The 124,804-nt window shown below is 38.9% G+C and overlaps 1 protein-coding gene and 1 non-coding gene across 4 annotated transcripts; both read right to left on the reverse strand.

Moving 5' to 3' along the window:
* Positions 1-8,336: 8,336 nt before the first annotated feature.
* PDS5B (PDS5 cohesin associated factor B) lies at positions 8,337-114,961 on the reverse strand. Of its 3 annotated transcripts, none has more exons than XM_054164554.1 (35): positions 114,819-114,961; positions 91,322-91,447; positions 88,854-89,057; positions 86,546-86,632; positions 86,348-86,445; positions 85,135-85,261; positions 77,410-77,490; positions 75,979-76,119; positions 69,966-70,081; positions 65,464-65,558; positions 63,194-63,339; positions 61,212-61,363; positions 59,512-59,625; positions 57,907-57,988; positions 52,917-52,965; positions 51,329-51,468; positions 51,136-51,251; positions 49,352-49,457; positions 47,871-48,031; positions 47,122-47,245; positions 46,132-46,290; positions 45,255-45,323; positions 40,743-40,879; positions 35,141-35,264; positions 30,689-30,893; positions 25,261-25,375; positions 24,779-24,911; positions 23,876-23,995; positions 23,492-23,554; positions 21,020-21,165; positions 18,923-19,028; positions 13,577-14,019; positions 13,384-13,485; positions 10,368-10,509; positions 8,337-8,489 (listed from the first exon to the last, which is right to left on the reverse strand). In XM_054164554.1, the coding sequence occupies exons 2-35, from the start codon at positions 91,427-91,429 to the stop codon at positions 8,454-8,456; spliced, it is 4,347 nt and encodes a 1,448-aa protein (XP_054020529.1). In that variant the 5' UTR covers positions 91,430-91,447; positions 114,819-114,961; the 3' UTR covers positions 8,337-8,453. The 3 variants fall into 3 exon arrangements, with proteins under 3 accessions (XP_054020529.1, XP_054020530.1, XP_054020531.1); XM_054164555.1 differs by having other exon boundaries at positions 18,929-19,028; positions 114,819-114,960; XM_054164556.1 differs by lacking the exon at positions 13,384-13,485.
* LOC128897501 (U1 spliceosomal RNA) lies at positions 28,790-28,950 on the reverse strand. Its single transcript, XR_008462421.1, has one exon. It is a non-coding gene; the product is annotated as a U1 spliceosomal RNA (small nuclear RNA).
* Positions 114,962-124,804: the final 9,843 nt, after the last annotated feature.

The raw sequence follows: 124,804 nt of genomic DNA on the forward strand, positions 1-124,804 counted from the left end.
TCAAGCACAGGAGAAGGTTCTCCAAAAAACCCTCCAACATGCTGCATCCTTGTTTGGGAATGCCAAAGCCACATTCGCTCCAGAAGACAGGTCTTTGCAAGCTACTGTACTTCTGTAGCCCCTCTTGAGATGAGAGATCTCAGGACCCACTGGCATAACAAAGAAATTTGTTGAGCTATGGTGAGGTATCTTCAGAATGGTCCCTGTCCTTAGTACTAACAATGGAAAAAGCTATTCTGAGAACTGCAGTGTGCCCAGGCCTGCCTACATATGCAAAAGGACCTCAAAAAAGTGGTTCTTTTCTAGAATAATTCTTGGAATGTGTCCCTATCTCTCTTAGAGTTAAAAGACTGAACTTCATAAAAAACTATTTCCCACTCAAACAAGAGCCCCTATAGGGGCAGGGCAATAGAATGACAACCTTCCTCAGTGAAGCTCATTAGGTCAATCTTAAGATTGAACCAGCTGCTAACATGCCAACAGACCACAAAGTAGAAAAATGGCACAAAAAGCACTATTTCATCAGGAAATGTAAAGAAATAGGGTATTAGGCACACTGTCCATACAAACTTACACAGCATGTGAGGGTGAATGGAACAGTACAGCTTCCTGAACACTGCAAAAACTTTCTCCAACCTTAAGCAGGAAGTTCTTTCAGTAAATGTGCATATAGGTAGTCAAAGACAAAAGGGTTGCAATTCTATGTATACAACATAGAAAATATTTCAAAGCTCCACCTTCATTTTTACTGCTTTATGCCAAGTACTTGTATATATAAACCACATGAATATGTGTAATGTGGTGGGCTGAAGTTTCCACCCCCACACAGTATGTATGTGGATCAAAATGAAGGAAGGCCCTGACTGTTGACAGCTGTTTCACAACTCCACAGGCTACAAGAGAACACCTAGCTTACACCAAAAACAAGTATTTGAGGCAAAACAACAAACAAGATTTTTCTGTGGTGAAGGCTCTGGTATGCAGCAGCAATGGACTACAGATTCTATACTGTTAATACTTTCCTTTATTTTAGGGTAATTATAATTGGCTCTTTTAGCTTAACTTGCATAAATGGCGGTGGGGGGGGGAAGGGCAAGCAAGCTATGTTCCAAATTCAGCACCAAATAGTAGCATAGAAACTAAGGTGGCAGAATCACAAATTTTGAGCAAATGAATGAATTAAGTATGGATTTTAAGTGTACTCCTGATACATCAAGCAAACTAAATATGAGAGCACCAAGTGACAATAGCTCTGTGCTATGGCAATCTCTCACTTCCTTATTTTGGATAAATAAAAAATGGAAAGCAGGCAATGGATGTTGACCTGATATTAAATATAAGAGTTAAAAAATAAAAATAAACAAACAAATGAAAAAAACACAAAATAAAACAAACAATAAAAGTAGATGCTTAGGTAAAAAGAAAACACAAGTAGTTTTTAGCTCTTTGCAGAGCTTAAAATACTATACCATACAGAAATATTCTAAATATCCTCTAACCCACTGTAACACATTTGTTGGACAGTGCTCAAGTGCATAATCATTAAAAGTGGGAGGGATACATACATTTTTGAGTTATTTTTCCTTCTATGAATACAAGAAAATGGTTTGGCAAAACTTGATCTTCCTTACTGCAATGATCTTACTTTACTTTCACATTCCTACCAAAGACTTGCCTCTTCCCTAATAGAAAGAGGAAAAAGTGAAAACTCAATTTCTGCCTAAATCCCTCCAAATTATTCCTCCTTTTTGGTCTACATTTTGTTTTGTATTTTGGAGCACAGAATTGGCTACTTATGCTTCAGGGGAGTCCTTCCTTGTCATTTCATTGGATAATGCAGGCCAGGTACTGGAAGACAGCTTCACAATTTTGGTGAAGTACCCTAACTTTGGAAGCAGTTTGGTTTACTAGAGAGCTGAGACATCAAGATGTAGTTCAAGCTCTAGTTCTCCAGTTGAACTACAGAATTGTACACACCTTTTCCAATAGGCACTGCAGTTGGGTAGTAGCCTTATGACTGCTTTTGTTTTGCAACTTGGTATCTGTGCAACAAGCAGTACAATGGCTGCACTGAAAATCACAGTATCTTCAGTTGGAAGGAACTGAGTAGGGATTAAGTCCAACTCCCTGCTCCTTGCAGGATTACCTAAAAAGTAAACTGCACATCTAAAGGCATCGCCCAGATGTTTCTTAAATTCTGACAGGCTTGGTACTGTGACCACTTCCCTGAGGAAACTGTTGCAGTGATTGACCACCCTCTCAATGAAAAGCTAATATCATAGGGAGATACAGAAACCTGGCTCAGTGGGGCCCAGTGAAGGAAATGAAAAGCAGCAAAGACACACGTTGTCCCATAGGAGACAACCCATGTGAGGGAAGGGGAGAACCATCCTAGGCTACTAAGAAGGTATATTGAATTAGTAGGAAACACTGGACCACCAGGGTTTCACAAAAAGCTCTTATCAAGAGAGGTCATGTTAAAAAAATTTAGTGAGGTACTGTAGAAAGCCTCATTACTGAAGGTTACTGAAGACTATTGCTATTAGGCAGCTTTGAGAATCTTGTTTTGAGATGGTTTTTATGTTTGCCACCTCTGCCTCATTTTTGTGGTTGCATTTCGATGGATGCTTCCTTAAATAGATCCTCCAATCTATGGAAGTTTGAATACTATTTTGCCTACTTACTCCTAACTTGTCATCAGTGACACTTGACCTCAGCAGCAATCACCTTTTTTCCATAAACACATTCTGGAAACTAGCTTCAATTCTATGTGTGTTCTTACATGAATTTCAACACTCTGACCTCTTCCTCCAAATCAAAGAAAGCAACATATCCTCAGTTCTCACCTCTTAAAATAAATTTCAATAATGATATCATCACTGACTTAGCTTCTCTCACCTAGGCTTCTATCTCGGAGTGAAGAGTCCTATCACTGCTCATCTGCTTTCCTGTATTACCTGTTAATTCTCTGCCCTTTGACAACACTCTAGCACCTCTCAAATTAATAACTTATTTCTAACATGCTACTTTTCAGCCAACATGCTACAGCTTTTCCATCACCAAACCATACAGAATACAGCAGAAGACATAGAAAAGGAAAAAAACCAAACCAAACAAGCAAACCCCACCATACTTTTTTCCTTCTATCGTCCTCCAGCTCTTACCATTTGAAATGGCTATGGACAACAGTAAATGGGGAAAACACAAATGCAGTTTCTACTGCCCTTCAGTATGCTGCAGGCCAAAGGCTCCAGAGAAATGCTGGTGTGTATCAGGCTCATGTAACATGTTCCTGCATCTATAGACACGGCTAAAAACCACCTACACTGCTTAAAATTAATACCTTATTGTTTTTGTTAAATATAGATTAAAAATTCCTCTGCTCCTTAAAATACCTTTTTTTAACATGATTTTTATTTTGCTAAATAGAAACATAACAAGAAGGAACACAAAAACCTTTAAGCTTCAAATCTACCTACCAAAAAAGCCAACTGTTCCAAACCATACTATTTCAAGAGGCTGTGACTTTAGAAGAAAGCTGCTTTACATTATCAGCACATCATCTTCTCTGAGAAAAAACAAACCCAAACCAAATGAAAAACCCAGACAAACCAACCAACCAAACCAACCCCATAAAAACAAAACAAAAAAATATCCCAACCTTTTAGGGCAAGAATGTTTTATTCAAGCACATTTTTTAAATATTATAATTAATTACTATTATTTAGACTTTTATTGAATTTGCATGTTCTCTTATACTGCATGTGCCAATTTGAACAATTTTATCTATAGAAAATTAATAAAATGCAACCATTTTGACAGTCTTGTATAGAGTATCTAAATCTTTAGCTCTCCAGATCAGTTCAGAACCACTCAGCAAATTTTTGAACTGCAATTTTTTTTTTTCCATAATAAAATTACTCCCAAATAAGCAGGCAGCATATTAAGTAACACTGCTTTGACTTTCAAAATACAGCATTCCTTTGTCTTGACGTGAGGTAGGATACAAGCTTCAGAAACGCAGCTAGCCAAATGAAACACCCTGTAAGATGTTATACATCCTCCAAAGAGACTATGTTACATCCAATTCCAGCTTATCACATGATTACTGAAATACTGATTTGGAGGGGTAGAACTTCATATTTGAGAGACTTCCTTCTTACCTAGGTATGATATGATGCTGCTATCTCAAAAGAATATACAATATATAAATATCTCCATTATCAAAATGAAAGTGCTACTAAAAACCACATCATGCCTGCAGTAAGACATTGAAAAAAGATGTGTGAAACCTTACTGTTACTGCGTATACACACTGTGTAATACTGTGTCTGTCCTGCCTATCCAAACATAATGGCACTTGGTGAACTCTGCAGAATTCACATTCTTTGGACAGAAGAATGTGAAGAACTTTACAGTAAACTGGATGGCTTCTCTGTACTTTTATCCCAAGCTGTCCAGCTTACTTTTCCACAAGCAACAAACCACTATAGGCTGTACTGTACATAATGAAGTAGGTGTCCTAAGTATGTTGGACAGACCTACTGACACAGCACCAAGTCTGCTTACATCTGTGTCACGGCCCCTAAGCTGGTAAACACCTTTTGTAAAGGCAACATCGAACAACAACGCAAAGACCCAATGGCAATCTGTCAGCATAACAAGAATCGAGAATGCATTCAGGTACATCTGACTGGACGAAGAGTTTGGTCAGGTGACCATTTTGTCATCATAAAGACATCAGAAAAGCAGGATGACCATCCAGAATGCATCTTAATCATGTGTTTGTAGTCCTGCAACCTTGGGCAAACATGGTGATATACCTGAATCTGTTTCTTAAAAAAAATGATTTGTAAAATACGTGGTGCACCTACCTTGGTGAGGTAGAGATGTATTAATCACCACAATACATACAAGGAAAACAGACAACTGGATAAAAGCCCCAAACATTTCCAGCCACGCACTCAGAGTTTTCTGTGTCTGGGGTACACACAGTTTTAAAATACACGTATGCTCTATTCATGACTTATTAGCATATTCAAACATATCAATGTACTTGAGTTTGTACTTCTATTTGTGCAGGATAAATGCATTTAACAGAACCACAGGGATTTAACTTGCAGGATCCAAAACCTATTGTGTCTGTTTACAAAAGCAGACTTTGATAAACTGTCAAAACCTACACATTTAAAAAAAAACACAAGAAAACTGCAGATACCTCAATGTGAACTTCAGTGGTAGTTTTTTTAGAGCATCAGATGCCAAATGCTATGCCAAGAATCAAGTATTTAATCTTCAAGGCTAAGTTTTTTTACAAGTTACTTACAAAGTGATCATATTCATTTTCAGCGGAAATGCCTTTAATATGAATACTTCTGTTGTAAATTCTCATGGTTTTGTTCACACAAGATTGAAATACCGAAACAAAAGATGTCAAAATAACTGAAAATGGCTTCAATTTTGCTAAGAAACAGAGCCAACTGGCAGAGTCAAGTATCATTAATACAGGATTCTAGATTATCCTAGGCAGAACAGGTGCAGTCGCACTAGAAGTTTCAAGCAATTTCATGTTTCCTTCCTATTAGTAGATTAGCTAGCCCTAAATATTATCTCAGTTGGTGACAAGTAAACAAACCCATGCTTCTGAAATCAGAATGAGTAATTCTTAAACACCAGTGTGAAGATTACAATCACTGTTTGCATTGTGCATATGAACTAGAGATCACTGAGAGTTTCCTGTTGCACTGCAGCAAGGAAATGTAATGTAACACAAATAAGCCTAATTTGCTGCCAAGTACAGCAAGACACTTCGGTAATCTCACAAAAATTTCATACTGGAACTTGTTACAGTGAGTTCAGTTTGATCTTTTAATGTAATACAGTACATTTTTATAAACTTGACATTATCATTGCAGAAGAGCATGCTAACTGAATGTTAGCAATTTACCTTTTATACATAATTATACTCTACTGTAGCTACTGTACGCAGATCTCAAAATGTTAGTACATAAAATATTCATTTTCTTTATATGAGATGAGAATGAACTTGGAACAGTTTGAAGAATGAAGTATTTGCTGTGCCTATTTCTCAAGAAATAATGAAGTACACATTATAACCCAAGAAATCAACAGTTAAATTGCAAATATTGAACATTATGATCAGTAATGTGCATCTGCAGCCGATGAAATTTAACCTAACCATGTTTACGCGCGTAAAGCCTCAAGAGTCTGCAGCAGTTTCAGCATCAATTTTTCATATTTTTTTTTATAAAATGGACTTAAAGATACATCTTCCATAAACGTTTTCAGTGCAATTCTGTCAAAGAGGAAAATATAAAGCTAGCTTTCAATCATTTCATACCATAAAAAAAAAATTAAAAAAAAATAAAGATCCCAAAAACTTGCATTTGCACTGCTGAAGCATAAGTAAGCCAGTTCTGTCGTGCCAACTATTCCAAAGTCAAGTAATTTCAAATCAACAATAAACTGTCTTTCCAGGCAGCACTTTCACTGTATCTATAGGTATAAATGTTGAAAAGCTGAACACTGGAGAGGGTGAAGTTGAGGCAGAAGAATCTAGTTGTTTACAATACCTTTTTCAATTGGTAAGGAACAAAAAAAAATGTATGACGAAAATAATTACCTAAAGGTTTCTTTGCCAATGATGTTGCAGATTGGAAATCAGCAAATTCATGGGTTAGTATTACCCTTTTCCCTTATCTTTACAGGCCACCTTGCAACTGTAACTTATTTATTAATGGTTATATGAAAATGCTCCATTATTCAATGACATAAAATTTCTTAAATGAGAAATTGATTTATTCACATGTTGTCAACTGTAGGGAACCAGAGGGAGAACAGCACCTGAAATTATAATGTATGTGCTTAGCTGAACAGTGTAGTAACCTATACATTTTGGTTCAAAGACAGTTTGTAAACTGTAGAACTGCATACAGGATACTGCTTTAAGTTTTGTTGGTTTTTTTTGTTTTGTTTTGTTTTTTTCATATTATACCCACCCACCTCCCCCCAAAAAACCCAAACCAAAACAACCCCACAAAAACCCCAAACCCAAAAGAAACAACCTCTTTTAAGGTAGCACAAAATAAAAATGGAGCTTCATTAAAATCTTGAATACCTTGACTGCAATAATCAACAGCTGGTTATTCAACAAAAACTTAGCTCTTCATACCAAAAAATTTTGGCTCAAAAATAATAAAAAAGACCAACAAAAAGTACAATAAACTCTCCATAAAAGATTCTCTCATGAGGCAACCTACCATTATACTACTGCTAGATACGAGTTTCAAAAAAAAAACATTACATCCCATTTTCAGCACATTTTTCATAAACATGCAACTTCACTATAAAATACAAAACACTTGGCTCTCAAGAACAGCTTTATAAAGACACACTGCATCAATAAAATTTTTCTTTGTGATTAACTTTACATTGTAATAAGAACTGTATTTTTGCTAATGTTTATATATCAGATTTCATATTATAATGTAGTAATAATTTGCTCTTTGTGAACATCATGTTCAGAAGGAAATATCTATACACATTAACATACTACACTATTAAAAACTCAGTTACAGAATTTTATTGATACAGTAGATTAATAAAAACTGATAGGGGAAGATAAAGTGGGTAGGGGTTTTCAGTACTTTATTTAATAACACACTGTTAAAATTAAAATATTTTAAATCCTTTTTGATTTTTTCAATGCCACTAGAAGTCCAGAAAAGTCTGGCATCAATACTGAGGTGTAAAACAAGTCAAACAACTTCTTTCACAATTTGCATCTCTTGTATGATTCTGTCCAACATTGTTCGACTGCAAAAGAAAGTAATGGAGCACCTCTGATGATAGGTAGGTGCCTAAAAGTAAACATTAGGTTAAATTCATGAAGAAACAAAGACCTTTTTTTTTCCTTCTCAACAAATAGTGGCAAAAGAAAATGGCACTATTTGTTCAACTGTTGGGTTTTTTCACAGTTAAATGTCAACAAGAGTACAAATATGAACACTGACAGATATTGCTTGAGATCAATTTTCAACAAACTGTTCTTTTTTAAATCGACAGATCCAATAAAGAGTGGGGTACTGTCAGTTTAAAGCCGCAGATAAAAGCTATACAAGCACTTTAGAAGTCAGAAACATTTAAAAAAAGAACTATTTACAGTTTTCTTCTTTAGTTCGTATGTCTACAAAGCCAGCGCACATTACACTTCACAAAAATCCACAGTTAATGATATCAACATGTGTGTGGCTAAAGCTTGGGACCTAGAGACTGCAAATGCAGGGGCAGTAAAATAAGTTTTGTCTTTTTTTGTGTTGGTTTTTTTTTTCAGCAACCCCATTTGCGCACTAACAGCTTCATTCAGTCTCAAGCTTTATATTAAAAGCATTCTTCAAAGCTTTCACCTGGAAGGCTGTTAACTACGTATTCACTCATCGCCTTTCCCTTTTGGAAGTTCTGCGACGGACCTGTTTGGAGAAAAAATAAATAAATAAAAAAGTTTTAAAGATGTTTTTCCAGAAATCTTTTGGAAAATTGAAGACTAAATAGATTTTATAATGGAAAAAATGCTTAGTCTTGCAAGAATCTTTGAGGAACTGTACACAGTATCATTCATTACTCATTTTATCACAGGCACAAGTCTCAATGTCTAGGATGTAACTTTGACGTTACTGAGCCTTGTCCTAAAGGGACAAAAAGCCTCAAAAATGCCCTGAATCAGACAATGGGGCAGGAGCCAGCAGGTCTGGTTTTTCAGGAAATTGCCCACATTGCCCAGGCTTGTCTGAACATGCCCTGGGGTCCACATGGGCCAGGTGTGTGCACCTTCGGCCCATTTGGAGAAAACTCATTCTATAGGTTACAGTGTCAGGTTTTTATCTCTTAGTCTTTGTTGTCACTGGCCATCGTTGTCTCGGGAAAGCCCAAAGAGCCAGTGCCTTGCCTTGCAATTGTCCAAACTCTGGGAGAAGTCACAAGCCTTGCTTGGCATCCAAGCTGTGCTTCAGTTTACCCAGACAGACTGCAAGACCCCTTGCTGCAAGTGTTGTAAAGCCCAGCAGCAGAGTGTCTTGCTGGGCCAAGAGACTAACCCCAGGCAGAGTCAAGAGTCCCCGAGACAGTTTTGTTTTACTGGAAGAAGCAACAAGCACCACTGTGAAGATTGCAGTTGAAGAACCTCTCCAAAACAGGCAAAGCTACAAAGCCAACAAGCCCTGCAAGCCTCGGCAACAACCGCTTTTCTACAAAGCTTTCAGCTACAAAGTCTTCAGAGATAAACCCTGTATGTGCTACAGTAACAAGCTGCAGAAGCCAACAGAAAGTGAAACTGTGTTCCTGCAGCTTTCATGTGGTGGACACCATTTTGGGTTTGTCTAAATCCCCACGTGTGCCACGATCAGTGACTAATTACAAAATCTGATTTTTATAAGCATCTGTTGAAAGTCTCTTGGCCTAGAGAATTCTGGAGTTTCCCCCCACCTTGTGGGTAATCTCTGGCATGTTGCCAATGTTCCCTTTTTTCTTTACCAGTTTAAATCGCTGTTTGTCGTTTCTGGATTTTTGCTCATAGTGTTTGAATCGTTACATGTTCCTGCTAGTGAGATATCTGTTCCACAACCAATTATTTCTAACCAGTAAATAGGTTTTATGAATATTTTCCACAGGATTTTTTTTATTAATGAAGTTATTAATATTTTTATCAATCGTTCTGCCTATTGAATATTCATCGCCTCCATACGATCCTAACAGCCTGTACCTTTCAAGTACTCAAAAATAATCCAGTTTCCTTTCTCAGAATTTTCATACTCTCAGATGCTTCAATCACCAGATGTGTCCAAAAGTGTGAAGTCATTCACAGTTACATACTTGTATTAATACTAACACAGTTGTATGAAATAGAATTATTTTAACACATTTGAATATGCTGGTGGTTAGACCAAAAAAAAAACCCAAAACATCAGTTTAGGATTCTGCTCCAAGATTCCATTTTCCAGTACTGTGAATTTTGTGTTCCTTTTTTTGTATTTACTACTATAATCCAGCTGATAAGAACAGGCCTTAGTTACCTGGAAAATAATTCCCCTAAGGGACTATACAACTCAGGCAGACAGGTAACAAAAACTATTCAGAAGAGAAAATCTAAGATGCATGATAAAACCTGACATTTTCTAAGAAATTCAGCTTTTCTGGGAAACAAAAGTGCAGTGCCAGTACACAAGAATGACAGTTGACAACCATTCATTCTAAAGGAAGAAGGTTAAGTTCTAAGAACAGAAGTCATTCTCTGAACATCAATATTCAGAGGATACCGCAAAGACTCAGAAAATCTCAGACATTTCTCTTACATTGATTGTGGAAACTTCCTCTTCTTCCATTACTTCTTCCTGGGGAATGTCATCACTGACAGGTGAACTACTCTGAAATACATCCATCTCTTCACTAGATTCATTCTCTTTACTGGCTGCTTGTTTGGACCGTCCTGCACGGCTACAATCAGAAGAAAAATAAGTATCAGCTTCACAGTATCTGTACGTATAAACCCTACAAGAGCAAATATATTACTTTACAAGAACAGCAGCCTCAAAATCCCACGTTATACGATACTTCTGTCTTATATACCTACCCAGTTCATCCACACACAAAACAGAATTGGAAGCAGGAGGCTGGGTAACAGCATTTTCAAACCAAATGCTTCCAGGAGTACAAGTTGAACAATTTTTGCTTCTAGAGACCAAGACAGATTTTTTTCTTTTCTTCACCATCAGAAAGAAGCAAAAGAAGGTTGACACAACAGTAACCAGCCAACAAGAAAAGCCAAATAGCGAGGGACTGACAACTTGTTTGCCTTTTTTTTTTTTCCTCTCCACTTCAGCAGATGTACTACTATAGGAGTTTATACACAACAAAACTTGAGTAACTGCACCTGTGTTTTACAGCTCTTGAAGAATCCATGGTATTTATGACATTAACACTTCAATGAACCTAAACGCGAATCTTCCCGGCTAGCTCATGCTAAGACCTAGGGATAATCAGGATAACAATACTTTAAGCAGGACTATCAAGAACACTCAACAATATCTTAAATTGTCTGCTAGTCATGAAAGCTGAACCACAAGTGAAAAGCACTCATTTGCTCATGAGAAGTACTCTGCTCCACACCTTTAAAAAAAAAAAAAAAAGGGCCAACTAGATATGTATCCAGGCTACACAGCTGCACCCACATCACCATCCTGGTTTGGCTCATTAGCACAGCTCAGAATCGAGTCACTGAATCATCCTGTTTACTGTGGATGCAGCCTTAGTGCACCTAAAACTAACTGACTTTTTGGATGAAATTGAACTAGAAACTTTGTTCCAGGCATACAAAACAACCACGCTTCAAATCTCCAGTGGGAGCATACAGATCCATAACAACTGTCTTCTGAGAGCATCAAACCACACATGGTGGGAATTTTCAGTCCTGAGAACCACACTAAAATCTGTACAAAATCTCTGACTCGCATATGGTAGTTATAGCACAGTGCGGGTTTCAGCATCCACCAACACGACATCCTTTGAAAAATGACACAAATTAGCCTATACTCAGACCTTCCAGGACTGGAAGAAGAAAGGGATGCAGAAGAATTATTTACAAGCTAGGTTCACCTTTCTATATATTATAAAAATAAGCCAGTTTACATGCACTAATTGGTAACCCAATTAGGTCTCAGAAATACGTTATACACTACAGCCTCATAGGTAAAATCCCAAATTCTTAGGCCAAACCTATCCCTATGGGCTCCAGAAAGCTTTACTCATTTGGATGACATATGTTCTATCTTGGGGTACAGAGTGCTACTCAGTCTATCAGATCACTTCAATTAATGCTGCCACATCATAAAGGGACAAGGGACTAACTACAATGCACTTTGAAGACTGGAGAATTACTACAGCCTCTTTTTTTCTTGCAGATATGGAAAAAAGTCAAATTTTGCGTGGTTTGATCACAAAAAATAAAAAACACAAGATTTTTTTGAGTAAAATCTAGAACAGATCAAAAAACTGTGAAGCCTCAACTTACTTGAGCTCCTCACGCCAGAACAATGCATATATGTATACATGAGCAAAAGCTATGCCTGTTACTGATCATGTGTCCTGATACTTTACTTTCTGTTTAAAATAAGGTAAAGAAACATACTGAGTTCATTGATTTCACCAAAAAGTGGATCAGAAGCTACTTAATTATTTGCTGAAGACATGTACAAAACATGTGACCTAGCACATGACCCCAAAAAACCACTGCAACCTGTTGGGACGTTTTATCTGGATGGCAGGAGCAGTTTCCAACTCTTATTCCACTGCACGTGTAGCCTGACCTGAGGTAGAGAAACAGAAGACTGGAAAGGTCAGGTGCAAAATGCCAGAATATGTAATCTGGTGTGAAACTAGAATTTGAATGGAGGGTGCAAGGTTGTTCAGGCAAAGATCTCTGGTATGGAAGGTCTCCAGGGACAGGCAAACTGGTACATTAAACTCCACAGGAATATCAACATGATGCTAGCTACACCCACAAGCTAGAAAAACAGAGTAACAAAAATAGCTAGAATGCAGATGACTAAGTAGTGCCTGAAGGAATTTATCACCAGGTTCTGAAGACGCATCTTGCAAAACTAGACTATGAGCTGCAGGTTTATACCAGCGGGCACGTAAGTCCTGTCCACTTGTGCACCTCTGCTTTGCACACTTTGCGTAAGCACGGACAGAAAAGGTAGATACCTGTAGATTCCTAACAGCAGGTACATGAATATGAAGCTAGCCACAGAGTTTACCTTTATTTTGGAGCTTAATGCACCTCAGAATTTTCAAGAGCTTCTATGAAGGATAGTATGTAGTGCATTTTATTAATCTAGAAATTGTTCAAGTGGATATTAAGAAGGCCACAAAACAGAAAGTGAACGTTAAGGAAAATCACAATAAACAAAAAAATTCTTCACAACACTGTTTCACTGCAGCAACAATTTGATTCCTCCTCCCCATCCAAAGCAAATGGGAGCATGTTTCACTCCTTGAAGTCCTAACAAAGCCCAATCTTCAAGGCCCTCATGTGTTTTATTGACTTTTCTCCTAGAAGAGCAAAGCCATGTATTATGCTATCTGAGCACATTAAAATGACTTGTAGCATCTTGCTCTGGTTTGAGATGCTCGAGAAGTAGCAGCTATGGAAAACATTTTAGAAATAAAAATGGCTTCTTTTTTTTTTTTTTCTCTCTTAACTGTCAATTAATGTATTCTGAAGTATTTCCAGCAAATGATTGTTTGGGGGCACAGAGGCACATTTTTAATTTTTGCTAAACACAGATTTAAAAAATATTCACCACTTACACTTTTTTTTGCTGTGATGGTGGTGTTTTTGATCGCCTTCCTCGTCTTTTCTGTGGCGTAGATTGTGCTGATTCAACTGTACTAGTTTCAGATGGTTCTGCTCTGTTTTGAGGAAGACCCAAATTGCAAAGTATCAAATTATAACTAATGTCCAAGAAAAAAAGTGATGCAGCTTACAAGAAGAGAGACTTACCTCTGTTGTGTTCTTTTCTGTGTCCTATTTTGCCTGCCTTTTGGTTTCTGTTCAATGTTTTCAGTTTGTCTTTCTTCCTCCTCTTCCTCCTCTTCTGCAGCAGCTGCTGGTGGTTGTTTTTTTTTGTTTCTTTTGGATGATTTTGCTACTGGTTCTTCCTTTGGTGTTGCCCCATTATTTCCTTTGGGAGGGCGTCCTCTTCTCCCTTTCTTTGGTGGACTGTTCTGTTCATCCTCACTTTCTATTACATCTTCTTTTAGTCTTTTTTCCTCTTGCCATTGTGTTTCATCAGATTCTGAAACAACTGCAGGTCTCTTCCTTCCCCGTTGACTACCTCTAAGTTTCTGCTCTTGACCCAGTTTATTCAGGTCATCTATACTTAGTTTCTCTTCTGATTCTGTGATAGCTGTTTTCTTCCTTCCTCTAGGCTTCTCTATCTCTGACTGAAAAGTAAGATTGCATCTTTAATGTTAAAAATTATACTGCCATATTAAACTCACATATGCAAAACTACAGAAACCCAGCAAGGCAAAGAGCCTTCAAGTTATGCAAGTTGTCTGCTAAGATTGTCTACCATCTGCATTTCAAAAACCTTTGCAAAAGTATGAACACATACACACACATAAAATGCCAGGCAAGAGAGAAAGATTATTTCAAAGATGAGCAGTTAAAACACTGAAGAGGGTAATGTCTTCTGCATTTGTATCCTCAGCTTCATCAATTGGCTAGAACATCCATAACTGCATTTTTTTAAGTACAAAATTATAAAGATCTAGAGGATGGGAACTCTCAACTTTTGTCTTCAGCACTGTTATGAGCTGAAAGGTTCTTATGCTGGCAGTGGCAGGGCACTAACACAGAAGATGGTGGGCAACCTGAATTTTCAGTTGTAGAAAGAAGCCCATTAATTAGTGGTAGCTGCCAAAACACTGCTGTGAGAGCTGTACTAAAACTCAGCATTTGCTATGCACAGCAAAATCCCCCACCAGATCCTTAAAATCATAGAACAGTTTGTGTCAGAAAATATCTCTGAAGATCATTGTATTCCAAATATCTTGCTACAGACAGGAACATCTTCCACTAGGATCAGGTTGCTCAAAGCCCCATCCAACTTGACCTTCAATAATTCCAATGACAGGGCATCCACAACTTCTCTAGGCAACCTGTTCAAGTATCTTACCACTCTTGCTGAAATTTTTTTTTTTGCCTTGTGTCCAATCTAAACCCAGCCTCTTTCAGTTTTAAAACTGAAAACTCCTGCCCTGTCACTACATACCCTGGTAAAACAATTTTTTTTTCCTCATAAGCCTCATATGTAGACAAGGTCACAGTAAGGTGTCCCTTGAGCCTTCTCATCTCCAGGCTGAACAACCCCAAATTACTTTGTCTTCATGGGAGAGGTGTTCCAACTTTTTTAAGAGTACTTTTTGTGGCTCTTCTCTGGACCTGATCAAACAGCACCAGGCTGGTCTTGTAATGGGGACCCCAGAGCTTGACACAGTACTCTGCATGGGGTTTCACCAGACTGGAGTAGAACTGCAGAATTACCTCCCTTGACCTGCTGGCCACACTTCTTTTGAGGTGGCTCAGAACATAGTTGGCTTACTAGGCTGAAAGCAATTACACTAGATGACAGTAAGAAAAATATTTGAGCAATGATGGCATCTCCTGCCAGTTCATGACTTCGCTGACAAAATTGTTACTCTACACAGAGACATCTTCATTATTACCTGTTCTATTTGTTTTTGCAGTGATTGTGCACATCTGTCCTTACAGCTACATTGACCAGGTAAGCAGCTGCAGGCAAAGTTTCAAAGTAAAGTTTCTCCCTCAGGTGAAATAGTTACCCACAACTTTAATGTGTTACTCTATGATGCAATCTGGACAAACATCCTGAATAGTTATATCTTTAAAACATGGTCTTTCTGCTTCCCAATTAAAAGTTAATGCTTCCTATAATCTGCTCTGCAGCTCCCCACCACAAAAAAAACAAAACACAACCACAGAAAAAACAAACACAAACAAAAAAAAAAAAAAAAAAAAAAAAACCAACAAACAAAAATGAGTTCTGAATCAAGGACCTTAAGCAGCTTGCTTACATAGTCAGAGTGAAATACAAACACCTCAGAAATACTCAAAATGCTGAACTTTGTTTTATCACTTAGCATTATCAGTTACTAATTCAACCAATTCATAAATTATGTCAGCAGCTGTCTGGACTATCACACTTTTCAAGGTTTACAGCTGAAGTGATGCCAGGATGCATCAGAAGTAATTTTTCACAAGACATTCCTGGTTTTTCTGGGTTTATTATAAGCCTGTTTGCTATTCCCCCAAGATATCACAGTGTAAGTGGTTATTTACACTTCAAGACAAGCAAATTTCAGATCATTTTTCTAGTCAGCTTATGTCCCAAGCAATCTAGAAAAATGCAACAGATCCACATAGCAGGAGAACGGAGAAATGTCAGAGACTCAAATAAATAAAGCAGCACTGACATCAGATATAGGACATCCTTAAGGCATTCTAAAAAATCCAATTGTAACAAATCTTATCTTGTTTTTATATTACTTTTTCATGCAAATACTCATTCTCAAATACTACAACATGTACAGACTGCCAGCTGTTAAGGCACAACAAACTGAAATTTACCAGTGATACACAAAATTATTATTATTTGAACTGTTCTTAGAACTAGAATTATGACTTTCTTTGGTGGTTTATTTTTCCGTATTCAGATATTGCTTGAGGCTCTATTTAGCTGGTTTTATTAATGTATTAGTACTACATCTCAGTAGAAATAAAGTCCAAATAATGTTTTTTATATCCTCATTAGGAACCTTTAGCATTACTGATCTTACAGATACACAGAAGTTCATCAGTAAGAATTAGCAAGGAAAAAGCTACCACATTCAAAGGCCTCAACAGCTTTGGTTAGTGGTCAAACAAAACACATGTAATTTTTCCCAAATGATCCTGACACTGTAAAAGAACAGCAATGACACCATTCTGCTAGCCTCTGGGCTTCACTGTTCTCACAGAACAGTGTGTTTTCTAACAGCATAGCAATGTGCTTGTTAATCATTAAGACTATTTCACAATGTATTGGATTGTATTGGTCTAGAATTATCAGTTGACTCCGCCCTAAGAGCCTGTTGAAGACTGTATTACACACAATCAAACAGCTTTAAAATCGTGCTGCAACTTCTGCATGTGATACCTGGCATTCAGAACCAAGCATTTTCCTGCCTTGACCTCAGTACAAGTTGCATGCAAGAAAACAGAATCCATATGGACATTCAGATAACTCTTCCTTCAACTTCAAAAATCCAATGTCAAGTCATGATGCCCTCCTGGTATTCTAGATAATCAGAGAACAGTTGCTGTCCCTTACAGATTGTGAAAGCAAAACACATATGGCTGGAAAAGGAGAAAATTACTTAGCACCAGTGATGGGAAAAGACAAAAAAAGAATTGTAATGCATCAACATTGTAATGAGGTATTAATGCTTTGAGGGCTACGAGCAAGAAACCATGTACGATAAAAACCTTCCATAACCTCAAAAAACAATCTGAAATTCCAGACAGGCTAAACTGCTCTCCTGAAACTCCAGTAGAGTTGATCATCCTCAAACTAATCCAATAAATTCTTCCAAAGCTGGGTTTCAAGTAAACATCAAGAACACAAACATTTAAAAAAAAAAAGTCTACTGTACACTGGGGTATGGAAGTCCAAAGAAGCTAGCAGCTTGAACAACGTCCTACACGCTGCTTCAACAAATCCTGACAATGAGAAATACCATGGAGTAATTTTCATCAACCTAGCTCCAGTTGAAGCTACTTCTGTCAATATTACCAATATTCTGAAAATCATAACTGGTAATCTTGAAGATGTACAGGAGTTGTAAGATGCAAAAGCAATGCAATGTACACATGAAAACCAAACAAACCAAACCTTTCTTCATTGCATTCTCATACTCAACTCTTAAGCACGTTTTACAATGTCCCTCAGTCTCACAGAATCATAAAATTGTGACAGTTGGAAAAGACCTTTACAATAATTGAGTCCAACTATTATCCAACTCTGCCAAGACTGGTACTAAACCATGTCCTTTATCACATCTACCCATCTTTTAAACACCTCCAGGGATGGTGACTCAACCACCTTCCTGGAAAGCTTATTCCAGTGTTTGATAACCCCCTCAGTGAAGAAGTTTATTCTAGTATCCAATCTAAACCTCCCCTGGACGCAACTTGAGGCCATTATAAAGGCTGGAAAGACCTTTAAGATCATTGAGTCAAACCCAACTACCATAGCCACTAAACTATATCTACATGCTTCTTGAACACCTCCAGAAACAGTGACGCCATGATCTCCCTGGGCAGCCTGTTTCAATGTCTGACCACTCTCTCAGTAATGAAGTTTTTCCTCATGTCCAATCTAAGCTTCCCCTGGCACAACTTAAACCCGTTTCCTCTTGTCCTACTGCTAGTTACTTGGGAGAAGAGACTAACACCAGCCTCACTACAACCTCCTTTCATTCAGGTAGCTGTAGAGAGCCCCCTGTTCTCCAGAATAAACAATCCCAAAATGTCTTTCCTACACTGTGGTACTCAGAACTAAACACAGTACTCAAGCAGGTACCTCACCGCGACCAAGTACGGGGGCACAATCACTTTCCTACTCCTGCTGGACACACCGTTTTTCATACAGGCCAAAAGGCCATCAGCCTTCTTGGCCACCTGGGCACACTGCTGGCTGACATTCAGCTAGCTGTCCACCATCATCCCCAGAAGGTTTCCCCTCAGCCTCCATTTCTCCAGACTAAAGAACTCTAGTTGCCTCAGCTGCTCCTCATAAACCCTGTTCTCTAGACCCTTCACCAGCTTCATTGCCCTTCTCTGGATGTACTGCAGCACCACAATGTCTTTCTATTAGTGAGGACTCCAAAACTGAACACAGTACTCAAGATGAGACTCATGTTCAGCCAGCTGTTGATCAACAGCCCCAGCTTTCCAGTCACTCTTCACCAAGACTGTAGAATTGCATATGGCTGTTGTGACTGAAGTGCAGGACTGAGCACTTGGTCTTGTCGAGTCTCAGGCAATTTTCCTCAGCCCACCAATCCAGCCTGTCTAGATCCCTCTGTGGAGTCTCCCTACCCTCAGATCTTACACTTGGTAGATCAACACTCCCTTCCCAACTCAGTGTCATCGGCAAACTTACTGAGGGTTTCATGTTTCAGTCTATTTTCACAAGTGATACCAAGTACCAGCACATTCATTTTTATTTTAAAGTCTTTGTGACTTAAAATGGAACATTTGCAACGCAACCAAACAGCTCACCCTTACAAGATCAGAGTCGTCCCTTTTGTCAGTTTTCTTCCCAGGTAAGGGTGAAGACAGCGTGAATTCTTCATTTTCACTGTGATCCATTTCAGTACTGTCAAGTCTAGAAGGAATGAACATTTATTCTCCATTTAATACAGTGGGCAATCATTTAAAAAACATTCAGATCTTAAGAAGAAATTTATTCCTAAACCATCAACAATTTTGCAGAAATAACCTTTCTCTCTGGCCACTACAGCCACATATTACAAGCCAGAACACCTAAGTCTCAAGACAAAGGTGTCAATCACAAGCCAAGCTGAATCTTCTTGTTTTCACTGGGAAAGATCAGCAGCTTTTTGAAACAGAAAAGCCTTACTGAGTTTCAAGAGATCTGTAACTTTTGTATACCTTTGCATACACTTTCATGTACCACTCAAAGATTCCCCCCAGACAGACCTGCCAAAGCACACTTTTCTGTGGTGAAGGTTTAGGCAAGAAAACAGTAGATTCAAATTTCAGATTAGTTCATCCCTCGGCTTTCTGTTGTTATTTAGGGCAGCAATTTCATTTTCATTTCAGTCTCTATACATGTAAATATGGATAGTAATACCACCTGCATAGGTAAAACACTGCAGCCTGCAGATAAAAGGCAATATACAGAAGCCAATACACAAGTCATTTTGTTTCATCTGCCCTGGGGTAGGTAGAAGCAGCATTTTAAAGTAGCAGTGCACATTTTAAAATTAAAATGAACATGCTATTCAAATATGAAAACTCTTAAATCTCTGCCCTGGGAATTGCATAAGCTGAGAAGAAAAGTCTCACTTCTGCAAGTACAAAATCTGTAGTAACTGTGATGTAATTAGAAGCTCCATTTTTATACAGTGTCTTAACAGATGCAACCTTGGTTGTATATATTAAGACTGAACTGGAAACTACCATGCATACTGCATCATTACCATCACTTCTAGAAAACTTTTCATCATTGGTCTCTCCACTCAAAGCAGTAATCAGTTTAACTTAGGTGAACTGGGGAGATCGTGAATATAACAGATAATGTTAGGCTGTGAGTGCAGCATTTTTTTAATGAACTGCATGTAGAACAATATTTGGCACAGATTCATTTCACTGGATATAGAGAAGAATCTAGATTCCAACCTGTCCTTAATCAGAAATATACTTTGGCATATGAACCTGCATGGCTTAGAAGAAATAAGCCTGCACAGAGTTGAGAAGTGTTTCTTGTAAAACACTGAACCACAATATTATATATTAGTCACAGAGGTACCAAATGAGGAGTCTCATTTCTAAACGTAGGGTTTCCTTGTACTCTTGAAGTAACATGAGAAACTATGAACAGAAGGGGACTACAAAATGTCTAAATATCTGTTAAAAAAAATTAGCGATAAAGTGACTTTCTGTGAAAAAATGAATGTGAGAACATACAGTAACTGATAACTTCTAAACCTGATGCAAAGTAAGCTATAATATTTGAAGATGGATAACTAGATTGGTGTAGCACTACAGTACATTCCCCTCTTTATCACAGAAGGAATCTAAAAATCCCAAAATGTTTATCTGCAAAGAACAAAGTGCAGGACAGATTTCTAGAGAAGGAAGTCATGCAAGAGCACCACAACAGCCTACCAGTCCTCATTATCTACGAGGCACTGATAAGACAACGTCAGGTCACGAGAGAGATAAACACATACATCCTATCTATATACACACACATCCACATGGAGAGGATATACATATATATTAAAAAAAAAGGTTAAGACTGTCCTTCCCTCCTATAGCTAACTCTGGCTATCATCTAATTCTGGTTATTTTTGGGGGGCGGAGGGGGGTTTGGGGAATTTCTCCTCCTCCCCCCCCCCCCTTGCTGTTTTTTGTTTTGTTTCCTTTCTTTTATTTCTTTTTTTTTTTTAAGAGTATTTATTTCTGATGTTAGAAAGCCAAATTCATGGTTTCAGTTGTACCAATATGAAACTATAATTTTAATTCAAAATAATATAACAGAATTCTGTTTCTCACTTCAAAAACTAAGAAATTTTTGACGTCTCCATTACAAGTACTTCAAATATCAAAGCTCCTTTGTTGTCTACCAACCTCCCTTTGATCCTTCCTGGAGAGCTTGGATTTGAACTGCTGCTGGCATTGCTTACAGTTTCCATTCGTGAAGATTTGGATTGAGACTGCTTGCCTGCTGACGAAAGAGGCTTATTAACTGCTCCAAGAACATTGGCTGCTTTGGGCTGAAACCAAAAATATATTTCCTTTATTTTAAGCTACACATTTGGATACTGTTTACATGTACTATGCTTATAATATTCACAAATTTCACTTTCTGCAATAAATACCTTAATTTTAACAGTGATAAACATTTTCATATGAAAGTTACAACAGATACCAGGAAGAAGCTGACAAAGCTGTAATCAAATAGCCAGCTGCCACCAAAAGCAGTATTATTCTCTCTACTATTGTATCTTGTTCCCTTCTCATTGGTTCTACTGGGTGCTCACCTGACCTTGCAGAAAACCACCTCAGCCTTTTGTGTAGTTTGCGTTTTGCTGATCTAGCTGCCTGAACCACCTCACCATTTGGATCAGATAAGCATCTGTACTGGCAAAACAAAAGCTTCTGATACTTTGTGCACAGATTTTACAATGTTAGGCTTTTAATAGGTGCCGAAATCACACTTACACCAAAGATTTACTTTGCACTGAATACAAGAAAAACTGCATATCCTTTCTAAAATTAAGTCTTAGAGAACGAAATCCAGTTAAAAAAATAACATTAGTTTAGAATTTACCATTCATCAATAAGCAAAACCAGAAAGCGCTCAAAAGCAAAGAAATATTCAGATTCAGACTGGACTGGACTTCCAACCAAGGCAGGAGTAACACTTAAGAGCCTGCACTAATAGCTCCTCCCTTACCACAGAATCTATACTTGAACCCTTGCTACCCTTGGATACTGTTCCCTGCTTATATACACCCCACTAACATTTACTCAAGCTCATCTTCCATTCCCAGTAATAAAAGACTTCCTAAATCAACTCTAATTTCACACTGCTCTCAAGATGAGGAAGCAACTGAAAATGTTTGATGGTTAAATACACTTCTGCAGTTTGTTACAAAATTTCAGGACAACAAAAAAGTATCTAGAGAATCTGGCACCAGAAATTTAACAGAACATAAAGTCTACCTTAACATTTCAAAATAATTACTACTAGGATACATGAAGCTACTGGTGACAGCCCAGAGAGGGGCCACTAAGATAAAGAAGGGACTGGAGCATTTCTCATGTAAGTGAAGTCTGAGAGAGCAGGGGCTCTGGACTAAACGTCCTCCAGAGGTCCCTTCCACCTTCAAGCATTCTGTGATTTTCATGAGCCATGTTTCTTTTTTAATACTGTCATGGCACACTTTATTAAGTTCAGGGCAAATTAACAAGAATGTTGTCAAAAACCGGATGAGAAAACTTAATACTGACTGCTGAAGCTGGAAGACACAAAACTTCCTTTCAAAAATGTATGCGTCTTCAGTAGGAAGTGAATCTTTACTCCAAATGCACAATATAGTGACAGTAATACTCCAATGAATAAATGTTGGGTTTTAGTTTCTAATCAAAAACATGCTCCTGTTTTTGCTAACTTGCAGTCCCCCTCTATTAGTCACTGACTACCTTGCAGCTGATGCTTCACCAGCAAAGTTAAGGGTAATGAAGACGCTGCTCTTTCATTTCTTTTGCAAAGTACCCAATGAATGTTCTGTAATCTGTAACAGGATCCATTAATCCAGATGCAAATCAAAGTTTGGCTTTTCCTTTACTAGATTTTAGTTTTATTCTAAAGAGTACCTGGGTTCAGTTTTAATGAAGAAAGAACAATGCCATTCCATACAATGGGTATTTAGAAAGAACAACTGAATGTAACCAGAGAACAGTCAGTTATCTTGTAAGATACTGCAAAAGTGTTCAGCCTCGCCAAAGATTTATGAGATTTTTAAAATAACTGTTATTGGATTTTTCCATAGCTGTCACTTCATATTAAATATTGCAGTCTTCTGCAGAACAAAACAGGTTAACCATCTTGCAAAATTGTCAAATATTATGGAATTTTATTTTTCACTCTTTCTTTTTAAAGACAACAGGCTTTGCCTAATATGACTACAACCCAGAATATAATAGCAGTTTTCTCTTTACCTACAAATTTCTACCTGTTTACTAACTTTTTTAGTGTATAAATCCTTTGGGCATACATTTTCTTGAAGTGTTTTATTAACTACATTTTGTTTTCTTAAAAAAAGCCACAAACAAAGCAACAGCAATCAAAATACCACAGCTAATACAAATAAAACCCAACAACATTTACAATAATAATAACAAAAAAAGGTAATAAAAAACAACAAACAAAGAAATGTAAAAAATAACAAATGAAAGACACCCCAAACCCAACCAAACAGAAAACTAACCAACCCAAAAACACCAAAGCAAAAAAGAAAAACCCAAAACCCCCTGAAAAATCCAAACTCACAACCACAAATAACACCAAATCCAAAACTTCCATACCATACACACCTTTCCAGGAGTGAAAAAAGACTTCATTTCCGGAGGAAGATAATTTTTGGTGTTACTGAAATTCTGTAAAGAAGCAGGGAAGGGGAATGAAAAATCACTGCACAAGGTATAAATACATTTTGGAGGTAGTATTGCAAGATTTTCTTTACATCATTTATGCTTTTGAAAATTTAAATCTGAACAATAGCTTAGGGGAGGAGGGAAATCAGTTTATGTGCACTTACATAAGTATTTATGGAAACATGTACACTCATACATAAATTTTCAACTACATTGTAATAGAAGTCTGAAGTTAGAAGAACTCTTTGAAAAAAATGCACTGAATTACAACTAAAAAAGATGTAAACCAACTTATCTCAAGAAAAATCAGATGCCAAGATATACCTTGTCAGGTTGAGTGAAGTATCTGGCGGGAAGCACAGGGTCTTTAGGGGATTCCAAACTGTAGGTGGTACTCTTTGACATAATGATATTCATTGCTACATCACAGACTGTGTATAGTTTCTGTAAATAGTAATATTTTAAAAACCAAACAAAGAACATTTTAGAAGTTCATCACAACTCTTGAAAAAGGATTATCGTTTGAGCACAGAACTACAAGAACTCAGTTTAAAAGCAATATTCTTAAACATGTACATTAGCCTGCCCCTTAAACAGTGTATCACAGGGTATTAAAATAAAGGAGCAAAAGACAAAAATCACTGTTAGGCCCAGCAGTTGAAAACAATTGGATTTCATGTTCTTTCCACACTTAGGAATAGCATGTCATGACCTGAAATAATAATAAAGTTTTCTGTTTGGGAAGAGCACTCAAGTGACAAATATGTACATGATGCAAAAAGCTCAAAACCAAGATCAGAATTTCATACACTCACTACATAATACACATTGGAGACATCTAATGTATGCATTTTTCTTCCAATACTAAGCTTACTCTTGCACTTTTTAAAAGAAAATGTTATAAAGCACTTCAGTGGATGATTTAGACAGCAAAAACTAAAAACTGTGCATGTATTTAAAGTAGGCATATAATAATCTTACTGAGACAGAAACAGAATGACTGCAAAATATTACAACTGCCCTGCAAATGTTCAAGATCTACTGAAGCACAGGAAAGTAACTGTCATCTTAATCACAATCAATGTAATAATTACAGTATATAAAGTATAATTTCCCACACATAATCCTATTGAAAGACATTTTAGAGCTGACGTGTAAACAAAAGGCAGTTCACTTCCAGAAGCAGGCCAGAATGAAATGCACTTCTAACCAAAAGGTATCACTTACTTCATTCATTTTTGGATCATCTGGTCCTTGAGCATCCTTAGTCTGTTTGATATTTTCTACCATTTTTCTAATAAATGCATGACTATTGTTTTCATTTTTAGCCATCAATATTTCCAGTATGAACCACAGGCACCTTAAAGAGAAATGCAGTACCCCTCATGAATAAAAAAGCAAAAGAAATTATTTTTAAAAGCATATTAGAGGAAGTGGTTCAGTCTAGATTTTACCAGCATTATGGGAAACCAATCCTCTAGGAAAAAAGAAATCAAGATAAGGTGAGCAGAAAAAAGTAAATGTTTCCCTGTAAGGTATCACAGGGCACTGAAAAAAGCATATATACTATTTCTCACAACCTTTCATGGAAATAACTGCCATCTTTATGTGCACTGGCCAGCATATTAGGTGTACCACAATGAATTAAAATTTCACATACAGTTAAAATAATCTAACCCTGGAAATAACACTATTAAAAGCAGTCTTACTCTTTAATGTCCTTGAGTTGTTCAATGTCCTGGACTTTGACATAATCTGGATCATGAGCTAGAAGATGGATAGTATATGGAACAACATACTCTGGTAGAAGTGACAATAGTTTCTCTGAAAAGCAGAAAAGAGATGCATCAGAAGAAAACACACCAAGAAATATGCTTTTCTACTACAGAGGAAAGAGCAGAATTTATGTTCAGTATACATTCAGATAAAGTACAGGCACGCGTTGGCCTATTACTTCTTTATGATGTTGCATCTCATGGTTGATGTGCAAATGTTTCATGCATGCAAAAATTAATTATCAGCAGTATTCTGGTCTGCTTGGTTTCTAGCTACCTCAAGGATATAGCCACAGTAACCCCCTACTCCAAATCCTTTTCTCAGTTCAAAGCTGATATTCCAAAAGACCTTGCAAACCAGAAGTGGAAACAGATCACAAAATCCACATTAACTGCAAGATGTGAGAACAGCACAACTTCAGGATAAGCTGCCATTCATTCTTTGGACATTCAGCGTGCAGCCTTGCTGTCAAAAGAGCTGAAAGATTGCCACAACCCACAGCCTACCTTATATGGGATAGGAGGTAACAAACTCTCTAACAACATAATAGTGGGCCGAGTTTGAAAAACTCAATCCCACTTGAACAGAGCATCCCAACTAACTAGGACATTCACAATCACCTAATCTAACACCCCTGCTAACATACGTATGCCTAGATCAGGTTGCACAGGAACAAATCCAGGCAGGTTTTGACAGTCTCCAGGGAAAGGCACTCCACAACCTGTGTGGCAGCCTGTTCCAGTGCTCTGTCACCCTTACAGTCAAGTTTCTCTTTATGTTCAAGTGAAACCTCCTGTGTTCTAGTTTGTACCCACTTCCCCTTGTCATATCACTAGATTCCATTGAAAAGAGCCCAGCTCCATTCTTAGGATCTCCACTATATTTATACACATTGATAAGATTCCCTCTTCAGTCTTCTGTTTTCCAGGCTAATAAGACCCCAAGGTCTTGGCCTCTTCTCCTAAGAGAGCTGCTCCAGTCCACAAATAACCTTTGTAGCCCTCTGTGGGACTCTCTCCACTAATTCTTCATCCCTCTTGAACTGGGGGCCCAGAACTCTAGGTGTGGCCTCACCAGGGCAGAGTAAAGGGGTAGGAGAACCTCCTTCTACCTGTGGCCACACATTCAAAGCATTTAAATCTTTTTCTAGCATCCTTTGAGACTTGCAAGTAGTCCTAAGCACAGACTGCAGGAGCAAGTCTTTCCTACATCATGACAGTTAGATGGCCTAGCATCTTTGAGGATTTAGGAAGCAAGGATTGTTGCAAAAGGCCCTCTCAGGAGTCATGATCACAAAATGCACATTCCATAATGTAATGAGCTATGTTATACTATGCATATCAGAATACAATAGGTCATACCCCACACGGCAAGGACAAACGGACAGGTAGTACATCTACAATCAAAAATGACTGGTTCTGTTAACTTAATGACTAAGAAGAATTGGAGGATGTACAGTACACCAAACTCGTTAAACCTGTACTCTGTAAACATGGAAGGTATGCCAGTGTTCAGTGTATATTACTATGGTACAGGAATCTGACCTCAAGTGCTTGCGTCAAATTCAAAGTCACAGTATTAAGATGCCTATGGATAAATACTTGAACGTCCATGTGAAGGAAGCAGGTAAATTCCTGACTGCTTTTGGGGGGGAAAATAAATAATCATGGTTTTGAGCTAGTGAGTGATCATGAAAGACATGACCAAGTCTGGAAACATCTTTCGGTCAGCATTTAACTATCCCATAATAGGTTATACAAAAGAAGTCCAAACATCTGTAAATCTCTACATATAAGAATACATGTAACTTAAATAAAAATTCAAATTATTATGAGATGTGCTTGAGAAATACTGTGCACATCTAATAACTACAGTACACCATTACTACAGATATCACAAGGCTAACTAAGTAATTGACATGCTTAAGTCAAGTCTTAAGATATCTCATTCTAAAAGGTCTGCATAAATAGGAATAATGTACAGCTTCATAAAATATCTGGATTCATTCCTAATAGCAAGGAAGGTGTTCAACATTCATAAAGGTGCACAGAAGTTAGTGCTGTCAAGTTCCAAGGATACAAATTTAGAAAGCATTTGCAGTTGATGAAGGTAATTACCAAGAGTAATCTCTCTACTACATAGACTGCAAGCCATCATGAGATTTGAAAGTAATAAAATCACCCAATTTCTTTCCTTTTCAACCTGTATTTATGTAATTGAAATCCAGTGTAGTTTGCAAAGCAGTTTAACGTGTTTCAGCTGGGGAGGGCTCTGGAGCACAGCCCTATGAGAAGAGGCTGAAGGAGCTGGGGTTGTTTATCCTGGAGAAGCAGCAGCTCAGGGGAGACCTTATTGCTCTCTACAACTACCTGAAGGGAGGTTGTAGCCAGGTGGGGGCTGGTCTCTTCTCCCAGGCAACCAGCACCAGAACAAGAGGACACAGTTTGAAGCTGTGCCAGGGGAAGTTTAGGCTGGAAGTTAGGAAGAAATTCTTCCCAGAAAGAGAGACTGGCCATTGGAATGGGCTGCCCAGGGAGGTGGTAAAATCACCATCACTGGAGGTGTTTAAAAAGAGACTGGATGATGCATTTAGTGCCATGGTTTAGTTGATTAGATAGTGTTAGGTGATAGGTTGGACTTGATGATCTCAAAGGTCTTTTCCAACCTGGTTAACTCTGTATTCGGTTGATATTCCATTATTAACTTTTAAAACATCCTTCACTACTTCAAGCACTGTCCTGCATTTGAGCCAGCAGCTGTTTGTGTAATTAAGTAAAATAAAGATGTGGCAGGGAAAAAAAAAAATATAATTACGATTTCAGAACGCTAACAAAAGTGGCTTGCCTTAGACACATCCCAAGCAAACCAGCTCACTATTATTAGTATTTAATTAGCAGCTTCAATAGAATGCTCATCAAGAACCCATGAACTCAGTGTTTCATTAAATTCCTGTCTAGTACAATTTCTAATATAACTATAGTAAATATTCCAGCTGGGTCCAGAAAACAAAGTAAAGGAGATCCAAACAAAATAGGAAGAGGACAATTATTGACACAGATTACATTTAGCTCCTGTCATGACAAAAAAGACCAGCAAAAAAAAATAATAGTATTTGCACATTTTTTTTCCTCACCACTAAGGAAGAAAACACACAACCTGAAAGGTAGGGTAGCTTTACCAGCAGGAACTACCAACACTTGTGTCACAAACCATCATGACAAGCCTTGATGAACATTTAGGAAAACAACTTGTTTAAAAAAAAATTATCAGAATCATAGAATCAATAAGGTTGGAAGAGACCTCAAAGATCATCACGTCCAAGCTGTCACCCAAGACCTCATGACTACTAAACCACGGCACCAAGTGCCACGTCCAGTCCCCTCTTGAACACCTCCATGGACCGTGACTCCCCCACTTCCCTGGGCAACCCATACCAACGGCTAACAACTCTCTCTGTGATAAAACAACCCAAACAAACCAAACCCCACTACCACAAATGATGCAGTCGAGTTTCCTGCATTTGGGGAAATCGCAGGGGTCAGCACACCTGGAGTGCAAAGGATAAGCCTCTCCCTGGGAAAACCACCTGCCTGAGCATGGCGTCTCCCCTGCCAGGTAAGTATCATCTTTGCTCCTGTATTTTTCCCCTTTACTGACTTGCAAGTAAAAGCCCAGTGTTAGAAAACAAAGATCCTATGCAAGACATGAGTCTCTACCCAGATCAAACCAGTAACAGATACACAAGCAAAACAGGTCTCTTCATGAGTGGCTTCCACTCTGAATAGCCTTTAGAGAATTTATGAGGCCTGAGAGCAATTTCTGATGGCCTGTAAAATGTGGAGGTCAATGTGGAGGAAAGAGGCATCTTATTGTTTGGTACCAGTCTTTAGGAAGTTTTTCCTAGGCAAGTTTTACAGAAGTTTACCATTTTTTCAACAAATGGAGAATGACAGAATAAGGCACTATTTAAATAGTAAGATCTTACCACAGCTGAGCTTTGCTTAAGGTGCAAACAGTTCAAGACATTTTATCTGTTAAAAGCTCAGACAGGTAAATCTAAATGTCTCAAAGTTAACATTGTAATGCTCAAAAAATCCTGCCAACCAGACTCCTCACAGATTACAGTACATACCAACTCAATGGCATTGCTCAAAGGAAGTCTTTTGGCAAGGACCAAAGGGAAAAAAAAATAATAAAAATCATCAGATGCACATTGAGGCGCTGATGGATAAAAAGAAATCACACACACAGGCTTCTCATGTCTTCTACAGATTTTTGACAGTGACTTTGCTCCATCTACCTTCATATAGTTCAGAAATCAGCAATTACTTTTAATCAAGTAAGAATTCTTATACTTTCCTCCTACACAACTGGAGTTTTCAACTTTAAAGAGGAACAGTCTTATGATGACTTAAAGGCATTTGCCCAAAGCATTTTTGGTTTTTTGCATGTTATCAAGGAGAGAGAATAGCACTGCTTCTTTTCTTTTAAAGACTAATTAAGAATACACAAAAGGATTTCTCTGCGCACTTAGTATCCTGAAAACTTTCATCAGAGAATAAGAGACACACAGATTGTCACGGCTAATACAAAGTCTGTGATCCATAAATGCAGAAGGAAATCAGTTACCTGGCAGCATCTGTGAGATTAGATTCACAAAACAGAACTGATCTATCCTAAAAGCAAAATCATCAGTAATCTTTCACGCAACTAAATTTTTCCAAAACTCTTATTCAAATAGCCCACAGCTCTTTATAAAGGTCTACTTTTTTCCTATGACCACGTAACAGTGTTCTCATGCTGTATGTGGGCTGCTTTGGGTAAGTCAAAGGTAAAAGGACTGATTTAATAGAAGAAAAAACAGCTAACATTAGTCTATCATTAGCTAACAAAGCACTCCCTCAGTAAGACAGCTAGCACTTGGAAGACAGCTAGGTAAAGTCATTCTGAAGTGCCTATGCTATAGCCCTTTACCAGTGTAAGACAAGAAGCTACTCAATACAGCAGTGCAAAGAGCCAATTTTGTACAGCATTTATGTGATTATGGTTGCATATTACTAATTACTGAAACAAAACTCATCACTGTCACTTTGCTTACAACATAATTAACCACTGAGTTCAAACGGTACACATTACTGCCTTGAAAAACCACTTCCTAAATAAAGTAAGTTTTACAGCTTTTAACAAAACTGAAAGATCTCAGAAATGTCTGTTACTTTCAGTTGTCATTTGATACTGCTAAGTGAAATTTATAGCTGTTCTATGTATAAAAAACAGAAAACCATCCACATATTCACAGACTACTCACATTTACATTTGAACTATAGTACTTGTACCAAAAAATTATTCCTCTTCTCTTACCACTAACTGCTGCATGTTGCTTCAGATATTCCCTTCTGACATTTATGTTCTTCACAAGGCACTGCCTAGCATGAGCTCTCCTTTCTTTCACAGGATCTTTCGCACACAGTGCACAGATAGCCATATATTCTAGTGGCAGCCGTAGTCTAGAAAGGCCTTTGTGAAGTTTCTGAGCAAATATTTGTCTCACTTGGTAACATTCATCCTACAAAAAACAAAAAAGGAAACAAAAATGTAAAAGTAATAGTAAACTTTTCTAAAAGTAATACAGACTGTGAAATAAAACATGGGAGCCTGGGTAAACACGATAAAACAAATTTCAGACCTCACAAGCCACAGAAACGTAAGAATTATGAGAATGCTTTTTAATGTCAGTTCAGAGCAACTACATTGAATTAATCAATTGAAGCTTCCCTTAAGCCCAGGAGAAGAGTTACAATTTAGAAGCTGTGCACGAAGATATCACACTCAGGACCCAAGGCCTAATTTAGCACAGCATTGAGGCACAGAGTTCATGAAATTATTTACAAAAGCATCACTTGCTTTGTGGAACCAAGGTCAAAGATCTGTACCAAAATAGTGTTTAGCCATCAGTAATCATCATGTTGATTATACTAGTGCAATTTCACAAATATTCATCAAGATGTTAATATTAGGAACTGAACAAAACTCAACAGATTTACCACATGAAGTCAAACACTGAAGAGGGTAGGAGCAAGCATTTCCATTACACTGTGGAAGCCTGTTAACTATGACTGACCGTGGAAGGGAATAACCCATGTCTAGTAGCTGACAAATAACAAAGTAAAATAATACAAAGGTGGTAAATGTATTTCTACAGTGGTTTAAAGCAATTAATTTCTAGAGAAGTTATGAACTTTCAAATTGTCTATATGAAAATAACCTACAGTCACCATTCGCTATAACACAAAGCATTTAGTAATACAAACCAAGGAAGGCTAAGAGCAGCAGGTGCAGAAACTAGCTAAACCAAAATGTACAGAAAAGCTTATGGTAAACCAAAGCCACAAAAACAGTTTGGCATATTTGATCTGCCAAAACCAACCAACCAACCGAACGTCAAGAGGATATAAGAAGGCTGGGGAGGGACTTCTCAGGATGTCAGGTAGTGATAGGACTAGGGGGAATGGAATGAAGCTGGAGGTGGGGAAATTCAGGCTGGAGGTGAGGAGGAAGTTCTTCACCATGAGAGTGGTGAAGCCCTGGAATGGGTTGTCCGGGGGGGTGGTTGGGGCACTGTCCCTGGAGGTGTTTAAGACCAGGTTGGATGAGGCTCTGACCAGCCTGATCTAGTGTGGGGTGTCCCTGCCCATGGCAGGGGGGTTGGAACTAGATGATCCTTGTGGTCCCTTCCAACCCTGACTGATACTATGACACTATGATAAATATTTCTCTCTAAATAAAAAACAAAATAAAGCATTAACAAGAGTAAACAGCTTTTAAAGTCAAATGTCAGTTTTGAAACCAGAGAAAAATTGAAGAATTTCCAGCTACCACCCAACCTGACATGCACAGATACACCCCAGCCACTGGTACTAATATTCACTTTAACTTCACAAGTGGCATCAAGAGCTAAGTTATTAGATAAAAGAAGCTTCCCTCTTCCTCCAGCCAAAAATTAAATCCCGAAGAAATTTATCAAGCCCCACGTTCCCTTCTGTGCTTCAAGCAATAATCTTCCTCTGTGAACTGAAACACTAGTATGTCTGCTGTAGCCAGACTTGAAGCAAACTGAGACCACAAACCCAAACTCTAGGACCTAGTGAAGATACAGACCTCTTTTCCAGCACAGTAACATCACCTAAGCCTTTGGAAAGCTTATTAGGTATCTGTGCCTAGCTGTTTCACTGACAAGGAAACATGCCCTTGACTCAGAGGACAAAGGAGTGTTTATTGATGGTGTTGTGTGGAACAAACTAAAAAAAATACAGAAATCATCATCATTCCAATGTTGAGAATAAACTTAGATTAAGCTCAGTTACACCAGTTCACTGAGAAGGTGAACCAAACTCAACCAAGCTCAACATTTTTCATAGCATACAATAAAGCCCAAATTTTCTGTACCCATTGAATTTAATGCCAATTCAATGGAAGTTCAACATTCAGAATTATTAAAATAAAACTGTAAAACAGTATTTGCAAAGCAGCATGTACCCCTATGACACAACTGTGATTATTGAAAATGGACAAAGACTTGCTTAAATAATTAAAACACTCTCAGTTGATAAAGGACACTGAAAAAGCTTTGAGAATTTTAGTAAAAAATGAAACTACTGCAATCTAAAAGATTTATTATGAACAATTAAAGTGGCATTCTCAACAGCAAAGCATATTAGATCTTAAATCTTGCCTTAAAGCCTGTTAAACACTGAACTACTTAACACTATGATCAATTATTTTCTGCTCTGGGGGACTTTATTGCAGCCTTTCAATATATGAAAAGTGACTTAGAAGAAAGCTAGAGAAAGCCTTTTTACCAGGACCTACCTGCAGTAACAGCACAAGGGGCAATGAAAGAGGGTAGGTTTAGACTGAATCTAAGAAATCTTTTACAATGAGAGTGTACAATACTGGAATGGGTTGCCCAGAGAATTTGTTGGAAGTGTTTGAGGGCAGGTTGGATGGGGCTTTGAGCAACCTGATCTAATGGAAGATGTCCTGGCCCACAGCAGGGTGTTTGAAATAAGATGACCTTTAAAAGCCTCTTCCAACCCAAACTATTCTACAGTTCTACAGTAATATGTGACTGGAGGTTGTTTATAAATGTTGATGACTAGTATGTTCTTTAAATCTCATCTCCCAAAATTTCTTTCCAAAAATTGAGAGGTAAGCACTAGACCCAAAGGTAGGAAAAAAGTTACAACACATCTATTACCAGTACTCACAAACAGTTAACACTAATACAGCTAGAAAATACAGAAGAAAGTTAGAGATGGTGATGAAATGGAGTGCTAGAAGCTGGCACCTAACATACTGAAAAAAAGAGTCAAACAATGAAGGCAAATTCTGATACAGAATAACTTGGATGTTAACATTTACAATTAAAAAACATTTACCAAAAGAGGAAACTAAGTGAAAAAAATAAACAGATTTTTATCACTGGGATCAGAAGAAAAGAGAACATGCAAATACTGTATTGGCAAGCTAACCTGGCATGACATTATCCAGCTAGAGTATCCTTTCAGGAACAAACCTAAATGTCATTGCTGTAAGTTCCAAATTGTAAAAATCCATTGAGCATCAGTTCAGTACAAGACTAACATTTCTATTAGGTCACACATTTCTATTAAGTTTTAGAATCAGAAAAGTGAAAGCTACCAGTCACAGTATCACAGTATCACAGTATCACAGTAACTAAGGTTGGAAGAGACCCCAAGGATCATCAAGTCCAACCTGTTCCAACAGACCTCACAACTAGATCATAGCACCAAGCGCCACGTCCAATCTCCCCTTGAACACCTCCAGGGACGGCGACTCCACCACCTCCCTGGGCAGCCCATTCCAATGACGAATGACTCGCTCAGTGAAGAACTTGCTTTGGGTGAAAAGACCTTCAGTTATTACCACTGATTATTAGCCAGTCACATTACTACTGAAGGTATTCCCTGGAAGAAACTCCTTCCAGAGGATTTCTTGACTTTTGTAAAGTTGGGAGAACACCAGCAGTTACACTAGCAACACCAACATAAGACCCTCCATGATCACTCATGGGGTGTGAATCAGCGTATGCAGAATTTGCTGTAAGATGAGAACACAAAAGATCTCTACTTTCAAATTGTAAGTTATTTCTTTTCTGCTAGATTGGGTACACAGGCAGAAGTTAAGGATGAAAATGCCAACATACACTGACAATTTCCCCATTTCTCTTCTAATATTTAAAGGATGTCAATTAACTTTGCAGACCTCTGCATTCCAAATATATTCTACCCAAGTATCAAGAAACTGAGGTCCATGTTGTCACAGTTCAACAATACTTTATATCATCTCATTGGAGGTATTCAGGAGGGGACTCGATGGGGTGCTTGGTGCCATGGTTTAGTTGATTAGGTGGGTTGGATTGGTTGATAGGTTGGATGTGATGATCTTGAAGGTCCTTTCCAACCTGGTCTGGTCTATTCTATTCTATTTCAATGTCTAATAATGTCATAACACAGCTGGTGTATTACTTTAACTCAACACTGAATTCATTAGTTTACCAATAATCTAACATCATTATTTTAAGTTAGAAGTCCTGCACCTGGCAGCCCAGTACTGTAGATCTAACTCGCTCACAAGTTCAGTTTTCATGATCATGTTGTGGAAAAATTCATGTCAAGGTTGCTCATTTTGCATGAAATAGATTAGCAGAGGTATAGGCAACATACAGAACAAACAACATATACAGTCATATATATTTGCCAATAACCCACCAGCCCCACCTAATTTCCTTACATTTATGGCTAGTGCACACAGCTGGTACTGTTCTAAGGTGATTATTTCATGGTAACAAGGTTCTTGTGCCAACTTCACAATAGCATTCCCTGCAGCCAGCCTCAGCCGCGACATATCAGGTTTACTGAAAAACAAGCACATGGAATATGAAGGTTAATTAGTTAAAAAAAATTACATACTTATTTGGCTTTACTAAGTCCCAATTACTTTGCACTGCTGAAAAATAGGTACTTTAAGAAAGTAAGGACTTTGCTGCCCCCATCCTCCTAAATCAACAGCAAAAGTAATTTCAAACCAGTAGCTTCCATGTCACATTTTACAGCCTATTACCTTGCCCCAGTTTAGCTACGAAAATATTTCTTGGAACTTCCTAGGTTCCATGTGGGTGTGAGAGTTTTGGCTGTGCACTGGGCCAGTACAGTCCAAATTTCCTCTCAGAGTCCTCCTTTAAGCTGTGAGATACTTCTGTTCAGCGTGTTGGTTTTCCTTCAGCAAAAGACTCCTACCAAAGTAGCCCATTTCTAGTTCTCAGAGTTCCCAAACTTTTTCCAGCAATGACAGCTCAAATTCCATGCTGCAAGTCAACATAACCTAAGATTAATTAGATGTTACGATGCTAGGTCACTAAGTGATTTGTATTTTTAAGACAACGGCAAAAAGGACTTTGCAAGTGAAAGCATTTTCAATCTGCCATAAGTATTGTTACTTTATTTACACACTGTCCCTGCACTCCCAACTAGCAAAACATTCCAAACACTTGCTAATTTTCATACCAAAAAGATCATGAACAGGTTTTTCTCTAAGCTACAACTGTATTAACAAAGGTTAACAGAATATTAAAGGCCCCTTCACATGAGCTTTGCAAACTGCTATTCACCTAATGTATACATTGAAAATCTTAGTTAAGGTTTCACTGCTCTACTTAGAAAATTTATTTCAGTAAAGTATGACTTCTGCCTTTATATTAAACACAAAAGAATTAAGAAACTTTATGCAGCTTTCACGCAAAACAGTAATCAATTCTATCTGCAAGTAATAAGCGCAGCTTTCTCCTTGACAACTCTGAGAAGGAATCAAGTCATATTCTTATTTAAAACAATTATTGATTTAAGCATGACAAATACTGTTTAACTTCTTAATCATCTGCCCTTCACCCTTAAGACACCATTGTCTTAAATCTGTCATAATGAAAACTGTATAAAGCATTTAAAAAAAAGAAATAAAAAGCTATTGTTAACCAGAGAATGCATGATAAAAATACCTGCTGAAGGGTTTAAGCTTTAAGATTAACCTAATCAGGCTTCATACACATCTCATTATTTTATGGTAACCATGGTATTAAAAGCAAGCAAACAAACAACCAGACAAACCACAAACAGATCACAAGCAACCAAGTAACAGGACAAAAGCTGCACCAACTTGAAAACAAGGCAAGAAGATTAACACATTAATGTCTACCTCTTAAATGCTAAATTTCACTTGAAATTGCTTCTGCTGTAATAAGTGAACCCAATAAAGGTTCAGTGACTTTTGAGCAATAATAATGACTTACAAGTACGGAGTGATTGAGCCAAAGGAAAGGATAACATTAAGAACTTTCACTCTTCTTCAGCTTTGGTAGTGGTAACATTTAATTCTGAAAACCGAATCAAATCTTTACAGGGTACATGTATCACTGAAATACTCACAAGCATGTGTGTGTGCTGTGGAAAGAAAGGGCAGTGTAATAGTAACTATCATTCTTAGAGCTGAAGATGAGCATCAGATCTGTCTTATTCCCGATTATCTCAGAAAAAACTCTTGAGGATTTATTTTTGATCAAATTGCTATAGTAAAAAGCTTTCTGACCTGCATTATCCCAAAACATCTATTAGGGCTGAAATAAAAGCTTCTGTATGATAGAATTGCAATTTTTGATTTTCAAAACTATTAGAAGTAATTAGGACAAGGGCATCCTTGGTAATATTAGAAGTTCTCTGAGAGACACAAGAGTGACCTGAACAGTTGTTTTCTAGAATACTGTTGATGAAAATGAAATAGTAGAAATGAGAACAAAAGTGCAACCACATGGAAAGATGTTATCAAAACACAACCTTAATTAAGGTGATGGGCTGGAAAAGATAACCCAAATAAACACATCTTGGAAACATACATGGTGCAAAATCACCTCCTCTCATCTTACAAACTAGTAATTAACATTTTTACTTCTACTCCAGAGGATAAATGCCACTGTCCAACTTTCTGTTTGCCATGTTCCATGGAATAAAAAGTGTCTTTTGAATACAGCCTCTGAAAATGTTGCAGATCGGATGGCACACCAGGATCACCTGTTGCATAAACTATTATGTTCTAAACTTCAAAGTTTTAAACTACATTTTCACCTGGTAACCTACAGTTAAGGAAAATACAGACAATGTTTCAGAGTAATCGCAGTTTGGGTTGATATCCAGTATCAATACTTCTAGCAGTAGGTGTCTACTGCTCTCTGATACTGAAATACTCATTTTATGCTTAGTATAGATTAAAATTCAAATCCTATTGAAAAGCATGCAAGGGTAAACTTTGCTGTTTAACCTAATCACAAAGAGAAAATCAGTGTAACTGTAGAATGGTTTGGGATGGAAAGGATCTTAAAGATCATCCAGTCCAAAACCTCAAGTCACAGTCAGGGACTTCTCCCACTGTGGCATCCTGGCCTGCATGAGGAATAGTGTGGCCAGCAGGAGCAGGGAGGTCATTCTGGCCCTGTACTCAGCACTGGTTAGGCCACACCTTGAGTCCTCTGTCCAATGCTGGGCCCCTCAGTTTAGGAAAGATGTTGAGTTGCTGGAAGGTGTCCAGAGAAGGGCAACAAAGCTGGTGAGGGATTTGGAGCACAAGCCCTATGAAGAGAGGCTGAGGGAGCTGGGGTTGCTTAGCCTGGAGAAGAGGAGGCTCAGGGGAGACCATATTGCCATCTACAACTATCTAAAGGGAGGTTGTAGCCAGGTGAAGGTTGGTCTCTTCTCCCAGACAACCTGTGTCAGAATGAGAAGACACAGTCTCAAGCTGCACCAGGGGAGGTTTAGGCTGGATGTTAGGAAGAAATTCTTCGCAGAAAGAGTGACTGGCCATTGGAATGTGCTGCCCAGGGTGGAGCCACCATCACTGGAAGTGTTTAAAAAGAGACTGGATGAGGCACTTAGTGCCATGGTTTAGTTGATTAGATGGGTGTTGGGTGCTGGTTGGACTCAATGATCTCAAAGGTCTTTTCCAACCTGGTTAATTCTGTATTCCGTACACAAGTTTGCTCAAGTATCTGTCCAACATAGCCTTTTTACTAGTGAATACTGAGGTGAAGGAGGCATTCAACACATCGCCCTTGTCCATGTCCTGTGTCAGCAGGGCTCCTGTCTCATTCATCATGTTCCATAATCTTCCTTTTGTCAGCTATTTATTTAAAGAAGCTCTTCTGGATGCCTTTGTCATCCTTCACCAGATTCAATACCAGCTGGGCTTTACTAAATATGTCTCTCCCAGTGTTCTCTGTTTTTCTACCAGGTTACCCATCCCTACTTCCACATTATGTACATAGAATAGTTTTAGTTGGAAGGGACCTTTAAAAGTCATCCCATCCAACTCTCCTGCAGTGAGCAGGGACAATTTTAACTAAGATTAGTTTGCTCAAAGCCCTGTCCAACCTGACTTTGAATGCTTCCAGAGATGGGGATTCTACCACCTCCCTGGGAAATCTGTTCCAGTGTTTTGTTGCAGCCCAAGAAACAAACTGGCCTTCTGGGCTGCAAAAGCACATTGTTGGCTCATGTCCAGCTCTTCATCCACCAGCACCCTGAAGTCCTTCTCCGCGGGACTGCTCTCAATCCCTGTATTGATACCAGACTGCCCTCACCCAGGTGCATGACTGAGGATGTTCTGGCTGTTCTCACTACAGGTACTTAAGTATCTGAAGAGTTTAGACAGAAATACTCCCAAGTCCTTTTCTGCAAGGCTGCTCTCATTTTCTCTGTGATTTTGTTTTGTGCCCTCCTTGCTACTCTCAGGATTCTGAACTCTACTGTCATATAGCCATTACAGTCAAGACTGCCTTCAACCTCCACACACCCAACAAGTCCCTCCTTGTTGATAAGTATGAATCCCAACAGAGCACCTCTCCTCGTTGGTTTCTCTATCACTTCTGTCAGGAAGTTGGCATTGATGCCATCCAGGAAGCACTTGGATTGTTTATGCACTGCTGTGTTGCTCTTCTAGCACAAGAGTGGTTGAAGTCTCCCATGAGAGCCAAGTCCTGCAAACCAGTTGTTGCTAGCTGTTTATAGGAGGCTTCATCCATTTCTTCTTCTTGGTCAGGGAGCCTACATCAGGCATGCACTACAATGTCACCCACACCAGTCTGCTTTTTAATTAGCTCTCAGCTGGCTCATCATTCATCCCCAGACTGAGCTCCGGGCTCTGGTGTTGAAAGGTTGCATTTAACACAGAGCAACCCCATGCCACTGCAGCTTTCTCACTCCCTTGTAAGCTCTCCCAGCCCTCCATTAACTTTAATAATGGAGACCCAACCACAATCATTACATGCAGTTTCTTTCATAATTTATAGTTTTGAGTATGAAGAGTGGGAAAATTAAATTTCTATACACGAGCACTAAGGAATCATCACTTCAAGCATGAAAGCACACAGGACCTACAGAACTAATCTGTTCTAACTACTGGATAAGACAAGGAGCAGTTATGCTGAAAAGCTAAATTACTGCCACTTAAGTCCCAAGTAACTGCCATGAATGGTCATATGAGAAAATTTAAAGGTAGTAAACAATTATTTACATGGAAACTGAAGGAAGACTACACAGTTGCTACAAAAATAACTAGACAATTCTCAGTTTGCAATTTTGCACACACAAAATAGGTTCTATCCACATAATCATTGTATAATATTAAATGCATCCCTAAAGTTAAAATCTTTCTGCTTACAGTGGCACAATCCACTCATGCCCTTAAGAGCTTCTGTAGACATAAATTTTCAATATTTGACAAGCAGTAGCAGCTGACAACTTCTTACCTCTACTGCAGAGGATCAAGATATCCAGAAAAACAAGTAAGTTGTCTAACGTTCATATAAAAGGTAAATTATTTACTTGGACTTAATCTTCTCTACACATTTCCCTCTTCCTTTCACCTTTAGAGGCCTCAAGGGGTTAAAGTCTGCCTTCAAGCAGAAGTGCCCTATGTACTACCTATTCCCACCTGGTTTACTGCAACAAGTTATTATCTTTCATTAGAATGTCTGCCTATGGGCCTTTGACATACACAACAATTGGTACAGGAAGAGCAAGTTCCATAAAAATGAGGAAGAGGAAGTTACAGTTTTTTCTTATGAGTAACAGCTCTTTGAAGAAAGAGATAAAACAAAGTAGTAAAGCCATGGTTAAAACACACGAGACTCAGCAAACTTACAAAGTAATCAAACCAAGCTTACCATTAGTTCTTATGAAATAAGATGTATAATTTGTTAAGCAGTCTAACAGAATAGTTCAAGTGCTACTTCAACTAAAACTCTCCCCACTGCAATATCACAAACATCAAAACATTGCCATCTGTTACATACCTAATTTTTCCCTGCTCTGTTAAATCTCCATCACTATGTAATATTGTTGTTAACAACCTCAGAGTGGAAGTTCCTGACTTGCTGTGGTTGTTCTTCATTCCTAGCAACCATCGAACCATCATCTTGATGGCTTGAATCTGACCAAAAAAAAAAAAAAAGGGGAAAAAAAAATTATATACAAAGTCAAGTAAGTCAAGTCACACCTTGTATCACACAGTATCACAGTACATTAGAGGTTGGAAGGGACCTCGAGAGATCATCGGGTCCCAAAGCAGGATCACTTAAGACAGTCTGCACAGGAATGCATCCAGGTGGGTTTTGCAAGTCTCCAGAGAAGGACACTCCACAACCTCTCTGGGTAGCCTGTTCCAGTGCTCCATCACCCTCACTGTAAAGAATTTTCTCCTCATGTTGAGGTGAAATCTTCGATGTTCAAGCTTGAAGTCGTTGTAGCTTGTCTTATTACTGTGCACCACCAAAAAGAGACTGCCCCCCTCCACTGGATACCCACCCCTCAGGTATTTAAACACATTGATGAGATCCCCTCTCAGTCTTCTCAAGACTGAGACTTGTGTCTCATTTTTAAAATAATCTTTATCTTAATTACACAGTATGCTCCCTAGTGCCTTTTGCTGCTACAAACAGTAACCTGTCAAGGCTCCACAACATCATTTCAATATTGAAAGATAACTAGACTCAGTCTCACTAGGCAGCATGTTTTTGCTGAAATAAACTGAAGCATTTATTATAGCAAATAAAGCACATACAATATTTAGTTACAGTATCACAGTATAACTAAGGGTGGAAGAGACCCCAAGGATCATCGAGTCCAACCTGTCTCCACAGACCTCACGACTAGACCGTGGCACCAAGTGCCATGTCCAATCTCCTCTTGAACACCTCCAGGGATGGCAACTCCACCACCTCCCTGGGCAGCCCATTCCAATGACGAATGACTCGCTCAGTGAAGAACTTTCTCCTCATTTCGAGTCTAAACCTCCCCTGGCACAGCTTGAGACTGTGTCCCCTTGTTCTGGTGCTGGTTGCCTGGGAGAAGAGACAACCCCTTCCTGGCTACAACCACCCTTCAGGTAGTTGTAGAGGGCAATGAGGTCACCCCTGATCCTTCTCTTCTCCAGGCTAAACAATCCCAGCTCCCTCAGCCTCTCCTCATAGGGATTGTGCTCAAGGCCTCTCACCAGCCTTGTTGCCCTTCTCTGGGCAAGTGTGTTGATGTCCTTCTTAAACTGAGGGGCCCAGAACTGGACACAGGACTCAAGGTGTGGCCTAACCAATGCAGAGTACAGGGGCACAATGACCTCCCTGCTCCTGCTGGCCACACTATTCCTAATACAGGCCAGGATGCCATTGGCCTTCTTGGCCACCTGGGCACACTGCTGGCTCATGTTTAGGCGGGTGTCAATCAGCACCCCCAGGTCCCTCTCTGTTTGGCAGCTCTCCAGCCACTCTGACCCCAGCCTATAGCTCTGCATGGGGTTGCCGTGGCCAAAGTGCAGCACCCGGCACTTGGACTTGTTAAATGCCATCCCATTAGACTCTGCCCATCTGTCCGGTCGAGGTCCCTCTGCAGAGCCTTTCTACCCTCTAACTGACCAACATCTGTTCCTAACTTGGTGTCATCTGCAAACTTGCTGATGACTGACTCAACCCCCTCATCCAGATCATCAATGAAGATGTTAAAGAGGATGGGGCCCAGCACTGATCCCTGGGGGAAACTGTGAACTGTTTCTTCTAGTAAGCAATCACATATTTTGCCCTGTAAAAACATCACATTAACTGAGCTTACATCCATTAAACACTGTGGAATAGGCAAAGGAATTTGTACTTAAGAAAACGTTACTGAATCGAAAAGCAGAACACATTTTCATCTTCCTATATTCCTACAATTTTTGTGCTTAAACAATCAAATGTGAAATATTTGATTAAGATATATAAATTTAAAAACCACGTTACAGGCATTCTGACTCTTCAGAGTATCAACATGTAATAAGATCACTAGAAGAGAATACTTCTTTCATTGCTATTTAAAGAAAAGCCTCAAAGCCTTTTACTTAAGATAACTTGTCTTTTGCTAATGGAAATAAAGTGTTTTGAGGCAAGCTTTTAAAACTATGCAGAATCCTGCACCTATCATGAAATGCTGAATAATTTTGCATTTCTTTAGTGAAAACAAAGTATGAATTTGGAGACTGTTACAGCATTTGAATCCCTTTGTCCTTTCATTTTCCATATTTGTAAGAGCAGAGATAATAAATAAAATAGAAAGAGGAGCATCCTCTCACTGCAATGAAAATGTTCATGAGTCACATAGACAACCCTGGGGAAAAACAACTAAAACCAAACAAATCAAAACACCAAACCATAAAGTCCAAAACACAAAGCCCAAAGACTGCAGAAGAACTGAAATACTTTTTGCAAACAGCAACTTCACAATTTTCTCTGTAAAAGGGTAAGCAGTTCTAATAACTTTTATATAACTATTCACACTACTACCAAGTGAAATTCATTGTACAGTTCATCTATTCCATGCAACAAAGTAATCACAATGGTCCCTTCAGATACAAGTTCTGGGACCGTCATCTATACATGAGTTGACTTCTTGGCACTGTAGCCCATTTACTCCACCTACAGAATTCTAATTCTATTTGGTAGCCCAGCAAGACATAGGATGTCAGTAGCTCAAGAACTCAAAATGCAAACGGAGTTTGTGGAACTTGCCCTAGCTTTTGAAGGGTTTTCCACTGAAACAGCTGGAAGTATCTGCCAGAAGCTTTTAATAGAAATGAAAATATAATAAAAACATAACAATAACAGCAGCAGCACATGGTCTTCTGACAGCTTACCAACTCAGCTTTTTTCATAAGCAGTACATGTGCCTCACATGAGCTCTATTTGGCTTCAATGACCTTATATATTTGGCCACAGCATGGCCAAATGCTATTTCGTGCCCCAACATTTCTGGTCAGCCCCTCATTAATAACTGTTGCTTCTCTCCTTCCCCTCCACACTTCCCTTCTCTCAATTTTACCATCTGAATCTACTCTAGTCTTCTTTTACTGTAGCAAGTCCTAATCCCAACTAATTCAGAATCTTCCTGACCCCATCATGTTCTTAGTTTCTTTGCTGGTAAAACTGATGTGATGACATTCCATCAACCCTTTACAATTAAGCATTGCCATGAAATTAGAACAGGACATGGAAAACTCCCCTAGTCGCTGTTTCTGGTTACCTGATGGCTTAAACAAATATAACAGGCATTTGCACGGCCCTTTAATTTTTCCTTTGCAGCTGCAGAGGATAACTATCAAAGGATAATCCAATTAGACAGAATGTCCAGAGGTCTCCAGTCAAATCTCCTGCTCAACTATGAATTCAGACCACATTGGTCTCAGTTTTATCCACTGTGGTATTGAAATCCTCCAAGAATAAGGATTGCATAGGATGTCTTGGCAACCTGCAGCCTCTTGCAACCTGCTCCACTGCCTAACTATTCTCACATTCTTCCTTATATGCAATCTGAGCATCTTGTTTTTCTCTAACATACATCATAAGCAGAAGACAAGCTGAGAGAGTTGGGATTATTCAGTTTGGAGAAGAGAAGGTGCTGTCGTGGTAGGGCCAAACAGGGCTAATGGGCTCCGAGGAGACTTTTTCTGGCCTTCCAGTATCTGAAGGGTGCCTACAAGAAAGCTGGTGAGGGACTTTTTAGCGTGTCAGGTAGTGATAGGACTACGGTGAATGGACCCAAGCCAGAGGAAAGAAGATTTAGATTAGATGCTAGGAATAAATTCTTCACCCTGAGGGTGGTGAGGCACTGGAACAAGTTGCCCTGGGAGGCAGTGGAAGCCCCATCCCTGGATGTTTTTAAGGCCAGGCTGGATGTGGCTCTAAGCAACCTGATCTAGTAGAAAGTGTCCCTGTCGATGGCAGGGGGGTTGGAACTAGATGATCCTTGAGATCCCATCCAACCCTGACAATTCCGTGATTCTGTGAAAAGCGAAGTCACTTAAGGAAACTGCCAAATCCTAAACCAATTTTTCTTTTATTCCAAAACAGCATAGAAAGTTTCTGGAATGTCCTAAAAGTTCAACACTTCAAAGTCTTTATGGTATTTAAGGTCTATGTTAAACGGAAGGGGAAAAAAATAGTTTAACTATGACAGTATCTGAAATATCTAGGTGTTGCACACCAAACCTAAACACCCCCCAAAAAAACAAACTGTAATAAACATTTGATGAAGTGTGCATGCTAAATTTATTTACAAAAGTAAAAAAAAGTTGGCGTTCCCAAGAGCAAATTCTTCTCTACTAGCAATCCAAAAATGTACACTGATAAGGATCCTCAATTTAAAACTTGTTACTTCTCTTTCTTTTAGAAAGATGAGGAGGAAGCAGAGTGAAGTAGTTGACAACTTTAGGACTCCAAAAATTTAATTAACTTTATTATGCATTATACACACAATCATAGGAAAATATAGTAAGTGCCACTTACTTTAACAAGAGTTTCAGGAGACACTTCTTCATCTGGGACCCAAAGTTTTGTTGTCTTCTTTCCTGGAAGCTAAACCAAATGTTACATTGTTACAATACTGTTACTCTTCAAATGAAACATGCTGTAATCTCTTCACTGTTTGCTTCTGAAAATGACACAGCAGCACTCGCTGTACACCTTACACCTTCTATTTCATAGAAGTAACCCATACAGAAGCACAATACTGTTCTTACCTCACTACTCAACTACCAGCAAGTTTAACAGTAGTAAAGGGTCTTTTATTGTTGTCACCTGAAAACTATTGCTGTAGTATGTGACAGACACCGATTTTGACGTAATTTCCAGTTCCTGTATTCAGCAGATTGGAACTTCAAATGCATAGCGTTAGACAGTAAATCTTTCCCTAAACAATGGCTGACAATGTCAAAGGTTTTTTGGGGGGTTGTTTGTTTTTGTTGTTGTTGTTTGTTTTAATTTGATTATCACTATTAATACAGAAGTATTGGAAAAATTAACACAGTCTTCATTTAAACAGGGTAGTTTCAAATGCTTCCAACTTACAAAAATAACCCCAATAACTTGCTTACTCAAGTGACTAAATCAAGTTAATAGCAATTTCCCCATTTTTAACAGAAGGCAAGCCATGAATGATTAAATGCTGTGTTATACAGCTTGTCACTTTTAAGGCCACCAAATTATTATTACCTCCCTTCCTGTCCTGTGGGTTTCCAGTAGAGTCAAACAGTACATGTGGAAATGGAAAGATAGCCATATACAAAAAGCAGAACCAAGAAGCCAAAAATTTTCACAAGTTATTTGCTGAGTGCCATACTATATGAGAAGCAGAACTTTAAAATGAGGTTTGAAAAATACTTACCCTATCATTCATCAGCAAATCTTTAACAATAAAAGTGGCAACCAAAGATTTCAAAGGGGCAGCAAACTGATCAGGTGCTAGCATGGCTATATGGCCAATAGTAACCAACGGCGTGATAAGATGCTCAAAATTGCTTGGATCCAGGCTTTTATGCAGTGGCTAGAATAAAGGCAACAAATTGAGATATTACTGATCCAATCTATCTTACTGAAGGCAAGGGCATGAGAGTTTTGTGCCAAGTCATCCAAGTCTATTTCTATTTCAGAAATACAATTGTAAAAGAACTATTAACTACTTAGTTTTAAAGAGACTTTCACCAACCCTACAAGTCTCCTACAAATCAAATGAGAAATAGAGACAACAGACAAAATGTTTATCACATATAGGCAGTTCAAAAAGTGACAGCTTTATCAGGCCCATGTAGGAAAACCAGATTACAAATTGAATTTTCTTGTTGAAGAAGTGGGCATACCACATCTCAAGAGGGCAAATTTCAGTAATGGACTATGATTCAGCCCTCAAGATAAAAGGATGATGAACACTACTTAAAATGTGTATTTGCACTTATAACTATAAAAATACACTGAAATAGTATCTACTATAATTCGCCTTTCCATGATTGCTCTAAGCATGTAAATGCTGATAGTCCCAACAGAGGTGAGGAGTTCTGTTTGATTCCTCTTTCCATAAGTAATTTATGGTTCTAGCAGACAGTTCAATGCTTTATCTTTTGTCTGTTTAAATACACAACACTAAACATTGCAGATCATGGGTAACAAAAACATCCTCCAGTACCATTTTTTCAGGCCAAACTGTGTAAGAACAAGAAAGGGAGGGGGAAGAAATGAATTAAAAAAAAAAAAAAAAAAAAAAAAAGGGCAGGCCTTTTCTGCATGTGATACAATTTGCCATATAAATTGTCTCTACATCCCTTAGTTGACATGCAATACAGAAAATTAATAAAAATTATCTTAAACATTTTAATTTTACCTCAAATATCTGCGCAAACTGGGTTTCTTTGCTGGAAAATATTGCATGGATGCAGTGAATAGCATACTTGGCTTGACGAGGCGGTCCCTTTTTAGCTTTATGATGCAACACTGGAAGCAAAGCACTAAAAAAAACCAAAACAACAGAACAAAACAGAAAACAGCTAAGTCATTTTTCACAAAATTGAAAACGTTCCAAAACATCAAACTAGCAAAAAAAGTACAGATACACGTAGAACACAACACATCTGCAATAGTGCTAATTGTCCTGGGTTGGGCAATTTCTTCAAAGACATGGAAAAGAGCTCTTTATTCACATGTCCTGCAAGTAAATCCCCCATTTTTTGTTGATAAATTATTTCTTGGTAAACCAAACATGTTACCTGCATAACTTACTAAATGTTCTTTTGGAAATATCCTTGCCTACACATACCCATTAAATTCCAAAGAGTGTTTTGACATTTCCATACATTTAAATTAGCAAAAAAAGGGCAGCCATTCTGAAGGGCAAAGATAAAAAATATAGTAGTATCAATAATGTATCAGCTGTCATAACTTTGGATATATTCATTTAACTGCTATTCTTCAAAAAAGCACTGCATTTTAAAAGTCATTCAAAATCTCTTTCTTATTTTGCCTGAAATAATCCTTTCTTCCCAAAGAATGCAGGACAATGCTACAGCATGCGAAACAAAGAACAAGAACTTCCAAAACCCCATACAGTAAAAACCACTAAGGCATCCAACTTACGATCTTATATGAGGAAAGTCTTCTTCAATTTTGCTTCCTGTATTTTTGAAAATTTGTAATGCAGCTTCTGCCACTTTTTCATCATCCATTTTCAAGCAAGCCAGGAGAGATTCAAAAGTTTCAGCTGAATGAAATGAGATAGGGTGTGTAAATGAAAGTACCTGCCAAAATAAGATGAAAGCCAGGTTAGTATTTTTTAAATGTCCACTTACATACAATATTTCACCAAGAATCATTTTCCACTGCCATACTGGAATATTTATAATACTCTGCCTTGTTTTGTTACATGATGCACATTTCTCTTTTCCTGACTTTTTCTTTTTCCCCATCTCCTAAACTTTTCTGTCTATATGCCATCTCATTAACTTTAACTTATTTCTCCAGTCCCAATTTCTTCTCCTATTGTACGACTATATACTTCACAGTGGCTACATCTACAAGAGCAAGTACTGAGTTACAGCAGAAGCAATTCTTGAGAGAAATGCAACTTACAGTGAGGAAGCAACACTCACATTTCAGGGGTTTTACTTCAGAGTATTTCTAGACCAACTGAACCTACTTTAGCCACTGCAACATAACGTGGGCTTCTGAAGCCTATTTCATAACGTTACTACTCAAAGAGGCATCCAGCTTGCATGCTCCCAAACTTCAGGCTTGTCTTCCAAGTGGATTGTGCTCTGAAGTTCCTATGTCTAAATTAAGAGTATGGATATACCCATTATGGTCTCTAGTCCCTTTCCAAAGCAGCTTACTAGATACTGTATCTATCCTTTAGATCTTGGGACTGTGCTTTCAAGCATGACAGTCATCCTGTGTCAAAACAAAAGCTAAAAAAAAATCCTCACTTAACCCTCCCTGAAAGTTTGCTTTCTTTCCATTTTTAAACAGCTGTTGATTATTCACCTCTTGGCTAATATTCTGACCCTTGGCAAATGAACAATCCTCCAAATCCATACAGAATTTTCTGTTTTCACCATTACCTTCCTCCCCACTACATTATATGGCATTCTGTTTTCTGGACTCTTGACTCCTGTCATTTTTGGATTCTTCTCATGATGTTCAATCACTTTCTTCAGAGCAGTCCCCTTCCTTAAATGTGTATTGCCAGTTTATATGAATATGTAAGTACTGACCTGGAGACTTCTTTCAAATATATAGTCCTTCAAGACATGATTCATTCTTGCTCCATTTCCTTTTTGTGCTACTGGCTTTCTGCTCTTTGATCTGAATACGTACATCTGGCTAGAGAGTCACATGCTCTCAGAAGAACCTACCAGGCCCCTAGTTGATTTAAGATATTCTGAAAACTTCAGCATGGGAGTGCCACGTAAGATGAGCAGAGAGAATGAAAACCAAATCACTACTCTTCCAGATAGCCACCACATGCTTAAGAATAAAGACAGTGAGTGCAGATTAAAAATTTGTTTTAACAAAGTTGCTTCAGAAAGTTTCACATGCTCACTGACCACCAGTATACTTGCCTTAAGCAATTCAAGACCTGCTCTGATGGCCTGGTCAGTGGGTACACCCTCATCTTCATCATCAGCTGTTCCATCTATAGACTTGTTTACTTGCTTGATAAGGGCACTGAAGAGGGAAATAAAACGTGGGTTTACATTTACTGCAATTCCATTGTGTACGATTAATATGAACTTATGAAAACAGTCATATTAAAAGAACTCATTTAAAACATTAAACAAACTTGTTATAAAACCAATGCTTCAACTATATTTGTAATCCAGCTCATGTCTTATCTTAATCAGAAACATTCACTTAAAAAACTTCTATGTATCATGGATTGAGAACTGTACACAAACTACTCTGGAAGGATGACCAAATCACGACAATCTGAACATTACAAGTAACAAATTAAAGTAAGAATTATGGTGAAGCTACTAGCTGCTATAGAGTCTTAATTGAGGGAAAATACCCATTTATAGTTGTTCTGTGCTAAGAGTTGATGAAGAATTTAAAGACCTCTCTCCTGCACTTTACACCTTCACAGTAACGCTTGTGTTTTTCTTACACTGTACCCTAGGACAAAAAATGGCTATTACCCAAATGATCCTATTAGTGAGGGTGTAAGGCAGCTTCCCTATCAAGGGCTGAACAACATTCAGAACATTCCTTCAGTACATCCTGTAAATGATATTTATAGCCAAAAAAACCCAAACAGACAAAACAAAAAACCTAGCAAAACCAAACCAGAATACCACACCCCTTTAAAAAAAACAAACCAAAAAGAACCAAATAAAACCAACCAAACAAACAAAAAAAGAATCCTACACAAAAATCCCACAAACCCACACCACCAAAACCACATTTTAAAGAAGCAACAGGTAGTAAACCAAGAGAGAGACCTCCTAGTCAGACTTCAAGGGGGTGTCTTTCTGCCCCGACCTGGATGCAAATGGTCATCAATTAAAAATAAACAGTTGAGAGTCTCAAACACGAACAAGTTTAGTGAAATTTTACTAAGATGGAGGACAAATTCTGTGGCAAAAGCAAACATGTCCTGTTTACTATGGTTGTGGGGTTTTTTGCTTGACTGAAATAAATACTACAAACTTGTGTCACATGTGAATATTACTTGAAATATATATTGTACTTAGTTCATGATTAGAAAGATTTAAGTGAAAACTCAAAGCATTCATTACATTTCATATGTGACAGAAACTGAGAAGGTCAAGTATTTAAAAGTCAATTTCTAGAGATGTAATTAACAAGTGAGAATGTAAAGTTATTTAGAACAAGCTGTCTCTAATAAGGCAAATACAGCTGCTAAAAAACTTGATTCCAGCAACTGCTTTTTCCCCTTCCGTAACTCATTTAAGTGAAAGGGAGTTATACTTTCTTAAATTCTTGATGCTTCGTGACCATAATCTTTACTTCCTCAGTTAAATTACTGTTTATGGCACTACAAGCTAATATTTTTAGATGGAAAGTTTCAGGAAATAGCCAAGGAAAGACAATTCTTTTAAAATGTCAGTCACTGACAAACCCAACGCTGCCCATCAGCAACTGATCTATTTTTACCGACAGCTGTCCTGGCTGTGCTGAATGACAATTCAATACTTTCTGTGGCTACAAATAAAGAAGAATACAAAAACCCCCAAGCAAGAGGAAACAGGAGAAAACACTGCAAGTCACCAGGCCTTAAACTGCACCCACCCATTCCATTACTGCTTGTGCTTAAAGGTGAAAAAAGAAACATCAATTTCAAACCCTGTGACCTATAGCGAACAATACACACATACAAAGATACCTGATGGATTCAGTATCAATGTGCACAGGAGCAATTCTCTCAAGAAGAAATTTTATCATTTCCAGAAAAGGATTTGTGGGTTGCTTTGGATTGCCCAACTTCTTTGTTATTTCCCTCTGCAACAGAAGTTTTAATTAAAATTATAATCAATTAATTTCTGACAGCATTTACATATTTTAAGAACAATTCTTACCACACATCCTTCAGCTTGTTTGCAGGAACATGTTGGGCTAACAAGCATTTCTAACTGACTTCTTATTTTTTCATCATCTTCTAGAACTTGTGTGAACTTTTTCATGAAATCTTGAGCTTTCCCTGGATCAGGAAGGTTTCCTTTAAATAAGGAAAAGAAATCACTATTTATATGCATCAGTTTTGTAAATTACACAAGTTTAAAATGTCACACCAAGAATGTTTCTACAAATGTTTAAGTTAACCAAGAAGGGATGGAGGGAGAAATAAACCACAAAACACCTTAAGGTGTGCAAATATATCTATGAGGACATCAATTCCTAGAAGTTTGTGTACCCACAGAACTCCCACAACTACTTGCTTTCCTCATTCATCACGCTCATTTTTCAGCAAGACTAGTTGTTCTTGTTAATAATACCAAGAGCCGAACTTGACCTCAGAATGCAAAGCCCATACTCCACAGAAAAACATTCTGTATTATAGATCACCTGATATGACAAGCATGGAAAAACATCAAAAGGGGAGTTTCGCTTCACTACACATAAAAATGTTGCAAGGTGTTGTAAAGCTTAAGAAAGCTTTTAAAATGCATTTGTTAAACCACACTTATTTCACATTCACTTTTTATACAAAAGCCAAAAAAATTACTGGCAAAATATTAGTGTATTATTTAAGATATTTCCTTTTGGGGTTTTTTTTGCTACAGCAGTTGTTGAGCAAAATTGGCACAGAAAACAGTACAGGATCACGGGCCAGTTAGCTCAGAACAAGTTCTAATAAGTACTTTTCTGCCATACTGGTTATTAAAAAAACAAAAATTAGGAAAAAAAGCAACCCCAAACTAAAAGGATCAGAAAAACTACAAACTGATCTATTTTTATATGACAAACAAAAGCAAACAAAGATTTGGAACCTGGCCAACCAAGCAGCAAGATTCAGTTTTTCAAAAATGTACACAGCCTTCAGTATTTGCCAGAACATTTAATGTTTGTCTATTAAGTCAATAAATAAACATCTTGATTTAAAAACAAGATTTCAGAAGCACAAAGCAAGTTTGGGTTTTTCATTCTCACCGATTTTAGCGCTATTGGCATTGTGGGCCAGGAGGGCTCTGAGGCTGGTGGGTTTTACTTTGCTGAGAGTTCAGGTTACACAGAAGTTCCTCAGTTTCCAAAGTGCCTTCCCAGATACCAAAACCCAAACTCTTTCGCATTCTCCTAACACCACTTACAACACCAACATCTCAAAGACGGGTACATCAGCAGATACTTTAGTGGGTCAGGTAGCATCAGCTAATATATAGTCTATAATAAATGCTGAAGCAGACTCTAACACTCTAGATGATCCAGATTTTTCATTTGTACACAACTGATGCAGCCAAAATGTCATGTCAGGATGAGCTTCATGACTGGAGACTTTTTACAGTAAGGAAGTAATCCTGCTTACAGTAGTCTTAATTCCTCACAAAGCATGTTGTTATGTCGTATTTACCATGATTTGTTGTAAGTTTTATCTGTTCCAAAACTACTTTTTGTAAGCTTATCTCTAACTGCAATTTTTAGACAGAGTAAATGTTTCAACTGACTTACGTGTTATAACCATTACTTTTGAGAATATAGCTTTACTGCTGGCATCTGTCTGCAAGTTAAAAGAAAAACTGATTAGGTAGAAATTTCACATGATGTATTTCCACTTTAACACTGAGTAAGAAAAAGTCTGTAATGCATCATCAACAAGTCAGCACCCATTTTGCTAACAGTGTGAAATCAAAACCACCAAATTCTAGACAGCTAGAGGAAATAAAATGTAGATCATACCTACAGTATCACTGTCTCACACATACTTATCCAAGACATTTTCATTACTTTTCAATTCACTATGCAACTTTTGACAGTACAAATGGGTTATGTCTGTAACTGTTTTCCATCTACAGCCTCTTTGGTTTTAAACATAAAGTGAAAAGCAAGCATTAAATTCACATTTATATTCTTTTTCAGATATTGCTTCTAATTAGTGTCAGTAGATGCCACCTTACTGGAAAGAATGGAGCAAATTGCTACCCCTGCTTAGCTAAACACAGACAGCAGATGATAGCAGTGTGGTTAAGTAACAAATCACAAACCACAACACAGCTGTCCATAGCACCTCACAAGCAAAATCAGTTAAACAAAACAATTTTTTTCAGTTTAATTTATTTTCTTTCTGTTGGTACTTCTGGTACAGGATTTCAAATTCCACGTGCAAAGTCCACCTCAAGAGTTAATCGTGACTGTGTAAATGAAGAAAGGAAAAAATACAACAAATTTCACAGGTAAAACCAAATAGCAAGCATATTTTCTTTACAAAACTACATTTCCTAAAACTAAGTAATGTTACATCAACATATCACCTACTTCTGAAGGTTGACAAACTATTTCTCAAGACACTTTTTCCTCACTTTTAGGTGTAGTCCCCAGACTAGGAATTTTTGTGGAATTACAAAGTTTGAAATATTAAGGAATGATAAAGGCAATCCTTAACTGTACAGTGAAAATAACCCCCCATCATCTTCAGAGAAGTGTTCTAAAGTGGATGAAAGAAGAAGAAAAAAAAATTCAAATATTTTGTTGTGTAATAAGTTTTGTTAAACAGCTCTGAAATCTTCCTAAGTAAAATGAAAGAGCATGTAAACCCATCAGCTTTCAAACCACAGAGGAAGCTGTGCTTTTGACACTTGAATTCTGACAGATCAACTTCAGTGATATAACTCAAAGACTGCAAAACTTCATAAATGCATGAAAATCATTGTAGCCCAAAATAGACCATATCAAATTATATTCTTCAGACTTAAATATGAATACAATCACACTTTCTGAGCTTTCACTGAAAAGTGTTTAAATTTTGAAAGAGTAGTGTTTAGCCACTGCAACAGCTAAACTTAAACAGAATTCCCTTTAACAGAAAAAAGAAGTAGCAGATAAGCCTAAAAATTACAACAAAATAAAATGGCAAAAGAACTCAGAAGGCAGGCTCACCTTAAAGGAACTCTTCTTACCAAAGTACTTCATATGATGCAAATAAAGGCCTACAGTGGGACTTTTCATAAGGTCCGTATCAGGACTGAACTGCTAAGAGGTAGTGTTGCAAGACACTAATATTTTTTGATGAAAATTTCATGATGGAGGCCAAAGTGTCAAACATCTTTGCCTTTTAGTAATAAAATCTGCATATGAATCCCAAGTAAGGTTGAAAAAAACATATTGTTTGGAGAGAACAAAAATCACAACTTATTACAGTGACCCTGACTAACACGTGGGAGTGTCTGTTTCCAAGAGGAGTATCCTTCAACTTCTACTTGACTAGACACACAGTCTAATACACACACACACAGGATTTTCTGTCACTAAAGAAAAGGAAATTCATTAGCAAGTAAGTGGAAAACCCGGCAACATTTGAGAATGATGGCAACCTCAGAAAGATGAGAGTGCAACAGAAGTACAGCATGAGATAAAGACAAGCAATCTTTTTAGTGAACATCCTCTCTACCTTTTGATGAGGACACCTAGCACATAATTCTAGCCCTTCAGTATTCCTGCAGAACTTTTATCACTTTTTAGTGTCAGAAGAATACTGAACAGGTATGTTCAGACATGAAATGAACACAAACAAGAAATCAAATCTGGTTTACAGGATTCAAATGTCAACAGATTCAGAAGCTCGATACTGACACCTCTTACAGCTCAGAAGGAAATACCAAAATACTGAATAATGACAGATTGAAGATGATCAATAAACATCTATTTTAAGAAGATTTACTGTGACACTATCTACATTGTCTTCTACTAGTGATATAGAAGCAAGTGCAGCAAATGAAGCTTAGACTTCATACACACCAGCATTCACCCACATTTTCACACGTGAACAGTGGACTGTACACCATTGCTGCAGGAGAACACAAGAGGAGTCATAATTTATGTTTTTGCTTTTCAGAAAAGTAACTCATCTTAAAGGCAAGTTTGAGGTCTGCTCTGTTTCAGATTAGAAGATACTATAACCAAAGAAATATTTCTTAATGCATTTTCAGTCTCTTCAATAGTGGTTAGACTGGGGAGAGCCTGAAGAAGAGAAGGAGAATGCCTGAAGCGTTTCATTAAATAGCAAAAAGGTTTTCCAAGAAGAAAGAAACAGTGGACTGCAAGGTTCAAAGATTTATAATTATAGAGTAATGTAGCTTGGGAGTCACAACTGCAGGTCACACATCTGAACTGCCTACACTCAAAGCAGGGTGAACTTAGATCAGGTTTTGCTCTAGGTCTCATACAGTTGCATTTTAAATATTTACAAGGAGAAAGATCTCACAACTTCTCTGGGCTACCTTTTCCCACATTTGATCATCCTTACTGACTTTTTCCCCCCCCTGCATGTACAGTAACACCAAGTCATTTCAGTATTGTTTCCCTAATGACTAACAGGTATTTGTCTCAATACTGCCTTGGCCTGTATGCCACTTCAATTTATGATTATGAAAACACACTCATCTTAAACACAGCTATTTAGTTATGTGCATTAATTACCAATTTGGGGAAGGAAAGCAACCCAGACAAGTCATACAAGGTGCATCACAATAAAACTTTTTGTAAAAATAAGTAAGCATCTGCATTGGGCACAACAGACAGGGTTTGGGGTAACAAAGGGCTGTCAGGGTGACCTGTGCAATTGGAGGTCAGAGACTGCCTTTTACTGGTCAAAACCACTCCCAGACAGTTTTCCAAATGACAAACCAACGCAACACCTGTCAAAACTTGAACCAGTCAGAGAAAGCTACGGTGTCACTGAGAAAACACATTTATGAGAGGAGGCACTGGAGAATGCATGACTCTAAAGGGACTGCAGCTGGTGGAGGAATCCATGCTAGAGTAGTAAGAAACACATAGCTGTGCTGCCATCACCTCAAAGGGATTAAACATATCATAGGGTGAGGGGCCTGCAGATCCTGCCTGTAGAACAGAAAAGAGGCATCTGAAGGGGAGTCAAAGGCTGCTTCTCTATTTAGTAGTTTACTTTTATTTCTCAATACCAGAACAAACAATTCAAAGTTTGTTAATTGACAATTAACTAAAGCAAAATTCCCTGACTCAAAACTATTTTGTTGCCTGCAACAGCATCTCAGACTAATAATAAGCCCCCTAAAGCATCTCATGCAGTCCTGTTACTCAAAAGAATATTCAAGTATAGAGAATTAGCACTTACTAGCAGAAGACAGGTAAAAATTACATGGTAAAATGTGAACACATCAACAGCATAAATGCTGGCAAAACCTACATAACATTGTATCATATGTGATATTTCATAGTTAATAAAAATCCTTCATTACATCTCCTCAAAAACAAAAAGGAAAAGTTGAGATTTCACTTTCAACTGAAATGCAGAAAATATCAAGAAATTCAAAGGTTTAAATGCGTAAGGTTAAACAACATGAACTACTACATGAAAGATATTTCAATACAGTCACCAAAAAGCAATTAAATACTGTTGTGCCAGCAATTACTGCACTCAAAATGTAATGCAACATTACAACACCTATTGAAAGCACCACTTCAAAATTATGAATCTCACTACCATCAGGACAGAAACAGCAAGGGATGAGTTTTAATTTGCCAAGTCTTTCTCTGCAAGACAGTAGCATTTCTAAGCAGATGTATTAGCTAACATAACCACACAGTTATTCGCTCCTCCTGGTTAAGGCAGAGCCAGCAAACACATAACTCAGTCATAAAACTTCATTAAATTTACTGTAGTATAAGTACATGCACATATAGAACAACTTATAATAATTTCCAAAATCTTCACAGAGAGGAATGTGATCATGGCAACACTTCCTACTACCTATTCTTTTTGTTTAAAAAGCACCATATTAAACTTTTTACACTGAGTTCTAATTACATTCCAAATTATAGCTAGAACTTCATCATATGATTCTTCCCCTCTACTCCAAACAGGAGCATGCATATAAATACAGCTGAAACAAAACCTAAATTTTGCTTTGTGAGAATGTGTTAAATGCTTATCTAAATATTTTTTAACTCTGAGCAAACCTGTAAACAAGTAATTCAATTGTAATCTGCTGCTTCAATACGATATTTAAATAGTTTCCAAGAATAAACAGAAACCAGTAACCTGTTGGGATAAAAATGTGATTTCTTGAATGTTATTAATCATACACAAGACAAGATGTTACAGTGCATAGGAACATTCTCTAAACTACTCCATTTGGCAATCAAAGATAATATGCTGTCTTTCCCCCACTTTCAAGAGCCAGAATATTGGCAGGATGTAACTCCAACTCAGCAAGTCAATATTTCAGTATGAAATTACAGGAAATCCCTGAAAAATTTTCTATAACATCCCTTCCTCTTCAACTTCACTAGCAACCTTTATCCGTATTTCCTACTGCAAGTACAGCCTAGTGAAGCTGAATTTCACAGCATTTTCTATCTACCATTAAAAATAACTTTGAATTAGTCAAACAAATGGAATTTTAAAACAGCGTATTAAGTAAAATTGCGTATTCACTGTTGGGTAAAGATAAATTTAACTCACTTTGGGTTGTTTTATTAGGTCAACTAAATCCTTTACTTGATGTCGTAGCAGATTTTGACATTTCCACATTTCATTCAATGCTCTAAAAAAAAAAAGAAAAAAAAAAAGAAAAAAAGAGTTGCCAAAATTGTCTACTCCACAAATCTCACAAAACTGTCAAGTAAGAGCCTTTAAATTATTTTCAACTTCAGACTCAAATGTTATTATCCTCTGAACTTTCCCTGTTGTGTGAGCAAAGTCTAAGTACCTCCTAATAGCGTGATACAGAAAATTTAATTGGTTCTATTAGACTGGAACAAAGTGAGATATTGAAACAAGTTTCATTTCAGATGCTTAACTCCTGTCTTTGAAAGAAATAGGAAATAACTGATGTCTGGCCCATTAAGAACTCATTTGTACAAGCCTGAAACCACTCTTCTAAAAACATTCCAAGCAGCAGGCTAAAGCAGATGTTTAAGATTTTTATCATCAAAACAATGTTTTCCTTGAACACAAAAAGCAGCTACTAGATGAATAAACTGTAAATAAATTATGAAAAGTGGACATGATTAGACTTGTAAGAGATGCAATAGAATTATTCAGCTGAATTGGAAATTGGCACACTCTCCAGGAAAAATAATTGATATAAATAAAGTCATCACAGCTTCATTTAAAAACCGTCTAGAATCCATAACTGAACATAGTACATGTTTAAAATCAGCACTGCGGCATATGAAAACTGGAATTCAGAAGCTACTTGTTGCCTAAAATAACAAACACTGAAATGAATCCATTCTGCATTTTTATTTAGTTTATACTGAAAAAAATCCTAGAACAGTAACCTTGCTTTTAATATACCATTCTCAAATTTAGTTAATTCTCAGTTACAGTTGCAGTATCTTTAGGCAGGTAGCACAAGAAATGCAGGGAATTCAACCATCACTTTCTGTAGGTTTCTGGAGGCTCAAGGCTATTTTAAGCCACTCCTTCACATGCAAAGTTTTTTCTAGTCTCCCTCATGAGACACACACAGAAAAAAGTCTGCATTTCATTTTCAAGGGACTGAGTACTACTAAATGTAAAACAAAGTCTAACTAACTAAATTCAACCAAACTGCATATTACAGCGGCAAAACTATTATCAAATTCATGCACATGTACTTATTTTATACTGGAGCAGGCACATAACATAAGTAAAATGAATATTGAAGGAGGAAAGATGAAGTGGGGAGGAAAAACAAAGTCTTTCCTTCCCACTTTTAAGTCATTCTGGTTGTTAAAACAAAGAGCGCTTTAACTGAGAAACTGTCAAATTAAGATCTAGAGCTGGTCAACATTACTATCTATGCTATCCCTTTTCAGACAAAAAGGACTGAAATGCACTAAAGCTTCTTTCTAGGCAACCTTTTTTTAACTGCTCATGGTTAAAAGGTACCACACTTTGTTAGGTAGCACCCTGTCCCTTTTGTTTTCTAAAGACGCCTGAAAATATTGCTACATTCTGTTTTCTGAGAGTTCATAAACTACTTCTGTCCACTGGCTCAGGAGTCTCATAATGATTTAAAGCTCATTTACTATAATATTTGTATTTAAAATCGTTTTGCAAGAAGTCAAATACAGCACATACTTCACAGCATTTGAATCCAATGTTGCATAAAGGTAATATAAACACTTCATCCGTTCATTTGTTTCCAAGTTGTGAGGGACCATGTATTGAGCAAAGATACGTTCAACAAGTAATCTGAAAGACAGGATGAAGAAACTTAAACTGTAAAGGAAGAAAGTGGTCTTGAATTGATGAAACATTAATTAAAAAATTCCCAGGCCCATCTAGAGATCAGTTGTTGCATATTTCACATGAGGTTATTCAAGAACATGAAAGTCAAGTTACCTTACTCCAATAAAGACTAGCATAAACTAAAAAAAGAACATTAAAAATCTATTATTGTAGAGGATTTAATGTTAATTTTAGCAGTAGGACATTCAAGAGATGATATTATCAAAATCAAACGTATTAACCTACAGAGAAACCAAAGGATTTTAGAAGTATATGTCAATTATCAGCCCAAAGAGATGTTATCTGTGAATTCGTTTCATTACAGGTCATTATTGGGGTAAATTCATAAACTGACACAAATTAATTTGACTAAAATACTTAAAAATATATCACACTGACCACATCACACATTATCATGAATCCCATAGAATTTAGACACTAGTCAGAAGGAACTGACTTCCAACAGCTGCTCCCTAGCCCCTTCAAAGTTGGCCCTTGATGAATGAGGAAGCCCATTTCATTTGCTTCTGCAACTAAAAAGGCTTCATTCCCAAGGGAATTACAGAAAGCCCCTGCTATAACATGGAAACTCCTTATATGGAAATGAGAAAAGAGAAAGGTTTGGGTCTGCCAGTGACCTAGGAAAGACTGAGAGAAAGAAAAAGACACAAAAAAAACCCCCAAACTAAGCACATGTTGCAGTCTTAAATAACAAGAAGGCCCAAGACTTTTGCAAACTGTGGTCAAAATCCAAACCCAAGTAATTTTAAAAAACCCTGAAGTTTAAGAAAAACAAGTGAGTAAGACTGGACCTGAAGACCCTGACGGTTCTGTCCTTTTCCATGGTACCATGAAACAACTGTTTATTCTGAAGACAACTTTTAAGGCCATGAGTTTTTGAACACACTTGCATGGATTTAGAATGCCATTCACATCTGACAGTGCTGTAAATGCCAAAGCACTCATTTCCAAAGCCACCAAGACTGCCTTGATCAGTCAAAGGTGGACTAGTTCCCAAACTGGTTCCCTATGTGCAACCATATAGAAGGCTATAGCTACTATAACAGTGGCACTGCTTCCATCACAAACACAGGACAGGGCTCTAATTCGTGGCTATTATAGTACAATAAAAGCAACCTTCTGCAGAATGAGATGCAGTAACTAGACTCCTCTTTAAAGCACATAGGAATAAAATGCAAATCTAAAGCAAGATTGTTATAGCAACTCTACTTACTGCATTTTACATAAAAATTTGCAAGCTACTGAAATAAAACCAAAAGTCTCCCTTACTGAAACAGTGGTGACATACAGCTATAAATTTTTACGTATTTCAACTATCTCACTCTTTAGAATCAGTTTTGGAAACAAAAGGGGGGGGGGGTGGGGGTGGGTAAGAAATCAGCACAGAACAACATTTGGCAGCAGTTGTATAAAATTACGCACCAAATGAAAACACACAGGATTATCAGGTCTCTTCCTTGTTGTGAACACTTAACCCCAAAGGAAAAACAAATCTGCGCAGAATTACCTTGTTTTCACAACTGACTTACCGGTCATCAATACTGTTTTGATAATATATATGCAAAAGTTTATCTTTGATCCATGATATCTGTTTTGCAGCTTCTTTTCCTGCTTCTGATTGTAATGAGTATTTCTTGTATATCTGTGCGAGTCCCATCATAGCTTCCTTCCTCACTCTCCACTTGAGGGGAAAAAAAAGAAAGCATTAGTTTAACAGTTCAAAACTGAAAAGACTAGAGAATTACCTGGTAAGTTATTTCCTAATCTAAACCAAACTAAAGGAATTTAACCGACAAAAACTTAAATTGAGTTCTATGTGTAACATTTTCTCATGAGGTCATATATTGCATCATATCTATTACGCCAAACTTTCAGCATCAGTAACCACTATGCAAGTACACCTCTAGAATTTAAATTGTTACCAATTTAAGCCAACATCCTTTCTCATGATCTATATGGAATATCTGAAATTGTATTATGGTTGCAACAGGGAAAAATGTCACCAAATGAAAACAATATAGTGCTAATTTTAAAAGTTTGCCATCCATGACCTTTTTTACCATGCTTTAACAAACAGCAAACCTCCAATTTTAACAAAAATATTGCCAATTTTAAGACTATTCAAGTTTGAAAGCTACTGCACTGATCTGCAGTCTGTCAATGATCTAATTAATTAAAAACCAAAAACAAAAAGACCAGATCACAGAATCACAGAATCACCAAGGTTGGAAGAGACCTCAAAGATCATCAAGTCCAACCTGTCACCACAGACCTCATGACTACTAAACCATGGCATCAAGTGCCATGTCCAACCCCCTCTTGAACACCTCCAGGGACGGAGACTCCACCACCTCCCTGGGCAGCACATTCCAATGGCAAACAACTCTCTCAGTGAAGAACTTTCTCCTCACCTCGAGCCTAAACTTACCCTGGCACAGTTTGAGACTGTGTCCTCTTGTTCTGGTACTGGTTGCTTGAGAGAAGAGACCAACCCCCTCCTGGCTACAACCATCCTTCAGGTAGTTGTAGAGGGCAATAAGGTCTTCCCTGAGCCCCCTGTTCTCCAGGCTAAATAATCCCAGCTCCCTCATCCTCTCCTCATAGGGCTTGTGTTCAAGGCCTGTCACCAGCCTCATTGCCCTTCTCTGGACACATTCAAGTGGCTCAATGTGTCTCAAGTGTCTCAAGTGTACTCAAGGTGTGGCCTAACCAGTGCAGAGTACAGGGGCACAATGACTTCCCTGTTTCTGCTGGCCACACTATTCTTGATGCAGGCCAGGGTGCCATTGGCCTTCTTGGCCACCTGGGCACACTGCTGGATCATGTTTAGGCAGCTGTCAGTCAGCACCCCCAGGTCCCTTTCTGTTTGACAGCTCTCCAGCCACTCCGACCCCAGCCTGTAGCACTGCATGGGGCTGCCGTGGCCAAAGTGCAGCACCTGGCACTTGGATTTGTTGAATGTCATCCTGTTGGACTCTGCCCATCTGTCCAGTCAGACAAGGTCCCTCTGCAGAGCCCTTCTGCCCTCTAACAGATCAACATCTGCTCCCGACTTAGTGTCATCTGCAAATGTGCTGATGACTGATTCGATCCCCTCATCCAGATCATCAATGAAGATATTAAAAAGGATGGGGCCCAGATAAACTGTCTACCTCTGACGGTGGAACATCTTTCACCAGTAATCCACAAATTAAAACTTCTCATGGAAAATGCTAGACAGTTTTACCAGGGTCTCACTTTACTTAAAATTTTTAGTAAAACTAGACAATTGGAGCAACACTGTTGTGCTTCAGCTTCCTTTTTTTTTTCCCCCTCTCCTTAATCACACCATGTTAAATAAATACAGCACAATTAAAAATTCCAGGCACATAAGACACCTCAGTAAACAATCTCTTCAAATTATATTGGTTTTCATTTGTAATTTTAAAATTTTCCAGAAGAACTGCCTTTTAAATATATGAACTATCCACTAGAAATACAACACACCTAATTAGAACTAATTATGTCTTACCCGCTTGTCCAGTGTTCGTTCTCTGACAAAATTAAGCAGATGATCATTGACAAGCAAAAGATCTTTTTTAGCAGCAGTAACTATGGATACTATAACATCATGCCTTATGGCTTCTTCAGGATCATGTGATCTTACTTTAAGATATTCTGGAAAAAAAAAAAACAGTTAAGTATTTAATTGTAAGTAAACAACTTCAGTTTCTTTTCTTTCTCTACACAGTATTCAACTCACAGAAGCAGAAAACAATTCTCTACTGGTTTGAGCATCAACAGTAAGATACCAATAGTATTCTCTGAGATTAACCAAAATGTCAGTAGACATGCTTGCTGAGAAAATAAAAGATTTTTATTTCTGGAATTATGGAAATAATTATGGGGTTGCATTTTTGTTAGTTCTTTTACTAGTTACGTCTACATTAGCAAATACTATAGCAAACAGACCTGGTTCTGTAGAACAGACAGTGCTAAGAACTTGATAACCACACTAAATACATTTTGAAGTCTTATTTCCAGGCTAGAGGCTACTCTCTTCCTGCAGACTCCACCCCCTTTGGATGGTGCAGCACATTAGCTGCGCTCCTGATCACACCTTCTGTATTATCCACAAGGAGTCTAGTTCACGTGCTCCAGGAACACTCCACAGTGTGAGCCATATAAGCAGGAATAAATCAAGAGACATACTTTGAAAGCATGCTCTTTGACCAAACCAGAATGCTTATTTAGACACAGCTTATTCATCTTAGAATAATTTTTCAAGGTTATTTTGGCCCATTGCTACTTAATTGGTAGCATCAATAACCTTATCGGTATTTTAAGATTACTGCTTGTTAAGTGTCAAACGTTAGCTACCTATTGTCATTTTAGAAAGCTGACAAAACCACAGTTAGTTTATACTAGCACATATTTTAAGTCAATTTAGAAACACAAGTGGGTAGGAAAGTGCACCAAATGTTATTAAGATCACTGTACACAATAAATGTCAGTGAAACATTAAGAACCTTAAGAAACATAGAAAATTCCAAGTTTACTCTGAATTAAATACCACAGGTTACTGTCCTCTTATTACTGTTTAATGACCAGCAAAAATTTCCATGTCTCATAGGACATCTTGGCCACTAATATTTCTGCTAATCAGCACGAGTGTCAAAAAGAGCACATCAAGAAATAAAGCCGCACACTTACGGAGACTATGAAATGAGAAATTCAATTAAGATTGTTTTTAACAGTTTTCTTTCACAGGAACTAAATAAACACAAACTAAAGCAAGAACAATGCCATTGCACAAAACAGTTCTGGTCTCAAACACCAGTGAGTCAGAGAAGTTCTTCTGACAATCTGACTCAAGCACTGCAGGGAGAGAGAGGGGCAGGTGAAAAATTACATTTCCCAGAGGATACCATTAGAGGGGGCACAAAGTCCTTCTGCAATGCAAAAAAGGAAAAAAATATCCTGAAAATACAATTCTGATAATCAAAGAAGAAAGATCTTTACCATTCTATTAAGGAAAGGTTCAGTTATGTTTTTTATATTTTTTTTCCAAGCTGGCTTAGCAATATCAATAACCACAGCATGGCTCTAGCCTGCTTGCATTTGTGTCTGACTTGATACTAAACAAGCAGGGGGGCAAACCTATGCACTTAACCCTTCAGATTTAATCCTCAGAGCAAATGGGAGTTTATTGATCAGAGGAGATACAGTCTCCATAAACACATCGAGGGGGAAAAAACAAACAAAAAACTAAAAAGCTTCCTTTTTTTTCCATTAAGAGATAGGGAGCAAGAAATACTACATGCTTCTGTCTGTGCCAGAGTTGATCTTCCTACAGAGGTCTTGAATTGCAGCCTGCATTTGATCTGAAGGAGCAGGAACCAATGGCTGTGGTCACAGTTACAAGGACTGTTTTCATGGTTTAGAGACTGGCTGCATAATATTTACACATTTCAGCTTTGTAGAACTAAAGTCTCCCCTTTGCACCTTAATGATAAATGCAATGACCATTAGACTAGCCAGGCCATCTTTGCATGAACCCATGCTGCTTAATTTCAACAGCAGTTGAGAATGCAGCTACTGCCAAAGGAGGAGAGCAATCTCTTCTGTTAAGGCATTCTTCATGTACAATCCACTCAGCCAGAGAAGCCACCCTGAAGGCAGGGACTCCTATCTCAACTACGTCCTCAACAACATCTGACTAGTGCTTAGGATTGTAACTAACCCTCCTGACTGTTCCAGGAGACTTAAAATTGTAATATAATATGGTAATAAAGCCAGTACCTGTTAAGTCTTTTGCTAAGTCGGGATGGTTCATAAGGCAGTGACTCGCAAATTTCACACATTCAAGACGAATAGGTACATGGATATCGTTAAACCTATTTAGAAACAAGATAATGCATTACAACAACAGCAAAAGTATCACTTCCACCAAAGACATTAGCTTAGTGCTATGGAATCTCAACTATCTCTCAAAAGACTTCCATGCTTCCTATGCACAGTTACACGCATAAACCATCTGGTTTCACAGTATTCAGTACACTGTTACTAGCTTAAGAAAAAAATTCCTGCATTCATTTATTTTCCTGTTCAGAAAACAAATAGATAAATATTCTTTCCTGGTGCGCATGAAAAACTCCCAGGTGGGCAACAAACTATTAAAAAGATGTCTGACATTTTAGCTGTATCTTCTGTAATGCTCCATGGAATTAGCCATTAACCATGTACAAAAACAGAACAACTAAATGTTCTGTAGGATTGTGGCATTTGTGCCCTCTCTAAACTGTATGAGAGACAGCAAACAAATAGCCTAAGACAAATTTCTTCTGAGAAGGATCACTTCAACTTCTGTAAGGTTTCCTTAGCTGAGTTAGGTTTGGTGCTTGAGAAAATAGCATTTTCTCATGGTTAAATTTTATATAAACAATTCACACAGAATGCCAGGTTGGAAGTGACCCCAAGAGGATAGTGTCGTTTCAATGAGATAACCCAGCATCCTGTCAAGCTGTGTCTTAAAACTGACCAATGTAAGAGAAACCACTACTTCTCTTGGGAGATTATTCCAATGTCCACCTGTTCTCATGGTGAAAATCTTTCTTCGTGATTCCAATTGGAATCCTCCCCAGGAGCAATTTGCTAGACTTAGGACTGTAAGGGAATGTGAAAGAGTTGGATTTGAGGAACGAGGCTCTGCAGGCTCCCCTAGCAGAGGGAGGTGACCCAAGAAGCAGCAGGGCACGGATACAGGTCCGTGTTAGGAGAGGCAAGGGAAAGCCCTCATGGCTCCCCTCACCTTCCCAGCTGCCCTTGCAAAACAAGGATAGGGCACTGGAAGTTGAGGGTAAGGTGAATGAGAAGACAAACCATCTGAGAAGTTGCCTATAGCAAAACAGCCCACCCCCTGCATCAAGACTTGTTTCCTTAAAAAAAGAGGAGGGTTATTGGTGATTCCCTTTGGAGGGGAACAGAGGGCCCCATGGGTTAGCCAGATCCTCCCCAGGGGGAAGTCTGCTGCCTCCCTGGGGCCCGGGTCAGAGACGTTCCCAGAAGGCTGCCTAGTCTGGTACAGTCCTCTGATTACTATCCCTTGAAAGTTACGCAGGTGGGGAGCGATGAGGTTGAAACCAGCGGTCCAAAGGCAATCTGTATTCTGTAATCAAGGCTGCACAAACCCAGTTCTCTCAGTCTTTCCTCATATGGCAGGTCTTCCAGTCTTCTGATCATTCTCATGGCCCTTCTCTGGACATTTGCCAGCACTTCTGAATCTTTTTTGTACAGCAAAGACCAAAACTGCATGAAATATTCCAGGGGTGGCCGGACAAGTGCTGAGTGAGACAATAATTTCTTCATCTCTGCTCTGTTGATGCAACCCAGCATCCTATTGGCCTTCTTTGCTACTGCAGCACACTGTTCACTCACATCAAGCTTGTTATACACCAAGACTTCAGAGATGTTCTCCAGACAGGTGGATCCCAGTCTGAGCTGCACTCCTGGGTTATTTATTCCCAGGTGCAAGACCCTACATTTGTCCATGTCGAGCTTCCTAAGGTTCTTGTTAGTCTACTCATTCAGCCTGTCCAGATCTTCCTAGAGGGTGGTTCTCCCTTCTGGAGCATCAACCTCCTTATTCATTTTGGTGTCATCTCCATTTTCACCAGGGCGCTCTTGATCCCACCACCCAGATCACTGATGAAGATATTAAACAGCACTGGGCCCAGTATTGATCTCTGGGGGACCCCACTTGTGACTGGTGCCAGGCTGAGAAATAACTATTGACTACCACCTTCTGGGCATGGCTTCTCAGCTAGTTTCCCACTCACTGCACAGACCACCTGCCCAGGCCACAATACACCAGTTTCTAAAGGAGATTGTGGGGGAGTGTGTCAAAAGCCTTGGAGAAATCCAGGTAGACAATGTCAGCTGCTCACCCTGCAGCGACCAAGTGAGTTACTTTGTCATAGAAGGCAGTCAGGTTTGTCAAGCACAATTTGCCTCTGGTGAATCCATGTTGGCTTTTCCAAATGACATGCTTCAGTTGACTTGTGACAGTCCCCAAGAGGATTTGCTCCCTAACTTTCCCAGGGACTGAAGTGAAGCTAATAGCTCTAAAATTACAATTACCTGAGTACTCCTAGGAACCCTTCTTATAGATGGGGGTGACATTAACCTTCTTCCAGTCTTCAGGGATGTCTCCTGAACTCCATGACTTCTCACAGATTATGGAGAGCAGCCTTGCAACAATACAGGCCAGCTCTCCTAGCACCCTCGGGTGGACAGCATCTGAGCCTATCAACTGTGCAGACCAAGCTCCTATAATAATTGACACAGCAACTCTTCCTCCCCTGAAAGCAGGTCTGGGTCTGCATCAACAGAAGTTGTAGATCCCACTGGCTGGAACCCAACAGTACTGGTAAAGGCAGAAGTGATTGAGGAGTTAAGGACCTCTGCCTTTTCAGAGCTGTTGGTAACTAGTCAACCTCTCCTGTTTCATCGTGGGCTTATAGTCTCTTTTTGTTTCTGCTTGTTGTTAATGTATCTGAAGAACCCTTTCTGTAAGTTTTTGACATCTTTGGCCAATTCCAGTTTGAACTGAGCTTTTCCTTCCCTGACTTCATCTCCACATACTCTTGGAATCTTCCAAGAGGTACTGTTCCACTTTTCCATCTCTGGTACATTTCCCTTTTGATTCTCAGCAGACCCAGCAGCTCAGAGTTAGGCCAAGGCAGTCTCTTGTTCCACCTACTTCTCTTGCCTTCAGAGGGAATGAACTGATTTTGTGTCTAGGAGAGTGTTCCTGAAAAACTCCCAGCATGCACTGTCTCCTTTATCCTCCATGGAAGCTTTCCTCAGGTTCCCTTCCAACCAAGCTCTGAGAACACTCAAGTTTGCTCTTCTTAAATCTAAAACATTTATTCTGGAACTAACATTTAGCATGCTCAGCAGTATCCAAAATTCCACAGTATTGTGATTGCTGCAGCCAAGGCTGTCACTAACCAAGACATTCCAAAGCCAGTTTTCTTGGTTAGTGAGCAGCAAGCCCAGCAGTGCCTCATTCCTGCTGGGCACATCTAACTTTATGTGAGGAAGAAGTCCCCTGTGCATTCCAGAAATTTGCTGGAGGATAGGTAAAGTGCTGTGTTGTTCTTCCAGCAAATGTATAGGTAGTCAAAGTCTCCCATAAAAACCAGGTTTTGTTGCTTAAGTGACTCAAGAACTGTCTCATTGGTCATGTCGTCTTGGTTTAGGGGTCAGGAACAGATGCCTGCTTTAAGGTCTCCCTTGGAGACAACCCCTCTGATGTTTTGAGGTATGCTTTTAAAAAAATAATTTTTAAAAAATCAAGATAATAAGGATGGTTCTTTTAGTGACACAGCTATTATAACTTAGTTAAAATCCTCAAAAAAGAAGTAAATATATGTAACTGATAACTATCTGAAAACAGCAATTCTGAGCAATGGACTGCACATACTGACACTGCTGTGCATTGTTACACAAAGAAGCATTTTCCTTCAGGCCCAATTAGATCTGGCACTTTTTGATTGCATGCAATGTTTTAAACAGTTACATACTTTCAAGCAAAAGGCATTCCCTCTGTTAAGTTCCCTATATTTTATAAAGTAGCATTTCTTTGAGGACTCCACTTTTGATACAATTGAATACTAAATTATAAACCAACAGCATTTATAATACTTTATAGACTTTGTCCTTGTTTACTCAGATCAAACACATTTTCATCATAGTACCAATACTTAAGTTTCTCCTGACTACAAGCTCCAGGTATAATTTTCCATCTCAAACTGGCAGAGTAGTTCAAAACCAGAAGACAGCATCATTGTGACTACTACATAACTCTCTTAAGGCACTCCTACCATGAAAAATAAGTATTGAAACCAATACACAAATAGGGTACATAAAAGCCTCAGAATCAGTTCCAGTATCACCTGATACTGCGAGTGTCATTTGATGCCGTTTTAGAATTAAACCATTCTTGAACAGTACCACTTCTGAAGAAATTAAAACTATTCCTTTTACTTTACAATGTCAATAACAACAGTTTCTCCAAAAATGATCTTGAAAGTGACAGGGTTTAATTGTTCGCTCCACAGAATCGCAGATGCAGATGTACGTAAATTAATTGCTTCAGCATTATCTGAAGTCTGACAGATAAAGCAGCAAGAGGGAACTCACAGTTAGGCGTGTCATTTAGGGGGAAGAAAAGAAAAGGTTGAATTATATTTCATTGTATGTTTTTCCCCTCCTAGGAAGGAAATTACATCAGCATATACCTCCCCAGGTAGCACTGCCAAAGTGGCTTGTTTTGAGATGCCAACTCTGAATCCTTCGCCCCGAACATCTTTGCGAGGAGTTTTACAACTTGCAAGCGTTCTTCATTGTCATTGCTCTGGAAAAAGAAAACATTCATTCATTTATTTAAGAAACACAAACCAACCAAATACATCAGAAGTTTGGTTTTGTACAGCTTTTACACCAACACACTTCTACTTCTCTAGAAATGTAATACAGAGCAGACTTTCTTGTGCACAACTGTACATCAAGACAAAAAACCATTATAAAACTAACTAAAATGAGTTGGTATTAACTAGCTATTACTCACTCATTATTTCAGTCTTTTCTTTCTGGTAATAAAGACAAGTACTGTTTTAAAATACCATTCTACCACCTTTGCCATTCTTAGTAGCTCAACATCACTTTTTGAATGTGAACATGAAATAAGAGCACAATGTGGTTGTGAGAGTTCTCTAACACAACACCACAGTCTTGAAGACCAACTATTTCTTCTGTCTCAATACCATAAATGGGCCGAAACGTTTGCCAGTACATCCTTTTAAATTCAGATTCCTAAGAACAGTAAAAGCTTTTGTAAAATTCCTTAAAGTAGCAGAGCAACAGGATGAAGAACTCTCTAACACTGATATGTTACCATGTTACAAAGGACTATAATTCTTCTGAATACTTACAGTATTAGCAGCATTAACAGTAAATCCATTAGTACATTTGTCTGCATTTGACTTTTTCAATTACAATTCAGATTGACATTACGGAAAGCCATCTACAACATATGGTGTCTTTTTCCCTTGATGAATCCCAGATTGTGTCCATTACACTACAAATTTTTATTCTGCCCTTGTGGTTATGAATTTTACATTTTTGTCATGTACATTAGTCCAATCTCCATTACTCACATCCCACCCACTTCTGCTTAAACTAACAAAGTACCAAGCACCTGTGAATTTCTCTAGGTAGCTAACACAGGTCATGTAATGGGTTGGGGCAGATCCCCTCCCCACCACAGGCAGAAATAACGACTCAGGCAAACGGATTGCAAAAGTGATGAAAGTTTAAATAGAAAGCAGTGAATGTTACAGAAAACTCAAAGCGCAGTGACAAAGAAAGATCCCATCCCCACCTGAGGGTGCATCCAAAACCCCCAGGGCTCCTTCTTCCCCCTCCCTCTGCTGGGCTAGTCTCAGCTGGCCAGGCCTGAGACTGCCCATCCCCCTGTGGCCTTGGGCCCAATCAGGCCCATGGCCGGGAGATCTCTCCCCCAGTTACCAAGTCTCGGAGAGGGAAGGAAAGAGGAAGTGCCAGACTCCGCACTGGATCTTATAGTGGTGAAAAGAATTATGGTAGGAAATACACAATTTCCTGTGTCCATCCCTCTGGGCTGGACTTCTGGACACAGGAAGTGAATGCCCCAGGGGGGCACCCAGCTCAAACTACAACAGGTCAGATCCAGAACAAGACACCCTAGAGGGTAGGGAAGGAGGAGTGTGGAAGAGTCAGGAGGACACTAAATACTCAACTACTTACACAGCCAGAAAGCAAACAGGCAAAACCAACTAAAACATCCTTAATAAATTAACCATGGAAGAAACTTACATTATATTAGCCACTAATCCAACTGTAATATAACCCACTCGTGTATCTAGTCTTGTTTGTAGAAACAATGAATATTTGTGATTACAGACCAAGAGTATTTGGTACTTTCTAAATTTGTGTCCAGAGTTTGGTCTCCTTGAAACAGCCTTATATAAGCTCCACAAGGTAATAAAACAAACCAAAAAAACAAAACCACACAACTGTGCTCCTTTTTAAACACATGCATCACTGTTGCAGTCTCTCTCCTTTATTCTCTTTAACTTTTAGTCTTATAAACTAATAAACAAATAAATATTTTTAAAATAAAACCTTTAATCCTTTGCAATTATGCAACTGAAGAGTCTCAGCCTCTGACTCTTTTCTGACATATAATCAAGTACTTTGTCAACAAAAAAAATCAACACCAAACACTGACACTTTCAGTTCCCCACACGTGCTCCCAAAATACAGGCTCTCCTGGGCCTATCACTAACAACAACTGAAGTTAGTCACATTATCATCCCTACCAAGTCTAAAACCAACAGGCAGCACTGAGGATCTGCAGGGGAGTCACAGTTAGAAATGGACAGATGACCTGAAACTTGCAAAAAAATTGAACTATCTTATGCACAGAGAAAAACAGCCCTACAGTAAAAAAGTTAACATTATATTGATTTTATTCATTGCATCATATTGGCTTAATAAATTGCTAAAACAAAGACGTAAACCCCATTGTGCTTATTTCCCAAACACTTCATTCAAGAGGTTTTCATTCTCATGAACACTGGAATGGTATTAACTTTCAGTAACAGCAAGTTCTAAAATTCAAATACCAAATTTGAATGAAGAAACATCAGTTTCCTTTACACACTGACCTACAAAATCATACCATCTTGCCTCTCACCTGCATGATCAGGCACAAATGACTGACCTTCATGGAAGAAGTTAAGTTAAATGAATTTCAGTGTGTGTTGTCTCACAAATCTCCCAAATTCCTTCCCAAAATTAGGCAAAAAAGAAATAGTAATTACAAGTAAGAAGCAACGGTTATCTGACATAGTTCTCTCAGAGTATTAGAATTTAACAGTATTTCTTTTCTGTCATGTAAGAATATAGGAGCTTTTTCTTTACAAAAAAATCTATCAAGATGTGGTGAGTTTACCCCAGTCAACTGCCAAACACCCACCCAGTCCCTCACTCACTCTTCTGTACAGAGAGGAGAAGGGAAAGGAACAAAAGAAAAGTTACAAGCCTCATGAACTGTCAACTGTCTTGATCCAATATGTAAAGAAAAGCTGCATGCAGAAGTAAAGCAAAAAGATGAATTCATTCACTACTTCCTATTGGCAGGCAGATGTCCCACCAGTTCTTGGAAAGCAGGGTCTCAGCATGCACAAAGCTTGCTTGGGAAGAAATATTATGAGCACACACATCCTCCCCTTCCTCCTCCTACCCTGAGCTTTCACTGCTGAGCACATATCCCCTCTCAAGAGCCTGCCCTGCCTCAGCCTGCTTGTGGCAGGGGAAGAAAGCCTTTACCTGTGCAAGCATTCTTCAGCAACAGCCAAAACATTAGTGTGGCCACAAATACAAAGCAAAGCACCACACAGGCTGCTACAAAGAAAATTAACTCCATCCCTGCCAGACCCAAGTAGTTTGTTCGTTTCTGTTTGGTGCATGTCATGGCACAGCACAGACCTGGCTGCAATTCAATTCTCTTTAAACATATTACAAGACTCTTGACACAGATAGGACAGAAAAAGCCACAGAGGGAGTAAAGCACACTACAGCTGCACATTTCAGAGAGCATTAATTGATGCCAGCTACCTTTCATTCTTCATCCAAGTCAACACATACAATTCTCACAGCAATCAAAATTACGTGGCATCAGTGACCAAACCATGTGGTCACTGGTTGTACCCAAATGGCAAGGTGCATGAACACTAGGTGGCCACATTGTTTAGGTCCATAAGAGTATGCACAACAGTGTTACTGAAGTGTAGTAACTGGCATTTCAGAACACCCACCTTCAAAATACCATTTTGACCACAGAAAGATCTTACAGAACCATAAAATTACTTGGCTTGGAAGGGGTCTTTAAAGATTGCCTAGTTCAACTCCCCCTGCCACAGGCAAAAACACCTTCTGCTAGATCAGGCTGCTCAAAGCCCCATCCAGCCTGGCCTTGTCACTGAAAGTGTTCAAGGCATCCACAACTTCACCAGGCACCATGTTCCAGTGTCTCAGGATTTAAACCAGGATTATCCTATTCCAAACAGAGAACTTTTTAATCTGTAGATGAGTCAAGCAACTCTTGACAGCCAATAGGACAAAACAGGCATATATTATTTGTCCTCAGAATTTAAGGCATCAAGAAGACACATATGAAGCAACAAGAGAATTCAAACAGAAGCTGTATCATGCACTCAGAACAGCTACAAACTGTACTAAGTTCAACAGGTCAAAAAGGAAAAAGAGCAGTAAGAATGTAACTATCAAAAAGTACATGTCTACTGGGAACACTGATAAACTGAACATGAACCACCAAAAGGTTCAGACCACAAAGAGAAAACTACACTAAGGATCAAGAGGACTAAAACCAACAAAATGCGTACTGACCATTTAAAAAGAGGATACTAAAAAATAACAAAAATGCAAACATTGGAGGGCAGGGTCAGGAAGAATGAAAGGGCAGGGGCAGAATATCATTGGCATGAGATTTAACACATCTAAGTGCCAGGTTCTACACATTGGCCACAACAACCCCGTGCGGTGCTACAGGCTGGGGTCAGAGTGGCTGGAGAGAGGCCAGGTAGAGAGGGACCTGGGGGTACTGGTCGATGGTAGGCTGAACATGAGCCTGAAGTGTGCCCAGGTGCCCAAGATGACCAATGGCATCCTGGACTGTATCAGGAACAGTGTGGCCAGCAGAAGCAGGGAGGTCATTCTGCCCCTGTACTCAGCACTGGTTAGGCCGCACCTTGAGTACTGTGTCCAGTTCTGGGCCCCTCAGTTTAAGAAGGACATCGAGACACTTGAACGTGTCAGGGAAGCCCAGAGAAATAAAACAAGTTGACAGTGTTGGACTACTAAACTTGCTGATTCCAGTGATAAATTAGGATACAAACCAGAAGTTTGTATTGAAGTAGTGGTATATGAGGAGTCAAGTGAAGAAGAAAGGAAGACAATTCAAGAGCCTGCACTTTTAAACGGACCTAAAGATGGAAAGGTTACTGCAACTACAGCTGTAAAAAACAAGGATGCAGTTAAGATTCAATGTCTTGAGCAATGGCTTCAGCTACAGAAGTACCACTTTCATTGGACTGAGAATGATAATTGTTTGCCATCTCTGAAAACATGAATGAAAGGATGAAAAAGGTCTACTTAAGACAGTCGGGAAACAGCAAATTGAACCCTACTTCTTTCAGAAATATGAATGGAAAGATAAAACCAACAAAAAACACCCCATGCAATACACATCTAGCAACACTAGTAAAAAACTAGTAGGCATGAACAAGCCACTATGATGATAAGTATTGCAAGAAGAACAGGCCGAAGGCTCTATAAGCTTAAAATCTGCCCTCAATAGTACACAAACATGTAATTTCAAGAGTGGCCCACTGCACATCAGCCCTCAAGTTTAGCACAGATCACTTTCAAACTTTGCAATACAAAACTAAACAGATTTCCCACTTTCACAAAAACCCTATAGAATAACAAATAGAACCAAAATAATGTAGGAAAAAAAGAGTAACAGCTGTTGGATTGAATTTCTCCAAGCGATGGAGACACTCTGAAATGGTAGGAAGTCAAAAAGAAAAATACCTATTAAAACAGACAGCTAGCACCAGCTATCCTCTAGACATAAGAAATGATCCTGAAAATTCATAGAAGTAATTGCAGCAATGGGTACAACATGTTTATAGAGTCAAATGTTCTGCCTTCCACCTGTCACAGACTCTCTGTTTGGAAAAAATGTCAATACATCAGTTTACATTAAAATGGAGCCAAACTTTGCCCTGTCAAAATTCACTGTTTGGAATAGATGCAGTTTCTCTGCACAACTAGCAGTATAAGGTAATTTCAATACATTAAATGGTACAGTAAAACAAAAGGAACAAAGCCATCAGATTCTCAAGTCAAAAAAGTCAAATTATTGATTACAAGACACAAGCAAAAAAGTCCCACCAATCAAACCCCAAACATATGCATATATGCACTGCAGGTTAACACATCTGAAGATAAATTACTCTTTTTTGGTGGCTTTGATGAGTTTTCCTTTAAACGATGCAGAGAATATACGTTTTACACATAAGTATTAGTTTTAAATGCCAAATAGTTTGATGAACTTGTAAGCAGAGAAATTATTAGTCAAAGAACATACATTTCAAATATATAAAAACAGTAAGAAGTGCTTACCTTAAGTTTGAATTCAAGCTGTGGTAGAACGGAAAGCAAGAGGTGACTGTCAATATTGTATAACTCCAGAATCAAGTCAAACACATGCTCAGACAGGTCACTAATTGATGTTTTGCCAAGCATGAGGACCTGATTGAAGAACTGGAAAATAAAACAGAGCATACATAAATAACAAGAATAAACACACACTCTTCTAAATCCTCTGCTTGTCTTCTGCTAAAACTGCCTTTTCACAGGATGTTAGGGATTGGAAGGGACCTCTGGAGATCATCAAGTCCAGTCCTAACCTTGCAAGTATTATTTCACCATTATTTAAAAAAAGAAGAGAGAGAGATAGGGGAGCACAGATCATGATTCTGTAGCAGAAATCTTAAAATATCAATTTGTATTCAATACCACATGTGATACAGAGCTTACCACAGCTGGCCTACAAATAATCCAAGGGGTTGCGGTGCATCAGATTTTTTTGATAATGTGACTGTATGTGAAGTTATTTCACTACTAAGAACAATCACTTTAAAATTATTCTAGCACTTACTCAAAACAAGGCTGAAGCAACTGACTAATTACTACACTACACGGTTGACAGGTTAAGGAGTAAAAGCATAGGAATTCCTAACTGATTGTTCCATAATTTCTAATTACAAACAGCATAATGTAGCTGCAAATTATTCTCTCTTGGTAAACTTAACAACTCAAGGAAAACTTCATACTTCTCATAAAAACAAAAATTTATATTATCAAATATTAATTCTACCCTACTTTCAACTGTCAGAAGGGCAAGAAGCAACTAAAAGAGAAATATACTACCTCCACTCATAAGGGGGAAGACATAATTGGAAACGTTTTCTTCTCTCTAGGTTAAAACAATCCACAAGTGTGGTTGAATAAATTATACTACTTCCACCTGCCACTAAGACAACACTATACACTTCACCAGCACTTCTGTTTCCTATTCCCAAACTTGGGACAGATGAACATCACAACCTTCTGTACCTGACATGTTTAATTACATCAATAAAGAAACTGAAAACATGAAAGCTGCCACTTTTTAAGATTGTAATGTGAATTCAAAGTGATGCAATAGAAAAAGACAACAGTTTCTAGTAATGACTGAAAAACCAACAGATAAGTGTATTTCATTAGGAGTTACAATGCTCTACTGTCTTACAGAAAAGTCTTCCTTTTCTGGATACAGAGTTGCCTGGAAGGTATATAATCCCAGTCAGGAAATAACTACAACTGTTTCTTTAATACCCCTTAAGAAAACTAACTTTCAAAACAATGAAAGCAGGCAGCAGATTTCCCACTCTGTATGGTAAAGGGGACATGTAAAAACTTATTTGACTAGATATAATCCATTCTTTTTGTAATGCAGCTATTAAAACATAAATCTCCCGATGTCCATATTTGTTTGCAATCTTCACTTACATTAGTTATGTATGGTTCAATTGCTTGTGCTGTCCTCTTCAGTAAAGCCTTTGCCAAATCATAGGCTTGCTTGTTTAAATTCTGGGGAAAAAAAACACATAAACATACATTAACTCTAAATATGGTAAATGCATTAAAGATACAGCCTGCTCTCTTTGTATTTTCAGTAGTGAAGATAATACAGTAAAAACAAACCTAGCCCAAACAGAGCTATGTAGGTTCACTGACATTACTGAGAAAACTCTTTTCTGGCAAATGTGGTCTTAATTGTCAGGCTCTGAGGGGCAACTGAAGTTTAGTGAAGTTCATGAATTTTACTGTTCCTCCTTATCAGCTTCCCCCACAGAAAAAAAAGAAAGAAAAAAAAAAAAAAAAAAAGAACAGGAGAGAAGTATCAAGCAACACCAAGGCATTTACAGGCATCACAGAAGCAAGACTCTGAACAGGATTGTGGTAAGCAGCACAGTTCTGTTCTTGCATCAAGCAGTGACCTGAGAATGACCACTACAGCCTCTCCATAGTGCCTTGCAAAGATACACAAGTCTGTCTGACAGAGATAGCAAAAAACCAACCACCAAAAACGCCTAGAATTTCAGTTCATGACCAAAGAAGCGAAGAACACATGAAACTCTGGTATTCAAACAAACCACCACCTACAATATTCCTATCCCTCCATTTCTCTAATTGAGTGAGTTAGTTGTTACTGTTTCCTTCACACGTTCTCCATCCTCTAGTTGCCACACATCCTTTCTCCAATTTCTGCATCAACTACTTTTCACAAATTTAAAGAAGAAAAAGTAACTCAGCCCTCGTGATACCCACCGCAGTCTTGATTAACACATGGAAGGATGAAGAAAAATTCTTCAGTCCAAAAAAGCTTACATATATTTTCACAGTATCACAGTATAACTAAGGTTATAACTAAGGTTGGAAGAGACCTCAAGGATCATCGAGTCCAACCTGTCACCACAGACCTCATGACTAGACCATGGCACCAAGTGCCACGTCCAATCCCCTCTTGAACACCTCCAGGGACGGTGACTCCACCACCTCCCTGGGCAGCCCATTCCAATGACGAACGACTCTCTCGGTGAAGAACTTTCTCCTCACCTCAAGTCTAAACCTCCCCTGGCACAGCTTGAGACTGTGTCCTCTTGTTCTGGTGCTGGTTGCCTGGGAGAAGAGACCAACCCCTTCCTGGCTACAACCACCTTTCAGGTAGTTGTAGAGAGCAATAAGGTCTCCCCTGAGCCTCCTCTTCTCCAGGCTAAACAATCCCAGCTCCCTCAGCCTCTCCTCATAGGGCTTGTGCTCAAGGCCTCTCACCAGCCTTGTTGCCCTTCTCTGGACACGTTCAAGTGTCTCATTTTTTATGCATGTACATAGTTTTTTAATAGCTGAAAGTCTCTGCAAAAAAATAGTTTCCATAATTTTTTTATGGTCTCTGCAATTTAAAAAAAAAAGTGCGTATTTTATTTACAATTCAAAAGTATAAAGGGGCAATTTGTGGTTGGGGTTTTGTTATGTTGTTGGGTGGTTTTAAATACATCTCATCCATAAAAGGAAGCCATTTCCTTTTAGCATAATGAAAAGCAAACAAGATGCACTGCCACATCTAGGGGAAGAATACCAATATGCTTGCCTTCTTTGTAGTTTCTGAATAAAAAGAAGAGATTATTTGCAAAGAGATGGAGAGTGTTGCCTGTAATTTCAAAGACTGTATAGAACTATAGGCTTCTAAACAGCAGTGGGATCAGATAAACATTTTCTGTTAACATAAAAGAAGTCTTGGCTTGCCAACTACTAGTATTAAGGTAGGTGACTGAAGTCAAAAGACTCCCAAGATTCATGCCTGAAGTATTAGTTTTGTTCACTTGCTGTAGCAGCTCTGAGTAAAAATCCCTATTCTGGAAAGATACTGGAATGCTTACATCAGATGCTAACATACTTGTAATTTCCTCTTCCCTTATCTAATCAAGATACAGAGGTCCACTTCAGCAGTTTTTATACAAAACCGCATAGCTCTTGCACACACCAGAGAAAAAGAAGCTTCTGCTTCTTAGATCGCATGGTTAAAACAAACCAGCAACGAAACAACCCAAACAAAAGCAACAAAAAAAGGCATTTCCACCTGCAGCATTTGTTTTCTGTTATGCAGCTAGTTGTGACTCTTCAGGAAATAAAAAGCACAAGTAGTTGTAACAAAGGATGTATACTTCTTGCAGTTCTTGCTCTGATTCTTCTTGAGTTCTCCAGCTCACCTCTATCGAAACAAACTGCTTTCACCTAGGTAAAAGTGAGCTCTAGATCTGATATGTATAAAACAAATACTAACAAAAGAGCTAGCACAGCAGAGTTCCACAAGGCAAATTTGTTTTGATTCACCTTACAGTTTCAGCTTGTATCTTTCACAGAGCAGTTTATTTAAAAACCTAAATGCTGGAAGTAGCTATTTGCAGCCCTGAGTAACATAATCAGATAACTTCTCATTCTATTAGTTTTTCTAAGACCCCACCTCAAATACGCATCCAATTCTGGTGTCCTCAGCATAAGGAGGACACAGAGATGTTGCAGCAAGTCCAGGGGAGGGCAACAAAGATAATCCAAGGGCAGGAACACCTCTTCTATGAGGATAGGCTGAGGGAGCTGGGATTGTTCTGCCTGGAGAAGAGAACACACTGGGGGACCTTACAGCTGCCTTCCAATACCTAAAGGGAGCTACAAGAAGGCTGGAGAGAGACTTTTCATAAGGGTGTCTAGCAGTAGGACAATAGGGAATGGTTTTAAGGTGAGGGAGAGTAGGTTTAGACTGGATCTTAGGAAAAAGTTCTTCAGTACGAGGTTGGTGAGAAGAACATTGAATTGCTGGGGTGTGTCCAGAGAAGGGGAACAAAGCTGGTTAAAAGGTCTAGGGAATGAGTCTTATGAGGACTGCTGGGGAAGTGAGATTGTTTTTTCTGGAGAAGAAACTAAGGGGAGACCTCATTTCTCTCTACAAATTTCTGGAAAGAGATTCAGCAAGGTTGGGGTCAGTCTCTTTCCTCTAGTATCAGGTGATTGGATGAGAAGAAATGGCCTGAAATTGTATCAGGGAGATTTAGATTTGGATGAAAGGGATCATCCAGGGAGATGGAGTCACTGTCCCTGGATATGTTCAAATGTGTGGACATGGCACTTCAGGCCATGGTGGTGTTAGGCTGATGGTTGGACTACATGATTTTTAGAGGTCTTTGAATGCGACTTCTCAGACATCTTGCAGAAGGTCTGTGTTCTGCCTTTTTATGCATGGTTCTTTGGCTTGTCCTTATTAATCAATACTTATTCCTGCTTTTTCCTTCAAAATGTAGTAATCACAAATAGTTACTTCAAAAAGTGTTGCCAGCTGGTGGTTTAGTTTTCACTCAGTTCAGGACTCTCAGATGCTTATCCTCACTGTGTGCTTTCATGTTCATGGAGCTGTCCTGATTAAGCTTATTGTCCCCATCATGCGCTTTCTTAAAGCATTAAAAGATCTTCAACTGCATGTCTTTTTTTTTTCTCCAAATGTATACAAAGATTAAACAGAAGATTATAATAGAGTGTAGATAAACAGAGAAGACATTTGTTGAAGTAGGTCTTTACCCTTATAAAATTTCTCCTTCAGGCAAAGTTTAAAGTATCTCTGTGTCTCTTAAATTAGTTGGCAAGATAGGTTTGACGGTTTTTAAAAGATCTTTGAATCTATTTAGTAATGACCTGGGTTGCTCCCTTTTTTATTTTTTTCATTTCAACTAAGGCAGTGCCACTTTTTCTGCTTTTGTCTTGAGTATGGAAAAGGGAGAACAAAACTTTCTTGTGTTCTTTTAATACTTTTGGTACTGGTATTTCCATAAAGTTCTGCCTCTGGACACTCAGGTCCTGGCTATTGGCACAAGTGAATCAAGTGCTTAATTTTCTTTAGACAGTTGTAATCTAGACTAATTTTTCTCTTTACAGTGGTGTGGTGGTTTTTTGTTGTTTATTTTGGTTTGTTTGTTTGTTTTAAATAGAATGGCTTAGGTTGGAAGGGACCTCAGAGATAGCCTTCTCCAACCTCCCCACCATGGGCAGGGATTCCTCTCAGCTAGACTCAGCTGCTCAAGGCCTTATCCAACCTGGCAACTGGGCCTTGAACACCCCCAGGGATGAGGCATCCACAACCTCTCTGGGCAACCTATTCTGAAGCCTCACCACCCTCATACTAAAAAACTTTTTCCTAAGATCCAGTCTAAATCTACTCTCCCTCACCTTAAAACCATTCCCTATTGTCCTATTGCTAGACACCCTTATGAAAAGTCTCTCTCCAGCCTTCCTGTAGCTCCCTTCAGGTATTGGAAGGCAGCTGTAAAGTCCCCCAGTGTGTTCTCTTCTCCAGGAAGAACAACTGTGCTGCCCAGGGAGGTGGTGCAGTCACCATCCCTGGAAGTGTTCCAGAAAGGACTGGATGTGGCACTTAAGATATGGTTCAGTTAGTCATGAGGTGTTGGGTAATAAGTTGGACCTGATGTTCTCTGAGGTCTTTTCCAACCTTACTGATTCTGTGATTCTTGTAGCGAGGGGCCCAAAACTGAACACAGTATTTGAGGTGCAGCCTCATCAGTGCTGAGTACAGGGGCACAAGATCACCTCCTTGGTCCTGCTGGCCACATTATTCCTGATAAAGAAAGGCCAGGATGCTGCCGGCCTCCATGGCCACCTGAGAGCACTGCTGACTCATGCTCAGACAGCTGTTAACCAACATCTTCAGGTTGTCCTCCATCATACAATTTTCCAGCCACTCTGCCCCATACCTGTAGCACTGCATGGTGTTGGTGTGACCCAAGTGCAGGACCTGGCACTTGGCTTTGCCAGTCCATCAATCCAGTCTGTCCAAATCTCTTTGCAGAATCTTCCTATTCTCAAGAAAATTAACACTTCCACCCAATTTAGTATCATCTGCAAACTAACCCTACAAACTTTTCCCTTGCTCAGATCACTCTTCAAGATATTAAAAGAGAACTGTCAGACTGTTCCACCCTGAAAACTTCCGGCTTAACATCACAAAACAAAAATGTTAATAGAGGAGTAGTTGGTTGGGTTTTTTATGCTTAAATGGTCTCTGGTAACAATATTTGGAGACAGACCATCTTCGTCAAGTGTAAGTTCTCTCCTTTGTCTCGTTTCCTACCATAATTTTTGTAGATGTATTTTGACCTTTTTACACTTCTGGAAGACATTAAGGCTCTTGCTAACTCACTTTCCATACCGGTTCTTCTCTAAAATGTTTGATAAGTTTCTGCTGCAGGCACAAGAAAAGAAAGCAATCTATCTGACAGAATAATGCAGACTTTTTTTTTTTTTCCTTTTGGCATTTATAAGCAATGTTCTCCAGGATGCCTTGCTACAAAGCCAGAAATCAGTTGTACTGGTACAATGGGGTTGGTAGTGACAGAAGTGCAAACATGCTAATATTTTTTGCAGTTAGTTAGTTTTTCCAGGTGCCTCTCAATGTTCAATTTAACACAGTTCAAACAAAGATTTATATAATTGGTACCAATCCTTTAAAAGAAAACCAAACCAACCAACCACCATCACAAAGGAAAAAGCAAAAAAATCCACACACCACAACTGACACAGAAAACAAATTCATGTCCCCTATTTTTGATTCAAAAAGGAGGACTAGCTAATATCAAACCAGTCCCTAATTTTGTAACTTCAAGAGGATAATCAAATGTTAAGTCTGTATCTAAAGCAAATATTCTAACTATACATTTTAACAACATTTTCCTGGAATATTGAAAAGGGTCTTTATTCTTATTATCAAGGGCTCATCAGCAGAATTTGTATCCAAGAGCACTTGACAAAACAGTTCTAACAGATTCTCTAGTTGTAGTAAAGTAGGGAAACAGGTTTTTAAGGATGTCTCTCAAAGAAGCAGCTCAGCTGAAGTGTTGCCAAAATAGATAGAACCAATTATCAAGCAAGTTCCTAGTAAAGACAGTTAGGAGTTTAATTGTTAGTGTCACTTTTTCTAAAAGATAAGCATGTAAAGCATGTGGGATGTGCAGTGTGGGATTCCCTGTAGTACTTCTGAGGCTGAAAATGGAACACTCTGCAAACACTAAAGGAAATAAAGTATAATTTGTCTTCTATCACACTACACAAATACAAAATTCTTTACAGATGGTGTCATAAAGATTTTATAATCTAAGAAGACAATGTAAAGAGAAAGAAAAACTCTTAATTTTCCTTGTCTTTTTATATTGACTCTCTCTCCCTTGCTTCTGGTCTTTTTAGTTCACTATTTGTTTATTTTGTTCCCTCTTAATATAATCCCGTCAAAAGAATTTCATACAATCATAGACCGGCTTGGTTAGAAAGGACCTTAGAGATCACCTAGTTAGGGACACCATCTACTTCAAACCTCCCTTCCATGGTTAGGGACACCATCTACTAGACCAAGTTGCTCAGGAGAGTTCATGGAAGAAAAGAGAAACCACAAAGGAAAAAAAAGAATTACGCACATGGTCAGACATGTTAAATTTACTGTTTTATTGAGTTCTTTGATACTTGCTGCACTACTGAAGCTAGCATGTGCATACTCCAATTTACCTATCTTGTGATATTAGTGTCAGCCACATTCCCTCAAGTTTACATCAATATGGCTTCTATTTCAGCCAATGAGAGGGATGACAAACCCAAGTGAGGTACAGTACCATAGACTACTTGAGTGATTACTAATTATGGTAGACAGACATTTGAGGGTATGTCTACCTGAAGTATTCCTTATGCCTGAGTTTTTGCAGCCACCCCACTAGCACCATTGCTGTTTACTCATTGAAAATGATGGCCTGTGTATAGTATCTTGCTCTACAAGCTATATTCTTCAGAAAGCATCTTCCTAAGTACACACTTCCTAGATAGTTTCCCTGAAGTTTTGAGAGTTCTTTTTTTCATACACGATTTGTAAGTTGTCTTCCACACTGTAACCCAAGAGACTGCAGCAGGACTCAGCTAGGTTTCTGAACAAAGAAGTCAGGCTTCCTTGATTTTAAAACATTAAGATGTCACAATACATGCAAAGTTTGAAGTTTTTCCCCCAGTTCACCTCTAAGACACTTACTTGCAAAACCTGTTCACTAAAGACAGACAGTTAGTGCTTGGCCTCTTCAGGCACCACCATTTCTGAACATAGTTCTATGGCTGCATCCCAAACCCACACCAATGTGCTTTCAATGACTCCAAGCCAACATTTCTGAAATAAACCAGTCAACTACAAACTAGCAGTCAGCACACCTTCCCTGCCACTTGGGGCAGCACATTAGTTTGAACTATTCATAGAGCATTACACTAATTAAAAACTTTCCAAAGAGTGTTAAGTTGGTATATTGAGTTGGTATTGACCATATGTAAACCATATATATAAATTCATATGACATTAAGGCTTTTAGATTACTGTGACCACTGACACTTCGGTTTATGGCAAGTGAATCAAAGCAGTGAAATGCTACTGAATTTTCTTGCAATTAAAAATGGCTTACTAAAAGTACTAACAAAAAATAATTAACTAAGTAATAGGAATACACTTGCTACAGTTATTCTTTCCATTAAATGTAAATATCAGAATACATACATCCAACAAATCACAAACAAAAAAACCCCACAAACAAACCAAAACAAAACCCAAAACAACCAACCAACAGCAAAAAAGCCACTATGAAGTCTTACCTTATGTGCTGGCACTAGATTAACTAACACTGTATCCAAAAGTTCCTGTGACACAGTATCTCCCTCACAAATGATAGAGCTCATTAGATCAACCATGTGCATGTGAACTTTTTGATTATGACCATTGCTGAAATTAAAAACAAGAATTCTTACTGTTCTATTCATATAAAGTACAACTTCCATTCAGAGTACTCACAATGGTGATGCCAAACAACAAGGAATGTAATACTTAAATCACAAGGTTTCATAGAAGTCAAAATAATTTTTTTGGCTGCATATATCATTTTGCAAAAGGTTCTTGTATCTCGTGACCTCTTCACTCACTACGGCAGTAAAAGAGTAAGGGGACTGTATCAGACCCTTCCAAGACATGATACCATATTAGATTCTCTCTCCCCTCAACACTGGTGAGACTTCATCTGGATGCTGTGTCCAGTTCTGGGCTTCCCAGCACAAATGACACAGACATCCTAGGGTCACTCCAGCAAAGGGTCACGAAGATGACTGAAGGACTGATATAGCTCTCATACAAGGAGAGGCTAAGAGAGTTGACTATTTATTATTTTACTTTTTTTACCCTTGAGAAGAGATGATCTAGGTAGGAAATACCTGATTTTGTGAGTAAGACAGACAAGTCCAGTGACAGGACAAGAGGCAATGGACACAAGATGAAAAACAGGACATACCATTTAAACATGAGAATGAGAAACTTCTTAAAAGTAAGGATGGTTGAGCACTAGAAGGTTGCCCAGAGAAGCCATGGCGTCTCCATCCTTGGAGATGCTAAAAAAATCAACCGGGTACAGTCCTGAGCAATTTGTTTCAGAAGACCCTGGTTTGAGCAAGGAGGGGCATATTACACAATCTCTAACAGTGCCTTCCAGTGTCCAATGTTTTCCAACTCAGTTTTTATAGCAATAATCCTCCAAATCCCTTAGAATTACAGGCTGCACCACTCATTTTCAATTTCAAGAACAGAATAAAATAAACAAAGTAAAAGACAACCCAATCAGAAAAGTAAAAATATTTGCAGTGTATCTTGTTTAAAACAGGCAAAAACGTCACCTTTTGTTTACACTGCTACCCTTAGTTAAACTGAATTACAAAAATTAAACTCATTAACACTGAAAGTCACACAACAGACCAAACATTTAAGTTAGAAACATCTCAGCCATGCAATAACATATTGTAACGGGGGGGTGACAATACTTACTTTATTACTGAAAACAGGGTTCTGTACAACTGGGTAAAAATCTCATTGCTGTCTTCTAATTCAAAGCATATATTGTAAGATTTGACCCAAGCAATGTTCTGTGTTGGAACAGCAAAAACAATAAAAGAAGTAGTTAATACGAGATTAAGTTGGAAAATTACATTCAACAGTGATTATGAAAGAAGTTATAAAACTTACCTCAAGCAAATAAAAATACCGATTGAACTGGGGGCTTTTTGTATCCTCTAAACCCTTAAGTTGCCTTGTTATGAACATAAATATGTCCTGAAAATAAAGTGATAAGTCATTTACTCAGACTTCACATAAGTTACAATAAGTTACATTAAGATACAAAGAGTCAGAAACAAGGGCAAATACTTCAGATATCAGTGTCCCACTGTCTCAAGAGATTATCCTGCTCAGTACCCTGCTTTGACATCTTCAATTTTAGTACTAAACATACTAGAAGAGGTTCAAAGCTGCAGTATGGACTTGGTATTAACTACTGGTTAAAAACAGTAGCAAGATATAACCCAGGAGAATGCATCTCTCAAAGTCACAAAGCAGTGGTAACTCTTCAACATTTGTATCAAAGCTTGTCCACAAAGCTCTGTTCAGCAGAAACCTCAATAACCCTAGGCAAAGGTCTCTATTGTTCATTCTTTCCTTCTCAAAATTGTAGAAGGGTTGTTTTCGGATAGCTTTGAAACAGCTATGTTTTGCCCTTGAGTTAGGAACGCACAATTTATCAGTAATTGAGAGAAAGAAAAGAGGGAAATGTAGGGGAAGATTTGCTCTTGCTTGAGTTGGAGAAGGCCATGATTAATAATTGACTTAGAAAAGAATGTAAGCATCTTGTAACTGAAGAGAAAGACTTGGCAGAATTTAGTTGGATGTGTTGAAATATTGTTTTGTTATTTTAACCTGATGTATGTCTTAATTACATGCAGGCCAGTAGAAAATAACCAATTAAGATGTGACACATATGCTTTCTAAAAGAGAAGATAACCTTGCTGTATAACGTAATAAACATCTTCACCTGGTAACATCTTGGCCTGGAAGCTGTGCTTGTAGTGCCTTTAGGGTGATCAAACACCAAAACCATATTACTACACAAAATATGTTTAGAAATCTGCACCAAGAAACTGAAATCTGCACAAATTGCAGAAGTGAATGCAGACAGTGCATGTCTATAGTCTCTTCCGATACCTATCCAGGTAGCAGTAGCATGTTTATACTCCAAGTATGCAATCAGTAATGTAAACCTTCCTATATTATAAAATTTGAAACTCAGTAGCATTTTATAAATCAGATTCTGCAAGGAGGAATATTATCATTTGTTAGCCAAACTCAAAAAAGAAGGAAAAAACCTCTAAGCTTAACAAGTAAAGGAAGACATACTCAAAACTGAAGTAGAAATTAGGATGCTTCAAAATCAGACAAATCTAACACAGTAGAGAAAGCTAATGTTTGTCTTGAAACAGTCTAATCAAGTAAATTAACTAGATAGTGTGCAGTAAGAGGTGCAGCAATTCAGAATAAAAACAAACATAGCTAACAAATCCCTAGGTATCTCTCCCCTATGTCTGGTAATGGCATAATAGAGTTGAAATTGTACTGTTTGCCCTACTCATGAACAACTTCTTGAGTGATAATACAGATATCTTCCACCACAATCATCCTTTTATCTCTACTGTAGGAAAAAAAAAAAGACAAAACCCAAAACAAAATACCCACAACACATACACTTAAATGAAAGAGCAAAAAAGTATGCATTTTTTTAAAGTGTTATTTTCCTCTGCAAGATCTTCTGTAAGACTTGGTTCATCACTCTAGACTTATACTGTGTAAGCAAAGTAGTTCAATGGAGAGAGTTGGAAAGAAAGTTTGATTCTATTAAAAAAAAGAAAAGAAAAAGAGGGAAGAGCAATAAGCAGCTTAAAATTTAATTTCTCTGAATCAAATGGGGAAGATCTCTACTGTGTTTTCACATCTAGCATTCCTCTATCAACCATCTCCATCTAGTGGGATCAGTGATGTTTGTAACTGCAGAACTTTGCGTATCGGAAATCATTCCTGTCTGCAGAAAAATATTTTCTTTGTTTTAAATATAGCCTTCATCTATAAAATTACAGCAATCATCTCTTGTCAGTTCAATTGGAAACAGCAAGGGTATTTTCCCAACTGAAGGAATTGCTTATCTTGTCAAATGATTTTAAGTGCTACAGACGTATCAATATTTCTAAAGTAGTAGACCACCACCTGCAATTTCCAATGACAGTTCAATAAAATATTTTCAATATAAATTCCAAATTCTACAAGCTGTTGTAAGATGTACTATACACCACCTCATCTGATGAACATTTGACCTGATCCCAGAATCAAGTCAAAACCTTGCACTGCTTAGGGTGAATAAAAAATAAAGGGAGAAAAAAGAGAGTTATCATCAATTATATCAACCATTTGGTTTAAAAACTTGGTGTGGAAAAAGATTCATTCAATTTACCTTTAATTTATCTGGTGAAGTATATGGAGCTTCAGGGGCATAAATTCTGAAAATATCAGCAAGACAACATGCTACCAACAAACGCACATCCTTATCAGGATGTTTGAGGAAAAAGTCTGAAGCAAGATGCAAAGCAAGATTTAGGTAGAGCTCCTTTTCTTCTTCAGAGTCCTGGTCCATATCCATGAAAGTCTTCACAACCATCTAAAAAGAAAGAGAAATATCAGTACAGAAAACTAAGTATTCCATGGAATGAGGTCCTAACTGGAAGTTCCTTTCCTGGCTCTGGGCAACTTGGTTAGGAAGCATCATTAGCAATGCAGTAGTGCTTATTTGAGCAACCAGTATCTTATTTCTCCTACAAAATAAAGGAAGAACTTCTGCATTTCACAGCAGCTGTGAAGCTTTCAGCCATATGAGAATCCTTTACTAAAAGGCACAGAAGATTAGCAGCTCATGCACACTTATCACTTCTATTGCAAGAAAAATGTCCTCCCCAGTCAGATACAAATGAACCATCTGAAGCACACTGGTGCTCCTCAAATGACAAAAAATAAAACTCAACTTGTCTCCAGAGCAATCTCTCACAGTGTTAAAGGAAAAATTAAGAAAACTACGCCAGTTCCCCTAGCATCTTTGCAGGATGCTCTACCCTAAAATTGCACCTAGGCCACCATGGACCTTCATCTTCCAGATGTGACTCGTATTTTCTAACCTACTCAATTTCTTCCTACATCTTTCCACACTAAGACACTTTGGAATGGAATTGTATCATTTATGAGAAACTATGCTATTAGAGTGCTGGTCTAAATCTGATAATAGCTCATTAGATGATACCTTGGTTGTTGTGTATTAAGTGAAACTGTGGGAAATATGTTTCTCACACTATTCAGCATTTCCAAGTGTTTATGATCTCTCTGTCTTCAGAGCTAGTTCATGACTACTATCATTTATTTTCTATCTCCTTCTAAATCTATTATAACTTGGAGATGCATAGAGTTTCTAAGGTAAGCTACACTAATATAGAAATTCACTGTGCATATTTTCCTTTCTTTCCAGATTTCCCAGCAATTGTTATTAAAATATTGTCATTACCAAATAGCACACTATCTGCTTGTGTAAATCGAAATAAAACCCACAGAAAACTGCTTCTACCCTAATACTTGTATGAATTTGACAGAGACATTAAGAGGCAAATAGTTCACTTATTTATCAACAACTTCAGCACTTGCAGCTATGTCTATCCACTTGTGGTAAAGCTTAAATCATCCAGTCCTTCACAAAAGAAACACTGTGTGGTTCACTCCCTGCCTGCATACTGATGAATGCACAGCCAGAATGAACACCTGACAAGGAATACAGGGCATCCTATTAGGTACTCTTCTCCTGCTAGACACACAAGAGATATGGAACTATGGGTGAAAAAGTATCAGTAGGAACTATGTGCGTTTTCACAAGCTGGGGAACAAACAAACAAAAACCAAGAACAACAACAAAACCCCTAAGTGCTAGTAACTTCTTCTGTTAGGAGTCACTCTTCTATAAAGTCATAAATGTCATCTTCTATTCAGCATCACAGAATGCAGAAGAAATAAAGTCTAACAGCCAAATTCCCAAAGCACAGACAGGTTACTGGGGTGAGGAGAGAAGGAATCCTTGTGTTTTGGGGGCTTATTGTTTGTTGCTTTTCATAGAATATTTTGATTTGGGATATCTACAGTGAATCAGGTTGCTCAGAGTTCCATTCAACTTGACCTGAAATGTTTCCACAGATGGGGCATGCACCACCTCTGGGCAACCTGTTCCAGTGTTTTGCCACCCTCATAGTAAAAAAAAAATTCTTCCTATTTGTTCATTTACCAGTAATTCCAGTTGACTTAAAGTACTTCTCAAACTCCAAATTAAGCTCTTCCAGCTGCTGGAATACTTAAGGTTCCTCTATCACATCTGTTCCCTTCTGTTTCAGAGGGCAAATGCAAGTTGCAGGCACTCCTTCTGCACAACGCTAATAGGCTTGACTTTTTATGAGAATTCATAGGTAAATGAACTACAGTACTAACATAATTAGCCCCCAAATCTCTTCAAACTTCCTGCAGCTAGGCTGAATAAAGCAATCAAGAATTTCAGGAGACATAAATACATAGCACAATCAAAGAGTACCTACAGGCTAAAATAATGAAAATACCAAAAGAGCACAAATGCATAACAGGAATGTATTCTGAGGCATCCATATTATTGCCAAAATTACTGCTCTTTTCATGGAGTATTTAAGTAGTATTCAAAATTAATATAGTTATTTCCATTTGTGATTTTTAAACTCATTTAAATGCTTCTGAACAAAATCACTTCAAGAAAGTATTAGAACAGAAGTCACCATAGAGAACAAAAAAGTTTCACATAAATATAGTAACAGGATGGCTGAATGCTGTGTACAGAAGACTTCAACCTGCAGTTACTTGCTTACTGACCTTTAGCCTTCTCACCATCTCTTCTTTAGATATTTTATCAGAGATTTCTTTGACTCCTGGAGGATATGTGATTTTTCCATCATTGGCTCTCGTCTTTGAATGAGCCATGATTCCACGATTTTAAAACTGTGGGAAAATAAAGAAGAAGTCAACGTTGTTTATCTTATCCATCTCACTTTTAAAAACAAAATGCACAGAGAAATGTACTTACAAAACCCATACAAAGAAAAAACTGCACAAAACAGTTTTATTGTTTTCAGTAATCTGTATTGTTTTGATATTCATGTAGATTGTTTTATACTGTAATGGAGCTTTCACAGCATCACAAAATGGTAGGAGCTGGAAAGGACCTCTGGAGATCTATTCCAACACCTCTGCTTAGGCAGGATCACGTAGGGCAGGTCACACAGGAACACATCCAGGTCCTGTGTTCCAGTTTGTTCCCACTGCTCCTCGTCCTAGCACTGGACACCACTGAATAGAGCCCAGCCCCATCTTCATGGCCTCCATCCACCCTTTAGATATTTATATCCATTGGTTAAGATCTGCTCTGTCTTCTCTTTTCCAGACTGAACAGCCCCAGCTCCTTCAGCCTCTCATAAAATTGATGCTTCAGTCCCCTAATCATCTTCGCAGATCTCCACTGGACTCTCCCCAGTAGTTCCCTGTCCCTCTTGAACTGGGAAGCCCAGAAGTGGACACAATAGTCCAGGTGTGGCTTCATCAAGGAAGATTAGAGGGAGAAGAGAATGTCCCTCAACCTGCCAGCCAAACTCTTAATGCAGCCCAGAATACCACAGGCCTTCTTTGCCATGAAGGCATATTGATGGCTTGTGGTAAACTTGCTGTCCACCAGTGTTCCCAGGTCCTTCTCCGCAGAGCTGCTTCCCAGCAGGTCAAGCCCTAACTTGTACTGGTCCATGGGTTTTATTCCTCCACAGATGTAAGACTCTACACCTACCCCTGCTGAACTTAGCCCTGCTGAAATGAGGTTTACCTCTGCCCTACTTTCTAGCCCATGTTTCACTGAATGGCAATACAGCCTTCATGTGTGTCAGCCACTGCTCCCAGTTTTGTATCAAAGTACACAACAGAAAAAAAGCTAAACCTCCTCCTTCCTGAAGGTATTTGATTTTAGAAGCGCAACCACAAATCACCTTATTGTACAAACTGTTTCCACTACTTGGTAATAATAAATCCTAGTCAGCTTAGATTTTGAGACTCTACAAGACAGGTATCTTTCTGTGGACTGTGTGTTTTCCAAATGATTAAATACATCCCTGAAAGTCTAAATATCAGCGGTGTTCAAGTTCACTAATTTGCCTATTCTGCCAAACATGCAGCATATAGAGAATGAATTAAGGACAGGAACAGAAATGACTAAATGGAAGTCTTTTCTCTGTCATAAAGCCAGGTTTTTAAGCAAAAGACTGCAGATAAGCCATCAGAATCTTCCTTTAATTCTGACTATGAAATTAAGTTACTTGGTTTCTAAGTCCCTTTAAACCTGAGCTCACACAAATGCAGACTATTACCTCACACATGCTAACACATAAAAAGTTCCACTGCTGTAGAGAAGGAAGACGAAGCAAAAGCCTTAGACAAAATCAGTTAGTACAAAAGACAGTGACAAACACTGTACGGCACATGTTGGGGTTTTAAAACAAAGCTGTACCAGGGCAGTTACAAGTCATGAATATAACAGAGGAAATAAAATTTCTTTGCCATTACTTTCCTATTTTATGTAAGTCTAAAACACTTCCTCACAGTCATCACTTTCCTGAACTGTGAATTCCAAGTTCAGGTGCTTTCTTCCTACAATAGGAGGATCCATGTACACTTTGAACTTCTCAGAAGCATAACATCAAAAGCAAACAAAAACAGGAAAGGGGAAAAAAAAGCTCCAAACAAACAAAATCAACCAGAAAACACAATGAGAGACTGGCTAGAAGCACCTTCTGTAACAGAATGCTGTCACCTGCCATAATTGACTTACCAGCCCAAGCCAATTTCATTCTGCACTGAAGAAAAGGTACAACATGAAATATACTCATCCACCTCCTCCAAAAGGTATCACAACTGTGTTTATATTTTTCAATCCGCATTTGATGGTAACAACCTAAGCTGCATGTTTTGCTTCATCTTTACTAACCTTTTACAAACCAAAGTTAACAACATTTACATACTTTTCTAAAGAATACACACAGCACATGTTAGGAAATGGGGAAAATGAGTAAAATTAACATAATTAGACATCATTCAACAGGCATGATATGTAATGCAACCCAATAGCTAAACAAAAGTCAACTCAGTTTCTGTTATCTCCATACCTACATACATACAGCAGCTGAACCAAGTGCTATATACTTGCAGTTGTAGTAAAAACAGAGAATCAGAAAGCTGGGATGGAACAGAAGTCCTTGAAGTAACTTTTTCCTAATACGCCCAGGAAAACATGATGTCACCTTTGTCCTTGTTATATCTCTTAATGCAGAGCCACGACAGTAAGTCTAGGACTCCTCAAAACTGCACAGAAGATGCAACCAAGTTCACTCCTCCTGCTGTTTGATGTAAATACTCCACATCTTAGCTTTCAGATGGGATGATATTATATATGAGCAGCTAAATTTATTCCAACAGCTCATCATAGCAGAAGGAAGTCTTGCTCCCCTCAAGAATATATAAAAGCATTGGATGCTTTGCTGGACCAAGCAAACTCACCAATTCAGAAAAACAAGCCTAATTGCCTTTGAAAACCATGTGACAAGCATCCAAGCAAACTCAAAGGAAAGAATAGAACTAAGGGAATTGGGGAACAAAACTCCCCTTTCCAATAGTGGACAGCTGTCAGATCAGATCAACTGCAGTGGAAACTTGATTAGACTGCAGCTATATAGTCCCATTTGGCACATATTTTGAAATAATTCAAAGACTGAAACTCATATATTACAGTCAAGTTGAAGTGTCCTGCTGATAGGCCTTACTGACATGCAACCAAACTTTTAAGCTTGAGTGACATCCAAGGTCTGGGTTTGAAATGGAGTATCTGTTTACATGGCAAGGTTTTGGTAGCGGGAAAGGCTGCAGGATGACATCAATGGGAAGAGACCAGGACCTGCCCCCACTGTTGACACTCTGTTCCAGCCAGCTCCAAAATAGATTCACCCCTGGCTAAAGCTGAGCCTATGGGTGACACTGGTGGCACTTCTGTGATGACATATGGAAGAAATGATAAAAAGCAGTACACAGCAACTGTGAGAGAGAAAAGTAAAAAAACGGGAGCACAACAATCCTATAGACATCAAGGTCAATGATGGAGGACAGGGAGAAGGTACTCCAGGCACTGAAGCATATTCCCATTCAGCCCATAGCAAAAAACATGGTGATAAAGGTTATCCCACTGGAGCCCATAAAGGGCCATGTCAGAACAGGTATCTTCACTGCAGCCTCTGGAGAGAAGCTGGAACTGTGACCCCATGGGGTACCCACACAGGAACAGTCTATTCCTGAAGGACTACACCTCATGAGAAGGGCCAATGCTTGAAGCAGTAGAGAACCCACTGTGACTCATGCTGGAGTTACTGAAGGACTGCAGCCCATGGGAAGGATTTGCACCAGAGACACTAAGGAAAGACTACATCCCTTGGTTAGGGCCCACATTGCAGACAAAGTTTGAGGAAGGAGTGGGAAAGATAAAGAGTTGTGAGCTGCCCACAACCCCTTTTCCTTAGCTCCCCCGTGCTTCGACAGGTAAGGGGGAAGGCAGAAGAGTCAGAAATGGAGTGACATTGAGTCTAGAGGGAGAGTTAAGAAAAAGGAGTCTTCAGTTCTATCTTGACTTCTCACTATCTTGCTCTAGTTTTCATCAGCAATCTTCCCTGAGTTAAGTGTTTTGTAACCATGATGGTTCTTGGTAAGTAATCTCCCTGTGTTTATTTTGACTCATGAGTATTTTCCTCTTATTTTCTTCTCTGTTGTGTTGAGCAGCGTGAGAGAGAACATAGTGGAGCAGTCTATTCTGGACACATAGCATGGCATATAAAAACCCTCTCAAAAGTATCTAAAATTAATTAATGTTTAGTGTTTTCTATGAAATTAATGCATCCAATGTTAATAAGACAAAAAAAAAATTTAAGTTTCTATGAAATAGCCTATTATTTGGACAAAGAATAATAAGCTTCCTATGGAATAGAAATTTGCCGTTTTCTTGAATTAAAAGTAAGCTTTATTTAGAACAAAAATTAAAACAAATAGTAAAAGAAAAAAAACACAAAACCAACAAAAAACCCCACAAACAACAACCCAGGCCTATCATTCAACAAAGAATTCAATGCTGAACCACCTCCTTTTAAAACAGTTACTACTTCAACCATTACTTAAACACAAATCCTACTGCTAGTAGTTTCTGCGCTTTTGGACTGCCAGTAGAGATACGGCTACTCAGATCTGTCAAAATAATCTGCGTATCTGGATTGAGCACTTAGGAGGATACAGGATTCGGTGAGGGACGGTGTTGTGTTTAACCTGATTCTAGCCAGATGGAAATCTCCATGGATTCAAGTAACAGTTACACCACTTGACTTCTATCAGGGAAGATGACGACAGTGACAGCTAAGAACAGCAGCCTAAGGCAAGGCCTATGTAGAACGTGTTCAGGCATGAAAAGCCATACAGCAGTGAGGTGATGTCCAATGACTAAGTTTCCAAAATTTTTTCCATGTTTTTAAAGATGCACTGTCTTCTTCTGGAACAGGACAAGCATTTTGGAAAAGTGCAATTTTCTGGAAGTTTCTCCAAGATTTCATAAGAGACTCAGCTGATTTATTGGTTTTTTTTAAGATAACTAAACTTTTTAAAGTTCTCCATAGTGTTTTCAGAAATCTAGCATTATTTCATACGTGGTGTCATGGAAAAGGCAAACACACACACTGATACCTTTATGGCAATAAAACACTCTAGACACTGTGAAGTTTTGCACCAGCCAGAATGTAAACTTATTAACTAATCAGTAAGATGTGTACTGTTTCTGCTGTTATATGAGAGGGGGAAAAAGATGTAACAAGAAATTTTAACAAATAGTTAAATGCTAATCCTAATACATAGGAATAAAAATCATGATTTAATCAGGCTTTGGTTATATTTAGTATTATATGTCAAACGTTCAAAAACCACTGAAAAGAGTACACACATCTTAAATTAATGTATCATTTAAAATATTAATTCCAATCCTTGCACAGAAGAAGAAGAAACAATAGGACTTAAGATGCCCAGGCACTGCTTCTTTCGGAACCACTGGAAGCATCGTTGCAACTTTAACTTGAAAGACTTTAAGTCAGGAATCAAGAACAGATCTACAGAAATACACTGAAAAGTGTCTGTATAAAAAAGTTTAACAAATTAAAATTTAAAACTACAAAAGAGCGTGTAGTGGTGCAGGAAACTAGTATAAGAAAAGAAACAGAGTTAAAAAGAGGATAAAATGCATACTCTTTGTACAACGTTAACAGGAAAATCAAAGCATGGAGAAAGTAACAACGGTGGAAGTTGCATTAAAGTAAGATGGACAAAGTTACCCACTTCCTGAGACAAAAGTTAAATTGAAATATTGTATTTAATGTAAAATTACTACTATCAGCCAGACTATAGGTGGGGAGCAATTCATTACTCTAAACCAGAGTTAATTAGTAACAACTACTTGTACTTTTTTAACTCAAATAAACTGAATATAAATTAGTAGTTCTGCACATAATAAGCAAGACCAAATAGCCAGTCAGTCCCAGCTAAGCCTACTGGCCATGGTATTACAAGATTCAATATTCAGATGTTTCTAATTCTTTATGAATAGTTTAATTACACATAATCTACTTGCTCAGTAGTATGAACTACAGACTGCACACATGAAAATAAAATACAGATTAGCATCTTGCATATTAAGCATCTATGCATATTTAATAAGTCCATAAATATCATAACAGGATATTAAATCAATGATCTAAAAGGGAGACTTAAACACCATTAACTTTCTTTGGATGACAGCTCACATTGTCTATGGTGATGTAATTAACTGCACTAATTATTAAACAAACTGTCTTAACGTACATCAAGTAGTATAAACAGAACTTTTTACATGTGTTTAAATCTTAATCCTTTAGATTTCTCATACCAACTTTTTCAGAGATGAAGCAAGCTTTAGTAAATCAATTCCTTTATTTCTTAGAAGTCCATTTCCTGCCTTATATTGCCTCCTCTTTAAAATCCGGAGTCCAAACATGAGGATATTGATCACCCAAGGAAGCGATCGAGTTTGCAAACTCCATCATTCTTATTTTTAGAACTTTGAACGAACTATACATAAGTAATTAAGTAGTTACATAATGAGATCAGTATTTTTAAATTATGTATATCAAGTTTAAGAAAGCTTTCATAAATGTGATGTATATAAATACTTCTAAATCTATGCTTGCAAGACATTCTAGAATGAGCCTCTGGGAATAACACTTTCTTAGCATTCACAAAGCCATTAGAAGCCTAATTCAATTTAATAAGCTGCTGGCATGGAAGAAATGTGTAAGTTTACACAGTTCATACCACTCCAACATGTGTGCCTGAAAAAAAGGATTTGCAAATATTCAACCTGAACTCAATGAACAAGCCTCCCACTATCAAAGGCTATTCCATCAAGAACACAAAGACAGTTTAGAAGACCCACGAACACTGTGTCATTGCAAGGAAGAAAGTTTTTTTTCCTTGTAAACCACACTACAGACTTCACTCCAAAGCTCATTCCTCTTGGCAACATGTTTTCCTTTTAATATTTAGATTTTTTACAAAATTATAGGTGAATAAATACAAACCACTGCAAATACTTTGAGAGTATTAACTTTCCTTCACCCACACAGCACGCATGAAGAAACTGGCCACACTGCAATTTCCACAAAAGATGCAACTAGGTATTCTGAACAAACTACTCAGCAATTTACAGACTGGAACAGGCAGGCATCTTTCCACTTCAGAATGATTATTAATAAAACACAAATAATTTCATGACTTAAGCCACTTACAGAAATTTTCTACATCCTGGTAAATTCCTGCTGTGTATAGCTGATTGACAACAATTGATCAAGGTGAGAAGCATCTCAGGTGTTAAAGACTTTCATTATTTAAGTGCCACTAAATTAAATCTATTTCCATAATAAATCTACTGCTAGGAGTTATAACGCAGTTATAAAAAGCCACTCCAAGCTGAAAACTGGCAGTTAACTTTCTGCTGTTGAGTAAAATAGAAAACTTTAGAGTGTTGGGCCAAGTGCACTCATATGAATCCAAGCCATTTTTCATACTGATTCAGATATGTCTGGATGAATAGAATCACAGAATCAACCAGGTTGGAAAAGACCTCAGAGATCATCCCTGACAACCAAACCATGGCTCCAAGTGCCACATCCCATCTTTTTGTGAACACCCACGTAGGATAGGGACTCCACCACCTCCCTGGGCAACCCATTCCAATGGCTAATGACTCTCTCAGTGAAGAACTTTCTCCTCACCTTGAGCCTAAACTTCCCCTGGTGGAGCTTGAGACTATCCTCTTGTTCTGTTGGTGGTTGCCTGGGAGAAGAGACCAACCACCTCCTGGCTACAACCTCTTTTCAAGTAGCTGTAGAGAGCAATAAGGTCTCCCCTGAGCCTCCTCTTCTCCAGGCTAAACAACCCCAGCTCCCTCAACCTCTCCTCATAGGGCTTGTGTTCCAAACCCCTCACCAACTTTGTTGCCCTTCTCTGGACACGTTCAAGTCTCTCAATGTCCTTCTCAAACTGAAGAGCCCAGAACTGGACACAGCACTCAAGGTGTTGTGGCATAATCACTGCTGAGGCACAGGGCAGAATGACTTCCCTGCTCCTGCTGGCTACGCTATTCCTGATCCAGGCCAGGATGCCATTGGCCTTCTTGGCCACCCGGACACACTGTTGGCTCATGTTCAGCCTACTGTCAACCAGTACCCCCAGGTCCTTTTCTGCCTGGCTGCTCTCCAGACACTCTGTCCCCAGCCTGTAGCACTGCATGGGGTTGTTGTGGCCAAAGTGCAGAACCCAGCACTTGGACTTGTTAAATGCCATCATGTTGGACTCTGCCCATCTGTCCAGTGTGTCAAGGTCCCTTTGCAGAGCCCTTCTACCCTCTAACACATCAACTCCTGCCCCCAACTCAGTGTCATCTGCAAACTTACTAATGATGGACTCAATACTCTCATCCCGATCATCAATAAAGATATTGTACAGGATGGGGCCCAACAGTGATCCCTGGGGGACACCACTGGAAGTGGCACCATTCACCACCACTCTCTGGGCCCAGCCTTCTAGCCAGTTCCTAACCCTGCAGAGAGTGCACTTGTCCAAGCCAGGGGCTGACAGGTTGTCCAAGAGTTTGCTATGAAGGATAATGTCAAAGGCCTTGCTGAAGTCCAGATAGACTACATCCACAGCCTTCCCCACATCCACCAGGCGGGTCACCTGATCATAGTCCAATAAAGAGTAGAGGTTCTTCTTGCCCCTCTTTTTACTATTAATGTATTTATAAAACTGCTGTTTATTGTCTTTCACAGAAGTGGCCAGCTTAAGTTCTAACTGGGCTTTTGCCTCTCTTAATTTTTCTCCTACATCATCTAACAACATCCTTAAACATATCTCAAGTTACCTCCCCCCTTTCCAAAGGCAATGTACCTTCTTTTTTCCCCCTCAATTCCCTCAAGAGATGCTTGCCCATCCAGGCAGTCGCTTTCCCCATTGGCTCATCTTTCAGCACACTGGGACAGCCTGTTCCTGTGCCTTCAGGAGTTCCTGTTTGAAGTAGGTCCAGCCATCCTGGACTCCTTTGCTCTTAAGGGCTGCTTCCTAAGGTACCCTCTGGGTTAGCTGCTTAAATAAGCTGAAGTCTGCCCTCCAGAAATCCAAAGTAAGGGTTTTGTTGTTGCTCCTCTTTGTTTCCCTGCATACTGAAAACTCCACTATCTCATGGTCACTGCACCCTAGACAGCCTCCTACCATCACATCTCCCAACAGCCCTTCTCTATTTGAGAACAGCAGGTCAAGAAGGGCCTCACCCCCGGCAGGCTCACATAACAGCTATGTCAAGAAGCTGTCCTCCATACACCCTAAGAACCTTCTGGACTGCCTCCTCTCTACTGTATTAAGTACCCAGCAGATACGTGGCAGGTTAAAGTCAGCCACAAGAACAAGGGCTGGCAATCTTGAGATGACCTCCAGCTGTTTGTAGAATACTTCATCTTCCTCTTCATCCTGCTTGGGTGGCCTGTAACAGACTCTAACCAGGATGTCAGTTTTGTTAGTCTTCCCCCTGATTTTTATGCATAGGCACTTAATCTGTTCATCCTTAACCTCAAGTTCGGTGGTGTCAAGAGATTCCCTAATACACAGGGCCACCCTTCCTCCTCTTCTCCCTCACCTACCTCACCTAAAGAGCTTATAACCATCCAGGGCAGTGCTCCAGTCATGTGACTCATCCCACCACGTTTCTGTAATGGTGACTACATTGTAGTTTTCCTGGTGTACCAAGGCTTCCAGTTCCTCTTGTTAGTTACCCATTCTGTGTGCATTGGTGTGCATGCACTTCAGCTGGGCTGCAGATTTCACCACTGACTCTAGTTTACCACCCTCTGTCTCCTCTCTAGACTAGAGTCTGGTTTCATCACCTTCCCCCTTCAAACCTGGTTTAAAGCCCTGTCAATGAGCCCTGCCAACTCTTGGGCCAGAATTCTTTTGGCTTTTCTACACAGATTCAGCCTATCTGGGTCCAGCAGGTCAGGTGCAGTGAAAGTTGCCCCTTGATCAAAGAACACAAAATTCTGCTGCTGGCACCAGCCCTTGAGACAACATGAGTTCTCCTCTTCCTTTCAGTATACACCCCTGCCACTGAGGGAACCGAACAGAACACCACTTGCACTCCTGCCCTATTATCCAACTGACCGAGAGCCTTGAATTCCTTTTTGTCTTGGTGCCCTTTCTATCAACCTCATCACTACCAGCTTGGATTACCAGCAATAGGTAATAGTCAGAGGGCTGGATTAGCTTCACTAGTCTTCTCATGATGTCCAGTACCTAGGCAGACAGCAGACTTCCCTGTGGGATGGGTCAGGATAACACGTGGGTCCCTCTGTTCCCTTCAGCAGAGAGTCACCAATAACAACTACCCTTGGCTGGTTTTTTTATGGTACAAAAGATTAAGCAAGTAGACTGCATTCAGTATCAACTGATCTCAGCATACAGCTCTCTCCAGTAGTGTGGTAGATACTTGCAGCTTCCACAAGATACATGACCCAACTTGTAAATGTGAGCATTTTTTCAGATATAATTAAAGCTGAAGTGACACTTTAACTTTTTGTCATTTCTGAAACAGCATTTTTACTAAGCCAAATGAAAAAAAAAAAAAAAAGGAACTACATGAAAGTTCACTAAACTAATCAACAAAGAAAAATAATATTGCCCTGTAATTGTGGGATCTCAGCTATCACACTGCCACCCAAGGCTAAGCAGAATGGGCAGCAGACATCACAATTTTATTTCTGTGAATGGCTTCAGGAAAAGAAACAAAAAGAAGATAAAAATTGGAAGATTGTGGGAAAATACTGACAAAGAAAAAAAGCAAACGCACAACTGACCAAAGAAATTTTGGTTAAGATTTTAATAAACATAACTATTTGTTTCAATAGGTAGGCTGAAAAGTATATTAGTAAAATAGAAATCTGCAATACATTTGTCAGCCAAATACTAGGGAAAACATTTCACCTCACTGCTTGTTAGGTAGTCATATTACACAAACATACCACATACGAGCTTAAAAAAGGCAAGCGTTCAACAAGCAGACATTGAACACTGTGAAGTATGTGAAATAAAAATGGTAATATTGCAAATACTCACATTAAATCATTCAAAATGGCTTGAACTTAAACTTGGTTGGACAAGAGCATGACAGGTTTCACCTAATACACTCAATAAACATTTCCAGTGCTGTAGCACATACTTCACAAAAATACAATTCCTTGATTAAATGAAAGAAGAATGCATAGAAGGAGCTGAAAACAGGCAGGCTATCATGTTACTCTCAAAAATCAGAAATGCAGTGCCAGATGTATGGCTTGGATGTACTAGATTTTGTGAAAAGGTAACACTTTCACAGTGGAGAAAAGTAGGGGAAAAGCACACGCGGACGAGAGAGGTAACTTTCATGAAACCTGAGAAAAAGCTGTTACGTGTTTGACAATGACCTTTCCACTTTCACCTTCAAAGGGTAAAACCTCAGGTGCTAAAGCACACCTTCAAACACTATGAAGTTTAGTTACATTAGGGAGGCTGCTAACAAATTCTTAATTTTTCTTGACAGTCTCCATTAATTAAAATATTTTTTAAAATTTTAAGTCAGCCGCTTCAGCTTTGGAAAACTTGAAATTCTTAGAATGTATCCTATGTGAAGGATGCTCAGTTGAGTATTACTGGTTCAATCATGTCCAAAAGTCCATGATGACGTAAACTAAACGCTATCACAAGCCTGACAGCTGTCTAAAACCACACTGGTTGCCCTGTCCACTAGAATACAAGTACCAACCTAGGAGGAGACTACTCTTTAATGTAGGAGTATTATAGCATTTCTTTAACCCCAGAAAACTTGCCCAAAACTTCTGCAAAGCTGTGTGATATACATATTCCACAGACTCTTGATTTTGATAAAGCTGACAAAAATGGTCTTGCATTGATTATGCCCATGCTTTTGCAGCTTTCACTTCAGGATGACACAAACAGAGTTTAAGAAAGAATGCAGTTTTTAAAAAAAGAATTAAAGAAATACCTAGAGCCTACAATAAGAACATGCTCCAAGCAGGACTACAATTGAAGTGCATATATTGACCTAACTCAAGTAAATGTAATCAGACTGCTTTCATTCTTCCTGCTAATGTTTTGAATGCAATAAAACAAAAAAGGGAACTCAGTTGCTCACACTAATCAGTACTACACTGAAACACAAGTGTTTTGGGTGAAGGCACACTTCTTTGAAATAATACTAACGAGATCTGAGAATAAAGCATGCTAATTTAATTGTTACAAACAACATTCAGGCAGAATTATGCAAGACTGTAAAGCTCATAAAAGCCTCTTAACTCCACCACTGGTGAATGAAGACTCATTTCATACATTACCTCACCTTGACAAATATGTCACTTGACTTCTTTAAGAGACATCTTTGAGATACCCTGCTGTTCTGATGCTGGTGAGAAATCTGACGTGCTGATGCTCAAAACACATTAGTCAAGGGACACACTTGCAATCTTGTTTATACCTCCAAAAGAGATCTATCAGTTGAGACCAAAAAGCATAGATGCTCTGGGTATCTTTTGGCATTTCACAGATAGTGAACCAATAGCACGTGGATCAGTCACAGAATAATTCTGCCTCCATTCCACATGAAATTATCACACACACCGATATTACCCATACAAGTGGCTTTCAGGAAGGTAAGAAACATTCACAACATTCTATCTGTACATTTGAGCTGTGGAGAAGCACTGAAATTTGTCCATATGAGGCTCCTTATTAATTATTACTACATCTGGGAATACTGCTCTCAGTGGGAAAAGTGGAATAAGGAACTCTTCTGTCAAGAAAACCACATGCACATACTTGGGACAACCAAAACAATCCCACGTCACATTTAATCAGGATATAGGTTATTCTCCAGCCTATACACACACCCATAACAAAATTTAAGGTTTCACAAACAACATCATGTAAATTTGTAATCCCATAGGATGTTATTTTGCGAACACTGAGAGACAATGAATGTTTCTATTAAACTGACACAAAAGTGTATAAATAAAGTCTGTTTTGAAAGGGACAAATTGAAAGCAGAAGTGATCTGGAGACATACAATTCCAGCATGACTGTCATTGGCAATGTTCATGCCAAAGGAAAGGAAAAAAGAAAAGTTTTAAACTGTTTGTCCCCTTGACTGGGGTGTAAAGAAAGCTTTCATACTACTAACTGAATTCAAACAACCACTTCATAAAAGTTGTAAGAATAATCAGAGATGGAACTGGAGACGAACTGAGACCTAACACAGATTTTAAGGTACTGGCAAGAAGTTGCCTGGAATACCACGTACAACTACCAGCACATATCACCACGAGAATTTAAATTGGAAAAAGTGCACATAAATCCTACTACACCAGGAAAGCATACCTACAGAGGTGACAAAACAGAAGAATAAATGGAAGAAAAGCAGAAAGCACTATAAGTATCAAAAATACTGTCAGATCCCACCCAAAGAAACCAAATCACTGTTAAGACAAAAGCTGAAATAGTTCTTTTAGAGAAATACTTCTAGTTTTTAAAAATGAAGTTTTTTAGCAACTCTGAGGTTGATAACTGAATCAAAATATCCAAATAAAATATGGCAGAATATGCATAAGACATTAGTAACCTCCTGTCATAGGCTATATGAAGCATTACTTGAAAAAGCAGGCCTTCACTGTGGAAAATATTTCTATTACCAGAATCACCAGAAACACTGACAGAAAGTTCTTAAAGTGGTAGTCTGAAACAAGAGAACTGACAACCAACCCAAGTATCAAAATTTCACTGTACCACTATTCTATGGCTGCAATTTTCACACAGCCCTCTTTTTAATAGGGAAGCTTTAAGACACTTAGACTTTAAGACACAGTAAGGCAAGAATGGCTTATTTCCTTCCCCCAACAGTTGGAAATGAATGAGGGAAAAGAGGTAGGAATTATAATTTCCCTTCACATTAACAGCATAATGAAATAATAAAAAACTCAGATATCTCTCACTACATTATTTTAGAAAGGTGATATTTGTACTGTTTATAAACAGGGAGAGAAAACCAAAACATGTAAGAGCGGCATGGAAGCCATGGAGAAAATAAGGGGAACATGACAGAAAGCCAAAGATAACTACAAAAGACAGAAATGATGTACAAATCAAGTTTAATCACTGCATTGCCCCTTGGGAGGAAATAGCACTTAGTATTATTTTGGTATACCGTTTACTTGGCAAAAAATGCATAATTGAGCCAGATCATTAAATTTTTAATTCTTACAAGAAAAAACAACAAACAAAACCACCGAAGAACACTGGCATGCTACCACAGAAGCAAAGCACTTGCCAAATTTTGCAGATAGCAAAGCAATTTTGTATTGGTTGCCCAACAAGTCAGAATTTGAATAGGTAAGTGAGACTCTCTCTCACTCCTAACTTTGTACATCATGTTAAAAAACACACAATTAAATGCCTCACACAATAATGCAGATAATTAAATACAGCACTACTAAAGATCAAGGGGGAAAAAAAGTTAGTGGAATGGATTGAATTGTAAGACCTAAGAGAGCATGAGTACTGCAGTACTACTTAAAGCAGCATCCGCTCCTAACAGAAATCTCACTATCAAAATCACATTCAGCTGGGTGTTTTACAAATCGAAGTTGTCTACCCAGATGGCTTAACTCGTAGTTTAGCTTCCCCCCCTGCCTTTCTCCAGCTAACTAGGACATTTTTATTTGCTTTTCATAAAGCTTTGTGACAGAAAAAAGACTGAAAAAATAATTGTGTTGCTGAAAACAGAGAAAGAACCCACAATTGTGATTACAAAGCACAAATCAGACAAAAACTTAATACAGGCAGGTGAATCAAGTGTGTTAGTAGGTTTTTAAGACTACAGGGGCTAGAATTAACTTCAAGTGACAGCCTAGTCATTTGCTATCATACATTAACCAATAGAAAGATCACTTTAAAAAGTTGAATCTGAAGACTTAATGTTTCAATCTGCAAAGTCTAACTTAGCTTTGACATCTCTAACCAACATGTAAGCTCTCTTTGCCAAGAATCTATTCACTCCTGTAACTTCTTTTAATACAGTTACTAATCCCTTATAATTATTTAGCCCTATGGGGTTGTGCTCTCACAAAATGATTGAGGTTTGAAGGGACCTCTGGAGGTCACCCAATCCCCTTGCTCAATGGTCATCTGAAGCTGGTTGCAGTGGACTGCATCTAAGCATCTTCAAGGATGGGCACTCCACAATCTCCAAGGGCAACCTGTGTCAGTGCTCAGTCACCCACCTAGTGAAAATTAATTTCCTGATGTACAGAAACACACAAACTACTTCAGTTTGTACCCATTGCCTCTAGTCCTATCACAGGGCACAAATATATATACATGGATACATTCTAATCTTATGTACAAACACAAACATGTGCACTATTATTAAAGTTACATCACCCTTCTTGATAGTAAATCTCCAGACTGGGGGGCGTTTCCCTCTTGAAATTTATGCTTACTATTTAGTTATCTTTCAGTTGCAACCCATCACTCACATTAGGACACAAGGAAAAGGAATGAAGCTGTATCAGGGGAAGTTCAGATTAGATATTAGAAAAATTCTTCACTGAGGGTGGCTGGTCACTGCCACAGGCTCCCTAGGGGAAGTGGTCACAACACCAAGCCTGTTGAAGTTCAAGGAGCACTCTGGATTATGCTCTTAAGTCACATGGTTTAGATAGTGCTACAGGGAGCTAGACTGGATGGGTCTCTTCCAACTTCAGACATTCTATGACATACTCACTGCACAGCAATCACCAACATTTACAAGTGCATTAGTATGCAGGTTACGCTTTCCCCTCAGGTTCAGACACACTTCATTTTGCTAGACTGGATCACTTCCTCACAGCATCAAGAAGGACAAAAATCTACTGGAGAGAGAAGCCTAAAACACACCAGCACTAACAAAAACAAATTAAAATTCAAAACAACAAAAAGCCCTACACACCTCCCTACTGGTCTATGTCTATACACAGAAACAGCTAGGAACATGCTACACCTATAGGAGATAACACTAAAAACTCACGTAATTAATCTTTACTCATTGTTTAAAGGACAAGACTCGCAACTGAAAAAGACAAGCTTTAAAGTAGTAATAAATAGATACAGCTGCTTGCACTGTGACTGCAAGGATACAATCAAGATATAACAATTCAGAGTTTCCAGCTATTATTTAAGATACAAGAATGGTTCATGTGCACATTATAGGTTTCTGTCACCTGATTCCCCTGAAGTTAAAAGTTAGCATAACCAGCCTAGATATTAACAAACATAGCTTCTAAATCCTGTTGACAAATGAATCCATCAGTAATCCACCTGTCCACTACTTCTTCAGCAGAAAAATGTGTATTGTCCACACCACAGCCACACTCTCAGCTCAAGAGTTTAATTAAGTCTTTGAGACAAAAGGCTCAGCTTAGCATAGAAACAGCTAAGATACAGGCACACTGAACATCTAGCACTCCACTGCAAGAACCAAGAAGATGTATAAGGCAAAAGGAAAACTTCAGGGGTTACAGGAAATGCACACAACTGAGAACCAAAGTTAGTGGGAGATGGGAAACAATGTCCCCAAAAAACACTTAGAAACAAACCAACCAACCCAGCCAGCCACACCTCCACACACTACAGTTTAGGAACCTCAAGACTGGAAATCTACAAGTGTTGAATGAGGTGAAAAAGGAAGTGAGATTTATTTGGACAATGGAGGACTGGAACCAGAAGCCTGAAAAGAAACAAGAGAAGTCACTGGAGAGAGACCAGAGCACGAAGATCAGCAGAACTCAGGCCTTTTAAGGGCCTGCAATACAACATGCTATCATCATATGCTATACTGGCATTCTACCAATAACAGGTATTTGCAAGAATTCACTGAAAAGCTCTTGTACCTCATCCCATTTAATGCTAGTTAAAAGAGAAAAACTTACTGCTACTAATAGCATTCCATTGATTTAATTAGTAGTAGCTCATGACTCTCAGGAGCCTATCCACACAGTGAATCTGTTCAGTAAGTTTCTTTAAAAGGAATTGCAAAAGTATAAAATTAGTTGCAAAATTGGTTATTAAAGAGTTGGGAAACATCAGAATTAAGATTTCCTACACAGTATTGAAGAGAATACATACAAAGGAGCTGTGCACGGTCCTGCACCTAGGTCAGTACAGTCCTCAGTATCAATACAGGCTGGAGGATGAGGAGATTGAGGGCAGCCCTGCATGAAAGGACTTGGGGGTACTGGTGGACAAGAAGCTGGACATAAGCCAACAATGTGCACTTGCAGCTGAGGCAGCCAATCACAACCTGGACTGCATCAAAAGAACAGTGGCCAGCAGTTCAAAAGAGGTGGATTCTGCCACTTTACTCTGCTTTGGTAAGAGCTTACCTGGAGTACTGTGTCAGCTCTAGCTCTGGCCCCTCCTCCCCCCAACACAAGAACACAAGCACATGGACCTGATGGAGTGAGCTCAGAGGAGGGCCACAAAGATGATGAGAAGGCTGAAGCACCTCTCCTATGAGGACAGGCTAAGAGAGTTGGGGCTGTTAAGACTGGAAAAGAGAAGGCTCCAGGAAGACCTTACAGCTGCATGTCAGTATTTGAAGGGGACCTACAGCAAGGCTGCAGAAGAACTGTTTAAAAGGGCTTGTAATGATAGAAAGATGGGCAATAGTTTTAAACGAGAGCAGGGTAGATTTAGACATGTATGAAGAGGAAGTTCTTTACAATGAGAGTGGTGAAATACTGGAACTGGCTGCCCAGAGATGTAGGTAAGGCCCCATCCCGGGGGACATTCAAGAGCAAAATTAATGGGGCTCTGAACAACCTGATCTAGTTGGAGATGACCCTGCTCACTGCAGGGAGCTGGACAAGATGACTGTCAAGGGTCCCTCCCAGCCCAATGCATTCTGTGATTTACCTGATCATTTGCTACCATTTCCACACCACAGGACTTTTTTCTCAAAGCAAAGCTTTCCTCCTTTTGTGTCCCTTACTATATCCTATTTAAACCATGCTCTGAAGAGACTTAATTTCCTAGTAGGCTTCTGTACAGAACTTACTATTGTAACATGTTAGCATGTTATATAAATTAACTTGTTTTCACAGCACTTGCACAAAATTATCCATACAAATGGATATTCTTCACATACTAGTAGATGAATAACTTGAATTACAGACTGAAATTTAAGAATGATACACCCATTTTGCCTGCAGCTATAGAAGCTTTGGAAGCACACTATGCTATCTAGCACTATGTCTGAAACTAGAGCTACTGTTGAGCCATGCAGGGAAAAAGGGGGGAAAAAAATAAAAATCAGTGTATAGAGCCTGTCTCTCAAGAAATCAAAACACTACTTATAAGCTCTTGTGGAAAGCTTGGTTTAAACAGATTTATCTGGGATCACAAGGAACTGACAGAAAGAAAGAATTCCAGTATTCCAAAGTGACACTCAATCATTCAAATCACTAGATATTCTTTCCTTTCCCACAGTTCTCTGTCAATCCATTTCATATTTCCCAGCTTTTGGGAAAATACGTGTAATTCCTAAACACAGCAAGCTGATAAAAACTATTTTTTTATATACATATATCACAAGTAGACTATCATAACATACACTTATAAGGAGAGAAATTAATTAAAACTTCCATAGTTTAGAAAACAAATTGCAATTTCAATATTCTTTTAAAGGCATTTTTGCATGTAACATGGAAAATAAAGAGGGCAGTGATCCATTATGAAATAAAAAGTTACTCTGAACGTGTTGATACATAAGACTGCATGAACGCCATGATGCAGAGCTTACTCCAGGCAACATTTGTAACTTGGTCAATATCTATAAAATTTTTCAAGTTCTGAAATTGCAGATATACCCATCAAAAGTGAGCACACAATACTTATTTCTGAAACTGTGCATGTATTAAAAACTGTTAATTCCCTCCACTGCAGAAATGCTTCTATGAACTACGGATTGCATAATCTAAACCGGGCAATCGGGAGGCACGTGCATCTCCTACTTGGTCTTTCTCTGAAAAACTCCCTCACAAATCTTCTGAAAAGTTTATCATTTGGTTTATTCATTCTTTATTTAATTTCCAAAAGCCTGGACAGCTGCCTGATTCCAACTAGTTCATACTCTCAGAGGAAAAAACACAACAATGTAAACGTCATTACACACAACAACTTTCCAGAAGTGATGTCATAAAAAGCTACAGCCTCTTCCATACACTTTGTTTCCAAATACAGGAATCAACTTCACGCAGTGCTTCATACTGAACTGCCAAACAACAAAATAATTACTAGAGATGCTGTCACACTCGACAGTAAACCACCTAGCACATCTCTACATTTTCCCCAGGTAAACTCTTACAAATTTTTGGTTAGTAGATGCAGAAATAGATAAGTAAATAGATATAAGAAGTTTCCATAAAGTATCTTCTGCTCACCTCTCATGACAACTTTTTTTGTTAACAACAGTAACCTAACAAACAGTGTACATTTCCCAGAAATCTGATTGTCTTCTTTGAAACTGTACATCCTAGTACAAAATAGCACCAAGAGAAGTTGAACAGTCAAACTCAAGGTGGCTCAAAGATTACATACAGAACATTGTGATGGAGATTTTTCTTTAAAGACTTCCTTGTGAGCAGTATGTTCTCCTTGTTAAAATAGATATATAAAAATTGAAGTAGTTGTTGGTTTGTGGTTTTTTTTCCCCCTCCTTTCTAAGACTTTCAGAATCCTGACTCTTGATATTGAACTGAGCTACAATGTGGATATGAGGACGTATCGGGGAGAACCAGGAGCTGCTTTGAAAAGTTGCGGACAACCAACTGGCAGACTTAGGCGAAAGGTGGAAAACCTCACTCAACAGTTACTTTAAGTGGTTAACAACTATATTTCAACTGAATCCAGTTCTTTAAACAAGAGCTACAAAAGGTAGTTGTAGACTATTCAGTGGAAGCAATTAAGGCAGTAACACTTTTGACTGATAACTTTTTGTCTTTTGTCCATTAAAAAAAAGTGTGCAGAGAAGCATCTCATTTTAGCAGCAGAAGCATCCACGAGGATTTCTAATTAAGTCAGAGAAAAAGTACACACACTATTGACTGGAGTCGACCTTTAAAGAACAGGGTCTAAATTGGAAAACCCCAGATGGGGTCTCGCTCCCCAGTTACGGTACCACCATACAAATGGTGACAGACACAAGATGATTAGTACAAACATGCCCATCTGTTCCCAATAAAGTATGGTGCTTTTCAGAATGATTATTTCTTGATGCACATTAATACTGAAGTTATTTTGAGCTGAAATAAGATATGACAATCTTGCACCATAACACAAGCAGAATGATACAGACTCTTTCTAATGCTTGCGATGGGATGTGGAAGAGTAAAATTCCACAGATGGGGACAAAGTAATGCAGATCTTAATGCTCAGATTCTACTTCTAGGACCTCTTCACACTCTATAAAAGGTTGAAAAGCAGTATATACAGAGACAGACAGCAATAACCTTTTAAAAGAATAGCAGAGGAGCTAACATTTCGATTCTTAAAAACTAAGTATTAAGTTGTATTTAATGGAATTGTTTCAAGTTAGATGTGTTACAGTAATTACTGAATTTAACAGTATTCTTATTGTGAAATAAACACTAACTTACTAAACTAACAAAGTTGGGGTTTTTTATTCATACACTGCACTTCTGATATATTTTACTTAAGCATCACAACTAACCAGAAAAAGAAAAAAATAAAAAAACCCACTTAAAATCAAGCTTTCTATGAGACTACATTCAACTGAGGATGTCACCAATGGAAGAGCAATAGGTATGTCATTTACATATATGCATAGTATTTGATGTTTGACCTCCAAGGACAAGGCTATGTTGTTTTAAGCATATATTTTGCAGGTCTTTAAAAGCCTGCACACTATTCCTTCCAGGATCAGTCAACACTGTTCAAAGAGGATCTAGAAATTTGGTAAATGAACACACTTCACCACCAAGGATCACACACTAACACACCCTTCAAAACTGACTGAAAGTCTGCAATATTCTCTCAAAGATCATTCCAGGTTGCAGTATTAATACTCTGTATTAAGAGTAAAAACACCATTATTTTAGAAACATGTTAAAAGGAGTACAATACACTACCTTACTACTTGTCAGTACCACACACCAGAATTACTGTTTGCTTGTAGTAGAGGAAGGGGTGCATGGGAGACTATGTCAAGAAAGGTGGTGGTACGTATTTGAGCCAAGTAATAATAGGGGAAAGGAATATGAGAATGAAACTAGTAGGGGAAAATGAGTTGTAGTACCATATTTTCCTCCATTTCAGCTTCACATTTTCTCATCCATTACTCCCATGAAAACTCTACTTGTGCAACAAGTAGCCTTCATCACCTCTGCAAGACTTTTCCAAACTCAAAGAAAAATACATTTACTCCAAAACCTTTAAATTAAAATCCCTTAAAGACTCCTATACATACATCTCCTTACTTTTCTGCAACAAAAAATCTAAACTGTGTCACTGAAGAAAGAGAGGGGTGTGGGGGGGGAGCATTAACCAGAGAGCTTGTTAGAGAGCAAGGTATCTGAAAAGATCCATCTCTTGACCTACAGAAATAACAGCCTCAAGACAAAAATGGATGATGCCCATACTTCGTTACTATGCTCTTCCAAATGCTAGCAGTGACTGTACAACTTCACTGACTTGCTCAATTGAAGCCTGTAAGTATACTTGCTAGATACAATCTAAACCCAGTATCTATCTGGTACACAAACTAAGGAAACAGAAAGCCTATTAGCTGTTCCATCAAAAACTGAACTACAGTTTATCCAGCTTATATACTGACTAGGAACAGGAATGCAAGAGACACATAAGCAAATACTATTGCATAAAAACTGCATTTAAAAATATATATATACACACACACACACACAAGCACCCCCAGCTCACAGTACTAAGGCACAGCCTTGCTTCACAGACACAAGGTGTCATGCAAGTACTAAACTACTTTCTCCAGTAGTGCACGCTTTCAAACACCAGTGATGAGCACGATATACACGCCTCCGTTATCTTACCTGCCTGTCACACTGTTTTCTTTTAGGGTGGTCTGAGCTGAGTCTCAGCTGTTTCACATGGTTTTGGGGTATTACTTCACACATCTACACATGGTATTTAGAGCAAATCTATAATACATACACCAAGTAAATTTTCCACTAACTGAAAACAAAACAATTCCACTAGTTTGGAAGGGGGAAAATCTTAAGGATTGCACGTCATCTTATCTCCTTCCCAAAATGTGATTTGACACCTATTTCCAATTACAAAGCTACTCATTTTTTCAACACTCCTCCCATTGCATCTCCGGCAAAAAGAAATCAGTTATAGCCAAAGCATCTACTCAGCAATCACAAAACAAAGACCAACACGAGAATGCTTGTGCACTTCTGTTAAATGGGAAAGCAGAACATCTAACAAAATAATCACAGCTCTCCGCAAGCAACCATGTAAGAAGCAAGCATAAAAGTCAGAATAAGGCTTGCACGACAAAATCCAGCTCTGTAGAAGCTAGTCCGCTGCAGTTTAATTTTCCAGGATTGTTCACCGGCATTAATTGTTGATTTGTTTTGAAGAACAGATAGTGATTTATTTGTAGCAAGATGAAGTTACAGACCCGGATTCCTGACCAGAACCTCTCAACGTAAACAATACATAACCTATACATTAACCATTCTCCATCTGGCGATTCAGATGTAAAATTCATAGTTTTTAACCTACCGGGCGGCGGCAACCACCACCACCCCCCTTCCTTCCCGAGCGCTTTCTAACCGAGCTTGATGCAAAGTGGGAGGGAAAATGAAAAGGGGGGGAGGGGGGGGGCGGTAAACGAAGAAGAAAAAAAAAACAAAAAACAAAAAAACACGCCAGCATGAAAGAAACGGGCTCGCACAAGTAGCGACCCACCAAACCGAGGTCCTCGGCGGTCGCCACCTCCTTCCAGCTGAGGATCGCTACTAAGCGCTGAGAAGAGAGCCCGAACCGGGCGAGGAGGGGAGGGTCCCCTAGCCAAGCCCGGGCAGGCCGGTTGCAAGGGGCAGGGAGGGGACACCCGAGGGAACCGCGATCACTCCCCACAACGGGCCGGCAGCCTCCCTCCCTCCCCCCCTCCCCGTCCTCCGCGAGGAGCCACCGGCGCGGAGCGCGCGACACCGCCCGCGGGGCCACCTGGGGGGAGGGGGTGCACCCCGGGCCCCCGCGCCCAGCGAGGGGCAGCGCGCACCCCAGCCAAGGTCACCCTCTCGCGGGGCCCCGCCGCGCCCGCGGGGGGGGGGGGAGGGGAGGGGGGGCGGCAAATTTAATTTGTGACGCCGGCCACGGGAAAGGGGGGAGGGGTGCAGCCACCGAGGGGGCGAGGGGGATGGGAAGGGGGGGCTCCGCCGGGGGGCGCGAGAGGTTCTCTTTCCCCGCTCCCCCTCCTCCTCGAGAGCTGGACGCTGGGCTGGTTCGAGCGGGCACCCCCCCGCAATAAAGAAGGGAAAATGGAGCGGGGACGGGGTGGGGGTAACCGCGACCAAGGTACCGAGCTCCTTACCCCGCTGCAGCCTCCTCTCCTCGCTGGTCCCAGGCGGGTCCGCTCCGCGCTGCCGCTGCTCCGGGCTCGGAGAGGAGCTGCCGCCGTAGCCGCAGCCAATCGCCTCTAACCCCCTCCCCTTCCGCAGCTCGCCCCGGTCCCCCTGTCGGCTTCAAAATGGCGCCAACTTGTCTCCGGCTGCTCCAATGGAACCGCCGGTGGAAGAGAGCGGGACCAGAGCGGGACAGCAGCGCCCCCTGCCGGCCCTCGCTGCCGCCACAGCGCGGGCACCGGCCGAAGCTGCTAGCCGCAGGGCTCGCCGCCAGCGCTCGCTGCAAGCGCTCGCTGCAACGGCAGGCGGCCCCCCGCGCCCCAGCCGTCCCGCGACCCCTGCCCTGTGCGCCGCCGCGGCGGGAGCCGCCGGGCACCTCTGGCAGACGATGAAGTGGGTGGGAGTTGTTCAAAGTCGCGACCCCTCCTCACGCGTGCTCGCCCCGTGGGGCCCAGCCCAGTCCTTGCTTCTCAGCCGGGAGAAACCTGCAACTGAGCCTGCCTCCGTCGAAGACCACCAGTAGCGTCACGGCACCAAACGAATCTTTGCCAAAAGTGAGGAACTGGTTGTAGGAACGCAGCCGCGCGATGTCCAGGCTGGCAAAACACCTCGCTTCAGCAGCCCTGCCTGCCCGAACGGCAGCACCTGAGAGAAATCAAGAGACCATGCGGGGCAAAGGAGCAAACGGCGTGGATCGAGAGAGGACCGCGTAGTCACTTGACAGGTGAACCACGGTGGATGTTCTGCTCATGTCTGCTATGTACGTCACTGAAATACACATTTCCCCCAAACACCACAAATTACTACAATATTGTTGTAAACCAATAAGGAATAAAGTTGCTTAACTGTGGAGAAAGAGAGGGAAAAGTAACAGAAACTGTTCATTAAACAGTTACAAGTTTCAGGGACACCTTACAGGAAAAAGCAAACAAAAAAGTGATGTAATTTGTTAATGCTGCAGATAAAATACCACATATATGAATGACACAACATGGACAACATGGAAGCATTTCAAGTAATATGACTTTTAAAAGAACATAAATTGTACTAAGCAGATCTGAAATAAACTCAGGGCTTTGTAAAAGACTTAAACAGTATGTCAGCCAAGACATTATAACTAGTACTTTAAATCTTTTAAGTTCCCTCCCACTTGCTGAACTTGCTAACACCTTGTAAACAGCCTTCTTTCAAGTTTTAAACGAAGTTAAATAGCCTTACCTTCTACAGGCTACATTAGTCCTACCAGGCTAAATTGCTAGAGCTATTACATAAAAACCGCTTTTCAAACTCCAAAACTCCTCTTGGGTGAATTAGGGTTTTCCGTTCTTCCTGAAAACAAAAGTACCTCTGCAGAGGCAGAAAAGAGAGGAATACTTTGTCTGACAAGTTTATATTGCTTATTACTGGGAAGGATACTGCACTTACAGTCAAGGATGTAATTTTTTTTTTCTTTTTTAATGCAGGCTGGACAATTTCCTCTCAATCCCCTCGCTGCCATCTATCCGAGTTTACCAATAAATAAAATCTGGGGTTAAGGAATGCATCTTTTTCCTACGGAGCACTTGGACGTGTGTGCAGGGTGGGATAATTACAAATCAGCAGAAAAGTGAGTATGTATTCACAAAACTGTTGAAATTGCAAAACCAAGTGTGTAACTGAACATAACGAGAGTGCTCGCATACTTTGCATGCAAATATTTCTCTCCGTTTTACTAATGGAGCAGATTACAGCAGCACGTACCGCCTTCAGCGCCTGTCCGGACGCCCGCTGCGGTGAACGCTTCCAGAAGCAGAACAAGGTGCTGTGTAACGGAAGCCTCCCCCAAGTTACGCTCTGCCCTTCATTTTGCGCCTGCACTGAGACTCATTAAAATTTCAGAAACCGGTATTTTTGAGGTAATTCTTAACTTCTCCCGTTCCCATCCTCTCTCAGTTTCACCACGGGGGCTACACCACGGGGACGACACGGAGACCCGCAGCCCGGTGCTCTCTACAGCCGCCGTGGTACGTGGCGGGTGCTCAGCTGCCGGAGCTCCGCCGCAGTAGCGTGCGCGGCCCTCAGGAGGGAGCCCGTCCAACACCGCTGCTCCCGCCGGCCGGGCCCGCTCGCGAACTTTCACCCCGCCGGCCCCGGCCGTTATTCCGCGGCCGGTTCACGCCGAGGGAGGCAGGTAAGAAGCGGCCCGCGGGGCCGGCTCCCGCCCAGCAGCGGCTGGTGGCGGCTGTTGGGTGGCCGCGTCGCGAGGAGGAGGCGCTGCCAGGCTGAGTGCTTCAGGCGGCAGGAGGCAGCGTGGAGCTGCCGTTCCTGAACGCCAGCGAGGTCTATAACCGGCGAGCCGCGTTAAAATTCCCTCCTTACACACTTGTTTGGTGGCCCAGATAGACGTATTGATTGGGAGTTACCTCCGAAAAATAATCTGCAAAGTGTTTACAAACGATAACTCTGCCTACAGGAGGGAGTAACAAATACCAAGTCCCCTTCGATGCAGTCCTGAGACAATCCGTGAAGCCTGAACACATGCTGGCCATGTTCCCGAGGGAAAGGCCGCGCCCTCCCCCACAAGCAATGTCTCATCTCACAGGGCACTGATGACTGCAAAGCAGACTCAGATTTAGTAGATTTGCCACCTCCAGAAAGTGCAGGTAAAAGTAAGGATAAATGTATGTTACATATGTAACATGTTTGCACAAAATAAGTATTTGGTTTATGACATACAGAGAAAGTGCCTCAAAACTTCAAAGACCAGATCTTTCACATGGAATGCATGTTCATATCGGCATTCAGGCAACAATGATTAACATCCCAGTCAAAGAACATCCTACACAGCAGTATTCTTCCCCCAGTTTTCTGTTTGTAAAAACATTGTGTGAAAATACTGGCGTACGGTGACAAGGGCAAGTTTGTACCTTACCGATACACAGAATCTTGTCAACAATGAAAATATCCTTCTGAGTCAAACTGACAGTCCATCCAGCACTGTCTGATAACCAGCAGTGGCACCACCATCAACGACATAGTCCTCACTGAGACCCATACCTTGCATTTTGATGGTCCCTTCACTTTCCCCAAATGCAGGGAACTTAAATGTGTAATTCGAGCTTTAGTTTTCCTCTGTATTAAAAAAAAAAATGAGATAATACTTTCTGTTATTTATCATACACTACCAGCACCTACAGTTGCTGTAATAAGGATACTATGTCTGGTTTGTATACATCTGTCTCTTCCTTTTAGAACCCATTTATGAATCTGGTGTCCACCAGCTTGTGTAATCCCTTTTTGAACCTGCTGACACTGCATTTTCTTGCCTACTTAGGCAACAGTTTATAGAAGCCCACCTCCCATTATGTAAAGAACCCTATTTCCAAATTCACCTTAAACAGGGCCTTCTTGATTTGCTACATTTGATCCTATGCCTCTCAGTCTTCTCACAATCAGAACCCAAACACTTTCAGTTCCTACTTTGTCAGACTGCTGATCTCTTCCCTTTGATCATTTTAGTTATCTTTCTCAATACTTTTGTTACTTCCTTGGAGACCAGAACTCCACTCTGTGCCACTAAGATTTCCCACAGAGCAGCAAACTTTTTTTGTCTCAGGCTCAGTACTCTTCCTGACAATGCCTTGTATCTCTGCTGTTTAGTGGGGGTTTTTTTTGGTTGAGGCTTCATTTTGAGCCAAAGATTTCAGAGAGCTGACAACAGTGACTTCAAGATTTCATTAATTTAAACTTCCAGGACTGACAGGTAATTCTATGCTTTACCTCATATTGATCTACTTCAAAGCCTATCTGCCATCTTTTTACATCTTTTTTTACCTACTTCATTTTGTGAGGCCTTCTGTAGTTCTTTCCACCAGTGCAGCATTTGATTACCCAGAAGAGTTTAATACCATCCAAGTATCATTCAGTATTCACCCCCTTTCCAAGTCACTGATGAAGATCAAAGATTGTTGTATGAAACAACATTAGTAAACCCAACTATTTCTGAAGGAGAGCATTGCTGGCTTTTCTCTGGAAAGTGAGCAGTGGCACCGATTTTCAAATCACCTCAGCATCCCACTGTAGGATGAAAATTTGGAATGATAATGGGTCCTAGAATCACTCCCTGATGTATACCTCAGTAAACTCTACTGATTCACTACAGCAAAATGTTAAAAGTGCTCAACAAAGTCCTAGAGAACAAGGGAAGGCATAGATTGGAGGAAGCAAAAAACTTTTTTGTTTTTTCTTTATTCACAGGAGAAGCAAGTATTTTAGCTCTAACCATATTACAAAACTCTGTCCTGGCAAGCAAGCTAAGTCAGATTGCAGGAGAGTGAACTAATGCTAGGAAGAAGGGGGAGACTACACAGCACTACACGTACATTTGAGAGCAGTAAGTTGTGAATTGTCTTCTCAACTTCTCCACCTATTGATTAGTATTAGGAGACTTAGGAGTAACTGTTGAGCAAATCCCTCCATACAGTCATCACCAGAGTCTGATGAAGGACCAGCATAAAAGAATTTGAATGGAAGTCAGTTGACTTTAGGGTGTTTGTTTATTTTGAATGCAGACTACAAGGTACATTTCTAATACAACATGAGTTACCCAAGAATAATCAAAACCACTTACCTGAATCCCAAAGTAGCTTTTGTTTCCTTTTATAAATGGTTTGGGCAAAATCAAGGCAGAACAGAAAAGTAAAAATTGAAAAAGTTTACAAAAGAGTGCCTTTTTTTTTTAACCAGAGTTATCTAAATTCTTTTTCTTACTATAGGTTTGTAAAAAGGATATTTTTTTTTCCAGAGTAGGTATGACCACTTTTCCTTTATATTTCTTTTATGACACTTGAATAATTTCTTTTGAATAGTTGACTTGGATAGTTTCTTTTATGACACTTGAATAATTGCATCTAACATACTTTACCAAAAAACCCAATTAAAATTAAATACATGTCATTTATATACTGAGCCTTTCACAATGGAAGGGTTTTTTTGCCAGGTAGGAGGGAGAGGTAGTAGCTATACATACCTTCAACTTGCAGGTGTAGTGATTTACCTCAGAGAAAGAAAAAAAAGAGTTCATTAACATTGGCTCTTCAACTAAATGGCTGACATTATCAACATGAGTTAACTTTGCAACTAATTTTAGTACCTCATACATTTGCAAGGAAGCCACATGGAAATAGTGACTTAAGATGACCAGAATTTTGAGACTCTTACTCTCTCTGTTTCCAGCACTGTCTCATTCTAAACAAAAATCAAACAGCTGAATAAGTGATTATCAGAAGCTACTGGCTTTAATACATGTGCTACATTAATTCTAAAGTTTAATAAGTACCACCTTCATCTTAGTGCCTAACAAATCTGACTCTACCAAAACCCCCTATCTGCATGTGTCTTGTGGCTGTTTTCTAATAAAAAGACAAGAATCATCACATACTATATGATATTTCACCCCCCAAAAATTACTACAGATGATATTATATTACTTTTCAGGGTGAGGACTGCAGGAAGCTTTTCACTCCACCTACTCACCTGCTCTGTTCGTTTAACAGTTAACATCTACAGTGGGACATTAGTAAGATTAAATGACATATTAAGGAGTAAACCTTTTGATTAAACAAAAACTATTACCCCCTCTCAAAACATGCAGTCTCAAGTCAGCTATAGATTATCTTTCACTCTTATCTTTCTTCTTCAGACAGGATCCTAAAGAGGACAGTGCCATTGGAGACATTTATGGAGAGAGAACATAAAATGTTTAATGGTAGTCACAGGAGTGAAAAACATCATTTAGATTGTTAATATTCTGAAACAGAATCTGTCTCTTTACTGCAGTCAGGAAATGATGGTGCTTCATTTCACTAACAGCCAGTGCTTCTTTTATACCCTAAACAAGTCTAGCCATCTTGCTGAGTGACAGGAATAAGTTAGAGTATTAATACACGAACCTTTAAGGCATCTAATAACAGTTTGCAGCTGACTTGTTTTGTTGTTGGTTGCTTTTGATTGTTGTTTTGTTTTGTTTTTCATTCTAGCATGGTTTAACAGCCATTTTGCTGCTCAGGGTCAGAGAAAATCTACTGCTGATTGCTGAGTACTCCAGCTATTTGCAATGTATGCCTACAATTTAACAGGAATATAACCTCTGTCATCCAGCATCTAAAAAGCCACAGCAGTCGGGGGTGGGGGGAAAGAGTTCTTCCCCTTCTTCCCCTATTGCCTTCCTGACAGGTACAACAGTAGAGAATTAGTATTTGGAAAGTCTGTACCAGCAGTCTTTCTTTCCCTGGTGATTAGCACAGTTTGTCAGTGAATTAAATTAGTTTCTCCTCTGAGTTGCCTTTAATTGATTCAAATGCTTTCCATCCTTAATTGAGATATAGGATACAAGGGTGGGAGAAGGCCAGTACATACTCTAAATATTCTCAACCCATGTGGTTAGTATGAGAAAATGGGGAAAATATTTAAGAAATTTTTACTATAAATTGTGTCTGAAAGATAAGCATCCCAGTTGTTCAACTATTCAAATAAAAGTAATTTCAGGTAACAATTACATAATTAAGAGGAACAAGTAATCTACAGAACAGTGACCATTGCCATAACTAAGCATGTTGCGCTAAACTTTGGTAGTATTTCATCACCGCTCTTCCTCATACTTAAACAATGATTACTGTATTAAGCATTAAATACTTAAACATATTCTGCCATGTCAAATGCTGGGTATTTTTCAGTTACTCTATCCAAAGCTGTTTTTCTTCCACCCACATTTTTTCTTTTTATCATTCCACTGTCTGCCCTCTATTTAAAGCTACTTATTTTAATGTCCCATTGAATTTGTCTAGTGAAGGCATTATACAGTCTCCTCCATTTTAATGTAAATTTGAGCTGCTATTTAAATATTCCTGGAGACTAAGCAGTGCCTAGACCTTCACCTTGAGTCTCTTCCCAGAAATTCCCCATACTCTACTTTGAAACATAAATTGTTAAGAATCATGTTTTCTTGGTCTGCTTTCCCCTAGTATTTAACAACCTATAAGCTCAGCTTTGCTGTATGCCAGCAGTTGCGATATTTTCTAAAACTTAAAGCAAAGGTTAAATTTTACAGCTCTTTTAGTTTTGTTTTGCTATAGTGCTTGAGCTCTAACTTACAGAACAGCTGCTTTATTTAAAAAAACAAACAAACAAACAAAAATGCATCATCTATATTTCAGCCGAAAAACATTAAATCAAAGATTTCTGGAATTTCCAAAACAAAAGTAATGAGGTATTCATAAAAGGCTTCATCCTATACTGGTAGGAAATAAAATTAACATTTAAATTAACAACTACTTATATCCTAATCAAAAGTAATACTAGTCTCTCCCTGGCTTAAATATCACTTACTAGAATCTATTATATGTATCAAAAAATATTCCTATGTCCTATACCCAGCAGGCCAACAGGGATATTTTTGGTAAAAAAAACCAGGACTTTATGAAAATTATATTATAGAACCCCTAACTTAATTCTCAAGTTTAAATTTGAGAAGCTGTTACTGATTTTTTCCTCATTTAAACTTTGATCTTACCTTTACATAGCAGGATATCTCTTGTCCATTTTATATTTCAGAAAATTATTTGGAAAACAATATTCCTAGTTCCTTGAGTAAACTAACTCAATGTTCACAGCATTTTACTTTAGACATAGTTTATTTAAATTCAAAGAATTATGCAAGACTATTTCCTGTATTTCCTAAATCATCTTGACACCTCGCTTTTTCTAACAAGATTTAGTGAAGTACAGAGTGGAAAGACAAACTAAGACCCAAGGTGATTATTCTTTAAAAAGAGGCATGATTAAATATAATTATATAACTAGTCCTCTTGAACTCACTTATTAAAGTGTCAGTAGAAGAACAGTGTTGTAAGAAAAAAGCGTACTCTGGCTATGTCAAGCCTGACGAGATCAAAGCACAAGATCTAAATGCTTGAGCTATCATTTTGTATTAACCCTTAATTGCAAAAGCCAATTTCAAGTGGTACTTGCTGGGTCTTTATCTTGATTTTTTTTCCTTGTTATTGCAGATTAAGTGTCATAATTCTGTCTTCCTTCATTTTTGTGTGATCTTTTCTATTAAAAGGCAGAACACAAGCATTTCTTGTTTTGCCAACATTTAATATTCTGGCCAGCTACCTTCTTCACATCGAGTTTTTGGAAAGACTTATCTAAAATGGTTGTAGAAGCAAATTTAAGGGAAATTGTTCCTTGACGGAAATAATAATGTTTTTTATTGAAAATACACAGTGCTTCCCCTTTTATGAGATAGGAAATGGCAGTTTGAGAAATCTGAAGAATGTTCTTCTTCCTGCTGCCATTATAGTATACCTAAATCCAATTTACATACATTCTCTGCATACTGCCTCTCCATCTCAGTATTTAGAAACTGAATAGATTTTTTCTGCAGCTTTCCCTCAGTAAATGGATACCACAGTGATGCCATGTTACAGACTTGCAGTGAAGGCAGCACATTACACTTTTTCAGGAAAGAGGAAAGTGGTAAGAACCAGAAGGGAGAAAACACCCTGAATCAAATGGAAAGGGAGAGAAGGAGGAAAAAACATGACATTTGCAGTAAGTGATATGGAACTATGGATTGTCAACCAATAATGGCAACCATGTAAGAAGCAAGATATTAGAAAGGAACAGCAAAGGCCAGGAAGAGACCAGCAGTCACAGTGAATAGAAAGAGTAGAGCAACATGGCAGGTAGGGTCATGTTAGTTGGTTACCATTAGGGAGTGACATAGTTAAACTGATCAAACAGCTGAATGCTACTGAAAGGGGGGATACCAGTCCCTGTCTGCTATATTTGTCTTTAGGATTACAGAATCAATACTATTACGATTAGGAAAGCTCAAAAAAGTCAAGAATCTTGGTTGCAAAGTATTTTTAATATTAAAGTATTATTATTGTAACAGGACCACCTTTATTATCTAATCTAATCTAATTTTTAAACCAATAAAAGAATAATGTAATGGTATTGTTTTGTATTTCCAGAAATACTTGTGTTAGAAATATTCCACCAACCTGAAATAATATTCTGCTTTGTGTATCTTCTGTCTCTACATTTTTCTTGGTAGCAAAGGCCAGTTACTTACGACGTTTCCTATTTTCCTTCCTGAAAGAACTCCTTATGGCAGAAATCAGCAGTTTCTTCTGAATTTTTCTTTACTTCACAAGAACTAAGTTTTCTCTTTGAGGATTCAAAATATGTCTGAAAATGCAGGCCCCAAAGATACGAGGCCGTGTCTAAACACAGAACTGCTACTGTCTTCCAGAATTCACACATTGTTTTTCCAGTGTGAGACAGAATGATAAGGTTATGCCACCCTCATTCCTCAGTAGAAGCTGCACACCAGTTCCTCAGATGTGGTTGTGATGCAGGCAAATGTCCACCTAACTTCTACAGCACCATTAAGCGCAAATCAGTACAGAAGACTATTTCCTGATAAGATTTTGGCATACAACACGTATCTCAGTAGCTTTTAAACTGGAAGAGCATTAATCTTAGCAGAGCATGGCAAATGTGAAGAATCAAGAAATTTACTTCAAAAGTTCACTTCTAATCTAAATCTAAATCTAAAATGCTACCAAAGACATACCTAAGAAAACAAGACTTATTATCTGGCACATAGGAGACCATGTTGAGGTTACAAAGGTAATTGCAAGAAAATCTGACATGGTTTAATAATCACTATTTCTTTTTACCATTTACAGCAAATACACTAATTTCAGAGATTTTAATAAATTACACAAACTCTAAAATATTATGGGTTTATTTGGGTTATCTAAAAGCATCAGTGTTGCTGGTATTTAGAATGGGCACAGCACTTGGCAGGAGCTGTTGTGTGCACTGCTAGGGAAAGTGCTCCAGAAATTGGGGAATCGATATTATAAGACTGTTTCTTAGGAAAAATGTGGTTTGCTTTGCAGAA

This window comes from Dryobates pubescens, chromosome 10 (assembly GCF_014839835.1).
Source record: "Dryobates pubescens isolate bDryPub1 chromosome 10, bDryPub1.pri, whole genome shotgun sequence".
NCBI classification, from domain to species: domain Eukaryota; kingdom Metazoa; phylum Chordata; class Aves; order Piciformes; family Picidae; genus Dryobates; species Dryobates pubescens.

Excerpts from the sequence above, each read along its gene's own strand:
- PDS5B (XM_054164554.1), bottom strand. The coding sequence starts at position 91,429 with ATGGCTCATTCAAAGACGAGAGCCAATGATGGAAAAATCACATATCCT. Across the intron at positions 51,469-52,916 it reads AAAAGTAATGGTTATAACAC|GAAACCTTCCTGATCCAGGG; the intron begins GTAAGTCAGTTG and ends CCTTATTTAAAG. Across the intron at positions 51,252-51,328 it reads AACAAGCTGAAGGATGTGTG|AGGGAAATAACAAAGAAGTT; the intron begins GTAAGAATTGTT and ends CTTCTGTTGCAG.